The sequence below is a fragment of the Mustela putorius genome, unplaced genomic scaffold, assembly GCF_011764305.1.
Source record: "Mustela putorius furo isolate JIRA1106 unplaced genomic scaffold, ASM1176430v1.1 tig00000174_pilon_pilon_pilon, whole genome shotgun sequence".
Lineage (NCBI taxonomy): Eukaryota > Metazoa > Chordata > Mammalia > Carnivora > Mustelidae > Mustela > Mustela putorius.
The window spans coordinates 42,592,143-42,724,551 of NW_025421304.1; the positions used below are offsets into that span (position 1 = coordinate 42,592,143).

Sequence of the window (132,409 nt, forward strand, 5' to 3'; positions counted from 1 at the left end):
AAGGGCCCTCGGCGCACCGCACGGGGCTGGACCCCCACCGCCTGGCCTCGGTGCAGACAGCTGGACTCTCCAGTCCTCTCTGGGCGGGTTAGATTCGCAGGAATCGGCTGCCTAAATGGCCAGGCTGGGCAAGCGGCCAAAGACAGAGGTTCGGGCTCTGCGGGGTGGGCAGGAGCCGTGCCGGACGGAGGCCACCTGCCAAGAACCAGCCTACTGCAGCCTCTGCGGCCAGTGTAGCTGACCATTCACGCCCTGTCTGGGGCTGTGCTTTGCCGGACCCTCTGAGCGCCATCGCCGGGCTCCCTGGAGAGGGAACCCTGGGGATCCCTCCTGCTGGGGGGAGTGGGCATGCCGGGAGCTCGGGCCCCTCCCAGCCCGCTGCACCAGTGTCTCCTTTTTCCCGAGTCCGGGTGGTTCTGGTACTGTGGGAGGTTGAGCCACACTGTGCAAAGGGGGACTGTCCCGCGGTGGCAGCAGGCTTGCAGAAAGCATGTGCCCTCTGACCCAGCCCTTGCGCATTTTGGAATGTACTCAACGGCAGTGATCAGAGGCGCACACATGGGAACGTTTGATCCGGGGAGGAGGCGCTTACCGCCGATGTCCGGTTCCATCCTCTCAGCAGCCCTGGGCTGTGGCTCTCTGAGGCTCCTGAGTCGCCCAGCCGGGACCCGCAGGGTTAGGAGCTGAGGTCGGACACCGTTTGCCCGCTGTGTGGGTGACTTGTGTGTTCAGGCGGGGCAGGACCATGTGCCTCCCGTCCTGGGGGCTGGCCAGGTAGGATGCAGTCTGTACAGCCGGCGACTCCTCAGAAGGTGAAGCAGAGTCGTCGCGTGACCCAGCAATGTCATCCCTGGCTTTCACCACGAGAAGTCAAGACATCCAGGCACACCAAGGCTTGAACACGAACGTTCACCACAGCCTCATTCACGGGACCTCCAAGTGGAAACAATTAAAACGTCCACCAACGGAGGGACAGATGCGCACAATTGGGTCCGTCCACACGCTGGACGACGACTCAGACACCTGCTGTGGTGTGGATGAGCCACGAGGACGTCGTGTTCGGTGAAGGAAGACGGTCACAGAAGGCCCCTCTTGGATGGTTTTATTTGGTCCACAAATCCGTCACGATGGAAAGCAGAATCATGCCTTCCAGGGGCCGGGGCTGGGCGAGCCCTGAGCTATTCGCCAGAGTGATGGCGAATAGCTCAGGGCTTCTTTCTGGGGTGAAGAAAAGGCAAAATTACACTGCGGTGGGAGCTCACAACTTGATAATTGTACTGGAAACACTGATTTATACACTTTCCGTGTATGTGTTATACAGCATGAATTACGTCTCAATAATGCTGTTTTAAAAAATCCCTTCGGGGCGCCTGGGTGGCTCAGTGGGTTAAGCCTCTGCCTTCAGCTCAGGTGATGATCTCAGGGTCCTGGCATCGAGTCCCGCATCGGGCTCTCTGCTCGGCGGGAAGCCTGCCTCCCCTTCTCTCTGCCTGCCTCTCTGCCTACTTGTGATCTCTGTCAAATAAATAAATAAAATCTTTAAAAAAAACATCCTTTCACAAATGCCAGGAAACCCAGCTCGGAGCGGTATAAGCAGAAGGAATTTGTTAGTTTCTGTATGAGTGAGTGAGTAAATTCAAACATAGGCTGGCTTCAGGTCCTGCCTGATTCAGGAGCTAAAACAGGTCGTCAGCACCCGGGTGGAGACTCCCAACACCAGGGCTGAGAACCAGGGCGTGGTCTGAACACTTTGGCCTGTTGGGGGCAACAGGTCCTGAGCAGCCCTCTCTCTATCCACTGTAGGCTTGAGGTGGCTCAGGAGGCAGGCCCTGGAGAGGCAGAGATGAAGGACCTCCTGGCTGGCCTATAGGGAAGGCGAGGTCGGGGGACAGGCTGGAAGCGGGAAGAAGCTGTCCCCGCACCTGGTTACCTCTGAGTCACCCTCTGACGCTCGGCAAACGCCCGACCACCTTATTCACTCAGCCACCAGGACATCCGTTTACTGAGCACCTTCTGTGTCCGGACCCTGAGCGGGGATAGAGTGTGAATCCCGCAGCCTTGCTGTCTGTCCTTAATCATCCAGCAGAGAACGGTGCTGGGGAGGCAAGCCCGGACCGGACAGCGTGCTGGGTGCCAGGTCCCAGGGGCTTTGGGAGCAGCTGGCCTGGCCTTCGATGGGGTGGGCGTCGGGCCGGCCCCCTAGAAGAAGCAGTCACTAAGCTTGAGCCATTCAAGAGCACGGCAGGCAGGGGAGCAGGACCTGTGAGGGCGGAACCGGCCGGGGCAGGGCACGGAGGGGAGCACCAGGAGGCAGAGGGGTTGGCAGGCACCGGCCAGGGAGGCCTTGTCAACTGTCAAGGAGGCTGGACGTGATCCACAGGCCCGGGGGCTCTGATGAAAACTAGCGTTACTGAGATGCTGTGAAGGCACCTGGCCTGGCCTGCGTGGAACTAAGCTGGTCGGCACTGGCCAGGGCTCCGGTCCACGGCTGTGACTTCTGGATACATGTCCCCAACCTCTGAGCCTCTGCATGTCGGCTTGGACCCTCCGATACGCTCCCAACCTGGGGGAGCTCGGCCCCCTGCCCAGGGCCCTCATTCACCCTCCGTGACTTTGATCTTCCTCTTTGACGAAGGAGCAGATCCGGGAGCTTCCTGCCGCTGCGCCGCTCACTCGTCTTCCCGGGGATGGACAGATCGGCTACGCGGTAACGAAGAGGCCGGAGGAAGCCACTAGCTGCCTCCTCCTGAGGAGATGGAACCACACTTCTTAGCCTTGGGCAGCAGAGGAAAGGGACCCAGCTGGGAAGCGTCTCTCTAGATGTCTCTGTGTCCACGCGCCATCTGCTGACAGGGAGAGAGGCCTCGGTGACCTCCCCACTCCCCCGCCAGGAGTGCCGTGCCCCGCATGCCGTGCCAGTGATACCAGCCCGTGTCTTCTGAGGTCCAGATGCAGATCGGAAACAGCCACAGCTGAGTGTCTTACCGGCGCCTCCGGGTCCCCCTCTCACGTCCGTGACACGCTTCGATTCAGCAGATGTTGGGGGATGCCGACCGTCCACCCGCGTCTTCCTCCGCTCATTCATCTTCTACTCAAAATTCCACGGTCCCATTCCTAGTGCCAGACACTGTGCTGGGCGCTGGGCGGGGATGAGGGGAACCTGACAGGGGCCCGGCTGGCCGCATTCCCCCACCCTGTGTGAGGGGACGAGGCCGTGAATTAAAAGACAACTACGGGCAGAGGGACGTGCGCTGTAGCGGGGGGAGCACAGGGGCTGACAAAGCTCAGAGAAGAGGCACCCCCAGGCCCGCGGGTCCCAGGGAGGGAGGGTTATATAAGGGTTCCTGGGCGCGCGTCTCGGGATACACAGACAGTAGCCCCGAACTGGCAACCGTCCAGACGTCCAGTTACGGTGACCTGGGCGTCCATGCCACGGACACTGTGCAGTGAAGGGGACAGAGAGCCCGAGAGTCACGCAACCACGAGGACGAACCCCGAGCAGAGGGCTGGGCAGAAAAAGAACACGTATCGTCCAGATCCAGCCACATCGAGTCCGGCCGCTGAACTGCAGTGCGGGGGACACACGTTCGCGGCGGGGGCTCTAAGGAAAAACGGGGTGACGGCAGATTCAGATGGGCGGTTCCGTCTCGGGAGGGGAGACGGTTATGACCGCGAGGGGCACGCAGTGGGTTTTGGGATGTGAATAATGTCCGGCTCCTGGGCCTGGGTGCGTAACTGTCCATGGACATTTGCTATATAACCATTTGTTGAATTGCATGAATGCGGGGCTTGAGCACAGACAAGAGCTCATCTTCCCCACGGAGGGGACGTCTATGCTCTTGAGACAGAGGAACGTGGTTGGACACACGCTCATGCTCTGCTGTCAGCTGCCTTGGTTCACTTCCACGGGGGCACGTGACTTGACCTGTCTCAGCCTCAAATTTCCTCGTCTGTACAATGAGGACGAGAGTAGCAGCCTCGTGACGTTGTTTTAGGAAGAAATGTGATAGTGAATGTGAAGTGCTCAACACAGAGTCAGGCACAAAGATGTAACCAGCACCGGCCTCATAACCATTCTCACGGTCATCTTCGTCATCACCGCATCACGGTCATCATTGTCACCGTCATCACCAGCAGCGTCACCAGCATCACCATCCTCGTCGTCACCAGCATCACCATCCCCACCATCTTCATCATCTGCATCATCACCACCATCACCACCGTCACCACCGTCACCACAGTCTCTCTTTTGTTCTTTTGCTAATTCACCCGAATCGCTTCACATTATCTTCCTTTTCCGCTTCCTCCTCCTTCCTCTGCCTCTCTCTCTATCGTAATAATCTTCACTTAAAAATCGAGTGGCCAGCGAGAGTGCCCCTGGGGGCATAGATAGCTCTAGATCTTGACAAGTAAGGAAGAATAATTCTGCCTATTATTCTTCAAATGTCTCCCATTCTCACTTTCTTTTTTTTAATGATAACATTTTATATATTTATTCATTTGACACAGAGAGAGAGTGAGCACAAGCAGGGGGAGTGGAAGAAACAGGCTCCCGCAGAGCAGGGAGCCCGATGCGGGGCTCGATCCCAGGACCCTGGGATCATGACCTGAGTTGAAGGCAGAGGCTCAACCCCCTGAGCCACCCAGGAGCCCCTTCCATTCTCAATTTCAAATCATCTGTCCCATCAACAGAATATCCCAATTTTTGCCTCAGAATGTGCTTCCTCGACTTGTGCTAGAAAGGCCAATCATGTGTTCTTCCCACTGTCACAGAGAGGTCTCCGCTCTCTGACCATGACTGACGGTGAGGAATCAGTGCCTGACTCAAGCTGCCCCCAGTGGAGTCTCTCCTGGGAATTTTGATCAATAGAGTCCAGTTTATTGATGTTAGGGCTTGGACTGAGAGGTAGAGGAGAGAGCAGAGTGTGGCAGACAGTAGAGAACAGACACACAGAGACGGTGGACCAACAGGAGAGACAGGGGCCCAGAACGAGGGACCGACGTGGGTTCTGACTTCCTGATTCTCTTCCATCCAGAGCCTGCTTTCCCCTCCATCTTCAGGTTGGGAGAGGTCGCTATGTCTTCAACAGGCACCACATTCCCACCTGTGCAGGTCTATTAGTTGCAAAATATTCCTCTTCAAGGGCATTTCCCCCAACCTCCTTTTTCTTTCTTTCTTTTTTTTTTTAACTTGGATGGATTTATCTTTAAAGAAAACTCTACATTAGCCATCTAGATAGAAAATTAGCAGCATGTGGTACTTTCAGGAGACTGCAAATATAAATACTGCCGACAAGTGACAAGAACAGGTTTGCTCATACCTATTCAATTAAAATTAAGGAGTGAGCTACAAGTAAAAAAGAAGCCTAATTAAGTTAAAAGTGTTTCAGGACTGCAAATCACAATCACAAAGAAATACCACTACAATACACTAGACTGGCTAAAATTTACAATGCTGATATTATCAAGTGTTGGTGAGGACATGGAGCAACTGGAATGTTTACCCCCTGCAGGTTGCAGACTGACTTGACCACTTTCAAGAACTAAATACCCAGGGCACCTGGGTGGCTCAGTGGGTTAAGCCGCTGCCTTCGGCTCAGGTCATGATCTCAGAGTCCTGGGATTGAGCCCCGCTCTCTGCTCAGCGGGGAGCCTGCTTCCTCCTCTCTCTCTGCCTGCCTCTCTGCCTGCTTGTAATCTCTGTCTGTCAAATAAATAAATAAAATCTTTAAAAAAAAAAAAAAGAACTAAATACCCAAGTGCCCCAGGGCCTAGGAAGTTCACTCCTAGATGTATGCTCAAGAGATGGGTGTCTGCCAGAAGACACATACAAGGGTGCTCATGCCGGATTGTTCAAAATGACCTCCACCTGGGAAACAACACATGTGCTGATCAACAGGAAATGAGAGAAATAATTTGCAGTATATTCACACAGTGGAATACGACACAGCACTGAAAGGAACACACGAACCCCTCAGGTGAATCTGAGACGTGATGTTGAATGAACAGAGCAGACGCAGACGTACGTGTGCATGGGTGTGAGGCTCAAGGATAAGGCAGAACTAATCTATGCTGATGCAAGTCAGCGTGGCTGTCCCCTGTGGGGGTGCGTGGTGGGGAATATTGGTGAGAGGTCTGAAAGAGAAACTCTATCTTGCACCAGCTGGTGCTTCCGGGGCCACTGTGTTCGGTATGTGTGTGGGAAGGGCTCCGGTAAGAGCAGCGACAGGGCACACTTGCCGCTGTTACCGCTGTTGCTCCAGATGCCATGATTCCAGCTGCTGTGTGGGAGGGGACGCTGCCGGCCAGCACGTGGCCGTATGTCTGCTAGGCGCCCAGACTCTGGCTTCTGGGCAAGCCAGCTCGTCGGCCCTTGCCTCGGACTCCTTGTCTGCAGAGTGGTGGTCCCCCAGGGGCTGATGTGTCTTGGGGGAAGTAGGGATTTCGGGGCACTGAGCCCAGCTCGAAGCAAGCCCCCTGGCTGACCGTGGGGAGGATGGTCAGGGATCTGGGTTTCTGGCCCTCCAGGTGGAGGAGGCAGTTAGTTCAAATGGACTTGCAAAGTCAAGCTTGGAGATCTGACTCCTCGAGCATTTACTTGCTTCCCTTAGGGCGACTCATTCATCTGTTCCTGCCCCAGGTTCTTCATCTGTAACGTGGGGATAACAGCATCGCTTGGAGTCATTATGAGGAACAGATGAACTAACCACTGGCACCCCTCAGCTGTCCTGCTGGCCGCGGTTACCCCTGTGTTGTCTGGAACGGAGACAGGAGCGAGCCAGCTCCAGCACGAGGAGAAAACGCTCCCCGCAGGGTGGCTTATGTGGGATTTCAAAGCTCAGACCAGGTGTCTTAACCTTTCTCCTCGGCAGAGTTTCGACCCTGGAGCTGACCAGCTGCTCGTCAAGTACAAAGGATTCCCCTGTCTCCTGTCCCCATGGATCAGTCCCTGGGGATGGCCTCTCCAGGCCAGGGTCTGGCAGTCAGAGTCCCAGGAGGACATTCCCCTCAAAGTTCACCTGACCTTTTGAAGGACAAGCCCTGGAGCTGGCACTTGCGAGCTGTATGCGGCTTGGGGCCACTTGCTTTAGCTGCCTGAGCCTCAGCTTCCCCATCTTTAAGAAGGTAGAGATGGTTACAGTCTGCACCCCAAAGGGCCATGCCAAGACTTAGATGAAATGACATTCAAGGTCTGCACAGAGAAACTGGCCAACGACAGCCAGTGATCCTGACGGCCCCTGATTTTGCTCCCACCCAGGGCTGGCATCTTTTTCTACCTCTGGTTTGGGGAGAATCAAGAGCCCTTGCACAATCTCGAGGCACCCCCACGTTAACGGCCATCTTGTGTGGTACGGTTTACTTGTCCACGCACGTACGGCCGGGAGGAGCGTTAAAACCGGAGGATGAGCTGCGGTGGTTGGAAGAGGACAGGCGACACCTCCGGCAACCTTGGGGTGATCTTCATCCTTGGGAACGACCGCCCCCAGAGAGGGCGAGGAGCTGTAGCTGTGAGTTGCTGGGGTCTCGCGAGGCAATAGGGTCCCCCAAACTCCTTCCTCACCTTTGCCCCAGCCCTGGAAAGTAGGAATCAGCGTTGGTGACATTTTACAGAGGAGGAGAAAGGGACGTCGAGCCATCCTCATGAAGCATACGGTCTCTTCTGGTGGCTACTGCTCTGTACCAAGCCACCCCAAGACTTAGTGACTTAAACCAGGGTGTTACAGACGGAGCGTTGGTGTCCTTCAACCTCCAATGTGGCTGTATTTGGAGTAAGAAGTAATTAAGGCTCAATGAGGTCATAAGGGTGGGGTGCGGATCCCACTGGATTAGTGTCCTTTGAAGAAGAGTCGCCAGAGGGTTTTCTCATTCTCTCCCTTCCCACCCACCCTCAACCCCCTGCCACATGAGGTCACAGTGAGAAAGTGGCCATCTGCCAGCCAGGAGCACAGCTCTCCCCAGAACCTGACCCTATTGGCACTCTGAGCTCGATTTCCAACCTCCAGTATCGTAGAAATAAATTCCCAGGACGGGAAGCACTCAGTGTGTGGTGTTCTGTTTCAGCAGCCTGAACAGACTGACACGGGGCTTCGCGTGCTTTTTCTGTAAAGGGCAAGGTATTGAGTTGTTTATGGGCCACATGGTTTCCATGGAAACTCTTCAACCCAGACGCTGTTGTGTGAAAGCGACTGTAGCTGTGTGTACGTGGGCGGGCATGGCTGTGTTCCAGTCAAGCTTTGTCCCTAAAACAAGCATTTGGCCCCTGACCTAGTAGTTTGCATGACCTCTGCCTGGCTTCATAACATTTATTTGGTTCAGATACAGAAATTATGATGGATGAATGGATGAGAAAAATGCATGTGTATATAATGTCATGAAATATTATGAAGCCATACAAAAGGAAATCTCGTCATTTGCACCAGCATGGATGGACCTCGGGGACATTACGCTAAGTGAAATGAGTCAGACAGAGAAAAACAAACACCATACGATCTCGCCTATACGCGGAATCTAGAGAAAACAAAGCAAACTAAACTCACGGGTGCAGAGAACTGACCGATGGCTGCCAGAGGAGGTGGGCTGAATGTATGAAGCGGGGTCGAAAGGCACAAACTTCCCGCCGTAAAAGAAACAGATCACAGAGATCTAATGAACACTGCGGTGCCCATCTGAAAGTCGCCAAGTGCGTAGACCTGGAAAGTTCTCCCTGGAGGAGACACACCATGTGACAATGTGGGGTGACGGGTGTTGGCTAGACTTCCGGCTTGGTCACGTTGCAATGCACACACGGATCCCCTATGTTGCCCCCCGAAGCTCTGGCATTATAACGCCACTTTTACACGTTGAAACCATGACGAGACACAGGAGGAAAACTCTGTGGGTGGGGTCTCCGAGCGTCCGTGGGCACGTGCAGAAGCCGTGTGGCCATTTACGTGACCTTCAAAGTCACATTGCATCACCGGGGTGAGACGCAGCAGCAGGAGGCGTGTCCAAAACTCAGTAGCGGGTGGGGGGCGTCCCTCATCTGGGGCACCCAGGAGACTTTCTGCCACAGAGACCGGAAAATTTCTGGGCCACGGGGAGAGGGAGCAGGTGAGGGAGAGAGTGCCCGGGCGTGGAGGCCAGAGAGCTTGCCGCTGGGAGACCAGCCCGCTTGGACGGCTGTCCCGCTCTGGCCGTCTGTCGTCCCTTTGCCTTCCCTTCCGCCGGGCACTGCACAGAGGCAGCCCCCAGCTGGTCTTTTAGACAGGTGAGTACGGCAGCGCGGGTCACCTGAGGAGCGCCGATGAGGTCGCTAAGGTAGGGTTCCCGTCCCAGAGCCTGGTGCCCAGAGCCATGAAATTCTGCGTGGTGCTATGGCTTTTTGTTTTCCCTTCTGGTTTCTGTTTCGAAATTGCTGGGGGTGGGTCCTGTGTTTGTCGACCTACAGAGTTTCCTCCAAAATGAAATCAAAACCACCCGCCATCCATGACGGGAGAATGATTTCCAGACGGGACAAAACGAACGCCTCTAATGACTGCATTTCAGAGACTGAAGTCCGTCAGGGCTGAAGCCAGCATGACCAGGACCATGTGTGGGAGAGGAGGGAGGGGGGCTGGGGGAGGTGGGGGCACAGGTCCCTCGGAATTGCCGGGGGAAGGGTGTGTATCAGCAGAGGTGGAAGGTGCTGACCAGAAATTGCTTGAAGCCTCAAGTCCTCATTTTCCAACAAGATCTTGGTTGTGATCCACTGCTGGGTGAGGAAAGGCTGCTGAATCAGCAAAAAGCCTGGATGGGGAGTAAAATGGAAGAAATTCCGTGCAGAGTGTAAAGGCAACAGCGATTTTATGTCAGGGAGGTTTGGGGGGAGCAGGCCGACAGTCGGGAGTCCCACGTAGGAATCCACGACCTTCGAGGAGGGGCTGGACTCCTGATAACACCACTGTTTCCCCTTCTCCCGTGCCTCCCATGCCCCAGACGCCAGCTCCTTGAATCCCCAGGGCAATTCGTGGGAACTAGTATCTGCCCGTTTTACCGATGAGAAAACTGAGCTCAGAGGTAGTAAGTGACGGCCCAAACCGCACAGCTGGCCCGCTCCGGAGGCAGAGCACGAGCCGGAAGCTGGTGAAGAAGAGCGGGTCTGTGCGCACATTCACAATATGCAATTTTTCCTTTACACCGGACAGCCCCAAGACAGTACTTCCTACAGATAAACAAAAGGAAAAAAATGGAAACATAGTAGGAAGTCTGATAATTCCTAGGCGCAGCCAGGAGGACGCCGAGAGCCAGGAGGACACAGCACTGCGGGGCGAGAAGGAAACTGCTCTCAGCTCTGTAAACTCCCAGATCAGATCTGCTTGACCCAGCAATTCTACCCCTAGGCCACACTCCCTAAATATGCCTTCACAGATGGGGTAGGGTGGGGGGTAGGGTGGTAACTGCTCTCCAGCAGGTGGAGGTTTAGGGAGGGAGGGGTCTTTGGAGCCCCAAGCAAGAGAGAAAGTTGAGCTTGAACTCTGGGACTCCTGGAGGGGCTGGTTTTCCCGGGAGAGCCTGTTCAGCCAAAGATGGGATCGGTCTTCCCATCTTTGGGAAGCAGGAGAAGGTGTGAGCTTCCGGTTAATTGGGGTTAAATGTCAGGCTGTCTACCTGGCTTGCAATTCCTGTCTCCCTGACCGCGGAGTCCCAGGCTGGCCCTGCAATCAGCCGCGACCCTGCGCAGTCTCGCCCCTCCCCCTGCAGCACGGGCCGTTCGGGGAGAGCTGAGAACCAGGCTCCTGTCTGCGGATTTATGGCCCAGGAAATGCATTTTAAATTGGTCCCAGGATACTTGGATCCAGGAACCAGACATCATCACTTGGGGGGTGGGGTAGGGGGAGTATATGGAGAAAGACCTAGTAACGCCCTGGTGACCATCCCACTTTGCTCCTCCAAAGCGCAACCGCTCCCGGAGTTGGGGGCTACCTGTTGGTCAGGGCGCAGGGAAGGGATGGCATTTGGGTATCTTTATGCCAGGACATGTACATGAGGCCGGACTTCCTATTGATTTATGGGGAGGGGACATTCACCAACTACATGTTTTCTGGGGCGGTTGTCCCCCTTCCTTCAGCATGTGGAGCCAAAGCTGCCCATAAGGAAGACGGATGGATTATTTGTCTTAGGGAAAACCACCTGTGGTCTGCCAAGAGCCTCTCCAGTCCAGCCAGGGACAGGTGTCGCAGACAGGAGCCAGGAGCCAGGGGCGAGGCGCAGGGTGGGAGAGAGAGGTGCCCCGAACGCCCGGGGCCTGCTCTGCCAGGCTTCACCTCGAGGCTCGCTCCCGGGAGGGGGAGGAGAGCGCCTTGGGTGCTGGGCGCCTTCCCGTTACGCAGTTCCTGTCCCTTTAAATCCAAGTCCCGGGAAAGGGGGGGCTGGGGCGACCTGTCTGGACCCCTATTTCCAGGCCTGCCCCATTGAGGGGGGAGCCCGGCGAGGGGAGCGCCGGCCGAGGGGTGCGGGAGGGCGGGCGCCCGGGGTCCCCGCCGCCGTCCTGCGCCCTCCGGCCCGGCGGGGCAGCGCCCCTCTCCAGACTGCCCGCGCGCCCGGGGCAGGGGGCCGGCTCAGGCGCGCGCGGGTCGAGGTGGGGCGGGCGTGCGGGAAGCCCGTGCGGGGGCGAGCGGGTGGGAGTCGCGCACGCAGAGGACCGGGTCGGGGGCGGGTGGGGCGGTGCGCGAGCGGAGGGTCGGGTCGGGGGCGCGCAGGGGGACGCGCGAGGCCGGGGCCCGGGTCGGGGGCGCGCGGGCGCTGGCGGGGAGCGGATCGGGGAGGGGGGCGCGGGCGGGGCGCGGGTCGGGGGCGCGCGGGTCGGGGGCGCGGGTGGGGTGCGGGCGCGCGCCGCGCCGGCCCGAGCGCGCGAGCCGGGCCCCGAGCGCACGCCGCCGCCGCCGCCGCCGCCGCCCGCCCGCCCGCCCCGCCGCATTGCTGCTGCCGCCGCCGCCCGGCCCGGCCCGCGGCCCCCAATATGGTGCAGCCGCCCGCGCCGCCGCCCGTGCCGCCGCCGCCCGCGGGCCCCGCCGCCGCCCTCGGGCGCCCGCAGCGCGGCAGCCGCAGGTGGGGGGCTGCGCCCCGGGCCTGAGCCGGCCGCCGTCCCCGCCCCGGCCTGCGCGGCCAAGCCCGGCGGGCTCGCCTCCGAGGGGCACTTGCCGCTGAGGTGGAGCGTTTGCACCAGACGCTCCTGCTCCTGCCCCCTCCCTCCCCCTCCCCTCCCCTCCCCCTCCCTCCTCCCCTCCGGTCCTGTCTCCAGCGGGAGCGCGAGACGCTGGTCAGGCTCCGCGGCGCAGCTCGGAACGAATAATCGCCCCCGGTTGACTTGGATTCCGCCGGAGCCGCGCCGCGGCCGCCGCCGCCCGGGACCCGCTCGCCGTGTTTTTCGCTTTCTCCATTCTTCCTTAAAAAAAAAAAAAAAAAAAGGCAAAACCAAACCAGCCAGCCAGCCAACCAAGAACCCGGTTTGTTGATCGCCTTGGTTTTTTTTTTTTTTTTTTTTTTCACCGTTTGCGGGATTTGCAAACCGAGTTACATGCATGTCCAGTGGGGGTAGGTTTAATTTTGACGACGGAGGGTCCTACTGTGGCGGCTGGGCCGACGGCAAGGCGCACGGCCATGGCGTCTGCACCGGCCCCAAGGGCCAGGGCGAATACACCGGCTCGTGGAGCCACGGCTTCGAGGTGCTGGGCGTCTACACCTGGCCCAGCGGCAACACGTACCAGGGCACTTGGGCGCAGGGCAAGCGCCACGGCATCGGCCTGGAGAGCAAGGGGAAGTGGGTGTACAAGGGCGAGTGGACGCACGGATTCAAGGGGCGCTACGGGGTGCGGGAGTGCACGGGCAACGGGGCCAAGTACGAAGGCACCTGGAGCAACGGGCTGCAGGACGGCTACGGCACGGAGACCTACTCCGATGGAGGTAGGTGCCGCCGCGGGCGGGCTGGGCGCGGGCGGGGGAGCCGGCTTCTCTTGCCTCTTCTGTTTACCTCTGGGGAAGTTGAGCTTCTCCCTTCAGTGGGGCCCTGTGCACCTGGAGCATCTCCTGGGGCTTCCTGGAAGCCATAGTTGCCCTGGCTACAGGTTGCCCCACTGCCTGGTGGGGGACAGCACCCCCGTACCAGCTGAAGGGTGTTGGGGGCTTTCCAGGCACAGAACCAGGCCCAGAACCACAGGGCTGAGACCAGAGACTGTTAGTGCATGAGCCGAGCGCAGGCCAGAGACCTGCTGGAAAGGCCAGACTGGGCCCTGCGCCCAGGGCCTCATCTGGGACCCACCAAGGGCAGAGGGGAGCAGGGAGACGGCCCCTTGCCCTTGTTGGTAGAGCTCCGTGGTGCCAGGCCGCCAGGAGTCAGGCCCCAGCTCTGTTCCTTGTTTTGCTGCCGTGCCGAAAGGCCTCCCTTAGTCCTGATCAACCCAAGCCAATGGAAAGGGAGCGATTGGGAGAGGGACACAAACCCAGAGCAACACAACACGGCAATAAACTTCTAGGTGGTTGGACGCGGCTAGCACAGCCAGAGAGGCTGCTGGAGGGAGGGGAGGCCCATCTGTTAGCGAGAGCCCAGGAATCTTGCCTTCCAGTGGCTGAATCATTTTCACGGTAGTTCAGGGAATGCTCTGTGCCTCCGTTCCAGCCGCCACATCCAGGGCTGAGCCTGTCCGCCTGCCCTGGCTGCAAGATGGGTTCTGTGCACAGAGCCCTGGCCGGCTGTGCAGCTTCCCCCTTGTCCCGGACACGCCAGTGTCCGAGGCGTGGAGTGTTTACTGTTCCTGGAAGCTAGACCCCAAACAAGCCGGCTCTCCAGATGCCCCCTTCCCCCATCCGGGAGCTTATCCCCAGAGTGGCTCCGTGCTTCCCTCTGGGTAATTTCTCAGGCATGGATGCCTGGGGAAGGCGTGGGGCACGGAACTGACTCGTGTGCTTCTGCCGGGCATGGAAATCGTGAACGTACGTGTGGTCTTCTCCCTGCCTGCCGCCTTAGCGTCTCATGAAGCAGGCACCGAACACCTGCTCCCCGGCCACATCCAGGACTGACGGAGGGCTGGAGAGTAATTATTATTTTGGCTTATGCAACCGAGAGGCAGGGTTCATTACTACTCAAAGGGGAGGAGGCGTGGGGGGGGCAGTTAATTATATAATGCTCCTGCCTGTCAAAGCCGTGCCCAGCCTCGTCCCAGGCGGCCTCTTCTGTGCTCTCGTTGTTTTCATGGAGCAGGTTGGAGAGCATCCGTGACCCTGGGGCGCAGGGGCTGGACTGAGCAGACAGCCCTCTCTGGGTTTCAGGCCGTGTGTGCGTGCAGGAGTGTGTGCGCGCGCGCGGCGAGGCTCGGGCAGCAGATGTGGGTGGCCGAGGTGGGTGGCTCAGCAGCCGGGCGCTCCCAGCTGGGCTTTTTGGGAGCCTAGGGGTAGTTGTCCCCCTGGGGGCTCTGGCCGTGCGACTCTGAGGATCTGTCTCTCCAGAGGTGTTCCCAGCTGTGCCTGAGCCAGGAAAGCAGCTTTGCGGCCTCCTGTGGGAGCCTGAGGAGAGGAGCCAGGCCCTGTCTCTGTGGATCTCCCCAGAATAGCTAAGAGTGCGAGCTAGCCCTCCAGGCTGCCCACTTTCCCCGAACATCTTGGGCGGCCTGCAGAAATCCGTCCTTCATTCAACAGATACTGCTATGGGCAGGTGCTCTGGGCTCTGGAAACCAGCGGTGAGCAGAGCAGACAGAAGTCCTGGTCCTCAGCTTCATTTCAGAGGGAAGGGTAGTAATCTCCTCTGTGCTCACTGGGGGAAGACAGGCTCTGATTCGGCAGCTGCCCATGAGTTTAGGGTCTGATGCTTCCTGACGTGGATCAGTGTTCTTGGGTCTCTGTCTCCCATCCAAGTGGCTGCATAGGGTTCTGCTCCCTAAAGCTCCTCACTTAGGTCCTCCCATGGTGCGGGCGGGGGTCAGGTCCAGTGTGCAGAGGAGGCCGGAGCCCCCAGCCTGTAGTGGCAGAGTCCTGGTGGGAACGTTGGTTTGTCCCGAGTGCAGCCCCGATTTCCCACATCACAGCACCTGTAGGCCAGCCAGGTAGCAGGGCGCCCGGGCCGGCGGCTCCCTCTTGGTTGGCCACGTGGCATGACGGAAAATTGGGATGATCAGACCAGACATCTGGTCAGAAAGGGGCCACCTTTCTGCAGCATGGTCCATGCTTCTCACCAGGAAGGAAGTGACTTGCCCTCCAGCAGCGCATCAGGCAAGCAGAGCCCAAGGGGGGTGTTGCGGCGTGGGTCTGGCTGCCTTCTCCCCGGTTGGCGGGTGGGCGTGGCACCTCATGCCCAGGAAGGGCAGGCGGAGCCTTAACGAGTTCGTCGTCCTGACTCCAGTCCGACTTTTCCTTTGCACGAGGGATGGGAACATGGGGCCGACATCAGCACAGCTCCTGAACTCCAGCCCAGCTCCCACTGCTGACTTTGGGAAACAGCGATTTTCATGAATAATGCACAAACGGCAAATGTATCCGACATTTGGCTGGAATTGGAATGGACTCCATTTCAACTGGGGCCCCTTCTGCCAACCCCTCCTCCTCCGGGGTTCATCCTCCCGCAAGTGCAAGGCAGGCGTTTTCTACCGAAGTGAGCCAAGTGATTTCCACAGTTGGTCGGTCTGCCGGGGGACCCCTTGGAGATGGTGAGGCCCTTGGGATGTGGGGCGGGTGGAGCACATGCTGTAGTTGCAACTGTTCTGCTGTGTGACCTTGGGCAAGTTCCTCAACATCTCTGAGCTTTTGTCTCGTGGTGCCTACAAAGGGCTGATAAGATCCGTAAAGTAAGTGGAGATTGATTGAGGTGTGTGCACGGCTGTGCTGGGCTTACAGTAAGCTCTTGTGGCCACGTATCGCTCTAATGCTCTCACACGACACCTGGAGCGAGTGCCACTTATCATGGTCATGGCTGAACCAATAGCCAGGTGTGGTCGCGGTCATAATGATGCTAAAGGGCAACGTTAAATGCTGAACGCGTGCCGGACGTGGGGCGAGTGTTTGCATGCATTCTAGCCGTAATTCCTCTGCGGGGTTGGTTTCCTCCTTCCCTCCTGTCCCACACTGGGCAGCAGAGGCTCGGAGAGGGCAGACGGCTCAGCTGGTGGGTTGTTGGGCAGCACCAGGATTCGCGCTCAGGACAGTGATTCCAGAACCCCTGCTTTTGTGTGGCACATGTTCTCAAACTCCCTTGTGCAAAACTACCTCCTCGTTCCTTCCTCTTCCTCCGCACCCCGCTTCCCCTCCGGGTGCAGCAGCCTGGAGCTGTCGGCAGAGGCACAGCTGAGCTCCCAGGTGTCTCCTCCGTCCCGCCCGGGTGCGCGCGTCCCCTTCTGCGTGCGCCGGAGCCCTGAGCTCGGCCAGACAGGTAAACAGTTCCTCCTGTGGCCATGTCTGCAGGACCCCCTGGGACCAGCGTTCCCCCCACGAATAAACCCTCCCACAGCCTGAGAGATGTGAGTCATCTCACACACCAGGCCTCCCCCCTCAAATGCAGATTCCGTTCACTGGCCCAGATCCCTCGGCCCACACAAATCACACACGCCCACAGTTAAAATTCCAGGCCCTCTGCGCCTGTGCGCACACACACGCACAATACACCTGTCACCCAGAGATGTTTCCACCCCGTCCCCCAAAACACAGCCACGTGTACCCTCCAGATCCCTCCCAGTGCGCCTGCTCCCCAGAAGCAGGAATCCCTGGGAAGGGAGAGCGCCAGCCTTCCAGGAGGGCTCAGGTTGCAGAGGGGCAGTGATGCGTTGTTTCCACTTTAAACAGGAGTTTATACCCTCCGTGCCCCTGTTGCTGGGGAAGCAGCCCTCATCCAAACAAAATAAAGGGCCAGGGGGCTTATTTTTGATACCAGACCGTGAATATGCGAAAACAAACTTAAAAAAAAGAAAGAAATCCAAATGCCCAGGTTAGGAAGGAAGGAAGCAGGTTCACGGACACGGGCCCCGGGCGACGTAGGCCCCTGGGGATTCGTTTCAGAAACAAAAGCAGCTCTCAGCCGCCAGAGATAAAAGCCTGTCCTCACAGATTCTGGTTCAGCCACTTTGGCAGGGGAAGAGGCTCCGGTTGCTGAAAGGAAGAAAAAGCACAGAACTAGTTCTGTGTCGCCAATAATAGCTGAGACAGAGTGTTACCGCACGCGCCCCTCACCCAACACAGCCCTGGAGCGAAGTGGGTGCTTTAGATCAGGAGCCCCACCGCACGCTGGTGAGGAGGGTCAGCACCCTCCGGAAATAGCCCCGCCGCCGCCGCGGAGTTCGCGAGAAGCCCTGGCTGACGGCGACAGTCCTCCCAGCTGACCGAGGGAAGAGGGGGCACGGCCCAGAAGACAGAGAGTGCCGGTGGCTGCTGGGGGAAAGCCAGGAAGCTCTGCTGCTGTTCCTGGAGGCTCACTGGCCTCTTCGCTTTCCCCCAGGCCTGCACCACTCCACAGTCAAGTGGCCGTGGTCTCTGAGCTGACAGGGTCGCCAGCCCAGCGTCACAGTGACAAAAGACGTGTGGGTCCGTGGGATCTCGAGGGGACGATGTTTGTTTGGACTTCCCACCGTGGTCACCCCTCTTAGATCAGCCACTGCCCCAGTTTAGGGTCTCCTGCCTCCTGCGGGGCACACGGTAGGTGGGTGAGCGCCGCCCTGGGTCCTGGCTTTGCCTCCGACTGGCTCTGTGCGTCCCACCAGGGGTTCTCTTGGACTCTCTGTGTCTTCCTTTAGGACAGAGGAGCGGCGGGTCCCTTCAGCACCGTGGAGAGCGCCACACCCCCGGCTGGCTCCGCTTCCTTCTCTCGGGACAACCCCTTGCAGCCAAGACCTTCCTGGCCAGTGACCCCCACCTGGCTCTGACCCATCCAGTACCCTCGGCCATGAGAAGTTTTTCTGTCCCTGCCCGTCTCAGGTTGGGTGCGCCTCTGTGCTCGCGGGGCGTGCAGGGGCTCTGCCGAGGCTGGCGAGGGAATGACGCTGCCTGTGACAGCCAATGAGAGGCCACCTTCCTCCTCACGTCAGAACCCGTGGGTTCCTCCTCTAGACCTACCCGTGGCTGCTGGCCACACGTGGCCTTTCCAATTTGAATCTGAATGAATTTCGAGGAAATAAAACATAGATAATCAGAGTTTGCCTCTCACTAGCCGTATTTCAGGGGCTCGATGGCCACATGGGACGCATGGACGGTGTAGAGATAGAACACGTCCCCCATCACAGAAGGCTCTGCTGGAGCGTGAGCCTCTTGTGGGGAGGCACGGGTCTGTGCCGGTCCCTGCCGGGCGTGCAGGGCCTGTGGTGGCGCCGGCATGCTGTTTGCGGAATAAACCAAGGCCGCGCCTCCCCACCATCTCGCCGCATGTCGCCTCACGGCAAGCCCCTGCAGCGGGCATGGGGAGCTAAAAGAGCTTTCCCTGAGACTGTCCTGCAGTGGGGCCAGCCTCGCTCCCTCTTCTCTGACAGCGTCGCCGTGACAGGTCCCCAGTGGGTTTCACTTTGCTCCTGGCTCCGTCCTTACTCATAAGACGCTCTGCCATCGTTCCCGTGAGCGAGGTGGATGGCATAGAACAAAGGGGACCTGTTCCGACCGTGTGCTGACGTCCCGAGCGCGCGGTGCCGTTGTGGCCAGAGGACGCGGCGGGAGCACTGTGGAAAGCGTTCGCGGCAAAGCGCTGGGAAGAAGCCGAAAAACAAGCGGCCGTTCCTCTACCGGCTTTGTAACTCTCTTTGCTCTTACGGCTGCTCTGGTGTGACTAGTCCAGTCGCCGAGATGCATTTCCTGAACCCTCTGCTAGGCTGGAAGGGGAAAGCCACAGAGCCCAGGGCGGCCTTTAGGAAGTCGACCTGGGGTTCCTTCCTTCCTTCATCCATTGAGGCGGCTGTCCCAGAACCCTAGAGACGGAGGCTTCTGACCAGCTGTGTGTGTCTCTCCTAGCTCCGGGGGCTGGGAAATTCGAGATCAAGGGGCGGGCAGGTTGGTGTTTGGTGAGGGCCTGTTTCTGGGGTGCAGACTGCCAGCCTCCCTGTGTCCTCACGTGGGGAAAAGGGCCGGAGGAGCCCTCGGGGTCCCCTTTATCGGGCACGAATCCCATGCCTAGGGCCCGACGCTCACAGACATTCAGTTGCTCGCACGAGGAATACGGTAGGTAGTGAGCAGCGATGTCGAAGACACGAGATGACGTGACTTCTACCAAAAAGTCTGGAAGTGTAACTAAAATGTGTAAAATAACCAAGGGGTTTCTCACGCCAGAGTTTGGGGACTCTGGGGGAACCACCGCAGGGGAGGGAGGGGTCTGAGAAAGGAAGGGGGTTGCGTGTGTCCCTGAGAGCCACAGAAGGGCATCCCAGGGGAGGGGGACCACTGGGCTCAGGCTAAACCATGGCGGGTTGGGGTCTAGGCTCTGAGACTGGGGTGCTGACTCTGCAGGAGGCGTGTCCTCGTAACGGAGTCATAATACTCTTTCCGTGGGCTGGCCCCCACCTTCCTGGGTGTCCGGAGGTCTCCCTGGTGCTCCTGGAGGCCTCGGGAAGGACCCAGGGTCCTCTGTGCTCCTGGGGGAGCAGGGGTTGGGCAGGATGCTGGCCCCCACTGTCGTTCCTCGAGGTCAGTGCTTTGCAAACTTGACTGTGCGTCAGAATTGCCTGGAAGGTGCCGAAAGCACATTTGCTGGTCTCTCCCTTGAGTTTCTGGCCTGAGATCCTGCCTGATAATGTGCATTTCCAACACGTTTCAGTTGGCGCCACTGCGGCTGGCCTGGGGACCCCCCCTCTAGAAGCATGGCTCTGGGCTGGGGCTTCTTTTTTCTTTTTTTTCAAATTCGGTTAATTAACACAGGCTGTTTTATTAGTTTGAGTTAGTTTCGTGACTCATCAGCTGCGTGGAAGGTCCAGTGCTCATGCGTCCCGCGCCCTCCTGAGTGCCCATCCCCCCACCCCCCACCTGCCCTCGGTTAGTTTCCTGGAGTTAAGAGTCTCCTATTCCTGGAGTTAAGAGTCTCTTATGATTTCCTCTTATTTTTCCCTCCCTTCCCCTGTGTTCGTCTGTCTTGTCTCTTAAATTGCACACATGAGTGAGAGCATGAGGATTGACTTCGCGCAGCATAATAGCCTCTAGTTCCAACCACGTCCTTGCAAATGGCAAGATTTCTTCCTTTCTGATGGCTGAGTGGTTTTCCATGGTCTATATGGGCCACATCTTCTTGAGCCATCCGTCTGCTGATGGACATCTGGGCTCTTTGCACAGTTTGGCTGCTGTGGACATCGCTGCTGTAAACACTGGGGTGCACGTGCCCCTTCGGGTCACTGTGTTTGTATCCTTTGGGTTCAGTATCTTGTAGCACAATTGCTGGGCCGTAGGGTAGTTCTATTTTCAACTTTCTAAGGAACCTCCGTACTGTCTTCCAGAGTGGCTATAAGGCTGGTGCTTCCTTTTTTTTTTTTTTTTAAAGATTTTATTTATATCTTTGAGAGAGAGCGCGAGAAAGCATGAGAGGGAAGGAGGTCAGAGGGAGAAGCAGACTCCCCATGGAGCCGGGAACCCGACGGGACTCGATCCCGGGACTCTGGGATCATGACCTGAGCAGAAGGCAGTCGTCCAACAAACTGAGCCACCCGGGCGCCCAAGTGTGGGGCTTCTTAACGCCAGCGGTACAGCAGAGCCACTGAGGCTGGTTCCCCGGGGAGACCGTTAGACGTGCAGAATCCCAGCAGCGTGCCCTCAGCCCCAGCCCAGGGGCCTCCAGGGCCGGAAGCCCACGTTTGCGAGATGTCCGGGTGGCTCGAATGGAGGACCTAGTGCACTAGTCCCAACCTCGGCAGCCCGTGGAGTCGTCTGGCTGCGTTGGGAAATGCTGATGCCCGGGTCCCACCCGGAGACGCTGACTGAGCTGGTCCGGGTGCAGCCTGGGCATCGGGATTCTTCAGCAACTGTCCCGGTGATCCTGATGTAGAGCTGAGGCGGAGGGCGACTCTCCGGGGGCGTCGCTGGGAGACTGGCTCGGAAGACACGGCTGGAAGGCAGGGCGGCCCCTGACCCGGGTCCCCGATACAAGCCGACGGGGCTGAGCCGCTGCTCTGGACGGTTCTTCAAACGCCGAGTCTGGGGGCTCCTGGAGGAGGTGCTGGGCTTCATTTAGAGTCCAGCAGCCTTGCAGATTCCCCAGCACGTGCCGATGCCCGGCAGGGAGAGCTGCTGTGTGCGCGGCGCCTCTGCCTCTGCCTCCGCCTTCCTTACAGGGCGCCGGCCCCCGGGTTTACGCCCCACCAAGATCCAGAGCAGCCTCTCGGGATCCCACAAGGCCTGTGTCTGTGTGAGGGCCCTGGGGTCAGGACGAGGACACGACCGCGTGCGAACGAATGTCTGCCTCGTTCCGGGTTCTGGCCGGCGCGCTTTGCCGTGGACCTTGTTCCTTTGGGTCCTTAAAGCTGTGCTTCGGGGAGGCCCGCTCTCCCACGTCTGAGGCTTGTGCTCACAGCCTGGGGCGGCTTGGTGAGGCCACGGGGCTGCTGGGCTGTGGGGCCGGCCTAGTGCCGTCTGCAGCACCTGGGGGGGGGGCAGGGGCTCCGCCTGGTGGACACTGGTCTTGGCCACCCCCTTGCTGTACAGTTGAGGCAGCAGAGGACCAGGGAGGTGCCCAGGTCTGGTAGTAACGGAGGCAGGGGAGGGGGGCCTGGCCTCCCGAAGCCGGGCTTTCCGTAGCAGTGCGTAAACTCATGGTTTCTTCCAGGCTCCTCCGAGAGTGTAGGGGAGCCGCGGGTCCTCTCCCAGGAATATGCAGGTTCCTGCACACGTGAGACATTTTGTGGGTACCTGTGGGTGTTCACAGACTCCCCAAGACTTGTCCGTGGACCCCAGGATAGGAACCGTCCCATTCTCCACGGCGGCCCAGGCTCGCGGTGCGCAGCAAGTGGGAAACGAGAGGAGGCGGGAGCCAGCGGCCTCCTACAGCCCGTGCGTCCGGAGCAAGGGCCCCGCCTTGCCTTCCTCCTCTGCCATGAACGCAGCCCTCCCCGCGTCGAGGCCCCAGGGCCCTCAGCTGCTCCCACAGGACTCCCCGGTCTGCCCCCCCAGACCACATTTGACCCTCAAAACTTCTTCATCCTCGTGCTCCCCACCAGTCCAGCAACACTCGAGCCTCAGCGAGCATCTGGCCAGGAGCTGGGAGCTGCCGGTGCCTTCTTCCGCTCCGTCGGCCTGGGCGGAAGGCAGGTCTCCCCCATTCTGGAGGGGAAAACTGAGGCCCGTGTTCTGCTCGTGGTCTTCTCCTGACCTCCCACCGTGGGCTTGCGGGACAGGCTCCCCAGGGAATCTAGCAGAGGGCACGCCTCCGGGGCTGTCTGGGGCAGGGACCCTGGGGCTCACACCTGAGAAGCCCTTGTCCCTTCCTGTTGGCCTCTGCCTCAGGTGAGGACCATTAAGGGGAAAAGAGACCCCTTCAGAGACCCCCGAAGGCGGCAGAGGGGTGGTCTCACTGTAGGGAGCCCGGGAGGGATTTCCTGTGGGGAGAGTTTCAAGTCCTAAGGGAGGCTCGGGCAGGGGCCTCCATGGGAGGCACACACTGCAGACCAGTGCCGGCTCTCTCGGAGGCTGGTAGCAGACGCCAAGGTGAGGGGCTGTGAGCTGGTGCCCTGCTGCCCCCCTGGGGGCCGTGCACGACATTTCTGTGCCCCCCCGACCCGCCCCGCTGTTTGCTTGCTTCCTGGTGAGTTCAAAGGCCCGGCTGTCTGTGGCTTGCTCTGGGGAGCAAAGGCAAGAGCTGGATGCTTTTCGATGAGGCTAGTGTGGGGAGACCGGACCCTCGGAGGCTCCGAGCCCTCTGGGCACACCTGCTCCTGGGAGGGTCCCTTCAAGGTGGATTGGAGGCTGGGGAGGGGGGCGGTGGTGTGCGTGGCAGAGACTGGTGGTCCCTCCCTGGGACCCGCAGCGGCGCGGAGAGCAGGAGAAAGGGCGCGCGGAGGCCCCGAGGAGGCCGGAGCCGGTGTGGCTCGTTAGAGGCCAGAGGGTGAGCTCGAGGGGGTGGGGGTCTGAGCGCAGCGTCCCGGCCCCCGGAGGGCAGGCACAGAAGGATTCAAGCGCGGCAGCCTCGTCGGCTGGTGTTCGTGTTCTTGTGATTGAGTTTGAATTCCGAGCTGCTTGTAGACTCACCCGCGGTGGTGACACACGCGGAGGCCTCCCTGTGCCCTCCAGGCAGTCTCCCCGCAGGAAGCCCTGACGTAAGGACCGCACGGGCTGCGGCGGGGCTGTCCACGGAGACACAGAGCGTGCCATCAGCGGGGAGCCCCAGCCGCCCTGCCCAGCCACGCGCGCTCGCTCCCCTCCCCCACACCCGCTCCGCTGCTCTTCCTCCTGGCGCTCTCTCATTTCCAGAATGTTCTATCCATGGGATCGTACGGGGTGCCACCTTTCGGGACGGGCTTTTTTCGCTCCCTCTGGTTCTCTGGAGAGCCACCCAGGTCGCGTGTGCTTCCACACTCCGTCCCTTTTTCCTGCTGCAGACCAGGGTCCTGCGGTGTGCGTGTGCATGGACCGCGGCTTGTGTGACCACGTGCCATCAAAGACCACGAGCCGTCGAGAGGCCGCGATGAGTCCCACCCCTGCAGACTTGCACGGAGAGGCCGTTAGGTGAACGTGAGCCTTCGTGTCCCTGGGAGACACGCCGAGGAGCGTGGCTGTTGGACCGTTGCCGTGTGTGTGTGTGTTTGGGTCATCACGTTGGTTGTTGGGTGGGGATGGAATTGGGGGCCAGGGTGGAAGCTGGGGACCCCTGGGAGGGCGCTGCTGTCGGGGGAGGGGAGATGATGGCCCGGGTCTGGGCGGGGGCAGTGCTTCGGGGAGACACAGCGCCCTGAGGGTTGGCGGTGGGCTGCGCAGGCGGGCGGAGCCGGGACAGCCAGCTCCCAGGTCAGGGCCGACCTCCTGTTTCAGAGGGGGCTCCGAGGGCGGGGCGGTGTGCGGTGGGAGAGCCTGGAGGGTGAGGGTGGAGTGCGCAGAGAGAAGGCGGCTCTGATCCAGGTGGGGGCACCGTCCACGGGGAGGCGGCACGAAGTCGGGAGGGCCCAGACTGAAGGGAAGAAGCTCCAGGACTCAGAATTGGGGGGGAGAGGGAGGGTGACCGGGCGGTGGACGTAGTCAGGCAGGCGGAGGGGAGGGCGCTCCTGGGGTTGGGGGCAGGGAAGACAGCAGAGACAAAGACGGCCCGGGATTCAGCCCCGGGTCCCCCCTTCTCGTCCGGGAGGCCTCCTGACCATCCCTGCACGCCACGAGGCCAGGAGCAGGCGGCTGTGCCCTTTCGAAGACGAGGAAGCCACGGTTGGGGGACGCGGGGACCTGCCCACGCCCCTTGGACAGCAGCAAGGGAATTGCACGACATAGGTCCCGAGCCCCGCGGGAGGGTCCCGCAGGCAAAGGTTTCTGCGCGTCCCCTGGTCGCCCCCTTGGGCTTCCTGTCCCGGACAGGTGGTTCCGTGTCGCGCCGGCACCAGGAGGGGACAGACAGTCGTGCAGTGACATGGATTTGCTATCATCCTTGTGCAGGTACAAGTGACCGGTCACAAAGGTTGCCTGCAGAAGTATACACTTCAGCGGTGTCTAGTCTGTCACCCCCTAATTTTAGAACATTTTTCTCCCCTGAGAAAGAGACCCCGCCTGCGCTGAGTCCCGCCCTGGGCCACCCTGACCTGCTTTCTGTCTCGGGAGCGGCTGGGCCTGGACACTTGGTGTGGACGGGCGTCTCCCTGAGGACTGGCCAGGCCGGTCTGTCCACGTGTCCGTGGGCCGCGCGCATGTCTTTGGAGACGTATCTGTTCAGATCCTTGCCCACTTTAAAGTTGGGTTATTTGATTTTCTGTCGTTGAGTTGTCAATTTTTAAAAAATACATTGTAAACAGTGACTTGATGTCCAGCGCTTGACCCCTCCACCGGGATCCCGTGTGGCCGCTGCCTGCCCCAGGGCACAGTGGATTCCTTGAAATAAGCTCGATGCCTTTGTCTTGCCCCAGAACACCGAGCGTGGCATCAGGCACACAGTAGGGCTTCAGCTGATGTTGACTTGACGGACGCAGGACCACCGCCCACGGGCGAGGCGGTCGGGATGCTGTGCGGGCCGTGCCGTGGGGGCTCGGAGGGGTCTGCTTCCCCCGCCGGGGAGAACAGCCGCGGTGTCTGCCCACGGGTGTTTAGTGAGCGCTGACTGTGTGCCTGGCCATGAGCCGGCCCCGGCACGAGGGGACCGTGCCCGTACATGTGTTACATGACTCCCCGTTCCTGCTGACGGGATGGAAGGAACGGGGCCGGGGAGACAGGAGAGACAGCAGGTGTGAGACAGCCTGCGGGGGAAGGGCTTTCCCCCGGAGATGGTGGGGAGAGGTGGGCAGGTTGGGGGGGTCCCCGGTGCTCCAGGAGGAGGGTTTGTAAGCGTGCGCGGGCCGAGGAGCACGGGGAGCCAGCGTGGCTGTGTCCTGCAGCCCCGTGTCGAGGCTTTGGGCCGTCCCTGGCCATGGAGGCTGCAGCCTAACCCTTTGGGTCTGCCCAGAGCCCAAACCCTGGAAACCTGTAAACCCTCTGGGGACGGAGGGCCTGGCCTGGTTGCTCTCCTGCATGCCACGCCACCCGGACAGCGTGGGGCCGAGCGGCTGTGTCTGCGGGGCAGGGCTCCGTCTGGAGGAAGTGAGCTGTGGATCCCCGAGAGAGTGCGGCAGGAAGACAGCGGAGGTCAAGGTTTCCTTGGGGCTGGACGCGGCCCTGGAGACCGTGGCCACGAAGTGTCCACCAGCGCGGAGTGTCCTGTCAGCCGGAGGCCGGGGCTGGGGCGAGAGGCGGGCAGGAGTGCGCCGGTCGGGGGTGCGGCGGACGTTAGCGGACAGACGGGGAGGAGGAAGGGAAGGCAGGAGAGACCAGGAGAGGGGGAGAGAGACAGAGATGGGGAGAGAGACAGAGATGGGGAGACAGAGACAGAGATGGGGAGAGAGACAGAGATGGGGAGACAGAGACAGAGATGGGGAGAGAGACAGAGACAGAGATGGGGAGAGAGACAGAGATGGGGAGAGAGACCGAGAGGCCGCAGGGGTCAGCACCGGGGCTTCCAAGTGCCCTCCTGCGCCGCTGCCCCTCAGGAGGGCCGGCAGACCCCTGCCTGCAGGCCTTCCCCTCCACCCACGGTGGCCGGAGGAGCTCCTGTAGAAACATCCAGAACCCCCTCGGGGGTGTCGAGGCCCTCCAGCCGGGGCACCCAGGAGTGCGTCCGCCCTGAGGTGGGAAGGTCTGGTTTATTCCTCGATGCAGGAATTCCTGCGGGAACCCTGGAGGGGGGAGGCGTCTAGCCTGTGGTGGGGCCGGATTTTGCAGGGGTGGATCGGTGCGGGTCTGAGCGTGGGGCCGGGCTTTGCGGGGTTCACTCTGCTCTTCCTCTGGTAGCCTCAGGGACTCTGGCTGGTGGCTGAGGAAGGAGTTTCAGGAAAACCCCACGTCCAGGGCCTGTCCTCCTGGACTGAGACAGGCGTCCGGAAGGAGTCATCACGGGGGTGTGGGTGAAGGGCTGTGTGCTGGCCGCCGGCCGGCCGGGCCCCTGCTGCCCCTCCCTCTGCTCTCCCGGTCTCCCCTAGGAGCTGCTCTGTCCGGAGACGCCTGTGCAGCCCCCCGTATCCCTCCTTGCTCTGAGCAGCAGCGTCCCGGGGGCACAAGGACACACTGCTGGCTGCGCCTCCCAAGGCCCGGCACGGACTTGGAGCTGGTGTTCATGGGGGTCGCAGGGGCAGGCAGGGACCGGAGCCCTGTGTGTCCTTGGCCTGGGCCACCCTTGGCCGGCCACGCTAGCATCCAGCAGGATAGGTGTGAGGTTCGTCCCGAACTGTCGGGCCCTGCTCTGGGGGGCTGGCCGGGGGGTAGCGCTACCCCAGGACGTTGGCAGCTGCTCTCGGTGCTGTTTCCGTCGCTGACAGAAGCACAGCTTTGGCGACCGACTGCCGTGCTTTGCTGCCCGTCTACACCTCGGGTCGAGGCTAGCGAAGAAAGGAAGTGCGTTCCTTCTGCCCACCCCCCGGGTCCATCCATGGAGCCCCTGAGGGTCTGCACACCCCAGACTGGGGGCCTCCGCTCCCACCTCCCACCGTCCCTTGGGAACGGATCTCAGGTCTGAGATCCGACTGTCCCCCTCTGTGTCCCGACGGGGATCCTGACCCGGGCGCTCGACACTGCACAGGCCGTGGGGGTCCCTGGGCTGCGGAGCGGGAGCCCCCCCGGGTGCCCGGGAGGGTTGTTACTTGACGGTTCTGGGACGTGGAGGTGCGTTCCCACGGGCAAGGATGGCCCCTCAGGAAGGCTGCCTCCACCTCCCACCGGGGCCGCTCTTTGCCGGGTGCAGAGTCAGTGCAGACAGACCCCACCGGGCACATGCCACACCCGCTGCGGACGCACAAGTCGGGGATTCCTGGTGGGTCAAGAGTCCTACACTTCGCCACTGTCGGCTTTAGGGCCTTCCGTGGCCACAGAAGGGAAACCCTGTACCCAGCTGTCCTCTCCCTAACCCCCGCCCCTTCACAGCCACCGAATCTTCTCTCTGTCCCTGGGTTTGCCGTCCTGGACCTTTCATGTACAGGCGCCACAGCCCCTGACAGCCCCCTCGGTCCGTGCGTGCGGCCACGCGTGCCAGAGCTCTGTTCCCTCTACGACTTGCCGGTGTCCCAGGCATGGACAGGCCAACGCCGGCTCCCCCCGTCCGCCGCGGGCTGAAGGGCGCAGGTGTCTTGGGACAGGCGTTTTCTTCTCTCTCGGGGGTGCCCCGAAGCACGGAGCTGCCGGGTCATGGGTGACTCCGGGTTTCATTGTTGGGGGAACTGCCAGACTGTTTCCCAAAGTGTCTGTACCACGGTACCTTTCCACTCAGCTTAGTTTTAAAAAGAATGTTCTGGAAGATCAGAAGTCCTTACCAGCACCACCCCCCGCTCCAGGGGGTGAGGAATGGATTTCTTTCTGGACGTGGCGAAGTCTGTGTTTGGAGAAAACCCTAACAGGGCTGGAGATGGCGGCTGTGCAGGACACGGGGGGCACTCGCTGTCCCCCGCACGTGGTCCCCACCACAGTCCTGCCCCTCGGCCCCCACCCGAAGCCCTGCTCTCCGCCTCCTCCTGCCGGTCGTGTTCCCGTCATGTGTCTCTGTCCCTCTAAATCCCAGATCCAAGAGGTTCTTGGCTCTCTGCGTGGTCTCTGCCCAGCTCCTGGACGGTTCTCCGCAGGCGGAGGTGAATGTGCGGTCACGTGGAGTGGGGGGTCTTCTCCCCGTGCTGCAGAAGATGGAGGCTTCGGTGTGGGGAGGGGGGCAGAGGAAGCCCCCTAGCTAAGCAGTGACCGTGATCCGCTCTCTACGGGAGAGGTCTGGGGAGAGGAAATGACATTGACGTGCAAGCTAGTCCCTGTGACCAGACCACCGACCTCCGAGGAGCCCTCTGTTGTTCTCTGGGATGGCAGACTCTGGGAACCCGCATAAAGGTGACAGAGTTCTGGGGCACCCCCAAGAAGATGGCAGGGACCTGGGGGTTCACCCTGGGATGATAACAGGCACAGGGGGCCTCTGTGGGGCAATGGCCATCGGGGGCTCCGTGGGGCTGTGGCAGATACAGGGGCCTCTGGGGGCCGTGGCCATTGGGGGCTCTGTGGGGCTGTGGCAGATACAGGGGCTCCGTGGGGCCGTGGCCATCGGGGGCTCTGTGGGGCTGTGGCAGATACAGGGGCTCCGTGGGGCCGTGGCCAGAAGGTGGGGCCTTTCAGCGGCTCCATCCTTCACTCTCTGGCCGAGTCACGCGAGGTCCCCATGTTCAGTTCCTGTCTTGCTGCAGATCTGGGGGTTGGGTACCATGGTCCCCCTTTTATGGACATGGAGTCTGAGGGTTAGTAACCCGTCCAGCCTCATGGCTGGTGGTGGAGCTCGACTTGCGTCCAAGTGGCCTTGTGGGAGGCCTGCCCCCTGGGAACTGGCCCAGAACTTGGGAAACTGAGGCCTCGAGGTCTTACGGGGGCTTAGTGACAGCCTTGAGGGGGTTGGAGCCCCTGTGTCCCGCTGTGGCCGTGGGTGCATGTATGGGGTGATGGACCGCAAGCCACGTTGAGAACCTCGTGGCCCCAAGGCGGGGCGCTCAGCCGGGCTCCTGGTGTACCTCTGGTGTGTGTGTGATGCCCCAACCCTGAGAAGCGACACAGAGGGAGCGGCAGGGGCTTCCGTCTGAAGGCCAGATGGAAGCTTGGCCAGCAGGCGGCTTTCCAGCAACAAGATTGTTGGTTCTCACAGGACATGGTGTAAACAGGAAAGTGATGGGGGGCTGCTCCTGCCCAGCCTCCTCCCAGATGCCACCCCTCCCCCGGGTCCGTGCTCTGCGCAGGCCGAGAGTCCGATCGGTTCCCAGACTCTCCGGGTGCTTCTCATGGGAGAACATGGGTTCTCGGCCCCAAGGGGCACTGGTCACCTGGAGGGTCACCTGGGTGCCGGCCCACCTACAGGGGCTCTGCCTCACTGGGGCTGGGGCCCTGGGAATCTGCATTTCAGCAAGTCCTAGGTGGCGCAGATGCTGCCCAGGAGACCCAGGGCAGACCCAGCAGCCATGATGCACAGACAGCCCTCCAGCGGACCCTCTGCTGGCCTACTTCTCAGACCACCACGGCCTCCTAATGAATTTTACTTAAACACGGTGATTGCTTTGGACCAGCACCATCCTCAAGCGCTTTCCAAGTGTCAATCGATAATTTTCCCATAAGAAACACACGGTGGGGCGGGGGGGCCCCTCTTGTCATTGTGTCCATTTCACAGATGGAGACAGGTGAGGCTCAGGGGTCAAGGAATCTTCCCAGGGTCGTGTGGCCACGCTCAGACCTGCCCGACTTCTGACCACTCTGGTGGAGGGCCCTTTTTGAGACGGGCTGATCCCTCATTTCCTGCCCGTGTTCCCATTAACCCCTGACCTCAGAGGGACCAGCCTTGCGGGCCTCGGGCGGCTGTGGAGCTCCCCCGAGGGGGAGCATGGACCCAGGAAAGGTGTTCCCCGGATGGCGGGATTCGGAGTAACACCGTCTCTGTGCGGCCTTCGGTTCCGGGGGGTGGAGGAGTCAGGGCTGGGGGCACGGGTGGTCCCCGCTCCCTGAGGCCTGGCAGGATGGCAGTCTGGAAGCTGGTGGGGGAGACAGCCAGGTCTTCTCAGCCTGTCGAACCATTCCCGGCCCTCAGAACGAGCCCTCTCTGCGCGAGCGGCTCTGCGCACGGGGGTGTGAGAACCAGCAGGCCTGGGGGCGCGTGTGCGGCTGGAGCCGGGGCCCGCGTTCCTCCGGGGCCCGCGTTCCTTCTTGCTGACTTCTCCCCTGCCTTTCGGACGGTGGTGGAGGCAACTGTCCAGAACCCGGGCCTGGGTCTCTATCAGGCACACCTGGTTACGGTCCTAGCCCAGCTGTGTCCTCCGTGCCAGAAGTTTGGCCCAGTAAGTCTGGGCACCCAGCCGGAGAAGTCCTTGGCGTGGCGCAGACACACTGTGTGCCCTGGGCAGTGTGGGCTGTGCTGTTCCTGTCGGCGGGGAAAGGAGCCTCCGCCCTCCCCTGTGAGGTCAGGGTGACGAGGCGAGCAGAGTCTGTCTCCCTGGGGAGAGCGGCTTGGAAGGGACATGGGGAGCCCCGGCTGGGGTCCGCAGACCCACTGCGACTTCAGACTTGCCCCGCACGGCTGGCCTCACGGAGTGTGGGCCTCCCCCGAGGACGGGGGCCGTCAGGGGTCAGAGGTTCCTGTCCGCTCTGCAGGGAGCCAAGCGGGGGATCTCCGCGCTCTCCCTGCTCTGTGATCTTGGGAAAGTGCCCTCGTCTCTCCGCACCCCGTGGGCCCATGTGGAACGACCGCACGTGGCGCTCGACCATGACGGCTCAGCAAGCCGCCGTGGCCCGTGCCCTTCAGACCCGGCGCTCGTGGTTCTTGACCGCCGGGCTCCCGAGCAGGGGTTTCCAGGTGCGTCCCTGCTGATGGGAACGGGTAGAGGGGCGTCTTCGAGGCGACCAGAATCCTTGAAGGAACCGTCCTTATACGGAAATGAGATTTTGGAAAAGTACTTCCCCGGACCTAACAACTGCCCAGACTTGGAGGAGCAGACTGCCCTCCCCCGGGTGTGGGCGACCATGCACGGCGCAAGCCCCCGGGAGCCGGACGCCCCTGGGGCTGGGGCCGCACGCATGAGGCCAGCCCGGAAGGCTTTACCGTGCACCGTCCCTGCTCTGGGACGCCGGACGGGGCAATGCACTGGGGACAGCGCCAGGGTCCGTGGCTGCCTGGGGTTGCAGGGAGAGAGGACCGGGCGGAACACAGGACTTGTAGGGCAGCGGGGTGACTCTGTGGGGGTACGTGCGTTTGTGCAGACCCACAGAAGGGCCCGCGTGTCTCCTGCTGTCAACCCTGCACTTCGGCCCGCATCGATACTGGACCATTGACTGGGACTAATGAATGCAGGGGAACAAAATGGTGGCCCGGGGGCATCTGGAAGGCCTGTGTGCTTCCCACTCAGTCTTTCTGTAATCCTGAAACTGCGCTTAAATTTAGAAACAAAACAAAACAAAACCTCTTCCCGTAATGGACCTGTGTGGGGAGTAGAGGGTCAGCGTGGACGCCTGCCGCGGACCCCCACGTCGAGAACGGGGAGAGGCTGGTCTCGAGCCTAGTTCCGGGCCTTCGAGCCCCCAGCACACTCAGGTGCGGCCACCCGCCTGCGTGGCTCCTCGTGCCCGCCCCCTGCCCCCGGGAGGCCGGGGGCACCGCCCACACCTCTGCTGGCTGGAAGGAGGGTGAGTGTGAGCGAGAAGGCTGGGCTTGCTGCTCTCCGCTGGAATCTGCTTTAACTCTGCGCCCTCGGACCCCAGGGCGCCCTCCGTCCCAAGGAGACCCCTGACCTCGGTGAGGCTTGGCCCCTTTTCTCCAGCTTTCCCCAGCAGCCTGCTCAGGCCCCGGGCCGAGCCCTCAGCAGGCTGGCGTCCTCTGCGGGCAGCGGGGCCCCGTGGCGGCACCCCCATGAGGTCTGAATCCTACCGGAGCCTCGGGCTCCGCAGCCAGAGCGGTGAGGACAGGATGACGGCTGAGGGGCCCTCTTGCCTATGTCCCTCCCTTCCCTTCCCCGCTCACGGCGTTCTACCTGCGCCAAGATCACGTGTGCCCCGAGCTGCAGGTTCCGTCAGGGCCCCAGACACACCCCTGCCCGGCCCCACCTGCCCAGAACGTCGAGCGGCTAACTTTGTGCCTCGCTGTCGGGTGTGGACGTGTGTTCCGTGGAGGATTTTCGGTCGTAACTGCGAGGCGGACGCGTCCGGGGGCGCCCAGCCCTGGCCCACCCCCTGCGCGCCTCGCCACGCCACCGCGCGCAGCTGCACCCGTTTGCCGGACTGGCGCCCTCTCCCAGCGGCGCGGCACCTGCGGTGCCCCGACCCCTCCCCGCCTTCCGAAGGCTCCGGAGCTTCTCTGGGCGGCTCTTCCGTGGACGCACGCTCCAGAGGCTCCCCGCCGTCTACCCGTATGTACACACACGTTCTGTGGATCACACGTTTTCTGGATTTCCCTTCGCTGTCTCCAAATCCCCTGTCTGTCCTCGGTGCCCCCCCCGCTCCCTGGACCTCCCCTGCGCCTCTCCCTGCCTCTTGCTTTCTCGTGGTTCACTCCCTCCCATGGCTGGCCGCCATCCTGCAGCAGCTCTGCGGGGAAGGGTTCCCGGAAGGTTGTTTCAGTGGCTTCGCTGCTGAACGGGTCCCTTACAGAATTCTAGGCCAGCATGGCCCCGACCTTGGGGCGGGGGCAGCTGCCCCGGACGGCTCGGTTTCACGGCTGCGGAGGAGGCCTCTACGGATCCGGTTCTCCGTCCTTCACGCACGGTCGCCCCAGGTCCCCGCGGTGTTTAGTACCTTCATTCTTGGGGCCGGGGTCGGGGGCCGTTCCTGAAACCCGCAACGCCGCGATTTGGTGGGAACCTTTCCCTCGTCGTGCTGGCGTCCGTGAGCCCCTCCGGCCCGGCCCCTGTCGAACGCCTTCGGTAACGCCCCGGAACCCCTGCTGTACGGGCCTGGGCCCCGGCGGGCGCGCGCCGGCTCCGGTTTGCCTCTCACTACGGTGCCTGCTTCTTCTTTTTGTCGCAGGTTCTGGAGTTTTCCCGAATTCATCCTCCAGCTCATGCTTTGCATTTCCGGGCACTCGCTCTTTGTCCCTGACTTTCCCTTTTTGTCGCTGACGGGCTCTTTGCTCCTTGCCGATGCGGGACCTTCTCTCCACGATGTCACTTCTGGGCTCCTGCCGTCTTCCGTTCTCTGTTTCTCATGATTCTCTCCAGTCCCACCCTCTCCCCCCTGCATTTTTGGTATGTTTGGCTCTTTCTTCTGCCAGAGGCTTTCCCCAAACGTCGGATGGCCCCTGGCGGACTGTTGTTATGGTCGTTTCAATATTTTATTTGAGCGGGAGCACAAGCGGGTGAGGGCAGAGGGAGAGAGACCCGCTGACTCTGGGGCTCCTTCCTAGGACCCCAAGATGCTGACCTGAACCGACGTCAGACCCTTAACCAACTGGGCCTCGCAGCTGCCCTCACAGTCCAGTTATTAAAGTGAGAGGCCGAGCAGCCGGCCGGCCCCGTTCAGCCCCTCCCGAGGCTCTCTGCCCCTGCCAGGCTGGGGTGATCCTAGACGCCTACCCCTGGGTCGCCTGGGAAGGCCAGCAGGGTCTCTGTTCAGAACAGGGCCTTCCTCTCGGGAGTCGATGTCTGGCTCCTCTCTCCTGGGGACCCCCAGGTGCGATCTTCTGGGTCTGTGTCTCCGGAACCTTCTTTCTGTGTGCTACAGGACGGAACGGGTGTGTGTTCTCTGCACCCTGGGTCTTATACGGGTTTGCCGGGGCTCCCATAACCCCTCGGCGTGTGTCGGGTCCCAGTCTGGAGGCCCAGATCAAGGTGCCGCGGGTGGGGCTCTCCCGAGGCCGCTCGCCCGTCTTCATGCGTGTGCTCCCTTCTGGTGCACACACCCCTGGTTTCACCCCTTTCTCGCAGGAACAGCTGGGGCGGGGCGCAGGCTAACCGCTTCCTCTTTCTTGCTGTGCTCAAAGACCACACGGAGTTTACTGTCTTCCCTGGTTTCAGGACCGCAGTTCCCTGGGGCTGACGCAGCCTGTCGGGCAGCTGTCCCCACCGTCCACGTCCAGCAGTCTGTTCCCGTAGGCCCCCTGCTCGCGTTAACGCCTCCCCTCAGGGCTCGCACCCACCGTCCGACTTTCTGTCCTGGGTTTGACTTGCTTTCAGTATCTCCTCCAAGTGGAACTGTGCAGTAGTTATCTTTTCCCTAACGTCGTGTCCTGCACGTTCACCCGTGTCCTGGCACGAGTCCGACTCCCTCCTCTTCGGGCTGAGTGATGTGCTGGGGCATGGGTCGACCCCACTTTCCTCACCCTATCGGTCCATGGACCCTTGGCTTGCTTGTGCTTCTTGGCTGCTGAGAACGCGGCGTGCAGAGCCCCTGCCGTGCACCCCACCCACCAGGTCGGGGCCCCAGGCTCCTCCGGTCATTCTGGGTTTATTTTCTGGGGGAGCCGCGTGCTGTCTCCCACGGCAGCGGCGCTGTCCCGCGTGCCCGCCGGCGGCTCTCCCTGCTCTCACCAACACCACCTTCCGTGGCTGTGACCGTGGCCGTCCTGGTGGGCGTGAGGTGGGGTCCCGCTGTGGGTTTGACGTGTTTCCCGGACGGCGAGCGGCGTCAAGAATCTGCCCAAGCGCCTGTTGCCTCACTTCCACCGCGGTCCCGTCTGCAAAGGCCGTGTCGCCAGGTACGGCTGGTCCTGAGGTACCGGGGGGCACGAGTGTGACATGGAGGATGAGAGCTCCTGGGGAGTGGCCTGCCATCCCCCGCGCCCGTGTCTGCAGAGCCCGAGGTGTCCTCGTGGAAGGTCCCCGCTGAACTCGGATTTCATATCGTCACCAAAAGCTCGTCTCGTGTAAGTGTGTCCCAGAGCCTCGGCTTTAACTCAGCGCCCTGGGCCGCATCTGACAGCTCTGTCCCCGAGCCACAAGTAGAAGGAGCCTCCGGGCGTCGGGGAGAGAGTCGCAGCGATGGCAGCTTGCTCGCAGCCTGAACTAGGACCGGAGGTCTGCCCGCCCGAACGGGCCCGCTACCCCCAGGCCTCCCCACCCCTACTCCCCCTCCTCACAGCCCTCGTGGGTGCCAGCCATGGACGGGGTCTCTGTGCCAGCGTGGGCCACACGGAGCCTGCAGAGTGACACAGAAGCGTCCCCATGACTGTCCCCCGCTTACAGCCAGCTTGACTCCGGGAAGGTGCAGCAGACGCCGTGGGGCTGGTGGGGTCCCCCCGGGGGGAAGGTGTCCACTCCCGGGACAGGCAGCCCAAGGCAGGAAGAGCTCATGGTCAGGGCAGGGGTGGGAGGAGGGCAGAGGGTGGGGAGCACCCCTGCTGCTCCACGTTTGCCCCTCCACTTGGGGCAGTGGGCCCAGGGCAGCCTCCCCGAGCAGGGCACACCCCCACCAGCTTTGGAGCTGCCAAATGACCGAGCGCAGAAGCTCGCCCTTCGGGGTGGGGTGAGTCTGTGGGGTTGAGCTGAAGGACACACACGGCGGAGACCCCCGTCGCCTCGGCCTGTGGGGCTGAGCTGAAGGACGCACGCGGCGGAGACCCCCCGTCGCCTCGGCCTGTGGGGCTGAGCTGAAGGACGCACGCGGCGGAGACCCCCCGTCGCCTCGGCCCCTCCCTCCTCCACCTGTCCCTGCGGGGGACACTGGTCTCCGGCTCTGCTCCTGGACAGCACCGGCGTGTGAGTCACTGTTTAGACGGACAGGCTGCTGTGTGCTGGAGCAGAGGGCTTCCGGGTCCCTTGTCCTGGCCCCTTGCCCCGGCCACGTCTCTCCCCATCGAGGCCATGCACCAGCCATGAGGAGAAGAAGGAGTCAGAGCCCAAGGCCCACCCGCTCTGGGCAGCTTGCAAGCTGCGTAGGCAGGGAGACGTGTCCCCCAAAGCCGGGCATCCCCCCTGCTGTGGAGTGCCGGGTGCTGGCCTGGAGGCCACGGGTCCTGTGTGGGAGTGTGGTCAGCTCCGTGGATGGGGGTACCCCACGGTGTTACTGCGGGGGGCGGGCAGCTGGGTTGGGTTGGGTGAGATTCGAAAGGCACGGTGGGGGTTGAGTCAGGGCAGGCTGTGTGGACACGTGTTACACAAGCCCTTGAGGTGTCAGGACTTGTTCTGCCTTGGGGTTGTGGGGGACAGTGATGGGGGTAACAGACCCCTGATTGAAGTCTTTTGGGGCCGCGCTGCAAAGCTTTGGATTCCACACCTGGACTGTGTCTTACCTCTGCTGTGGGGCGGGCCTGTGAAGGGGAGGGCCTGCGCGAGAGACAGTAGGGAGCAGTGGGGCGTGGGGCAAACCGGAGGGCACACTCTGTCTAGAGGAGGTGGCCACTGCTAAACTGTACTGCATTTGCCGTCTGGGAACAACGATTTAGGGTTGCCGGATCCTGTAATCGTAGGAGAACGAAGAGCTAAACCTTTGTGTGAAACGTCTTGGTTTTGAAATGTTGGCATTCCAGTTTTGTTTTGTTTTTTAAGAGTTTATTTATTTGAGAGAGAGAGAGAGACACACACAGCAAGAGAGGGAACACAAGCGGGGGAGTGGGAGAGGGAGAAGCAGGCTTCTGAGGACCAGGGAGCCCGATGGGGGGCTCCATCCCAGGACCTCAGGATCATGACCTGAGCCGAAGGTAGATGCTTAATCCACTGAGCCACCCAGGGGACCCATAATTCTAGTTTTTTATAAGAACACTGTTGGACAAAATAAACCTGTATATTGGTGAGTTTCTGGTTTATAGACCCTGTGACAGGGAGTTGGAAGAGTGTAAAGCCCTTCCAGGGTGGGGAGCCCCTTGGCGGACCTGGGTTGAGACCTAGTCTGGGAACCCAGGACGGACTCCACACTGAGGGCCGCCCTCTTCCTCCTGTGACTTACGGCATGAGGGCTTTCAGGTTCCTTCTATGGACGAGGAGACTGAGGGTCAGAGAGGTTCCCATCACACAAGTAAGTAGAGCAAAGGAGACGAGTCTGCGTTTGTTGGTTTATTTTTCCTTCTTATTCTGCTGTGGTGGGATATTCCATATATGGGAAAATCTGGAAAATCTGGAGTTTTAACCACTCGTTGTGTGGTTCAGTGGCAGTGTATTCCCAGGTCACACAGCCATCCTATCTACTTTCCAAACTTCTCCATCACCCTAAATAGAAACTGACCCCATCAGAGAACAAAACCTGTTTCCCCCCTCCCCCGACCCCAGGCACCGCCCTTTTGTCTCTGAACCTGACTGTTGGAAGGGCCTCCTGTCCAGGTTCTCGGGGGTCGTGTGTCCTTCCTGGGTCGACTTGTTTCCCTGAGTCCTCTGGGGCACCCACACGGTAGCGGGCGGCAGTTTTGTAGCTAAATGATACTCCACTGTGTGGATGGACCCTATTTGGGTTTCACGTTCTTCCGTAGAGGGACACCTGGTCCGTTTCCACCTGTTGGCTGTTCTGAGTGATGCCGCTGTGAGTTGGGTGTGCAAACACTGCCTTGGGTTCTTCTGGGCGTGCCAGGTCTGCTGGTTGCAGTGCCCTCGTGTCCCACATGCTGAGTGTCCTACTTACTGCTCTTCCAAACCCTTCTTGGATACCTCCAGCCACTGGGCGCTTGCCACCTCCCAGGCCAGCCTCTTCCCACCCGGTTTGTGGGCCGAATCTGTGTCCCCGTGGCTGGATTCCCAGGCCCCACGACTGCTGGGGACCACGCAGCAGCACATGCTTCTCCCTCCTCCACTGGGTGCCTCCCTGACTTCCCGGGTTGGGCCTTTGCCCGTGTGTGGGGGGAGCTCCAGTTCACCCCTGACCGCGTCAGACCCCTGGCTTTCCCCTCTCCAACTTCCAGGACAATGGAAGGCCACCGTACAGAGCACAGTGGAAGCGTCTTTACCAAAGACCATTGGCGATATAATCACGAAAACACTACGGTCTGTCTGCCTCCAAGCAGACTTCACCATGTTGTCCCAAGACAGAACCACAGCGGCTGGTCCACTGTGTCCTGTCCCCCTCCATCTCCAAGACAGAACCACGGCGGCTGGTGCGCTGTATCTGCTGTGTCCTGTCCCCTTCCACCGTTGCCCTTGGGCTCACCCGTCTCTCCTTTCTCTCCACAGGGACCTACCAGGGCCAGTGGGTCGGTGGCATGCGCCAAGGCTACGGGGTGCGGCAGAGTGTCCCCTATGGCATGGCGGCGGTCATCCGCTCGCCCCTGAGGACGTCCATCAACTCTCTGCGCAGCGAGCACACCAATGGCGCGGCGCTGCACCCCGACGCCTCCCCGGCAGTGGCCGGCAGCCCGGCCGTGTCCCGAGGGGGCTTTGTGCTGGTGGCCCACAGCGACTGCGACATCCTCAAGAGCAAGAAGAAGGGGCTGTTCCGGCGCTCGCTGCTGAGCGGGCTGAAGCTGCGCAAGTCCGAGTCCAAGAGCAGCCTGGCCAGCCAGCGCAGCAAGCAGAGCTCGTTCCGCAGCGAGGCCGGCATGAGCACGGTCAGCTCCACGGCCAGCGACGTCCACTCCACCATCAGCCTGGGCGAGGCCGAGGCCGAGCTGGCCGCCATCGAGGACGACATCGACGCCACCACCACCGAGACCTACGTGGGCGAGTGGAAGAGCGACAAGCGCTCGGGCTTCGGCGTCAGCCAGCGCTCCGACGGGCTCCGGTACGAGGGCGAGTGGGCCGGCAACCGGCGGCACGGCTACGGCTGCATGACCTTCCCCGACGGCACCAAGGAGGAGGGCAAGTACAAGCAGAACGTGCTCGTCAGCGGCAAGCGCAAGAACCTCATCCCGCTGCGCGCCAGCAAGATCCGCGAGAAGGTGGACCGCGCCGTGGAGGCCGCCGAGCGGGCCGCCACCATCGCCAAGCAGAAGGCGGAGATCGCGGCCTCCAGGTAGGCGGCGCGCGGGGCGGGCGGGGCGCGGCAGTCTGCTGGGGCTGCCGCCGTCCGCAGGATGAGACGCTGGTGCTTCTGGACTGCTGCCCTGGGGCACCCGGGGGCTCCCCGGCGGTTCTTGGCGGGGGCGGGCAGCGGTTGGTCCAGCGGCTGCTGCTGGTCGGTTCCTCCGGCGGAGAAGACCGCCCGCTGTCCCTGTGCTGGCATTTCCCGTGGGGTCGCCGTGGGTAAAGGAGGGGCCCGTTCTGCGGCGACACAGAGGTGTGATGTCGCTATGGTCGCGCTCCCGGTGCTGCGGGCGTGTGGGGGAGGGAGGAAGCCACCCTGGTTGTCCGTGGGCTCCAGGACATAGCCCCACAGGGAGGGACTGGTTGGGGGTGCCCGGCAAGTGGCCCACCTGACCCTGGGCGCTGTAGGCCGGCAGCCAGTGTGATGTACGCTCCTTCCTGAGTTGGGGTTCCTCAGGGCTGCCGGGCAGTGGGCAGCAGTCCCAAGCTGGCTGTTGGGGGGCACCGTGTCAGCTCTCCGGGGCATTTTGGTGTTGGTGCACGGTGCAGGCTCTGAGCTAGAAGGAGGGGCTCAGGGCCCGGCTCCCGGAGCTGCTGGGGTCGGTCGGCAGGGGTCCTGGGGACGGCGTTAGAAGGCGCACCTGCCCAGGCCAGAGGCGTCTAGGAGGACAGACCACCACGTCTTTCTGGGTGATTCTGGGTTCCCAGCCAGGGGCAGGAAACCTTCTGGCTCCACCAAGGGTCAGGACAAGGCCCAACCTTGTCAGTAATTCAAGTTTTAGTTCGTTGGGCTCTGGTTTTCCGTGAATTTTGATCCACAGTGGAGGAACAGAAATAGTAGCAGGTTTGTCGACAGAACATCCGCGGCTCCCGACGTCTAAGGCTTAGAGGGAGAGGAGATCCCTTCTGAGGAGCCAGGAGAAGGATCAGCCCCTCCCTGCGCACCAAAGTCCCAAATCGCTCTCCCTTCTCCCCAAGACGCGTCCGGGCACGGAAACAAACGGGGCCCGCGTCGATGACGACCCCCCGTAGCTGAAGATGAACTGAGGTGTGATCGTTACTGTTTCCTTCCTAAACGGGACACTCGCTCGTACGAACACGGAGCGTAGGAGGAGGGCGGCGTCCGCAGCTCTGGTGGGCCCCGGCCACGGGCTGGCGTTGGCTGTATGTCCCGCTGTTCAGCTGTGTGTCGTGCGGCCTGTTGACCTCCACAGACGAGAGGCCGTTCCAGGGCTGGGGCACGGCGTGGTCGGGGATCTGGGGTCCTTGTGGGAGCTCCCGTCTGGCTGCGGACCTGTTCTCGACCCCAGGTCTCCTGCAACAGTGACGTTAAAGTCCAGAGACCAGGAGAACGTCCTTGGGACTGAGGATGTGGGAAGCGGGGAAGTTTTCTGACCAATCCCACAGAAGTGGGGGCCCGAGATCAGAGTCTGCACACCTGACGGGCTCCGCCCGGGACTGGCTTCAGTCGGTGAACCGGGAGTGACGGCCCCTGCCTGCTGAAGGTCGGAGAACTCGGGCGACGTTTCTCTGTGTGTTGGGGTCAGCTCAAGGGGCTGCAGACCCTGGTCCGGCTCAGACCCATCGCTGCTGAGCAGGGTGGGGAAGGTGCTTCCCTCTCTGGGCCGGGTTCCCTGTGGAAGGACAGAATGAAGCAATGGACAGTGCCCGCAGCCTGTGGGGGGGCCTGGCCAGACACCCCAAGGCCCCCCTCCACTGGAGCGTGGAAGTGGCCTTGGCAGCTGCAGGGGGGTGGTCCCAGGCGGACTCTGGTCATTCTCACAACCAGGAGACAGCCAGGCAGTGTGGGCAGTCGCAGCGGGGACCGCCACTCCCTCCTCGGGTGCTGGTGCAGGTTACTGAGCCACGTCTGCAGTGTCTCCTCCCCTGGGGGCAGCTCTGTGGGGACAGCGGCCCTGTGGATGGGGACACGGGCTTTCCTGGAAAACATGGGCACGTAGACCTTGAGCTCTGAGTGGGGGCCCCTTATGTGGGCCCCCAGCTGAAGGAATGGGGGGTCGGGGGAGTGTCCGCAGCCCGGTTCCCAGTCCCCGGTCTGTGCACGGGCACCCCGGGGCTCTAAGGCACGTGGAGCCCCGCACCCCCCCCCCCACCGCAGAGATGCTGGGTTTGTCTTGGGTGCCACCTGGGCTCAGAGCTCCTTACGGCTTTCTGGGCCATCATCAGTGCTGACGGCACCAGAGGTGGGAACGTGCTGGGCGGGGCCCCACCCCAGAGCGGCTGGTTTGGCGGGTCTGGGCGCAGCACGAGAACCTGCATTCCTCAGAGCCCCCGGGAGGCTGCACCCGTCAGCTCCCCAGGGCGGAGGCGCTGCGGGAGACAGGCAACGGGAGGTCAGGGCCCGCGGGGAAGGTCGGTCTGAGGGGGCCGCGGTCAGAGCAGAAGGTGCCGCTGTCCCTCCCATGTGACTTTCTGTGACGTCGTCTTCCCCTGTCGTGGCTGACGGCCACCACCTGCCCTGTCACGGACGGGAGACACCCTGAGCCCCCGGAGGGGCCTGTTCCAGACCACGAGTACTCCGGCGGACCTCAGCGTGGGCGCCTCCCGTTGTATCGTGCTCCGGCCCTTCCGCGAAGTGTCCTTCACCGGACGGCAGATGTGACAAGCCGATCGCAGCACTCCCGGCAGTGCGCTGGCCCGGTGGACAGAACCTGACGGTCTCACCAGAGCCGCTGGTCTTTCCGAGGACCAGCCAGGGGCTGTTGGAGGTCAGGATGCAAACTTGTCCACTCCTGGCCCAGAGGCTGTCCACTGGAGTGTGCAGAGGCTGTTGTCTGTCACGCGGCTCTCATGGCTCCCCGTAGAGGAAAGCGCTGGTGGGTGTCGAGCTGGGGGTGACATCCCGGTCCGTCCCCCCGCTCCCGCGCAGCCCCGGGACACAGGGCAGCTCCCCGGGCTGCTGAGAGGGCGGCGGCAGATTGCGGTGAGCCCCCCCGCTGTGTCTGCAGGGCGAGGGCGGTCAGGGCCTGTGACAGTTCAGGGGCCCCCGGTGGTGGTCGCGAGCGGGGTCCCCGTCTGGCCCCTCTGTGGAGCCACGCGGACGCGTCCATGGAGAGCTAGCTGTCTGCAGACATGCGGCCTTGTCCGAACGGCTGAGGTGTTTGTCGCTGTCGCTCTGTTGGGGTGTGGACTCCTAGCCAAGGCTGTTCCGGTCGCGGCCGAGGCCGTGGGGGCTGGAAGAGCGTGGACCGTGGCGTCTGCTCCGCGCGCTTGCTTTGAACGAGTGAAGAAGGGAACGGGTGAGTGACCGATTGCGTGGGCCGCGCCTGCTCTCACCGGCAGCAGCTGGAGGCCTGCAGGTGTGACAGTGGCCGTGACCTCGGGGGGCAGGACACGAGTTGCCAGATTCCCAAGCAGCTAGGGTCACCCCAGCTACCCGTCCTTTCCGTGGGGACCGAGAGAACCCTCTGGCTCCTTGGTGCCCGAGGATTCTGGCAGGAGAGCCGTCCATCCCGGGCCCAGCAAGGGCGCGCCTCCTGGCAGAGTTCAGAAGCAAGAACAGCATTTTCCCGCGTGGTTCCTCTGGTGTCCCAGCTCCCGGGGCCGACATCGCGCGGGCGGGGCCGGGTCCTGACCGCCAGGGCTCACCGTGCGGCCGTGGGCAGTCAGCGAGCTCCACAGGGGTGGCGGCCGATGTCCCGGCGGCATTCTGCACTGTGGGGGTTACACGGGGCGCGGTCTGCAGTGTTCAGCACAGGGCCCAGGGGTGGTGGGCACATGCAGACGAGGAGGGAGCTCGCAGCTCTCAGCACACCCCCTCCCAGGCATCCCCCACCCCTGAGACCCCCACAGGGGCCAGGCGCGCCTCTGGGCTCACTCCCGATTTGACCGGGGCTGGTCGGGGACAGTGAGCCAGGACATGCTGGGCAGGGGAGCAGGGATGGTGACCCGAGAGCCCTCTGTCCCAGCCCCCTACTCCCTGGGCTGGCTTCCCTCTGGCTCGACACCACAGCCTGGTGCTTGGAGCCAGCGGTCCCCGGGGAGTGGCCGTGGTGATCAGGGCGAGGGAAGAGGAGGTGCCGGGGCGGCTGAGCTGTTTGGAGGGGCTCTTGTCCCGGGGGAGCAGCCCCAGGTGGGGGTGGGGGTGGATGTGCAGGCAGGAAGGGGTGCCGTGCCCCAAGGCCCCGGGGTAGGGCGGGCATCCCTGCTTCTGTGCTGGCAGTTGGCTGGGCGGCTGTGGGCACCTGTCACTGTGTGCCGAGGCTGGCTGGGTCCTCGCGGCGGCCAGCAGGCAGACAGGTGCGCGTGCCGGCCCTCGCTGGATGTGTGTGTCTTGGGACGCTTGGCTGAGTGCGTAGCATTGCAGGGGGGAGGAGATGCGAGGGACCTTGACCAGGCGTGATGACAGGAGAGGTCATTCCTGACACGGGGCGGCCATCCCGCTCCCACACTCGGGCAGACGGGGCTCCCCAACCTCCGTGCGCTCACGGTCCTCCTACCGGGCAGCCTGCCCTTCCGAGGTGGGGGTTGTCCCTGCCAGCGTGGCCAGGGCTGGGGCGGGAGGTGAGTCACGTGGGCGGCGTGGCCGAGGAAAGGCCCTGATGCTGAGGGTGCCGTGGCCGGTCACAATGAGATACACCCTCGGTGCTGGCCACCAGGTCCTCCTGCTCTTGCCCTGGCATGGAGCCCAGCAAGGGCTTGAACTCACGACCCTGAGTTGAAACGAAGAGTCCGTTGCTTCACTGACGAGCCCTCCAGGCGCCCCTGACAACCACACGCTCTTGTCTGGCTTTTCTCCGTGTCCGGGTAGACACAGGTATCACACTCTGTGGTCTCCTGTTACGTAGTGGGACTGTGGCGCCCGTGGCTTGCTTCTCTCCAGACCCATGTGTTCCTCGTGCTGCACCACATGGGTCCAGCCCTGACTCTCTGAATGAGTTCTGGGTGCGCCCAGTCACTCAGTCTTAGGGGCAAGGCCACAGAGGCTGGGTCTGTGCCCTTCGCTGCCGGCTGGCCATGCTGCCTGCAGCCTCCCGGAGCGGGCCCTGCTGGCGGAGAGATGTGTGCGTTTAGTCTGTGCTGATGCTGTGGGGGCCTGGCGGGAGGGCTGCCCCATTTACTGTGGCTGGGGAGGGGAGGGGGTCTGCGGCAGGACGTGGGGGCGACCTCGAGGGGCAGCTCCCCCACTGAGGCTTGTCCACGGCAGAGGCCGGCAATACCCCAGAGACACCGTCCTCCTGATGGCCGGACCCTGCAGGTATGTGACCTTCCGCGGCAGAAGGGACTTAGCCGACGTGGTGAAGGGTTTTGAGAGGAGGGGCTCACGCAGGATCGGGGGCGGTGGGGTTACGAGGGTCCCAGAGCAGGTGCGCGTCGGCTCAGAGAGGACGGACAGCCGAGGCAAGGGTGGTGATGTGGCCACGAGCCAAGGATGTGGCCGCTGGAAGAGGGGAGGAAACTCGGCCCTGCACCCCCAGGTTCTAGAAGGGTCCAGCACCACCCGCCCTGTGACCCCGGCCTGCTGAGGCCCTGGCTTCGGCCATCCAGAGACCGAAGCTTCTGTGTGTGCCGCATGCGTTGGGAAGGGCGTGTCCTCTGCCCTGGACAAGGGCGGGGTGTGTCACCCCCCGTCCCCTCTCTAGAATGGGCAAGCCCGTCCCCTTCCCAGCCTGCTAGGCGGCCAGCTCCTCCAGGCCCTGCGGAGCTGGGCTCTCTGCGGAGCTGGGCTCTCTGTGCAGGGCACGAGAGCTTCCTGCCTCCGGAGGCGGGCCGACCACCTGCTAGGACAGGCCTTCTGGTGGGCGAGAGCCATCTGTTCTGGCTCTGGCCTCTGGACGGGAAAACCGGAGGAGAGGCTCAGGACAGGGGTGCTCGATCCTGGGAAGGGGCTGGGGCCAGCCCAGGGCTCGCTGAGGGGCGAGAGGCTGCTGCCTCCCGGCTGTGTGTGCCCCCAAACCTTAGTTCCTGCCCTAGAAGTCCAGGAGCTCTGAGTGTGGGCCTGTGTGCTGTGTCCTCTGGTGGCAGGGCTGGCTCCTTTCCGTGCCTCCACCGCACCCCGTGGGGCCTTCCCCTCGCACGCGGGGTCAGGGGATGTGGGCTGTCGGATGTGATTAGGCTCGTGGCCTGCTTGGTTCTGCGGCGGCCCACTTGTCAGGCAGAAGGCGTGGAGCCTGTGATTCAGCCCTAGGCAGTGACTCCACCTGGCGCTCAGACAGGCACCTTGGACGGCGAGGAAACAGGAAGCCAGCCCCGGGCTGGCCACATCCAGGAGAGCCCTACCCCGGGTCCCAGGACCCAGAGTGGGGCTGGGGGGCCACTTCCCCGTCCTCCCGGAGCCCCCCGCCTCTCAGGAGAAGCTGGAGCCTCTTACAGGGTCCTGGAGAGAGGGACTGCAAATTGGTGTCAGCGATCTGTCCCTGGACTTGGTGACCATGGGACATTCCCCCCTCAGTGGGACCCCTGCCGTCCTGCTGCAGCAGGATTGTGTTTCCTCCTCCTGGAGAGACGTGGCACGCGGTCCTGCTGTGCGCTGCTCTCCAGACTCCGGCAAGGCTCGTAGGCTCCCCAGACCACGTCTTCAGCTCCGCATAAGGGGTCGGAAGCAGCAGGGGTCTGGTGGGGTCACAGGGACAGACAGGACACTGGGTTGTCCTTCCCTGGCATGTGAGAGCAGGCAGGGAGAGAGGTGCAGAGAGCAAAGCAATCCCCCTGTCCTTGACCCCTTGATGGTCGCCAAGGCTCTGTGTCCCCCCGAGTAAGCCACACCCTCGGAGCCGGGGAAGCCACGTCCACGTCAGTCAGACCCGCGAGTGTGGTTTCAGTCCAGCCAGAAGCCAGCAGACGACGGCGGCAAGCTTCACGTCTGTTCCCGACTCCGCCTGCCCCCCCACCGGCTGTGCCCTCTGCCGTGGGACTTTGGGGTCCCTCCTGTTAGAGGCTCGGCCGTGTGCTTTGTTTGGTCAGCGGCCTGGGGTGGACGTGGCGGCTGGCCCCCAGTTCGCCCCGTTGGGCTCCCGCACCGTGACAGCGGGGGCTGGGTGTGGGGCCCCCGGCTGACGGAGCATCGCCGTGGTTCTGGAAGGACGCGTGTCCCTGCTGCGCCCCCGTCACGCCGCACTGTGGGTCCTCGGGGGGACCCTCCTGACCTTCCCTGTGATCCGTGTCCCGGGGCCGCCGTGACAAAGTGCCGCCCGCGGGGTGGGGGTGGGGGCCCGACACAGCAGGTGTCCGTCCTCTCCCGGCTCTGGGGGCAGAGGTCTGGAAACTCGTGCGGTGGGTCTGCTCTCCCTCCGGAGGCGCCAGGAGGGTCCTCTCTGCCTCCTCCTGCTCCAGGGGTCCTGGGATTTCTCGGCTGGTGGCCACGTCCCCCGCCCCCGTCTCTGCCTCTGTCCTCACTCGCCCTCTCCCTGTGCTGGTATCCGTGTCCCCTCGTCTTCCAAGGACACATCCTTGGCCTAAGGGCCAGCGTAACCCAATCTGACCTCCTCTTAGTTACATCTACAAAGACCCCACCCCAGGTAAGGTCACGCTGAGGTTCTGGGTGGGTGGATCCGGGTGCAGGGTGGGGTGGGGGTGGGGGGCCCTGGTTGAGCCCGCAGCACTCTGCGCCCAGCCAGGCGGTTCCCACGCTTCGAACGCCGTGTCTCCTGCTCCTTCTCCTCCTGCTGTCCCAGCGCCTGTCCGCGGAGTCGGCTGCCCTCCGGAGAGCTGGGGTCCAGGTCGCCGCTCACTTGCTTAGGCTGCTCAGACCCTTCCCCGCCCACAAAGTGTCTCCGGTTCTTGGGGTTCCGGGGACCTGCCTCAGCTTTCCTGGAGTTTTCCATGAGGCACCGTCACAGGCATGCGGTGTGGTAGACACTCACCGACGGCGAGATGGTCGGGGTTATCTCAGCCCTGATGGAATCTGCCACGGCTTACAGAGGCCACGGCTCCAAAACGCCCCGGCCACTCCTCCGGCCTGAGCTCCTCCGCCACCCCCAGACGGTGACCCCCAGGGCCTCCCCCTGCCTCTCACAAGTCCCACCAATGGGCTCTGCCAGGCAGTGAGCTGCCCGGCCCCACGTGGGAGTCCCGGCTTCCAGCCCGCCAGCCTCGAGGCCAGCAGGAAAACGGGGGGGGCAGGGGGGGCAGGGGGGCAGGGGGGCAGGGGATGCTGACAGGGTTGGAGTGGGAGGGGGGCCTCACCGCAGGAGCACGTCGCGGAGCTGATTCTCCGTTGTGGAAAGATCCCTACCGTTGGCAAGACCGAGCTCCTACACGTACGCCACACGGGGTTTCGAAGGGCAGTTTGATGCCTCGTGGCTTTCTGCAAACCTAGGTCTGTGGAAACTGGGAGCTGGCGGTGTCTTTCAGGACTCGTTTGCAAAATCAACAGAGTCACAACTCAAATCGGTGCAGGACGAAAGGGACCGGGCTGGCTTCCCTTTGCGTGTTCACGTCCGTTTCCCACGGGTTCCCCTGCACGGGGCAGGAACCACCAGCAGGTCCGCGCTCGGCAGTCCTCGCAGCTCTGGGTCCGGAGGGAAGGAGACCGCACGGGCTCCCGCACGCACGCCGGAGTGGTTGGGAAGGTCTCTGAGCAGCCGGCCCGGGACGTACGTGCACCTCCAGCACCTCCTGCGTGAGGCGGGCGGCGGAGGACGGGTGCCCAGACGGCTGCCCGGCAGCATGGGGAGTGGGGGTGCCACAGCGCCTGCCCGGGAGGCCGGGTGCATGAGCCTGTGCCGTGCCCCGCCGCGGTCCGCCTGTCTGGCGTTCCCGCCGGCCGCCCGGTGGGTTCTGGTTTCTTCCCTCCTCGCTGCCTCTCGACGGCGAACCACGGCGGGATAAGGACACACTTGTCGGCCGCTGGTGTGTAGGGACACCGTCTGCAGTCTGGGGCTCTAACAGTCGTGTTCTCGGTCCCGTCGGACACGCTCGGTTGTCGGAGTCTGGCTCCCGCGTGAGGCTGGGCTCCTGCCGGGCTGGGGGGCTGCCTGCCGCCCTATTCCTCAGTGTCCAGCGGGGGGGGGGTCCTGGGATGGAGCTTGGGGAGGCGCCAAGGGAGGGACCCCTCCCAGAGCTGACCATGAGGCTACCCAGCGCTGACCCGGGTGGCTCTGAACCCTCGACCCCGCCATGCTGCCCTCGGGGCGCTGTGCAGAAACCCGAGTCTCTGTGGTGGCCACCAGGGAGACCTGATCCCTCCCGCCCCGAGGCCTGGCTGAGCTCGCCTGCTGGAGACTTAGTTGTGGGGCCTCCGCAGGGTGGGTCCCTCGGGGGAGGACGCGGCAGCGGCTCGGCACCCTCACCCCTTCCCGCCTCGGCTGTCCCCAAGCACCCAGCCAGTGGCCGCGTGTCAGGGAGGCCGGGGGACGTCAGCCGTCTCCCAGTCTCACCTCAGCCTCTCTGGCGCCCACAGCCTCTGCCCCGGAGCCCCCAGCCCTGGGCCCTCCCTCTGGGTGTGTAGACGTTACCGGCCGGCTCTGCCCCCGGGCCTCCCTCCGCCGCCCGCAGAGCACCTGCTCCTTGTGGGGCCGAGAGGCCGCGGGTCTCTCACAGGGGCTGGCGGTGGGTGAGCCGTGCCCCCAGGTTCCCATCCCTCCAGGGCAGGGGGCTCAGGTGCTGGGATTCTCCCCGCGACTCCTCCATGCCCCGCTGCAGCTCTTGGCCCCTCATCTCTTCTGCGGGGACGGGAGGCTGCCCGCCCCGCTCCCCGGTCCCACAGCCACCCGGCCCGTCCTCCGGGCAGACCCGCCGCTTCCTCTCTCAGCTTCCAGCTGCCCTGAGCGGGCTTGGTCCTGGGCCAACAGGAAGCGTTCACACAGGGCCGTTCTGCTCCGTGGCCTGCAGGCGCTCCGCCCAGCCTGACCATGCGGCAGACCCGCGGCCACCAGCCCGTCCCCTCCACGGCACGTGCACCGCAGTCCCTGGGGCCGGGTGCCCAGGGCAGGGGCGGGAGGGGCGGGAGCCGGCCTGCAGCGACCCTCCCCGGGGGCCGGCGGCTTCACACGCACGGCAGCCTCGGGAGCCAGGGTTGAGGATCCCGGCGCTTGGGTCCCACGTCCCCACCTGGAAGGGAGCCGTGGTCCGCTAGGAACATGTTCACGTAAAACCTAACTGTGGCAAAACACAGACAAGGTCAGCTTTACTGTCAGCGTTTCCATGGGGGCGCTCAGCGGCACGAAGTGCGTTCGCCGTACTGTGCAGCCGGCCGCCAGAACCTTCTCATCCTCCCAGAGCGCGGCCGTGCGCGGAGGGGGCGGCACCCCCCCACCCCTCCCCTCCCCCCCGCCCCTCCCCTCCCCGCTCCCCACCTCTGTGGGTCCCACTGCCCCCGGGGCCTCGAATGAGCGGAACCTACGGTGTTCGTGCCCTCGTGACAGGCCGGCCTCGCTGGTCCGTCTGTCCGTCCGTCCGTGCCGCAGCAGGTGTCACCGTCGCCTTCCCGTCGTCCGCGGGGACCCTGCTGGGTTCACCCCGCAGCGGCCACCCGGGTCGCTCCCGCCTTTCGGCTGTTGTGAGGTGACCCAGCTACCAACAGGGGCGCGTCCTTGTATTTTTGCTTTGCACTGGGGAGAATTTCCTGGACACGCAAGTGCAGAGGGTCTGTGACCCCGCGGGCCACTGCCCCGGCTTGAGCCCTCGGGAGCTCGGGACTGCTCTCGTCCTCCTGACCCCGGACCCCGCTGCACCCCAGGGCCGCTCTTGGAGCCAATTCTAGGCATGTTGCCGTCTACCCTCTAAGGACAAAAACAATTAAAACTGGGCTCCACGCCATCCCCCCGAAGAAAGAGCCCCGACAGCTAATACCGTTAAGAATCCAGCCAAGCCTTCCTGCTGCCTCGCTGACCGGTCCCTCGGGTCTCGCTGAAGCTTCTCCCCCGGCTCAGGCCCCCGACTCCTGGCAGTGCACGTGCCGAGCCAGCCAGGCTGTGCGGTAGGACCTCCCCGCTCTGGGACTGGCTGACTGCTTCCCGGGGACACTGAGCCTGTGGCTTGATCCCGTGGTTTCCCTGAGACCCGTAGACCAGGAGGCCTTATCAGATCCCTGTTCTGTTTGCTCATTCCCACGAGGACGCGTCCCTCTTGGAGCCGTCCATGTCGGCCGTGGCCGCTGCCTGCTCTGTTGTTTCAGGAACTCCGGGTTTTGACTCGGCGTGACCAGAAGTCTGTGTCTGTTCCGTCGGAGCCGTCGACCGCCAGGCCTGTTTGTTACACGATTGACCCCGCCTGACAGATGCGCGGGTCACCGAAGCTGAAGTCCCTCCTGGTGCAGCCGGCCCTGCACTCAGGGAGGCCATTGGACACTCTTGAGGCTGCTGGCTGGTCCCCCAGGGCACCTGAGGGAGGTCCAGACCCCTCCACATGCCGACGCCCAGCCCGGCAGACACAGCCGCCTGTCACTCTGGAGGCCTGGGCGGCGGCCGTGTCCACTCACCGTGACCCAGACAGGCAGAGGAGGGCCGTGCTGGCAGGTGGGACCCTGCGCCCAAGGCTCCAGCTGTGAGGCTGCAGTGAAAGCTCGTGTCCCGCGTACAGTGGGATCCTGATGTGTGTGTGCGTGGGTATTCACGTGCTCCAACTCGGCTTCTGAATCCCCATCTCTTTCCCAAGTGCCCCAGCCTCCCCCGTGCCTTCGCCGTGATCGGACGGCACTGTTGGCTCGGAGTGTGCGGAGCAGGGCAGGGCCTTGGGGGGCGGGGTCCCTGCCATGGGGCCACATGACCTGCTCCCCCCGCCCTTTCCATGGCACCGTCAGAGCCCAAGAGGCCCTCAACTCAGGGAGGGTCTGGTACGGCACCTGTGAGCCCCTGGAGTTGGCGCTCGGTCCTCTTCCTGGACCCCAGGGCCCGGCTGAGCTGGAGACTATGACAGCCGAGGCCAGTCCCCGGACCGGCTTAGAGGCAAGGACTATGGGGCCTGCTGTCCTCGAAGGCTGGCACTTTGGAAAGGATTTCAGGGAGTGGAGAGGAGAGATCGGGCCGTCAGGGTCCCACTCCACTGGGCGTTTTCTGTGACTCAGACGAGCCTCCAGATGCCCACGGAGGTCCAGAAGGACTAAGAAACCAGCAGATGTGGAAGCATCGGAGCGGCCTGCCTCAGGGGCTGGGACCTGTGAGGGGGGATCGACCCACTGTGTGGAATGTCTGCGCCGGTGCCGAGGCGATGACAGGGACCCTCCTCTGGGAGATCTCACCCCTGCCCGTCTTCAGTGCCCCCTGTCCGGTCGTCTGTGCAGACAACAGATGGGCACATCAGCAGCTGTGAAGAGGAGTCTGGTCTCTGTTCAGTGCTTCCGAGTTCAGCAGCCTTCCCTTTTGCACATTCTGTTCCCTCTGCTTGGAATGCCCTTCCTTCTGTCCAGTGAGCTCCTACACAACCCTCAAGACCCAGTTCAGATGCCCCTCTCTGAACTCCTCCCCGGTCGGAGGAGGAGCGTCGGCTGCTCTCTTTCTGTGGTCCCTCCGTGTCAACATCTGCCTTGAGGTGCAGTTTTAATCTGTTGGGACCACGGGCTCACGGATGTCAGGGCTTGGCTTCTCTGTGAAGCAGGTACAGGAAGGAAGCGGGAGGGGCGGAGTCTTGCGGACACAGACGGACGTATCTGAGAGGGCGCGTCACGGGCCAGAGGGTCAGAGCCTCGGTTTCCCGATCTGTACATCGGGCACTACTCCCAGGGCGGTGGATGGAACAGGAGGATGTTCTTGGAATATTCAGTCTGTCCCTGCCGCCGGAAAGCCCTCTGGGATTGCAGTAGTCCTCATCCTGGGGCCTTCCAGGCTGGTGCAAAGCCGCGGCAAGCTTACAGAAGAACCCTCCAGCGGGCTCTGGGTCCTGCCTCACCACATGCAGACGCTGGTCCCTTGGGTTCTGATCGCGGCTCTGCCCAGCCCGCAGGGGACCGCGCAGTGTGCTGCTCACCTGGCAACGCCCGGCAGAGCCTCGCGGTGGATCCCCAGCGAGCCTGGGAAACGTCCCCACAGATGAGCCGCTGTCCGCTGCCAGCACCTGAAGGGTGTGCCTGGCAGGTCACTGTCGTTCAGCGTGGCCGTGGCTGGTGCCTGCTGGGGCCTCGGGGACCGGAGGAGTGGTCCTCTGGGGCTGGCCGGGGCTCAGGCACCGTGGTGGCCCTGCTCCGCCTTATCCTAAAAGACCCTGTTGCTCCACACAGGGTGGGGACCTTGGTCGGCGGCCGTCTGGTCACACGGAGGCCACCGGACCTGGCTCCCACGCGGGCCCCCTGGCCGAGGCACTTGGCTGCTGGGCCCCGCGTCCCTGCCCGTGGAACGGGCGTCCCCCTCCCGTTTGACCTTCAGTTCCTGCTCTTCCAATTCTGTGACTTCCCGGGGTGACGGTGTACGTAAGAGCCCCCGCGGCGTAGCGCTGGCCGGCATCCCGCCCCGTAGAAGGGACCATGGGGCCATGCCGGGTCAACAGTCTGCTGCGCTTGCCCCCCAGGAGGCTCCAGATGAAGTCGGGGGGACAGGAAGTGTACACGCCACCCCTGCCACCAAGCACAGGCTTGGGGATTGTGGGTGCCCCTCGGCTGCCACCACTGCCAGACAAGGTCCCCTTCCTACCCACCCGGTGGCTTCTGCAAAACTGTGTTGAGGTCACCACCCCCCGCCACAGTGGGGCCTCGATGGTGGGTTCCAAGGGTCGCCGACAAGCTGTGCCCCTTGAGGTCAACCAGCCAAGGTGCCCTGACTGTGCCCTCCGTCCTCCAGCTGGACCCTGCAGGTCAGGCGTCCCGGGGTCTCTGTCCCTCCTCGGGGGCCGCGTGGGACCCCGCGCTCCTGCTGCCAGCCTCTCGTGGTCCCGGCCCGTCGGGTCCCCCTTCCCCTGCTGTGCTGTCCAGTCTGGCTGTCATGAGGTACTGCAGCCCGGGGCCTCCGTGTTCACGGGGACGCGGCTCCCTGAGGACCTCGGTGTCCTCGCTCTGCACACGTTCCCAAGCACGTGGGGGCTGTGCTGCCCCGTCTCAAGGCCACGTGGCCAGATTCGTCTCTCTCACCTGCCGACGTCCCTCCTTTTCTGGGTGCTGAGGCGCTGTCTGCGCGTGAAGCCGTGTCCGGGGCCTGGCGTGAACCCGGCCCCGGGCCTGTGACCAGCGAACACCACACAGGTGCGCGAGAGCTGGACAGTGTGCCTGACCCCGGAGGTCGCAGAGCCCCCGAGTGCCCAGGCGGGACTCGAACCCACGTGCGGCGCGTCTGGATGGAGAAGTCGTCCTCCTCTGCCTTCAGGGACAGGCTCGGGAGTGTTCGGACAGAGACTCTGTGTCTCCCCTGTGGGTCCTGACCGGCCCGAGGGCTGCCCGGCAAGGGAGACCTGCAGGTGACCTCCTGTATGGGGCCGGCCGGCGGGGGGTACAGGGCTGTGCTCCTGCCATGGGGAGCGGCGCGGACCCTCGTCCATGTTCACGCTGCCTGCTGGGGGGCCTGGACCCCCCACAGCCCCCCGCAGCCCCCAGCAGCCCCCCGCAGCCCCGGCGTCCTCTCCTTCTGGCTGAACACCGTCCGTTCCTGTCCGGCGGGCAGCCTGGCTGGCTGGCGCGGGCGGGAGAGGACACGAAGTGGTGGACGGGGAGCAGTCCCCAACAGGGCCCTTGTCGCCAGACTGCAGCCGCCCCCGGCACGGCCGAGATGTGTGGTGCCCACAGCCAAGGCCTGCGTCTGGAACGGCCTCTGGGTGGGCGCCGGCCACTGTCCACTGACTGGTGTGGCTGCCAAGGGCTGTGGGTCCAGAAGGCCTCGGGGGCCAGGCTGGGGCTCGGTGGATGGGCCCTGACGGACTGGGGCCACCAAGAGAGCCGTGTGTGTCCTCGCTTGGCTGTCTCCGGGGAAAGGCAGGGAAGCAGACCCAGGGCTCTCTCCACTGAGCTGTCCTCTCTGGCCTCGGTGCCTGGGGCGGATTTTTTCAATGCTTGTGCTGTAGTGACAGACACAACATACATTTTACCACTTTGATCATTTTTACGTGACCGGCTCAACCGTGCTTCGTATATTCCCACGGTTGTGAGGCTGTCCTCGCCACCATCTGCAGAACTAGCCCCAGAGTGACTCCCGCCTCCTCCGGCCCCACCACCCCCAGCAGCTCTGTCTCCACGGACGATTGGCTCTAGGCCTCACATCTGTGGGACATCCGTGGACATCCGTGGGACACCTTTGGGCGTCCATGGGACATCAGTGGATGTCCATGGGACATTTGTGGACATCTCTGGACATCTGCAGGACAGATGTGGATGTTTGTGGGACATCTGTGGGAGATCTGAGGAGTCCGTGGGACATCTGTGGACATCCATGGGACACCTGTGAGATATCTGTGGAACATCTGTGGGTGTCCATGGGACATCTGTGGACATACATGGACATCCGTGGGACGTCTGTGGATGTCTGTGGGACATCTGTGGGATCGTACACTGTCCTGCTGTGATGAGCTTCTCTCCAGGAGCACCATGTCCTTAGGGTCCCTCTGGCTCTAGCAGGTGTCAGGGTTTCCGGCCTCTTATGGCTGACGAGTCCTTCTGCCTTCTGCCGTGGGGATGAGCCACGTGGGTTTGCCCAACATCCCTCGATGGGCGCTGGGCAGCTTCTCCCCATGGCTGCTGTGGACAGTGCACCGTGCACACGTGTGTATGGTTTCCTCTGAGATGCTCTACTGTCCGTGCTCCCAGGATGTGCCCAGAGGCGGGACCGCGGGGCCGCTGGCAGTGCTCACTCCGTTCTTCGAGGAACCACTGGGCTGGTTCACACGGCAGCTGTACCGTGCTTTGCTCCTGCCGGCAGGGCGCTGGGCTCCAGTTCCCCCGCGTTGTGGCCGACACCCACGGTGTTCTGGTTTTCTGATGGCGGCCGTCCTCACGGGGTGCGCCAGGAGCAGTTTGCCCGGCTTCCGTTAAGTCTCCATGAGCAGCCCGACCATGCACCCAGTGGGCCGGCCAGGAAACCCCCTCCCAGCGCCCCCCTCCCAGCTCCCCCTGACCGGGCCCTGCTGGACCCCCCCCCGCTGGCCACCTGCCCTGGTTCCATTTTCTCTGGACCCTCATCCCTCCCCTTCTCCTTGGCCAGAATCTGTTCCCAGAGACCAGACATCACTGTGGGACCAGCTCAGAGCCTTTCGCGCTTCCCACCGGCAAGACCCCCCGAGCTCTGGCGTTCCTCCCGCCGCCCTGCCCCTCCGGGGCACTCGCCCTGCAGCCAGGCCCTCTGGCTGGGCGTCCCCCGGCGTCCCCCACCTGCCGCCTTCACCGGGGCCCAGGCCCCACCCCTTCCGGACCCCACCGGGTCTGTGAACAGTCTTAAGGACAGCGCCGTGTCCCCCCAAGCCCAGCGCCCGCCGGAGTTGTGAACCAGTGTGGACTGGGTGAGAAGTTGGGGTGCCGGTCCCCACCTGTCCGCTCTCTGGGCTGCCGCTCTCCGCTTTGGAGGAGGAGCCTTCCTGGGCCTCGTAGGTGGGAGGGGGCTCGGACCCTGGACGTCTACCCATTAACCCCACAAGGTCCTTGTCGGAGAGAAGGTCAGTGTGGGGACGGGGGAGACGGGACCCGGCGGCAGCGGTCGGAGAGTGAGCGGAGTGCCATCACCTGTCGGAGACTCCGTCTCCCTGTGTGCGCAGGAGCTGGTGACGGGCCTGTCCCCAGGCTACGGGGGGCCTGCTGACGGTGACTGTCTCATGAGCGTGACAGCCCTCCCAGAAGGGCTCCGCAGTGGACAGCAGCCCTTGCCCCAGCACAGGCTGTGACGCTCCCACTGGCTGATGGACATCTGCGGGGCGGGCAGAGCGCGAGCCCGAGGGGGATGTCCAGGGCCAGGGGCAGAGCGGGGGGTGCCCGGGACCCCGGGCCAGAGGGGCCTGGCCGGTCAGGTCTGCTCTCCCCTCGGGCCCAGGGCCCCGCAGGGTCTGTGACGCCAGCCTGTCCTCAGGCAGAACCAGACATCGCGGCCCCAGCTGCTGTCCCGTGGTGCCCCGGGCGACGCATGTCGGAACCAGTCTACACCCAGGTCCCCACTGCAGCCCTCAGCCTCAGAGGGAAGCCACCGCCCCAGGTGGGTCTCGGGCCCCCCACCAGCAGCCTCTTCCAGGACACCCAGCTCTCCCCCGTCCCTCCCTGAGCTGAGATGGGAGCAGCGCCCGCCCCATGCAGCGTCCTGGGTGCTGAAAGACGAGCCCACACGGAGCTGGAGGGACGTGTCTGGGGCTTCCTGTGTCCTCCTGGGACACATCTGTGGGATCTCATGCAGCCCGTCCTCGCTTCTCTGAGCCTCGGCTTTCCCAACTGTCAAATGGGGCAACAGCAGCGCTGGCCTGGCAGGGCTTAGAACAGCGCCAGGCACGGAGCAGGAGATGGGAGCTGGGGCGTCCTCGGGCCCCGCCCCCAGCGGGGCCGCAGCTCCGGGCACTCTGGGTCCCCCTACGGCGGCCTATGGCTGTCACAACAGACGGAAAGGTCAGTGGCTTCAAACAACACGTTTGTTACCTTGTGGTTCCGGAGATCTGAAGCTTAAATCAGCCGTGAGACGGGCTGGTTCCTTCTGGGGCTGCCGGGGACGTCCCTTCGCGGCCTTTCCTGGCTTCCGGAGGTGCTGCCTCCCGTGGCTCATGGCCTGGCGTGGCCCTCGCGGTAAAAGCAGCTCAGCTTGGTCACCCGGCTCGCTCTCTGACCTCACTCTTGTCCGCCGGGGACCTTGTGGAGACAGGTAGCCCCCCGGGAAGTCCAGAAAATCCTCCCACCTCCGGATCCCAAAGTAAACCACATCTGCAGGGACCATTTCGCTGTGTGAGAGGACACCCCCAGGTTCCAGGGAGTAGGACAAGGACGTCTTGGGGCCTGGGCCTGCCGTCAGGACCTGTGGGTGATGGTAGCTCCTCGTTGGAGGGAGCGAGGCCTCGGCCCCGAGCGTGGCCTGGCCTTCTGACCCTCTGGCCTGCCAGGCTGTGGTAAGGGCTAGGGAATGTGTCCCTCACCCCCAGAGTGCCCCAGCCCGCCAGGGGTCAGAGCAGGGTCGGCGTCCAAGGCTCGCAAGCAGCTGGGTTGGACGAGATCACCTCTGCCCTTGCACTAGTCTCCATGAAACTTGGGGTTTTCCCAGTCGGGCGTTCTGGCCCCGGTAGTGGGAGCATCGGGCCATGAAGCAGCACTACTGTCCGGGGCAGCGCGGGCCACGAAGGTGGCTCATGGCTCGTGTCCACTGAGAAGCATGGCATGTGCCTGGCTCTCAGATGTGATCTGTAAATAACACTTCCAAATAATCGGTCTCATTAGTGGCCGCACAAGCTGGACTCAGGTATCACCAACCATCCTGAGAGGGGCCCCGGGCCTTGCCTGCCTCCTGTGGGCACAGGGAACTCTGCTGCGGCTGAGTCTGCAGCTCTGAAGCTGCTGGCTCAGCTTCCCCGCGTCGCTGGGACGGCAGAGCCTTGCTGGGAGGAGTGTGCCGTGGCGGTGCCTGGCCTGGGAGCCTGAGAACCAGCAGGCCTGTCGTTTCTGTCGGCAGCAGGTGCTGGACAGCCCCGAAACCAAGGGGACAGCTGGATTCTCCCCGTCTCCTGATTTTGCTGGGCTCGTGTCTGATCTCCTGGGACCATCTGCTAACAGGCCTGGGTAGTGGCTGGTTTTGGTGGACGTGGGCACTGGTGTCCCAGCTTGTGTTTGGGCTTTTACGGGTCCGGATCTTATCAGGTGCTCAGAGCAGGAAGAAAGGGAGCCTCCACGGTCAGTCCTGGGTCATGGCCGCGAGTCCGCCGAGTCTTGCTGAAGGGGTGAGGGACTCACTGTCTCCCAGGGCTGGCTGGCTGCTTCTCCCTCATTTGGCCCTAAATAAAAGTGTTGCTCAGGTCCTAATCACCTGCCACCCAAGGCCCCAACGGCCTCCTCCGGTCTCCCTTGGAAGTCCTGCCCCGTGACCCGGGGCAGCTCGGCTCTGCCTGCAGAGGACGAGCACAGGCCCCTTGCAACAACATCAGGGCCCCGCGGAGTCTGGCACGCTGAGCTCCTGGCCCAGCTCACGGCGGCGCTGACGGCCTCGCGGACACATTGTGCGCTGGGAATGGGGGACCACGCGGGGAGGTGTGATGCAGTCGGCAGACCAGGTGTTGGGTCGGGTGGCTTTCGTGATGATGTAATTGTAGCAAGTTCTGCCGCCACGTTTGCTCCAGAGACACAGGCAGACAGGCATCCGCGGACCTGCATGGGGACAGGGTGCATCTGAGCCTGAGAGCCGCCCCCCTTAGCTCCACGCGGCGGCCACCCTCCTGCCCCACGTGCCCCGTGATCCCGGCAAGCCGGGCCAAGCTAGTGCGGTCCTTACACGCTGGAGCCCCGAGCGCAGGCGAAGCCGGGCTGCCGTCGGTTCCCCGTCCTGACGCGTCGCTGGTGAGTGTTGGAGTCTCCCCGCGGCCCTGGGATCCCGCGTGGGGGGTGATTTGTAGGAACCTGTGAGCCGTGTCCTAGCGCTGACCACACTGGGTTTACGGGAGGGAATGCCGAGAAATTTAGAGCTTCAAGCTGTTGCCTCCCTGGGGGCCTGAACCCCACTTGCTCCGCAGCCCTGAGGGCATCTGGGGGGGCAGCAGGGGTCGGGGGCTGGCGAGGTGAGGAGAGGGCCACGGCGCCTGGTCCCCCCACACCCGCAGAGCTGCTGGTGTAGCTGGGCCTCCCCGGGCGGCTCATGAGGAGACCAACCAAAGTGGGGTTCGGGCCGTCTGTGGGGAGACCCCCACACGCCTGGCCTCTCCCGGGGACCCCTTTAGGGCAGTCGTCTCTCCTGACCTGTTGATTTCCTGCAGACTCTGCTGTTTCAGTTAATACATGTAACAATGGAACATTTTTACAAATATTTAAATTTCTGGACACAAGGTCAGGTGCTTCCCGGGCCACTCTGAGGGGTGCAGGCCCAGCTCTGCGGTGCTGACGGGAGGGCAGCCCTGGCAGAGGGTCACCCACAGGCAGGTCCCGCTCCTCACAGACCCACATCCACCCAAGGCATCCGCTCCTGGGGCCGGGTCGCCCCCCGCCCTGGCTGTGCAGCCCCCGCCCGTCTGCTGACCGTCGTCTCGGCTGTGCCGGGCACTTGCCCTGCCCCAGAGGCTCGCGGCTGTCACTGCTCTGTGCCGTTACCTTCCCACTCCTCGGAGGAGGACACAGACCCGCACGTGTGCAGCCTAAGGCCTGGGCCCCTTCCCCTCTGGCCCCCAGGTGTCCGGCCATGAGCCACCCCCGGAGGACGCACAGCAGAGGAGCCAGCGTCCTGGTGAAGGCGGGTGGGACCCTGTCCTGCAGGTGGTTCACGGGTGCCGCGGCCTCTGCTGCTGGACGGGCCCGTGCCTCGGGGGCCGCCTCGAGGATGCGTGGTGGTCGCCGAGGGAGCGGCTCCCCGGGGAGGCTGCCGGCAGGATACAAGGGCCCCAGCGCCGTCGAGCCTCAGGCTCGGCCACACGCCCTCACTCCCGTCATGCCAGTGAGATGGGCGTCATGGTCCACGTGGCACACGGGGAAACTGAGGCCCTGAGCTAGCCGCCTGCTGCTCCCCAGCCTCGAGCCCTGCCCGCCCAGCCCTCTGCCGTGTGCCCCATTAGAACTCTCTTCCCCAGGGTGGACACCAGGGGCCCGAGCGTTGGCTGCCTGGGGATCTGCTCTGGGGTCTGCTCTTTTCTCTCAGGGGCTGGCTTCAGGGGGCCACCCAGAAGGGGCTGACAGAGGCCTTGGTGTCTCCCCAAGAGGCCGGTCCCAGGGTGGGGCCCCTGGGACGCAGCAGCCCACAGAGGCCGGCGTGCCCTGGGCACGGTCTCCCGTGAGCCCCTGCAGCATCGTGTGGTCCGCCCCACACCACCGGTGCTGTCCTCGGGGGTCCAAGAGTCCCGGCTGCAGGAGCTGGGGGCGGGCACGGGGCGCTTGTCCCTGCGGCTCGGCCGACCCTAACCTGCCACCCTCCTCCTGTCCGCACTCCGTCCCGCCAAGCCCGGCTGGCACCTGGGAGGCCGCGTCCCCTCCTTGGATGCGGCCACTTTCGTTCTCTAGAATGTTCTGACCCCAGCTGGAGCGTGGGTGCCCGTGACTCCGGCCTCCCCTCTGAAGTCGGATCACACAGCTGAGCCCGGCCCGGCTGCTGGGCGGCCCCCCTTGCCGCCTGCCGCGTGGGTGCGGAACTGGCAGACTAACCCCAGGACGCCCATGTGCACCATTCAGAAGAGCCTGCCCTGGGGTGACCCTCCCCTGCCTGTCACAGCGACCCTGGGGAAGCAGGAAGCGCATTACCATTCTGCAGATAGAGAAATGGAGGCCAAGGGGGCTGGGACTGAGCCCAGGAGGCCTGGCGACAGCCCTTGGGTGCCCGTGAGAGCTGCATGAGTGTTTCTGTCCCCTTGGGCCCCGCGGCAGGGCACTAGGGGCCGGAGTGCCAAATCCAGCCCCTCCCCAGGCATTCGTGGCTGCTGGCCCCTCCCTCCAACCCTCGCCTCCGGGGCCGTGTGCGTCCTTCCCCTCTGTCCCCATAAGGACACTCATGATGGCATTTCGACCCACCCCGTAACCCAGGATAGTCTTTGATCTCAACACCCTTAACGTAACGGTGTCTGCAAAGCCCGTCTTCCCAAACGGGGTCAGCCCTCGACGCACAGCGGTGGCGTGCAGCCTCCCAAGTGTGGGCAGAGGAGAGTGTCACATCTGATCTAAAAGCCTCCTCTCGGTCCCCTGTCCACCGCCCCCCAAACCCCCAAAGAAGGAAGGAAGGGTGCTCCCCCCAGGCTGGGGTCAGGGTGTGCCGATCCCTCTCGTGGTCACGAGGAGCACAGGATGGAATCGCAGGCGGGGCCTGGCCCTGGGGAAGCCTGGCCCAGGTTCTGCCTGGTGACAGCTGGGGGTCCTGGCCAAGGCACCACCCTCTCGGAGCCCCACAGGTGCGGAGGTTGGACACTGACCCACGGAGGGCCCCTCGTTTGGGTCCATGCCCTCTGGACAGGGCACAGAGGGAAGGGTCTCAGGCTTTGCCAGCTCTGGGGTCTCGGGCACAGGGGACGCCCCCTTTCCTCCACAGCCCCTCAGAAGGCGAGTTGTACGCCTCGCTCAAGGCCATGGGCTGCATCTGCCCCCGGCCGGAGCAGCAGACCCCTGCCCAGTCCCCGAGGGTTACTCTTGCTTTGGGGCTTCCCTTTCTTGCACCACACCCGAGCGGAGCGCCCAGGCCACCTCCAGTCCCACAGCACCAGCCTGTGCCTCGTCAGCCACGCTTCCTCCAGGAAGTCCTCCTGGTGTCCCCACCCCAGACCCCCGCCTTTGCCACCTGAACGGTGTTGCCGCAGATGCCGGCGGAGGAAAAGACAACATCTCGCGGCGTGGGAGGGCCGGGGAAGGGTTCCCTCTGTGCGGAGCGTGCCCCGACAGGCCCGACCTGCCTCGTGCCCCGACAGGCCCGATCTGCCTCCCAGCAGACGGCGTCCCCTGCTGCAAGACGGGAAGACACCCAGGCCCTGCCCTGTGTGTCCGGGGCAGTCACTGCTGCTGATCGGGGCCCCGGCGACGCTCGCAGCCTGGCGGGGCCTGTTCCCTCCTTCCCTGTCCGGTTGGCTCAATGATCGGCCACTGAGGGGTCTTTTGCGGCCGGCCCGTCCGGCTCTCCCCACTGTAGACCAAGAAACTGGGCTCTGGGCGCCCCTCTCCACCCGTCTCCAGCACAAGGCCGGGACCCTGGCCGCGGAGCCCCCGCACCCCTCCTACCCGCCGGATGCCGTGCTCAGCCGAGCTCCTCCTCCGGCTCGCTCCTTGCACACGGCCGGACCTGGTCTCCAGGGGACCCCAGACCCTTCGCAAACGTGTCCTCGATACCCCCGTGTCCAGGGAGGTTATCCAGAGACGTGCGCAGAAGCCTTTCCCAGCTTCCAGGGTGGGCCGGGGGGCCGCGGCGTGCTGGAGACACCTGCTGTCTCGGGCTGGGTGGGGGTGGGGGTGCAGCGGAGGGTCTGCCCTGGGCCCCCACAGCGGCACGGCCCGGGTCTTGGCTCCCCTCCACCCGTGCAGGAGATCCTGCCGTGTCAGTGGGTGACGGGCTTGGGACTCGTGATGCCACCGGCTGGCCAGGCGGGCTGGTCAGGCTGAGCACCCACGGGTGTCAGATCTGCTCCTTGCCTGGCTCGGGGAGGCTGAAGAAAGCAGGGAGCTGGGTCCCTTGGGGCTCATGCTTGTGCTGGGACCGGTGCCCCTTCGTGGTGGAGAAGAGCAAGGCCCTGGGCCACTGGCCTGCCCTCTCGGGCAGGTTGCCTAACATTCTGTGTTTCGGGGTCCTGTTCTATAAGGTGGGGTGATCACACGGCAGGTGCCTAGATGGGGGCCATGCGGGAAGGGCTGGGAGCCAGCGGCAAGCAGCCGGGGGTGAGCGCTCCGGCTGGCTCGGGGTGGGGGGCGCTGGGGCCAGGTGGCAGGTGTCTGAGCACTAGCCCATGTGTGGGGAGGGGTGACCAGGCCGGGCTCCCTGCGGGCCGTGTGTGCCGACTCTCGGGATCCCCTGTGTTCTGCGTCTGGCTGCATGTGGAACCCAGCCGCCTCCGGGGCTGCCGCTGGGCCAGCCCATGTGCCAGGCTCTGGAGCTCTCTGCTCTCCAGGGACGGGGTCACGGACGTGGGGAGCATTCTGCGGTGCTGGGTCCGTGGAAGCCGGGCCCACGCCCCCGCAGCTGGTTGCTAGAAGCCCGAGGCCCTGACCGAGACCAGTATCCCCCCCACAGGAAGGATGCGGGCCTGACGAGGGTCTGGACGGGCATGGGTGGGGCCCGCTGCGGGGAGCCCTGCCGCAGGGATGGAGGCCGCGGGGGGCCGGGCTGTGAGCGGCCTTTGCTCTCACTTGTCCTGTTGCTGAGCTGCTGGGAGCAGCTGGCCCACGGGGGAGACCCACGGGGCGCAGGTGGGAGCCCGGAGCATGGCCTCGACGGGTGTCCCTGCCGCCAGGGATCCCCGCGGGCCTGACCGGGTCTTCCGTATTCTGTCAACAAGTGTGTTGATTGTGCCGTGTGAGCAGTGCGGTGCCGGACGCCCGGCCCCGCGTGGGTGGATCCCAGACAAGCGTCTGTCGTGCGAACGTCAAGCTCAGGGAGCGCCCGCCAGCCTCTGTCCTGCCTTTGGCTGCGCTGTTCCGTCCTCCCTTCCGGGCACGGGTATCTCGCGGCGCCCACCGAGCACCGGACGGCCTGCCGCTGGACGGAGGGACGGAGATGTTCCTGGGAAAGCGCAGAGATGAGCTCATTGGTGGGTTTGACAAGTGCCCGTGTTGGCCCTGCCCCCTGCCAGCGCCTGCTCTTGTGCAGGATGAGGTCCACGGTCTCCTGCCGAGGGTCTGGGAGCTTCTGGGCAGGGTGGGGGCGTGGGCGGGGACCCGGGAGGGGGATCAGGTGTGAGGGACTTGCCAGGAGACAGAGGGGCCGGGGGGCGACTCTTGGCCCTTCGTGAGTCGGAGACAGCATGACGTCACCAGAGGGCGGCGAGGCGGTCACGGGGCGGGATCGGGGCACGAGGACGGTGCCCTTGCAGCCCTACGTCCACAGCGGCCCTGCTCTGGGGGCTCAGGGCCCGGCTGCCCATCCTGAAATCCCAGCCTCGGCGTCCGGGTCGTGTAAATGTGGCCTGGGGGAACCACAAGTCGCAGTCGTGGAACCTCGGCTCCCGTGGGACGGGAGCTTGGCTGCCAGCCCCAACCCGCAGTGGTGACCAGGCCATGCGGGTGAGGGAGGCCACGTTCCACCACTGCCCTCGGGGGCCCTGCGCACTCGGGGTCACCGTGAGCCGATGGGGTCACAGCACGTTTGGGGGCCCCATCAGACAGTGGCACGTCGGAGCGAGGAGCCTTGCCTTCCCCCTCACCTGTCCACCGGAGGCCGGAGCGCAGACGCCAGGACGGGGAGTGACTGCACGGGCCCCCCGCAGGGACGTCCGGGCATGATCCCCTTTGCTGCCCTGTTGACTTGGCCCTGCTGGACGCTGTACGTGGCCCCAGACCGAACTGAGCTGAGCCCCCCACCGCGGTGCTGCCGGCCAGGGTTCCTGGGGAGCGCACCCTTCCTCCCGACCCGCCGAGGCCAGTGGTCCTGGGCCCGGCCCAGACGTCGTGGCCAAACGGGCTCCTTTGCTAACGAAACATGCCCGAGCGTGATTTCAAAGAGCGGGTTTCGGGCGGGGCCTTAGGTCAGCAAACCACAGAGGACCAGCACGAGCTTCTCCAGCTGGGTTTAGGGTGAATCTGGTCTGTGGGGGAGGCTTCTGTGCCTAAGGAGGAAGACGACCCCACCACGTGTGTTAGCTCTTCACGCGTTCGGGATATGCCCGTGCCCAGCCCCCCACGCTCCTCCCCCCACCCCCCTGCCTCCCCAGCTCCCTGCTCTCCCAGCCCGGGCCCCTGGCCCCACACCCCCATCCCCCCACTCCCCTGCCCGCACATCCCCCGGTCCCCCACCCACACGAAGGCCTCCCCTGCGCCCCAGCCCCCCCCCGTCCGACACCGACGGTCACAGGCAGAGGTGGCCCGTTCCGCAGTGGAACCGCAGCGCCCGAATTAGCCGGCTTTCCACTTGCTCAGTGGGGATGTAGGCTACTCGCAGGGTGGCGGTTCGCGCACTATTCCTGGCGTGCGGGGGCTCGGGTGTGGGGTGCGGGAGGAGAAGAGGGGGCGCTCGGTCTAAACATAGACCACAGCCGGGGGGCGGCGAGGCCGTGGGGAGAAGGGCGTGATGCTGGAGAATCCGCTCCCAGGGAGAGGAGAGGCGCCTGGGGTTGCCATGGCAACTGCGACGAGCCCCCCCCAGACATTCTGGCAGTGCGTCCCCCTCCAGGGGGCCAGCGAGCCCGAGCCCCGGGGTGGGGGGGACCTCCCTGGAGGAGCCTCAGTGTTCCCGCCTGTGAAATGGGGGATCGCGTCCCTCTGTCTTCATGAACGAAGAGAAACCCAGCCTCGCGCTCAGTAACAAAACTGCAGATTAGAACGAGGTTGAATCACCGTCCGCTTGGGGAGGGTTTTTTAAAACACAGACCATCACCCGATTAGAGCAGATGTGCGCAGACAGGCCACCTCGAAGACAGATGTGCGTGTGTGCGAACCAGACGGCAGGACAGCGGTGCGTGAAAACAGAGCCGAGAGTGGCCTCCGGGCCCGTCGGCGGGCCAGGCGCGGTTTATTTCGGGGAAACAAAAATCCATTAAAAGGAACAAGCGAGCTCTGTGTTTGCTGGTGTGGGACAATCTCCAAGACACAGCGTTGGGGTAAAAAAAAAAAAACAAAACAAAACCCAACGGCAGAAAGGCGAGAGGCAGAGCCGCGCGCGGAGTGCGGACATCTGGGTCCGAAGTCTGCAGTACGCGAGGGCTGCGCACAGTCCGGGACGCACTGGGGCAAACATGACGGGGAAACTCGCGTAGACGCTGGTGCCGTTGAGGTTCCGGAGACGAGACGCGCGCCTTTGAGGATGTGGACCTTGAGGTGAACGGGAGCCCGCAGGACAGAGCGCGGCCTTCTGGGGGACACTGACGAGCTGCACAGTCAGGAGGGGAGACTTACATTCACTGTCTACACCGGGAAAAGATTGCTTAAAGAATCCATCTTGTTTTTGTAAATTTAGAAATGTGTATATCCAGCCGCAAAGCCTGACGTGGAAGGTTTCAGACCCGCAGGCTTGAGGGCTGTGTCCGTCACCCCGTCCCGCCTCCACGGCAGAGGCTGCTGCCTCCCCCCCACCTCCCTGTTTTCTGATACTCTGTCGCTGCTCACTCCCTGCCCCTGGGCCTTGGCACTCGCTCTGCCCTTGTCTCGGAACTCTTCGCCGGGCCCCCCCTCCTCGCCTCCACCCCAGGGATGCTCATGTCCCATCCCCACCGCAGGGATGCCTGTGCCCCCTCCACAGCCACTGTTAATACATTAGCTGTCCGCTGTCAGACGTGCCACCTCCTCAGGGCAGGACCTGCCTTGTGCTTTGAGTCCCCACGACCAGCATGTGGCCCATGAGTGCGCCTGGTGGGGTGGCTGGTGGCTCTCTCACCCACGCTGCTGTGGGGTGCTTCTGTGTCTGGGGTGAGTGTTAACCCCCTTCTGCCTTCCGAGCTCTTCTGGGCGGGTGGTTTTCTGGAGTTTTGTCTGCTTTTATAGCTAAGAGTTGCTTTGACCTCAAACAGGAGCTCTGGCGACGCCAGGTGGAAAGTGACCGGGGTGCTGTGGGACAGCGGGGTGGGGGGGCTCTCCAAGGTGGCACCCCGGCCCCAGGCCTCGCCCCTCGGCTCCTGCCTGCGAAAAGCACTTTCGACACAGCCACCAAAGCCAGAGCCGCGGAGCAGGTGCCGGAGCTGGGGTGGGAGAGGCCGGGAGCGAGGGCTGACGGGCCTGAGCTTTCTCGTAGGGGCGAGGTTATAAAATTAGCTTATGGTGACGGCTTCACAGCTCCACGCTCACTAAACACACGGAACGGCTCCCTTCGAACAGGAGGGCGTTGCGGTTTACGAACTGTATCTAGATAAACTGCTTAGAAATGAAGCCCACGAAGTCGCCACTAACGGGAAGCGGCGGGCTGGGTACGGTGAGCGCGGTCGCTCCTCCCGCTCCGGAGAGACCCTCCCCGCCACCGCCGGGACCCTAGTGTACCCACTCTGCAGTAAATGCAGGCTCACGGCGGCCCGACCTGGCCCCAATGAAGTCATGGGGGGGGTGGCGCACTGCCCCCTGTGGTTCCTGATCCTAGAACGTGATCCTAGCAAAGGTGAGGGCTGTTTGTGGAGGGGGGGTCAGGGCCACTTCCTGGGGTGAATCTGGCGGGGGACGGAGGGTCCCGTCGGGCAGAGCCCTCACGTCCTGTCACAAGTGGGGTGCTGGACCTCAGAAGACCTGCCCAGCACAGCCTCAGACTGGCCTTGTCTGGAAGGAGGTAGCGTGTCACTGAGGACCTGGAGATGAGGTCCTCCTGGATGACGCAGGCCTACATGCAGCGACGAGCGTCCTGAGAAAGGGAGAGACAGGGAAGCCAGACACAGAGATCAGGGTGGCATGTGCGCCAGCCAAGGAGCACAGGGGACGGCGGGGACGCTGTGCTGGGGGCCTGGTGGGGGCTGCTCCTCCCTGGAGCCCTCGGGGAGCCCAGCCCTGCGATCGTGGCTTCCAGCCCCCAGAGCTGGGAGAGGACACGGCTTTGTTGTTACTGTGGCCCCAGGACACTGGCACAGCCCCAAGCCCCCCCGGGCACAGTCTCCGTGTCAGGCACTGGCCGTTTCTGGGCTGGCGGCTGCCGGTCCCTCTGTGATGGCATCTCTGTGACCCCTGCCGGCGTCCTGCTGCCTTTGCGACTCAGCCTCCCTCGACCCCACCGGTGCATGGGGCAGCATGTCCTTCCTTAGCTTGGGGTGGTTTTTTTTTTTTTTTTTGAGAATTTTTAATAGGAAAAATATGGGGGTAGGGAGAGACATGGTAGCGGAAAGAGAAGCCGCTGCTGTGTTTGATCTGGAACGTTCTCTGGCTTCCTGGCCAGCTGACCACAGGACGTGACGACATGGCGTGTAGGACAAATGCAGAAGGTCCGTGGTGACCTGTCCCCTGGGCTGCACACCAGGGGTCCTGGGTCAGGCACCCAGCTCTCCGGAGAGCCCCAGGCCTGCGGGACGGTCCCCCCAGCAGCGTTCAGCAGCCCTGCCTGGGCAGAGCATGTGGCCGGCCTGGGGAAGCGCAGGGCCCCCCCAGGGGAAGCCCAGACTTGGGGAAGCCCAGACTCGGCATCAACCTGGTGGCTCAGCTCCATCCCGGGACTGGTTCCCGCCACAGCCCCTGCCTGCACGAGCGTCCCCTGCCTTCTGCCCAGGCGGGGCGCCTGCCTTCACCTCCCCCGCGGCCTCCCGCTGCACCCCTGCCCCAGGGGGCAGGTCCCAGGAACTGTGAGGCCCAGCTGGGAGGGCCCTGACCACACACGCTGGCCGGCATCTTGCATTCTCGGTCTCTGAGAAGCCCCCGGCCCCGCTGGCTTTGAGGCCCCGCGGCGCTGGCTCCTCCCATGCCCCCACGGGTGGCCTCACCAGGGCTGCAGTCTGGTGGCGGGGGGTGGGGGGGTCACCCCTGAGTTGGCAGGGCCTGGTGGGCCTGAAAATTGACCCTTCTGTGGCCCCCAGGGACAGGTGGCAGGTCCGGGGACCTCGCAGCAGGCGGCTCCTCCTCCCACAGGCCCGTCCCTTTCTGGGGGGGGCAGGTCCGGGGTGGGGGGGCGAGTGGTCCCTTCAGACGGGCATGTGTGCGGTCTGCGGCGCGGTCAGGGCCATCGGGCTGGGCACAGCGGCAGGGGCGGCTCGTGGTTCTCAGCTCGTCAGCTGACAGATGGCGGCCCGGGGCGGCTGGGGACAGAGAGCGGGATCCTGGGCCGTGGCCGGAGACCCCCGGAAGGGAGGCAGAGAGCACGGAGTGCCGTCCACGCTGGAGGGCGTGTGGGAGCGGCCTCCAGCCCGAGGACTCGTCCGGTGTCTGGGCTGCCCTCAGCATGGGTGCCCGTGTGCTCCCCGAAATCAGCCTCGGGGTCCTGGCAAGAAGGCATGTTCTGGTTGCAAACAGGAGGACCAGCCTGGGACCCAGCCCAGGATCACCAGAGCCAGGAACTGGGGCCTCGCTGTCCGCCACGGCCAGGGCAGCTCTTTCTGACACCTCTCCCTGCCCGCCTCGTGGGTGGCCCGACCCCTGGTAGTAGGTAGGGTCAGCTCTGGGCCTAGGGGTCTGTGGGCCTGCCTGGGGCCTGCTCCCCCAGCTCGGGGCCTGGGGCAGCGGGGGACAAGGGCTGACTCGCAGCCGCAGCCCCCTTCCCCAGACTGGTGGGCCTGGCTCACCGAGTGTGAGCCCGAGTGTGACTCGGGGACCAGTGAAGGCTGACAAGGAAGAGTTGGGGCGCCGCAGGGGTCACGCGTGGGAAGAAACCACACGCCTTGTTAGCTCCGGCAGTGTCCCCGAGCGCCACAGCCGGGGCAGCTAAGCAGACCGTGTCGCCTCGGGTCCCGGGGGCGGACACCTGAGGGCCGTGTGGGCAGCTCGGCTCCTCCTGAGGCCACTCTCCCGGGCGTGTGTCTGTACTGGTGTCCGCTCCCTGGGCAGGGGGCTGACAGCCATGTCTTCACGCCATGTCCTCCCGAACGTGGTCACACGCACTGGTTCCCGGGTTAGGACCCAGTGTGTCTCCTGGGGACGCCACTCAGCCCTTAGCCGATGCACATGTCCACTGTGGGGCTGAGCACCTCCCGGGCCCGAGAAGGACAGAAGCTGCATGTCTGCGCCGGGAGGGAAGCCCGCCGTGCCTGCGGGGGCTGCAGGAGAGCGGCTTTGTCACACGGGGTCTGAAGCGGACCTGCTTCCCCGGGCGCCCCACGGGCAGGCCTCCGCGCCACAGCCCGTCTGTTCCCGCCACCACCTGGGCACCCCTGTGCTCCAGGGCCGGGGACACAGCCGTGAGGGGGGGGGCAAGACCTCGAGCCAGGGGCCCGTGGCAGGCCGGGGGACGGACCCCGCGGCACGTGGGACTGTGCGGCTGTTCAGAAACATCAGGCCCCTCCCCACCGTCCGTGCCCTGGTCTCTGCCACCTGGGGCCCAGCGCACCTTCTCTCTGTGTAGGGCCACATGGACAGCTGGGGCCTGGGGTCGGGGGACAGGTGACAGTGCACAGAGCCCGAACGCACCAGAGGCCACAACCCCTGGGCAGTGGCACATGCAGGGGGGACCCCGAGTGGCGCCCAACGTGGACAGGAGTGCTGAGGGAACATGCGGGAACGGGATTCTCCGTAGAGGGAGCGCTGCTCCCTACGGGCCAGTCCCTAGCGTGTCCGTTTGCAGACCGGGACGCTTGTGGTGACCCATTAGTCGCCACGAGCTCGTAGAAACAGGGCTCAGGGCACCAGCAGGCGGCCTGGGGGAGGAGGGAGCTGGCGTGACTGTGAAGTGATCATTCCACGTTGCTTATCCGCGGACCCCAGCTTTGCCCCGGGTCCTGCCCCAGAGACGCTGGTCCTTCCCTGAGCCCAGCGCGGCAGACCTCAGACTCGGATGCTGGCGTGTCACGGACACAGTCACTGAAAGGGGCCCACGTCGGAAGGCCGAGCGCGGCTGCGGGGGGTAAGGAGGGGTCGGCAGGTGGGGGTGACTGCTGACGGGGTCGGGGTCTGGAGGAGCTGCAGATGGTCAAGAATTCAAATTCGCAGGGACGGCCGCACAGCTCTGGGGACATGCTAAAAGGCCCTGCTTTGTACAAAGGTGACCCGTGTGGTGTGTGGTGGCAGAGACGGCGCGGGCAGCAGTGATCGTGGCTGGGTGCCATCTCCGACGTGACCTGTCCGTGGTCGCCTGTCGGGAGCTGGGGGCCCCACCTTGTGGGCTCCAGGGCGGGGCTGGTGTCGTCTCTGTCCACACAGGGATGTCCCGCAGGTGGCCCCGAGCGGGAGGGGCCGGTGCCCTGGTGTCAGGGAGGTGTCCTCTGCATGGAGGCCTGAGTCCCTGCGGGGTCCCCACAGGCGAGGAGGGACTGGGCAGCTCAGGGTCTCGCTAGCACCTGACGCGTTTGGAGCCTTCCTAAAGGTGCCCGCGGCGTGTCTCCCCTCGTGAAAGACGAGCTCACACGTGGGTCAAGGAACGTGTGTGTCTCACTCCCTCTGGCCGCAGCCCTCCAGTAGCGCCCCCAGGACCTGCCCCTGGCCTGACAGTGTCCTGGGACGGTGCTAGCCAAGGACAAAAACAAGGGACGTCTACTCTCCAGCTCTGACCCGATGCCCCGTGTCCCTCTGCAGGCTGGAGGGGAGGGTCCTTCCTGGCTCCTCGGCACCGGCCGGCCCCATCCCTCCCCCAACCTCCCGTGGCCTCCTGCACTAGGGCTGTGTCCCCCCTTACAGGGACTCCGTGCATGGGATGTAGGGCTCTAACCCAGGAGGACCTCCTGGAACTAAAGACACCTGCGAAGACCGTATTTCCGGAGTCTCAGAGACCCGTGGCGCGGTGTTGAGCTGGAGAACTAGGATCGTCGGGCGAGACCACCAAAGCGTGTGGAAGCCCAGATGGCTGTGCTCAGTGTCCCCATCTGTCCGGGATGGGACAGGGAGCCCCTGTGGGACACGAGGCAGGCGTCCTGGGGCGATGCGGAAGGCCCCTGACCCCTGGTCAAGGGCTGGGGAGGGGAGAGCCCCTGTAGCGCGGCCCCCTCGGCCCCCGTCTGTGCACCAGCGAAGACCTCCCCCAGGGCCCCTCGTTCCCCACCGAGGCCCGCTTTAGCTCCCCGGTTACCAGCACTGGTGCCAGCTAGGTGCCCCGCGGTGACCCCTGTGGGGACCCGAGATAGAACCCGTGAGGACACCTGCCCTCAGGGAGTGACAAGGGACAGCGGACTGGGAAGAAAACCACATTCTGAACTGCGGGGGGAGGGTCTGGCACGGCTGGAGACCCAAGAGCGGGGGAGCCCGCGCTGGGTCTGGGCTGGGATGGGGCTGAGGCGCAGGACATCCTCAACCCAGGGCAGGGCCGTGGGCCGCTGGCCGGCTGTGGGTCAGGTGCGGAGGGACAGAACGTGGGGACCATGCAGGAGGAGGGGCTGGAGGCGGAGCCGCGGCCAGGCACGGGGGCAGCGGGCCCCGGTCAGGCGGTCATCTAGGGCGTCCAGCTTCCGGCGCGGGCTCTCAGCGCGAGGTCCCAGGAGCGCCAGCAGCATCACTTGGGAACACCGGGAACGCAGACTTCCGGGCCAGCCAAGAGAGCCGGGCGGGGGGGGCAGGCTGGGGACAGGGTCCAGCACAGGTGCCAGCGGTGGAACTGGGGACAGGGGGTGGACACGGGCAGATCACCCTATGTCCTGTCCTGGGTTTCCACCGTGGTTGACGTGTGGGAGGGAGCCCGGGGCCGCGGCTTCCTGTCCGCCACGCCTCAGGGTCCCCGCAGGGGTCGTTGGGCTCAGGCCCCCCACCCCACCCCACTCCCCCGGAGAGCCCGAGTCCCATTCAGCCCTCGGGAGGTGCCGTGAGGTTTCCTTCCCTATTAAACACGCTTTCCTTGATTCGGGTTTATTTTAGGATTGGCACAGACAGTCCTTCCCTATGTGTGAGCGTGTGTATGTAAACACACGTACGATGTTGGTGAATTAACGTCTGGGGTATTTTACGAAGCGAAGATGTGGAAACCAAACAGCGGCCACTCCGGGAGCCCGCTCGCCGTGGGAGGGTCCGTGTGGGATCAGAGCGCCGTAGCCCACCACGTGGCCTAGAGGACGGCCACGGTGCCCACGGTACAGTCTGAAGGCAGGGACCTGGTGGTCGCCGTCCACCAGGACCCGGGCCCCACCAGCGAGGCGCAGACTCTCCGTGGCAGCAGCCGGGTCTCCCCAGGGGAGGGCGGGGGTGGGGAAGGGGGTTGGGAGCCCAGGGACTGTTTGCTGTGTTTGGGACAGAAACAGAGACCCCCTCCCATGGGAGAGGCTGCCCCGGCTGACCCATGTGTCAGGCCCTGGAGGGGTGGCCCTGGTGTCGCCACGCACGCCCTCAGGGCCGCATGGGCAGAAACGCTTCCGGCCCGACAGCTGGGGCGACTCAGGCGGGGTCCTGTGAGGGGGGGGGTGCCTGTAGGACAGACGTGGGGGGGCGTAGGACAGACGCACGCTCACGCTGCTCCTCGGGACGAGAAACCCCGAACTCGCCGCTTTAACCGACACCGAGCCTCACACGTGTCCTCCTGCAACTCCATTCTCTGGGCAGCCGTGTCCGCGCCCGTCCGCGGGCTGTGGCTCCGAAGGGCTGAGCTCTGCTCCGACAGTCGCCCGTGCTGCCCCTCACCCTCGCCGCATCTCCGCACGTGGCCACACTCTGCCCGCGTCTCCGGGTCGAGCGCGCTGTGGGTACACACGGGCCCGCGTTCACCTGGTCGGCGGTGTAATCAGGAAGGGCGAGCCGTCGGGAGCGGGCACGTTCCCACGTTCCCACGTTCCCGCGCTCCCGGGGAGGGGTCTGCCCTGAGCCATTCACGCTGAACTTGAAGGAACCACGGCGGAAGCGCTGGGGCCTGTGCCAGACCCTCGATGCTGGTCTTCGGGTTGCTGTCCCTCAACTCACCCTGCACGGCCCCAGCAGCCAGCATCGAGGGTCCCCTGGGAGGTCGAGAAGGAGCTTTTAGGCCCAGAGCCTGGCCGTCGCTCTCCTGCCCCCGGCTGGTGTCTCACGTGTGCCCTGAAGGGCATCCATGACATTCCCCTGCTTGGCCTGGCCTCCACGGAGCCCGAGCCCTCCGGCACGCCGTGCGCCAGACCCCGCTTGGCGTCCCCTGCATCCGGTCGCTGGTGAGTGAGCCCGCTGGGTGCGGGACCCCGCGTCCGCTCGCCGACCCCCCTCGGTGGCTGCGTTCGCGGCCCGCACGACTCCTGCATTCCAGCGAGGATGGGAGCGTGCTACGTGCCCGAGGGACGGGCCTTCCCAGACCTGGTGCGTGAAGGTGTCCAGGGGGCTAGGGTGGTCGTCGGCCGCTCGGGTCCCTACAGATGTGCGTGCCGGCCAGCCGAGTATCACCCGTCCTAGGACGGGGGCACCAGTGTTGCCGCAGCCACGTGCCGCCAGGCCCCGCGACCAGGGCTGGGTCTTGGTCAACACCCAGTGGCTGCAGAGAAGCCCCTATGCTGGGGCAAGGTGGGATTTGGGGGGGCGCTGCTCCAGGGCCGGGCCTCCTGCTGGGGCTGGAAACACTTGCACAGCCTGGGAACGTGTGTGTGCCCCTGGCACACTTCTCTGTGTGTGACCTTCCGCAAGAACCGGCTGGGCAGGGAAGTCAGACCAGGCCCGCCCGAGGGCTGTAGGGCGGGGCGGGGGGTGGGTCAGTGGAGATGCAGGGCGGGGGCGCGGAAGCCATTCTAGAAGGAGCGCCGTGCGGGTACGTGCCGTGAAGACTCCAGAAACCACTGCTCTGGGGGTTAGCTGGGTCACCCCTGGGCATGTGGGTTACTGCTTGACAACAGGGTCACTGTGGCAGAGCCCGCCAACCCACGGGGCATTCCGGGTGATCTGCACCGTTTCCCAGAGCCTCACTCCACCACTGCGCTCGTCTGGGCTCGCGCCGAGAGGAGCACCCCTCCTAGCCGGGCCGGCGACTGGGCCTTGCTTGTGCGTCTGTTCGGGCCGCGGGTCAGAGTCTGGTGAAGCCCGTGGACGTGGCTGGGGAGGGACGCCAGGGGCCAGGACCACAGCCCAGGACCACAGCCCAGAGGCTGGGCAGGCAGGGGCGGAAGTGGCTTCTCCGGGGCTCCTGGCAACCCCTGGCGCGCAGGGAGGGTCCCAGGCAGCGGTGACCACTTATCACGTGATCTGTCCTGTGACACGCGGCCCGTCTCAGGGACAGGCTGTGGCACATCGGTCTCGCCGGGGTTGGGAGGCGGCGCTCTGGAGCCAGGGTGCCGGGCCAGTAAGAAGCAGCGGCTCTAGCCCCGTCCCACCGAAGGGGGTGGGTCTCTTGTGGTCCTGCAAGGGACACCATGGGGTCGTCCTGCTGGCAGGTGCAAGGCAGCGTCCTCGCTGGGGGGTGGCGTCCTTGGGGCAGGCGTCCTCGGGGCGGGGCTGCTGGCACGTGTGGAGGAGTCTCCCGGGTCGTGCCTGAGCTTAGCGACTCGAGGCCCCACACGTGAGGTCAATGCTGCTGACATCCGTGGGACCAAGGGGGGAAACCGAGTCACAGAGAAGCATGTCTGCTCCGTAGGGCAGTCACCCTGAGTTAAGAGCCAGTGGGAGCTGGGCCTCCTCTCTGGGCAAGCCCATGGGACATGGATGTGATTCCTCTCGGCATCGGGAGGCCGTGCTTCGTGCAGCTTGGAGAAAGCTCCCTGGCTCTGTGCTGGTCTTCGCAAGTACGGGGCCTGTGCCAGCGGCTTCCACAAGTGCTGGGGACGGGCAAGAGGGACCAGCCACAGCATGTCAGCCCTGCACCCCGGCATCCTTCCCCAGGGCCCCAACGGGGTCACGTGAAGGACAGGGGGGCAGAGGCACTGGGCGGCCCCGGCGGCTGCTGGGCTGGCGCTGTCCTGGGAGGCAGGTCTGGCTCTGACACGGTGTCCAGCACGGCCAGCCGGTGCCCGCCCTGGGCCCGGGGAAGGTGCCTTCTGTTCCTTATGCCCTTGGACCTTCAGACAGCCGACTGGTCCGGGCATCTAGCCTGCCCCATTCCTGCTCCAGCGCCCGGCCAGACACTTGCTCACCCCACACGTGGGGCCGGGCGCAGCTGCCCCCCACTCCTCCTTCCCAGGCAGAGCAGCATCAAGCTCCCGCTTGTGTCTGGAGGCTCAGCGATGAGGCGGCTGTGGGTTCAGTTCTCTGGCGTGTGGACATGACCCCGGGGGGAGGAGGGAAGCTCCTTCAACAGCACCTGCGGCTCGCCTGGGCTGAGAGCTCTCCTGTGGGCACAGACGTCCGTCCTCGGCCAGGCCCTGCCCTCGCTAGGGTGTGCCCTGTGCCCCGAGGCACTGGCAGGCCCTCGGGCGGGCTACCCGCTGGGCGGCAGGTGGGCCGCAGACACGACAGCCAGCGGCCCTCCGCCAGGCTTCCGCCGCCCTGACCGCCCGCCCTGCCTCCCCCTGCCAGGACTTCCCACTCCCGGGCCAAGGCTGAGGCGGCCCTCACCGCAGCACAGAAGGCCCAGGAGGAGGCGCGCGTCGCCAGAATCACTGCCAGAGAGTTCTCGCCCTCCTTCCGGCCCCGGGAAAACGGTGAGTGCACGTCTGCCGGGGGGGGGGGGGGGGGGGGGGCCTCCCTCCGGCGCCCGCGGGGCTGCGAGGCCACAGCAGCTCGGACCCCCGCGCCCCACACTCTGCACTGCTCCTACTCTCCGGGGGACTCTCCAGAGGACCCTCCGCACGCTCTCCCGGCCCTTTCCGCTCCCGTGGTCCTAGAGCTTTCTACTGAACCACTCTGTCCCGTCAGGGGTCTCCGGCCTGCTGAGGAACTAGGGCTTCCGTTTTTCCACTGCGTGACCATCGCAGGGGACGCGTGATGGCTGGCAGGGAGGGACAGCGCGGCTCTTCCCCAGGGAGGCGCTCCCGCCGGGCCGCCTGCGAGAGCTAGCCGCCCCCGGAACAGCGGCCAGACCCACGACCCTCCTCCTTCCCTCGGGGAGCTCCGTCAGCCCCGACACAAGCAGGGCCAGCCAGGGGGCCTGCGGCAGGGTTAGTGGCCACCAGAGGCCGGGGAGGCCCTCGGGCAGGACTTGCCGCCCGTCACCCCCTCCCCTGCCGCCCGTTCATCCCCAGCAGGGAGCTTCCTCCACTCCTGGAGGCTCCAGAGCCAGGACAGGTCGGGGCCCAGAAGAGAGAAGCCGCTGTTCCCAGACCACCCCAGGCTCTCCTGGAGCCCATGGCTCTAGGCCTCGCTGGGCGGGTTCTGGCCTTCTGGGCAGCCCAGAGACACCAGGCCTGCTTTCAGGAGGCGGGAGGACCTGAGTGGCCTTGGACCTGCCCAGAACCCACGACAGGGCACAGGTGTTGGAGTCCCACTGCCATCGCCGCCCCGTTTACCCTGGTCATGACGGTGACGGCCCCAGGAAGGGCTTGTGATCGGGAACGGGTCTGGGCTGAGCATCAGCTCCCGGCTGGTGGTGCTGGCCGTCGAGGTGCTGGCGCCGAACAGGAGGGCACAGGCCTCCCGCAGTGTGCGGAGTCCACACGGCAGTTGGACCGGCCACCCCCTGGCCTGCCCACGGGGCATGTGGTGTCTGGGGGTGCCCTGGCCCCGAGGACGTCGCCAGCACAAGTAGAACAGGTCAGGGCCATGATCTTTGGCCTCCTGTGGTCGGGCACCCAGTGCCTCTGACCCTGTGCTTGAAGGGGGTGCACTGCCACCCCAGCGTCCTGGCCCTCACATGCCGGATGGAGTGTGCAAAGACTAGGGGGTCGGGGGGACTGACCATTTGGCCCGTCACTCACCAGTCTTGAGAGCCCCACTCCCCGGGCCCACGGGCCTCTCTGTCACCCTTCCACGAGCAGCCGGGCGCCCGAAGCTGGGGCTTGTGCTGCTCATGGCCCCGTCTCGGAACCCCCAGACGCAAGAGGGGGACCCCGGGGCTGCCACGTGCTCGGCGGCAACAGCACCACGTGCTTCTCCCTGCCGGGGCCGTGGGGCCCGGGGCCCCTGCAGCCCTTCCTGCCCCAGCTCGAAGCCCCAGCAGAGAAGTGGAGAGGGGAGACCGCCCCTGTTCTACACACTGCCCCCGGGGGGGCCCCGAGACCCTGCTGAAGGCCGCCCGACCCCAGAGCCTTCCTTCCACTTTCTGGAGGGAACTGGGTGGGGGACGGGGGACCCGAGAGCAGGGACCAGTCCAGCGCACGCGCTTGCATGTTGAGGCCTGGGTCTCCCATGTAGCCGGGGAGAGGGGTGGGCAGCCCAGAGCCTCTGTTCACTGCTGCCCCTGGGGAACTGGTCATCCTCCAAGTGCCCTTCGGGTGGGAGGCTTGGGGTTCTACGCAAAGGGTTCTGGGAACCACCGTGCCTGCACCCCACGGGTGAACGGCGAGCGCCCTGGCCTTGCCACTGCCCTCCAGGGCCCAGGCCCAGTCCTGGTCTCCTGCGCTCGTCTGGTAAGATCAGGCCTCCTACGACACAGAGGGTCTGAGTAACCCGACCTCTGTGTGCTTCCTGCCCCTCCATAAAGGGCTCGAGTACCAGCGGCCGAAGCACCCAATTTCCAGCAGTGACATCGAGGTGGCCTCCACGGGGACGCCCCTGCAGCAGGAGAGCCCCGAGCTGTACCGCAAAGGCACCACCCCCTCGGACCTGACCCCCGACGACAGCCCCCTGCAGAGCTTCCCCGCCAGCCCCACGGCCACCCCGCCCCCGGCCCCTGCCTCACGGAACAAGGTTGCCCACTTCTCCCGGCAGGTCTCGGTGGACGAGGAGCGAGGCGGGGACATCCAGATGCTCCTGGAGGGCCGGGGCGGGGACTACGCCCGCAACAGCTGGGGCGAGGAGAAGGCCGGCGGCTCCAGGGGCATCCGCGGCAGCGCCCTCCGGAGCGGCCAGCCCGCGGACGACATCCGCTGCCGGGGCCCGGGCCACAAGCAGCCCGGCAACCCCAAGTGCCGGGAGCGACGGACGGAGTCACCCCCGACGTTCTCCTGGACTTCGCACCACCGGGCCAGCAACCCTGGCTCCGGGGGCGCCAAGCTGCTGGAGCTGGATGAGGAGAAGCTGAGCAACTACGAGATGGAGATGAAGCCGCTGCTGAGGGTGGACGCGCACACGCAGGAGGCCCACCCCCAGAAGAGACGCTACAGCAAGGGCGCGGCCTGCCGGGGCCTGGGGGAGGACCACCGCGCCGACGACCGGGGCTTCGGGGCACAGAGACTGCGGTCCAAGTCCCAGAACAAGGACAGTGCCCGGCCGGCGCTCTGCGCGGAGCCCGCGGTGCAGAGGCTGGAGAGCCTGCGGCTGGGGGACCGGGCTGAGCCCCGGCTGCTGCGCTGGGACTTGGCCTTCTCCCCGCCCCAGAAGTCCTCTCCGGTGGCCCTGGAGTCGGACGAGGAGAACGGGGACGAGCTCAAGGCCGGCACGGTAAGTGGTCGCCGGCCGCTGGCGAGGGGGTGGCAACTTCTTCCCGAGGAAAGGGACCCTCCCCATAGGAAGCCTCTATGAGGGACAGAGTCCCCCTTCCTTTAGAACCAAGAGAGGGTCACTCCCAGGCTTGACCCTAGCAGTGAACGCACTTGGACCATTCTGGACGCTCCCAAAAGAAACTGGGCCAGAGCAGGACCCTGTCCTCCCCGTCCGGGGCCCAGGAGGTGCTCCCCTGCCCTGGTGAGGAGACCTTGCCGACCTTGGGTTCAAGGACGGTCCCGTGTCTTGGAGAAGAGCACGGACGGTCAGCCCGAGCCACTGCGGCATGGGGCTGGGAACTGGCTCCGGACTGTTTGGTCCAGGCCACACCTCTCACTTGGGGGCCAGGCGCTGGGGTTCTCCACGAGGCCCACTCTCACGGGCAAGATGGACAGAGCATAAAACTCGGTGAAGGCGTCCACACCGAGCGTCCCTCGCTCGCAGAGCTGCAGCCTCTCTGGCTCACGCACCTTGGGAGTTAGCCACATGGGAGCAGCCGGGCTCCAGGTCACCGGGGGCAGAGGGCTCATGGGTTCAGTGATGGGTCCTTGTATGTGCGTTGGCCTCCCATGGCAGGCAGTCTGGAGCTTAGAACGGAGGCCCCTAGGCTGGACTGTGGGGCCGGGTGAGCTCTCACACACGGGAGGGACCTTCTGGGACCCTTCAGCTGGAGGCTGCAAACCAGGGACAGACATTGCCGGCACCCCTGGCCCGACAGCCTCTCGGCCCCAGCCCGGGCTCACACCCCTGCAGGCTCCATGTCATAGCCTGTAGCACCCACCCACGAGGGCCTGCTTCCCTGCCCCTGGAGGGCCACACTCCTGCCCCACAGGGCACACAGCGCCCCGGCCACCTCTGGGACCCAGCAGTGTGGCCGGGCAGGGTCAGTGTCCACGCCTGTGCCCTGCAGGAGTGGCACCGTCCGGCAGGTCAGGGGCTTCCCCTGGAAACCACTGTGAGCATCTGGTGGGCGGGCCGGCTCCTCCGGGCTCCTGCTGCCCCGTGCCAGGTCCCACCAGAGCGCAGCCCTGACTGCCCCCTGGGGCAGATTAGCTTGCGCTCACAGCTCCGTGTCCTGTCCCAGCAGCCAGAAACATGTGCACGCACGTGTGCACGGGGCACGTGTGGTTATGGTAGGAAGCTAGAAGATGGACACGGGTGGGAGACAGGGGAGAAGGTTCGACCCGTGGCCTCCTTCCCTATATTGGTGCTGTAAGATGAAGCCCCGGGGCGGGGGGGAAGCACCTGTATTTCCTCCGCTGACCCCCGCCCCCGGGTGCAGCTCAGGGGCCTCTGCTCCCCTCAGCACTGAGGCTCCGAGGACAGCCAGCCCCAGGAGGGGTCGCTGCAGCCTCCGCCCCGGGGCCAGCAAAGGCTCGGCGGCAGCCCACGGCTGCACAGGGACAGCAAGAGAGGCGCGAGAGCAGCTGACGGGACGCCTGTGCGAGGGCCTGGACAGCAGCAGGGCTGGGGCCTTGGCCCTCAGGCTGGGGCCTTTCTGGGTGGGCCACATCGGGAACCCCGGGGGCCGTATTTTGTCCCAACCACAGAGGACACTTACTTAAGGTGACCCGGTGCTGGGAGGGGGTTCCAGGACCAGTCACTGGAGCCCGGGAAGCAAGAGGACCGGCTCCTGGGGGCGCGGGGGGCAGGCTGGGTGCGGGCTCACCTCTCCTGTCCCCCTCCCGCTGCAGGGCTCCGCCCCCATCCTCGTGGCCATGGTGATCTTGCTCAACATCGGAGTCGCCATTTTGTTTATTAACTTTTTCATCTGACGGGATGTCACGTTAGCAAAGACAACAGTTCGTGTACAAAGGGACGTGACCCACGACAACCGGGAAGGATCGCGACTCGGACGGCCCGACCACACCTTCTGAGTCTTTTCGCAGAACACGATTGGGTATTACTCACAGTTTGCCTTTTTTTCTGGGTAATGTTTTTTGGATTTTAGCCAGAATTCTTTGCTTGTATAACACGATGCTGTGTGGCGCGGCAGAAGGAGGCCAGCACCCCGACCCTCCGGCTTGGTGTGGAAAGAAAGGGATCCCAGCAAACCAGTGGCCACAAACTAAGATGGCCACCGTCCCGCCGCCGTCACACCCCGCCGGGACGGGAAAGGAAGCAGCCGGACGAAGACCCCTGCGCGTCCAGCTGTGCCCGGCAGATCGGGAAGCAGCTGCTGCGAGGCTGCGTGCGGGAAGTCTGCTACCTCTGCTTTTCCTCTGCGTCCTGGAAGAGCAAGCGAGTGACCCGGGTGGGCGCGCGGCGGGGAAGAGGGCGCGCCGAACCCCCACCCCGGCAGCAGCGGGGCCTCGGTCGGAATCTGTGCTGTGTACCTGAGCACGCGGGGACCTGCCGCCCCTTCCCGTCCCCACCCCTGCCCTCGGCTTCCTCTGGCCTTCACGGCCAGGCCAGCTGCCCACCAAGTCTGAAAGCAAAGTCCTAATACTCCTGCCTCCGACCTGCCCCACCCCACCCCCGCCCCGCCCCCCAGGAAGCAGGGTTGCGGAGGAGCCAGAGGGCAGGGAGCGCTGTGGGCTCACGGAGTGTGGCATCTGTACACGTGGCGTGCAGAAAGTGTGCCCAGGCCCCTTGTCCCCCTCAGACGTCATGGCAGTGACGCATCCTTTCTCGCGGTCACTAAGCACATGGGTTCTCACGTCTCTGTCCTGTGCCGGCCGCCACTCCGCACCCCCAGATGTGCACACTCCTTCCAGAGGCCGCATTCATGCTCTGGAGCTGGTCTGGTCCCAGGACAGGAATGTGGGCGAAACCCAGTGGCTTAAAATTCCTGAGGAGTGGTGGCCCGTCCCCTCCCCGTCCCAACACCACATTAACTGGTTTCAGTCAGTTCTGCCTTCTCGACCGGCGTCGCTCCGTCCTCCAAATGAAAGAACAAGGTTCCGGAAGGTTTGGCGCCCCGTGGTCCTAGCGCCGGAGCCAGCCCCGGCCCGTGGGTATGGACGTGTCTGTGGGGCACGGCCACGTCCACACGCAGGCCGCCGCGCTCCCGCATGGGACGGTCCTGACGGTGAGCTTCCACAGCCGTCCTGGACACAGCCCGGCTATGGACTCTGCCTTGCTTTGCTTATGTCTAGCTGTTTCTCTGCTACCTTTCGAGCAGATTTCTTTACTACACTGCACTGGATTGCTATATTTTTAAGCAAAAATAAACTCCAGATTAGAGCATGTTCCAGTTAAACCCAGCATCGTTTGTTCCGTCCACATCCACGCCCCCTTCCCCCACCCTGTTTAGTCGGGGGGTCTTTCCTGGGGGCCCGGGGCAGAGGAGAGTGAGGATCCGTTAAGAAATACGCGGCTGCTGATGTCGCTTCCTAACGGGAAATGACATCTTTTTGCACATCTTACCTTCCGTGCTTTCTGCTCGGACCCGAGGTGGACCAGAGACTCCGGCTCCTGGCGGCTCAGAGCCCTCCGTGCTGGGACGTGGGTCTAAGAGTTCTGTCTCTGCCTCTTGGCAAAGATGACAGACTTCCGTACATTCCAGGGACAGCAGGACACAAAACGGGGCCTGGAGCGGCAGGTTACACGCACACGCACGCACGCACATGCACGCGCTGGCCTGGGAGGAGCAGAGAAGCACAAGCTGCCGCCCCGTGACGGCAGGAGTGATGTCCTGACGAGGAGCCCGTGTCCCAGCACATACCGGCCCCGAGACCCCAGCCGTGACCCCACACGGCCCAGCCTTCCCTGCACACCAGGGGGCTCCCCGTGGGTTCCACCCCAGCCATGATGTCCTGGGGCTGAGGGACTCCAGAAGCTGCTTCTTCCCTGGCTTCCCAACCGATTAGAACCAGGCAGCCTGGCAGTCCCGAGCGCTGCTGCTCGCCGGGCTGGCTTCCCCTCCCGGCCCAGAGCCTCCGGCTCCCCCAGCGGGTGCCGGTCCTCCCCTGGGGCCAGGGAAGCTCACCAGCTTCTCTCCCGCACGCTCCCGGAGGGCGCGCATGCAGAGCTAGACCGGGCCCCACGGGCCCGTTGGGAAGCACAGGCGAGCAGGTCAGGGCTGGACCCCGTAGCTCGAAGCGCCGACACGTTTTAATCACTCCCAGAGCAACCTGGCGAGAGTCCTTTTCTCCCATGACAACGTCTTCCACACTCTAGATGTGAAAGCCAGAGGCAGAGAAACTGAGTGACCGGAGCCCCCGAGCCCAGGCCCATGGCGGGGTGGGGTAAACAGGTCCCCGGTCCATGCCCAGCTCCTGCCGCCGCCCCCTCCCCGGCTGGGAAACCTGCACCCACAGCTCACCCCAAAAGACCTGGGAAGCACACTGCCCTCCGGGTCCGCAGGCGCGCTCGTCTGCGCGCACAAAGCACCTGCTGCGTTACCAGACGCCCGAGGAAACTTACAAGGCGGCTGTGCTTTCCGAACCCTGCTCAGTGCCAGTGACGTGCTTGGAACAATGTCAAGCACGCGGAAAGTCACCCACATGTCTAAGCTTCCCAACCATTAGCAGACGGGATTCCAAAGACACAGAGCAGGAATGCAGCACAGGAGCCTAAGTGACCGGCAGGGAGAGGACGGCGGTGGGGGAAACTTCCGGTAGCCACAGAAGGACAATACCCATTGCCAAATCACCGTCCCCAGAAGTCCACAACCACAGTTACGGCCGACAAGCTCGCGTCTGTCGAAATGACTGCAAGGGCTGTGCGCACACACACAACTGTAGGGTGATGGCTCCCTGCCACCTGACCAACCCAGACTCCCCCGCAACGCAGGAAGAACACGGGCAGGTCCCTGCAGCCCACAGCCACCCCTCGGGAACCGTGTCTGGTGCCCACACCAAGAGGGGACGCAGAGGGCAGCCCCACATCCTGGTCCTAAAGGTGCTCCCTTTCCCTTTCAAGAGAATCCCTATTTGGACAACCCATTAAGTGGGGACAATCCTCCCCGCTTTAAGCCAAGGGACGTCACCGAAAGCCCCAGAGCAGGGACGAGACGCTACATACAGCCCGACGCAGAGGAACATCTGGGCACTGACGCAAAGTGGTTTCTTGCATGTTTTAGTTCAGGTGTTGCGACCACCTCTTCTCACCCCCTCCTGAATCAGCACCAGTGCTGGGGTCCCCCTTGAGGCAGGTCTCACTTGCACCCACGGGGGGACACGCTTCGGACACCCGCGGTGCCTTCCTCCAGGAGCAGGGGCTCGCTGGAGGGCGCAGAAAGACACGGCTCACGGTCGAGGAGCGCCAGCCTCGGCTCGGATGAAGCGGACTTTCCTCGACTCCTGCAGGTCTTGTCTTCCGGTTTTTCTTGCCTTCGGTCTCAGAACTTATCATAAAGGTGCCTACTAGATTTTCAGCCTCTAGTCCACAGCCGCACGTGCTGTCGGGCCCCCCACTCCACAGCACTGAGGAGTACGGACGTTTTGCGTTTCCATGGTGTCCTGCCTCGGACAGGACCTGCCCAGGTCAGTCCAGCACAAACGAGAAGCAACAAGACCAGAATCCCAGATGAGAACTAGGAGTAGGGGTGATGTGCTCTCGGCAAACAAGGGGTCTTGTTAGTTTCCCCCTGCCCCGGCCCGGCCATGTGTCCCACGCTACTGCCAGCAACGACTCGGAGCGTGACCTGCCCCCGAGACCCGCTCCCAAGAAGTGTCGCTCACAGCCTTAAGAGCATCAGGAAAAAGTGCAGCTACCTGAGCTCCAAAATGGAAGAACGACGCTGCATTTTTCCAGTCCAAAAGCTCTGGGAGCCAAGGGTCGCAGGCACTGCAAGCGTCTGAGGAAGGTTGGGGGCGGGGGGGGGCGGCACTGGGCACCTCAAAAAGCAACAGACAGAAGACACCAGCTCGCGTGCCCCTGGACGCAGAAGACCCCCAAGGACGGCTGCGGCTTCTCCCCAAGAGCACCCACCAAGGAGAAAGGGTGCCTCTGCATGAAACCCCAACACGGAGGTGCCTGAGATACAAAAGGGCAAACGCGTCATCACAGCTTGTTCCTCGGCCTCCGAGAAGCAGGCGGCCCAGCCGTGAGCAGCCCAGGACCCGTCGGGGTGTGCGGCCGAGACCCCAGGCTTCGGGGACGGCCGGGAAGGGAGAGCAGCACACTCACACCTACCTCACTTCGGTCTGCGCCCGCCCACCGCTCCCCCCGCCGCACACCCGACCCACAGCTCACTGCTGCGTCTGCGCACGCCCGCCCCGGCTGGGCCGCCACTGCGCGGGGACACAGGGACGGAGCAGCCTGAACCCACGAAGGGCAGGAGGCCCCAAGGGGCGGCGGGACAGGTGCTGGCGGGGCCCCTGCCCCGGTGGTCCCTCGCACGCCTGCTACGAAGATAAGAGATGAGCAGGCTGCAGCGCCCCGGTCCCTTAAGATGAGAGTCACCGACAAGTCACAGAGGAAGGGCTTTCCACCACGAGGCCAACCGCGAGGCCAAGAGCACGAAGGGCGTCTCCCTCCCTGACACGGTCAGGCGCGGGGCAGCCCACACCACGCAGCCCAGCGCTCCTGAGCCAGCGGCACCCACGCCACCCGCCTGTGAAGGGCAGGAGAGCAGTCGGGGGGAGGGCTGCCCTCCAGTCACCCCGCGGGGCTCCCCCACGGGGCGGGGCTCCCCCACGGGGCGGGGCTCCCCCACGGGGCGGGGCTCCCCCACGGGGCGGGGCTTCCCCACGGGGCGGGGCTCGGGGAGAAGACGGGTCTGGGCGCAGGCGGCGGGCATCCGCGGCTCATGCGTGGCCGGGGTCCCCCTGACTGCAGGGCCGACCCCGACAGCCGGACTCGGCTCACCTGCACCGCCCACCGCGCCCAGAGAAACGAGGCCCGCCGCAGCCCGATGTGAGTCCCAGCGGCCCTCACCGCGCGGGGGAGCGGCGCGTGCGCACCCGCCCTCCCTGACAGAGATGCCTTCCCGTGAATTGGAACCGCAGTCGGTCTCAGTCTGCATCTCCCTCTCCCACGCTTCCCCCCGGTGCATGTGACCGTTACTACCGTGCGATCGTTTGTGCATTGACAAAAAGGGAATGTCGACTGTGTTTCTGATTTTTCTGACCGATGAAGCAGCTAAGTATGTTACCTCGCTATTTTACCTTTTAGCCGGAAAATAGCTTCGTCACTCACAAAGTGAAAATTAAGACCTTCTCCTTCATGAATGTAACACTCGACGTCATACCGTTATTATGTATCTCGCTCTCTGAGAGCAAGGGACACTGTCAAGATTTACAGCACTTTTGCTCCTTTTAGTAATAAACGTCATCATGTGAAAACTCTGGGTCCCCTGCATTGTGTCATTATAGCCCAGGGTCTTCACTGAAACCTCATCAAGCCCACATTTTCAGAGAAATGGAGTTCCTTCCCGGGGCAGAGCCCGTGTTGCCCCGACGGCAGCCCAGCAGCCTCAGTCCCCGGCGGAACGGCTCCAGGAGCCCAGCCCAAAGCGCACCCCCCACCCCGAGCCAGGGCCGCCAGCCGCACCCACTCCCCTCCACAGGCTCTTCTCCAAGGGCCTCACGGAACCTCTGTGCTCAACCTAGTTGGATCTCGCTTTTCCTGGGGGGCCCCGCGAGAGCGTTCCCGTCTGAGGATCCCTCCCGGTCCAGAGCCCTGGCGCACGGCTGCCGAGCTCCACAAGCAGGTCTGGTCCAGAGGGTCCCATGCCCACTCAGCACAGGGAAACCAGGCCCAGTGCAGCCTGTGCCCACAGAGGCTCTTCAGGCCCCAATGGCTGATGTCCACGGCCACTGGCTGCGCGGGTCGGCGCCTTAGCTTCCCGCGGGACACCACGGTCAGACCGCTGGCGGAGGCCCAGGCCCCGCCTGAACGCAGCACTGCCAAGGCTCTCACGAAACAGAAGCGCAGATGTTGCTGTTGTGTACTTGCGAGCCGCCCGGGCCGGTAAGACAACATGGGCCTCTGGTGGCCCAGGCCTGCACACAGCCTTCCGATTCAGAGCACGCAGGAAAGCAGCGGTCACGAGAAAGCTCCTTCAGTGCTCAGGGAAGCAAGCAGTGGATGGCAGTGGGTTTCTAGATCACGCAAGCCAAAGGGAGTCACGTCCCCCAGGCCCCGTACTAGGAAACAGCTGCCCCTCCCCAGCCCCCAGGCAACACCGTGTCACCTCCTCCTCACCCCAACACACGTGGGGGAACTGGTTCCCAAGTGGGAGCCTCACTTGGGTCACCCGATTTAAACCCAGCCTTATGCCTGAACTCCCCTGGGTGGCAGCCTGAGATCCCTTTGAGCCCCGGGGGACAGCCCTGACGAGACCATCTGTCACCAGCAGGCCCTGGGCAGCCTCTAGCCCCTCAGTGTGTCTCTACTGCCAGCTAGCCGCTGACTCCCCTCCTGTACAACTTGATAAAAAACCCAAAACGGGTCCAACTTCAATAAAAACCACTCTTCCAGTCTTAGAGAGAAATGGAAAAACACTGAACGTAAGGACGTTGGTTCCATTCAAGCCAACCCCAGAAATCTACCCCCTCTGGGCAGCCCTTTGGAACCCGCCTTCCTGCAACATGAGCCGCCCCGGGGCTCGGCAGAAGTCTTCACACCCCAAACCCCCCACGCCCCCCAAGGAGCTCTGCTGGCATCCAAGACGGCACAGCCGGCGGAGGAGCACCCTGCGCGAGAGGCACAGACCCAGCAGCCGGGTCGCGGCACGGGGCTCACCAACAACTCAGCCAGCCGAGGAACAGACAAGACAGGGTGTAACCGCAGGCCCTTGCTGACCCGGAGCACAGCTGTTTCCAGCTGTTCTGGCACCAGCAACACAGGGAATGGGGGCCCTGGGCTTCGTAGCGGCCACTCAAGCCCGTGGTGGCCATCAGGGCGTCCGGAACCTTCTGTGGGGCACAGCCGTCACTGACAGACAGCAGGGCAGGCGTTGCGGGGTCCTGCTCCTGGGGGGCCCCTGCCATCCCAGAGCGCACGGCCACCTCTCCGCCCGCCCTCTCCACACCTCGGGTGCGTCTGTCTGGAGTTCCAGTCTCGGCAATGCGGCAGCAGGGGCGGCTCCTTCTCCAGAAGCTTCTTTATTCATCCTGTCAGTGACTCAAACTGAGTGTTCCAGCAATGACCCTACGGACATGACGGCAGAAACAGAGACTTGTTTGTACACAGTTTCTTCAGCAGGGCTGGGACTTCTCTCTCGACTGGGCGGACTGAAAAACAGCCTCCTCCCTCAGACCTGCTCTATCCTAGAGATGATCGGACACCCTGGTCTCTGACAACAGAACGCGGAGGCACAGCTGACAAGCTCTTCGAGGACCTCCCTGGAAAGCAGCCGCACAGCCGGGGCTGAGGGCCACATGTCAGGAGAGGGCACAATGGGCGCCTGGAGGACCCGGGAGGTCCTGCACCCCAGGTCCGGCCTCCTAACAGCCGTGCCTGAGGGCCATTAAGCAGGACTGCACCCCGCGTGTCCGAGAAGACCCGGCCTGCCCCAGCGTCCAGGGGAAGGGGCACAGACACATCCCTGGGGCCGGAGCGCTCAGCTTTTCCACCAAACCTGCCCCACATCGACTGGAAGGGTACTGTGCTGCCCGGCCCCTGGCCTGGCCTCTGCGACGGCCTGTGGCAGACGCTACAGCCAAGGGACAGCTTCCGATTTCTATCTGCTAAAAAGCCCCCCAGGCTCCGCTCCAGAGGCTTGCCAGTCTGATGGGCCAAGGTCCCACTGTCGAAGCTGCCGGGGCTAAGCAGGGGAATGGGGGGGCGAGGGGCTCCTTCTGCAGCAGCCCTGCACGAACACCGTCGGGCCAGGCCCCACTCGGCCACAGGCGGCAGCGCCCCTCTCATCTGTCAGCGTCCAGGCAATGCGGGACGGCCCATCCCGGGGAGCGAAGAGGAGCCGGCCGTGTCACTAAAAACCAACAGTGCCACATTCTAGCCGCAGGGGACACTGAAGATGAAGAAAGGTGCCCGCTGGGACTCCAAGGCCCAACTTCTGACCCCAACCACACAATGAGCACCGGCCTCCAGCCACGCGGCCCGGAGCCCACCAGGGTGAACGTGCAGACGCCGGAGGCTGCCACCGCGGTGACCCCGCGCTGCACGGTGCCGGACAGCACCACCAAGTGGAGACGGTGGAGTCCCGGAGCCCGGGCCTCCCGTCCTGCTGTCCCTCTGCCCACGACAACTAGAGCCTGCGAGGGAAAGCGCGCAGGGCGGTTCGAGCGTCTCCTCCTGAAACCCGCGGCGGGGCAGGTCTGCGGAGTCGGGGACGGTTCCTCCGAGGCCCGCGCACAGCCAGCGGCACAGAACACGCACAGCCGCCCGGCCAACACAACTTTATTTCGAAGCCCGGCGAGACACAGCGTGAAGGTGGCTGGGGGGCTGCCACCGACGACTTCCAGAAATCACAGCGGGGCCCGCAGGCCGACGACACGGCCCCTCGTCTCACCGCAGGGAAACCACCCACCCCGCACCCCACCTTCTACCTCGTCTTCTAGGTGCTGCCTGCAGCGCGGGGACCCCGCCGGCACCCCCGGAGGCTGCACAGATCATCACCTCTGTCGCGGCTTCGCCCCAAGGCTGGTGTGCTGGCAATCACACCCAGTCTCAGTGACACTGAGGGGAAGGAACCGCATCTCGCTCAGGTTAACTCCAGGGGTCGTCGTGGGAGTCGTCACACAAAGCGTTTGCCACGGCGTGGGCGGCTCTCCTCTCGACGTGGGGCCCAGCGTCGTCCAGGCGGAGCTGCGCCCGCTACTGCTGAGGCCCGGGCAGGCCATGCGCAAGCTGCTCGGTGGGCAGCACCATGCGTATGGGAGCAGCTCCGTGGGACAGGAGGGGACAGGAGGGGGAAGGAGGGGTCGGGAGCGGGCAGGAGGGGGCAGGAGGGAAGCACATCGAGCCCAGGATGGAGGCCCGGGTCAGGCAGCTCCAGAGGCCCCCGCTCCCCGCGCGGCGGTGACCACGAGAGCGCCCCGGGCACAGCCGTCCGCAGCGAGGGCCCTCTCCGCCCCGTCCGAGACGCCAGCGCGCCGCACTCCTCGCGGACACGTCCTTTCACAGACTTAGGCGTCCCCCGAGAGCGCGCCTAGGAAGCAAAACCAAACTTCACTGCAGCCGCAGTAAAGCACCAAAGTCTCTCGTTGCCAGTAAAAATCAGGACTGTGGGAGCCAAGCGACCTCTGAGGTCTGGGTCCGGCGTAGGGCACTTGGCTCTGGAGCGGTGCGGCCACGGGCCTCCGGCACCCCTCGCCGCCCGCCCGCCACACTCACCCCCAGCCTCTGCGCCGCTGTCCTCGTCCCCGCCCTCGGCACTCTCGCCCTCACTGCTGTCCTCTTCGGAGTCTGTGTCCTCCAGCCACTCCTGAGCTCCTGGAAAGCAAGAGCACACGTTCCGAGCGTCAGCGCGGTGGGGCCGCCTGCTCAGGGGACTCGGTGTGGACGCAGCTGAGCCCCGGCACCGCCACATGCTCGGAGGAAACGCGTTGTCTTTCGGCGTCCGAGCGGAGGTGGGTGAAGGAGACGGACTGGCAAAGACATGAGACCGCGTCGACTTCTCTCCCGCTCCCCGGCTCTAGCCTGGTCTTGCGGGAAGACGGAGGAGTCTCAGAGCCATCGAGTAACTTTCCCCAAAAGTGTGAATTTTAACTTTATTCCTAGTCTCCAGCCTTAAAGAAAGGAGCAGCGGCTTGCGTCCAGCAGCTGCCTGTGTAGGACGTGGAGGTGAGGGACAGAGCAGTGCGGACCAGAGCAGGGGCAGCCTGGAGGCTCCCCCATGTCACAGCTGGGAGGCCGCTATCCTCGGACCAGGGGCTCCGGGAGGTCTGTGCTCCTACATCGCCTCTCGGAGCAGCGCCAGGACAGATGTGAGGCTCCTCACAGTGCTAGAGCCGGCGGCCCACCCGCTTCCACCCCCAGGACAGGGTGACTAGGGCCCAACGAAGGGAGACGCAGGTGGGCTCAGTGACACAGGACAGATGGGGGAGGGCTGCTTGCAGGCAGAAGTGGCAAAGGCGCTGTGACAGGGTCCCCAGCCCACCATGAGGAGGTGCGTCCCTCCGCCCTGGCTCACCTGGATCCATCTCCACCAAAGCCGTCCACTCCTGCATCTTGTGCAGGTCCAGGCAATACAGGTCGCCAAGCGTGACCTGGCGGTCACCTGCCTCAAACATGCCCCCGTAGAGGTAGAGCCGCCCATGCTTTATGGCCAGCATGGCGTTCGAGCGGGGGCTCGGCCCCACCACGGGGCCACCGGCGTTGTCGGGGCTGTCCTCCTCGTCAGACGGCGGCCGTCCAGCCGAGCCCGGGGCAGCCAACGTCTGTCTGATGGTGACCACAGTCCCATCCTCTGTGACCACCTCTCTGACCACCTCCACGGGCCCCTGGGCTCCAGCCCCCCCACACTCCTGCCCGTCAGCACTTTCGGGCTCTGTGGTTTTGCCCCGCCTACGTTTCCTCTTCTCTGACTTAGGTCCCTGTTGATAAAAAGCAAGACCATGTGTTTTACCCACAGACAGCAGGGAGCAGGCAGCGTCCTCAAGTCCCAAGGGGGGACTAGGCCACACCAGAGAAGCCCCTGCTGCGGTTCAGCCTGGGGGCCCGCAGCCCCCGACCGGGTGTGGCCCCCTGAGAGAAAGGCAGAGAGGCCCAGGCGTCCAGACACTGACCACACGTCTACGGGGTCTGCTGCAGAGGCTCTGCAACCACAGTGAGTCCCTGCTGGAGTGGGCCGCCGACCCCATCCACTCATCTAGACCTGAAGCCCCAGGGGGACCCCACTGCGGGCACGGCCACCCAGGGCCCCACTGTGGCGTGGATGGATGGAGCACCCACGGGGACCCACACACCACGGGACCCGAGAGGCCTTGGCAACCCGAAGCCTCGCCAGAAGAACCGGCCGACACGACGGAGGGAAAACAGGTGTGGCCCTGCACGGGGTGCGCGCCCCAGGCCCAGCTCTACCTTCAGCTGCCCTGCAAACCAGCGGTTCTTGGCGGCGTCGTAGAAGTGCAGGTCATTGAGAAAGTCCCCCTCCAGGCTCTCCTCCTCCTCCTCGTCACAGACACCCCCGAAGAGCAGCGTCTGATGGTTTGGGGTCACGGCCACCGAGAAGCCAGACCTCGGAGTGGGCTTGGCCCCCACAGGATTAATCCGGGTCCATGTCCACTTGCCTGTCGGAAGAGAGGGAACGTGGGGTTGGGGGAGCTGCCGCAGGCGCAGCCGGGATCGCCCGACCTCAGTTCACTCGTGCGGAGCCCTCCGCGGAGACAACACAGTTCATCACGCCCCAGGGTTTCACCTGCTCCTGCGCGCACTGAGCAGTATTCCCACGTGCTCTCCGAGGCCCCCCAGCCAAGCACGCCCCAGTGGGGGCTCTGAGGCCAGGCTGGAGCGAGACAGGCAGGCCGTGGTGACGGAGAGCCTCGCGCAGCGCCATGCCCTGCCTGGCGGGACCGCGGACCCGAGGTAGCTGCTCCACACAGGAGCCTCAGAACCACAGGCTCCCCCGCAGGCAACACGCTCACTCTCAGCACGTGCCCAGTGAACGTGGCACCCCACGCTGGCGGTCCAGGGCCTGCCACCCGGGTGCACAGGCTGAGCCCATGGGCTCAGGGGCTGGCGCCTCAAACATAGTCCGGTTCTAGCTCTGGCTCCCAGATGTGCACACCAGGCAGGTTTCTCCTCGGCTCCAAACCTTGGTGCCCAGGGGAAAAGGCAGATGTCCTCCTTGGCCACTGCAGGGCAGCGGAGCTGGCTGCCTGCGAAGCGCCCAGCTCCACGGGGCGGGAGGGCAGGAGAGGCCCTGTGCCCTGCCGGCCCCGGGGCAGACCCAGGACCAGCCGCACCACCGGGGTCCGGCGCAGCCGGCTCACCCCAAGATTCACAGACAGGCCACTACCGGACTTTCTGAGCTTTAGAGAGCAAATGTGGGGGCCAGTGGCCCACGAGAACCATGCCCAGATCCCACATCCTGGCACCCCTACTCTTGAGTGAGGACAAGCCAGGAACCGGCAGACAGGAGATGGCTTCCCCCGGCTCTGAGGGGAGCTCCTGGGTCCATGCTGCTCGCGCTGGCTCGCGCTGGCCATCCCCAACATCCGAGGGGAGACACACCGGGGTGGTCCCCACCACGCAGACACCTGGGGTTATTCACGGAGCCCCCGGCCTGCTCAGGCAAGGACTCGCCCGTGACTCGGCACAGTGTGCGGGGCTCGCTGCCACCCCCAGGCCCCCAGTGCCCCCTCCCCGGGGCAGGTGGGCTCTCGGATCTCTGCCCTGCTTCCGGGAGGAGCCCGGGGCCCACGCCCATGGCCCACGCCCACAGCCCAGCGCCTGTACCTTCTCTTCCATCCTCGGGCTGCAAGAGGAACATATCTGAATGCTGGGTGCCTCGGTCCACATCCTTCTTGACTCTCTGCAAGAGAAACAGGGAGCCGTGTGAGAACCGGCCGGGTGCTACCTCCGGTGCCCCGCACAGACCCCTCAAGCTCACGGTCTGGCTTCCTGTCAGGGTGCGGCGGGGATACCTCCAGAGCCTTCCTTTGGACCAGCCCCCCAAAATATCGGACCCACAACCAGTTCAATTCTGACCTCATTGAGCAGATTATGATAAAAAAACGCTGTATGATTTACTGCCCAAGAACGGACTCTGCTACAAACTCACTGGTCTTAACCAGCACCGTCACGGCAGGGACACTCCAGCGCGCTCTTGCGGGAGCATCTGTGGCTCTGCAGCGACCCTGTTGTAGTGTAGGTGGAGGGGCCCTTCCTCCAAGGCCACTGGAAAGTTCCATCACAGTTCCCGCGTGTCCCCCACACCACCATCTTTCAATCCACGTGCTCAGGCTTCCCCGCAAAATCACACACACCGTCCAGCCAGCCAGTCACGACCATTTCACAACTTTCCTGAGCATCTCCAACAACGGAACCAAGGTTTCTCAGCCCCGTCGGCCACACGGCCCCAGGAACCCCCGTCTCCAGCGGCCCTCCGGAGTGGAGAGGCGGCAGCGCGCCTGTGCTGCTCTCCCGTCTCCCCACACATCCCTGCTGCACAGCTCCCGAGGCGCTGCCCCTCAGCCGACTCGTTTATTCACTCAGTCGTCGGCTTGTAATCAAACAGACTCACGGATTTTTACGTCACACTCTGAGCTGTAATCAAAGCTGCTTTCCTTATTTTTGTTGCTTCAACTGTTCCAGCTTTGGCCACTGGAAATCCTTTCAGGGGCTCCTGTGTCCATCTGACGTGCCCCCTTATGCAGGTTTCCGGCGAGCCCTTCCGTGGGCAGGGACAGCACAAGACCCTCCAGCCTCATCCCTACATTTTTTGACCCAGGCCTACGATCAGCCATTTCCCCAAGGAGCCCCGGGTTCTCTCACTGAGATGGTCAGAAACCAAGATCTGGGTACCGGGAGTGCTGCTGCTGCTCCACACCCCCCCCCCAACTTCTCCAACTTCTTCACCAAATGCAAGACAAGATCAGGAGACACACGAACGTCTTCTCTCAAACACGGGTGTGCATGTACTACAGCAGGGAGAAGCTGGTTTCCTTCTGGAAAACAAAGCCACGATCCAACTGTCCACAGATGAGACATGTGACCTGACCAGCCTAAACCCAGGGGGTCGGATCAGCCGTGCATAGGAACCGGCCCGCGTCTCCGGAAAGGGGAACTGGGGGGGCCTATCTGGTGCTCCTTCCAGACACATGTGCAGAATTCAAGTGAGGCAACGTCTGCACACCAGCTACTCAGACACGACGTTCCTTCTCTCAAGCCGGGCTGCGTGGCGGGAGGGGCTATCGTTTCACACCAAAAGGCCCAACACCTGCAGGAGCGGAATTCACACGCAGAGGCCCCGCCCGCCGGGGGGACCCGGAAGGAGCTCAGGGACTACTCCACCTGGGGTAGAGACACACGCCAGAGCTGGGCCACAGCCCCTGCACTGCCGCACCTGCTGACCTGTGTGCCGTTCGGCTGCCGGCAGTGGTCAGAACCTGCTCCATGCCGCACCGATTAAACACCTCCTCCCCAGGCCCACCAGCCAGATCCCTCCCTGAGAAGGGTGATGCCACGAGCCCAGGGCCACGACTCTGGGGCAGGCTGGCACGCAGGCCAGGGCTCTGGCTGGAGGCGGATGCATCATACACCTTCGGATCAGAATGCACCGGCACCGGGGCTGCCCGCCCCACCAGCTCCCCAATTCCTCCCGTAGAACAGCTTGTCCCCAGAGGGCGGGGAGAGGGTCCACAGTGCCTGCAACCAGGTTGAGAGTCAAACCATGTGGAAAGGACCACGTGGGAGAAGCACCTTCAAGGAACCCGTGTTCCCAGGGCCACAGTCTCCTCAGCACTCCCTGACCGGGGCCTTCGGAGACAAAGGAAGACCCCACATGCCCTTGGGAGAAGGTGCTCCCGCAGCTCCCAGGAAGAAGAGGGGCACGGCGGGGCAGGGAGGCCCACAGCCTCATTGTTCCCGCCCCGACGGCGGAGAACCAGCACGGAACCACCCACAGAAACGACCCCGTGTGCCAGAGCTATCCTCCCCAATGGCAGGAAGAGCGACTCCAAAAGCAGGCACGAACGCCTGGCTCACCAGGCTGACACGGGGCAGAAGGCCGTGCCCCCCTCTAAGCAGCCAGTGTTGCCAGCCGGCCGCCTCAGCATCTAGGCGCTGGGAGGTCCTTTACAAAGTCCGCGCCATCGCATCCCGGCTCCCCCGGATGCGCAACAGCAGAGAGCTCTCGATGGCCGTCCGGGGACGGCTGCGGTGCCCAGGTGGCCGCCTGAGGGGCAGGACACCACTCCGACGCCGTCTCTCCCACCGCGCAAGTCCAGACCCTGCTCCGCCGGCCGCCCCAAACTGCTTCCAGGGCATCTGCGCCGGACGCTGTGTCCGGCGGGCGGCTGTCCGCTCACGCACCACCATGGTGCGCGACAGCGCCTGCCCTGGGTGGGGACTCGGGACAGGAAGGAGCACTCCGCCAGTGCAGGCTCCCGGGACCCGGGCACGTGCTCCAGTCGGGGCTCAGGCAGCCGCCGCCCACCCGGAATGACTCTCGTATTCCACAGGAGCCAGAACGGTCTTCCCCGGCTGTGATCAACGCCACGGAGCCAAACAGAAAGGTTTTCCCCGGGGATGCCGACACCAGAGGCCCGGCGCAAGTGACCTCTGAGGGAAGGGCCGCGGCGGGTCCGCAGCGCTGCCGGCGCCGCCAGCTGGAGAGAGCAGCTGCTGCGAAGCCCTGCCGGGAGCAGGCAGCATGGCCCTTCCGAGGCTCATGAGCATCACGAGACTCCCTTCTGCGCCCCACTCGGCGGCAGCGAAGCACACAATGTAGGCGCAAGCGCCCGGCAGAAACCACCTTTTCCTGGGCCTCCCGGCAAACACCTGGCTGAGGCCGGAAAACCAACCTAGGCCCTCGTTTCAGAACAAAGGCTGACCACTTCCTGAGTGGCAGAGCCGGGACGAAGCAGGCAGAAGGGGACGCCACCCCACTGCGGGACAGACTCCTTGCCGACGTCATCCCGAGCACCCGCAGGTGACCTGCTCGGCCCCCAAGTCAGAGGGCCCATTCCATCGTGTGGGAAATGAAATTTAAAACCACAGTGAGACACCACACATCCACCAGAAGGGCCAAGAACAAAAAAGACTGGCAGCGTCACGCGTGGCCAAGGATATGGGTGACCGGTGCAGAAAAGGCTGCGACCCACTCCACCCTGTGACCCCAGCAGTCCCACTCCTGGGTATTTTCCCAAGAAACCAGACGGCAGAGCCACACGTGACCTGCACAGGAACGCTCAGAGCAGCACTGTTCCTAATGGGCAAAAGCTGGAAACAGCCCGGTGGCCACCAACAGAGAGCCGGGAAACTGCCGTGGTGGAACCTGCTTGGCACGAAGCAGCGAGGAACTCCACGTGCGACAGGGTCGGGCCTCAAAAGCACATTGAAGGAAGGATGTCTTCCTCCACCGAGCACATCTGCCAGAAGTCCCAGACCAGACACGTCGAGGACAAGGGGGGACAAAGCAGCACCTGCCTCTGGGTAGGGGAGGGCACGGCAGAAGAGCACTCCCCAGCCCCCACCCGCTCGCCTCTGTGACCAGCAGGTACACACTTAAAACGTGTGCATCACGGCAGAGAAACCACACATTCAAAATGGGACTTGGAGTGGTGCCTGACGGGCTCAGCCAGAGGGACATGCGCCTCTCGATCTCGGGGTCACGAGTGCGAGCCCCGACAGATGCAGAGAGAATATAAAATAAATAAGTTACACAAACTTGAACGCTGACCTCCATGCGCTGCTACGCACGCTCCGGCATTCGGAGGAAGGGCCCGATGCTGCACTTTTCCCCGAAACAGGCCCAGAAAGATGACGGCGGACGCTGCGAACGGCTCCAGGACGCGAGGACAGCAGAGCGCTAACTACAGAAGGGTCTGGGGGGCGGGCGTCAAGCGCTCACTAATTCTTTTAAGTCACTTTGCACTGGAGACATTTTCAAACTCTAAAGACTAAGAAAAAGCCTGCACTGAGACACCGGCTCGGCCCTCTGGGGCTCCGAGGCACGTGCCAGCGGGGCGGGGCCGCGGGCAGGCACAGATGCCGGGTGGGGGGCACGTCCCCGAGGGGAACGCAGGGGCGCTCACGCCAGCCCACCTGCACTGCCCGCACTGGCGGCTCTACCGCCACAGTTGCCGGACCACGGTAGCTGGTGTCTGGGGCTCAGCATGAAGAGCCCCCACACCCCGCAAAGGGAATCCCGCACACTGTGGCAAGCCGGCCATGTGCATCACAACACCGTGTGGCTTCATACGGCTGAAGGAGTCTCCGTACATTCCCAGGGGAACAGGGGAACACTGCATCCACTTCCACTTCAACAGAAAGTGATTCTAATAAACCGATTCACAATCCTATCTGGAAGTTTCCATTCCTGGTGCCAGTGAACAAGGCCAGAGAGGAGCTCCTGGTTCCTGCCCGCGGCACCCTTACCTGTTTCGAGTAGCCCCCGTAGATGACAATGCTGCCCTGCGGGGTGACGGACATCTGGCAGCCCGATCGGGGTGTGGGCCCAGCCCCCGATGGGGACAGTTTGCTCCACGTGAACGTGTCCAGGTTAAAGGCGTGCACGTCGTTGTAGTAGATGTAATCTCTGGTGGCGACACAAAGACACAAACGAGGAGGTGGGGACATTAGAAAGTGACTCTGATTCAGACTAAAGGCAGATTTTCTGCCATTTGTAGTAAGTTACCGGTTTCATTAAATCCACACAAAGGGACCCTGGGCATGTGTGAGTTTGCATCTGGGAACTAGAGATAATGCTAGCCTAGGGAAACACGGTAATTTGCCTAGAGCTGAAAGCCTTTTTAGCCTGAAAGTTATACCAAATTTCCTTACAAAGTTTAAAAAACCTCAATATTGCAAGTCATTACATTAGGTTACCATGCGTGTACTTCTAAGTTCAGGACTTACGAGCCAAGTGCAAACTCAGGAAGGAGACACTCCGAGCTGGGCTAGAGCCGGGTGGAGACCCCGAGTCGGGCTGAGCACTCCTGAAACCGGCGTGCCTACAGGCCCGTGCCCGGAGCCCAGCAGCTGGGGAGCAGTAAGGGGTCCCTGCCGCTGTGCCCTGCCTAGCGCTCCTGGGACTTTAGTGGCAAAGGACTTGAGCGCAGACAGGACCGTGAGCAGGAGCTTGTGCAGGGGAAAGCAGCGGCTCAAGGATGCGGCATTCTGGCGTCATTTCACGGACAGCCACGGGCAAAGCCGAGACCCTGGGTCAGAAAGACACGAGAAGATGCCAGGAGTTGCTCTCCAGGTGCTCAGGACAGCCAGGCCCTCAGTGGGAAGCCATCCCCCAGTGTGAGCAACTGTGTCTCTCCGACTGCAGCGGTCCGCAGCCAGCGTGTGGAAGGGCAGCCGGGAGAGGCGTGCCGGCGAGAGACCGGTGTCCTCTGCCACACACAGCACGGGGCACAGGCCGCCACCTGGCCGGTCCTCTCCTGACGGGCACCCACGGAAACACACCCTCTGTGGGACGGCTTTTCGTGCATGGGGGAACACGGAGGCTCAGAGTTCTGGGAGGGCATCACTAGATTCCACTGTTTCCGCAGATTTCGCACTGCAGGTGTTCAGTAAGAAACTATCCTGGGGGCACCTGGGGGCTCAGCGGGTTGGGCGTCTGCCTTCTGCTCAGGTCACAATCCCAATGTCTTGGGATCGGGTCCCGCATCAGGCTCCTTGCTCAGCGGGGAGCCTGCTTCTCTCCCTGCTCGTGCTTTCGTTCTCTCTCTCAAATAAATATATATTTTTTAATTCTATTCTACACATAAATATCAACTGTTCTTCAGTTTTTAAAAGCCAAACTAACTTGTTTCATATGGAAGGTGACTGCACAGGTAGCTTTTCTGGTATCTTTGCCTTTTCCTGTGTGTGTAATGTAAGTACTTCATAAACAATTTTAAGCAAGGTAACAGACTGTAATAGTTTTGAAAACAGTTCTGATTTGGAAAATGTTGCACTTTACAACCATTACAGACCTTGATCCACTGTCTAACCTGTGAGCTCCCAGTCCAAGGGCCTGTGCTGGTCCCACCGTCTCGCACTCGAGAGGTGAACTAACGTAGCAACACACTCACAGACCCCGTGTGTGTGACAAATAATTCCTTGTTCAAAAAAGAAAATATCAACAATAAATCATAAATGACAACCCCTTAGGTATAAACTTTTACCAACAGCCCAGGCTCTCTCATCCAACACAGCAATACGCCCTGCACACCGGCGGGGGTGGGGGGGGGCACTCTTCAGTGGAGGCCACACCCCACTAGGGAGCGGGGGGCCCGGCTTCCCCACCTCGGACATGGGGTCTCGAGCTGCTCCAACACAGCGTGGGCTCTGAGACTCAATCTTGAAGCATGATTACACCCACGTTACACCCTGAAGGACACAAAATCGCTCCTGTTGAGCTTGAATTATGTTTTTAAAATCCCCCCCAAAGCTTTTAAGAATTTATGTCCCCTTTCCTCAAGTAATAAGACACGTTCACTCACCAAGACAAACTGCAGCTTTAACCGAGCCCCACCCCCACCCCTCAACGGAGAGCGGGCACCGGGGAAGCGACAGCACGAGACCCTAGCGCAGACCCCCAGCTCCACACCAACGTCCAGTGAACGGGTCAGTAGCCGGACGCTGTCCGGAAAGAGCGAGTGAGAGAAATGGGAGGGGCCGGGACGGGTCATCAACGAACGACTCTGCTGCCTGTCACGGGGTCAGGAGAGGGAAGTGTGGACCATGGCCACCAGGAGAGACCCCTGACCGCCCTCCCCCATGTGGGACCTGGTCAGAGGCAAAGCACACACAGGGGCCTTCACCAGGCAAGACAGCCTCGCCGTGTTACACAGACCAGCACGGCACGACGGTGGTGACAGAATAGGGACCTGTCATGTCCTGTTTCTCTGGACTCAACTCGGGACCTGTGAGAGGCGACGGTGTGGACGACAGGCTCCCAGCAACTGGAGAGCCAGTGCGCCTGGCCGGACATGAGCACACATGGAACACACAATCACGGCGGCTCGTACCAACACGGCCACACACAGGCACGCAGGAGGCCCCTCTTCAGACAGCACTGCTCTCGCCACGGTCCCCAACACAGACAAGTTCAATTTTAGCCCAGAGGCTCTCAGAGTGGGGTCCCCCAGCCAGCAGCACCAGCAGCACCCACATTTGCTGAAAGGCAGATTCTCAGACCCCATCCCTAGCAAGTCAGAAAGCAGAGGGCGGGAGCCGGCAACCAGACTTTCCACAAGTCCTCCGGGCGAGTCTGTACCAGGGTAAAGGCGGAAAATCTCGAGTTACCAGGATCGGCCATATCACGTCCAGGTCTCAGTGCAAACCAAGGATGCAGAGCCGCCGCTCAGCACTGCGGACTTCGAGACACTGGGGGCAGAGCGCGGGGGCTGCCGCTTCGCCGCGTATCCACGGAGCCGGCTCCGGTGTTCGGGACGGGCGGCACCTCCCGTGCGTGTTCCAAGTGGTTCTTCCCACAAAAATTCCGCTCCTTACCGTCCCAGGAAAGACAGATCTCTCCGGCGGGTACCAACCTTGTACTCTCATGGAAGCCACCAAAGAGGACTAGCTGCCTCTTCCAGACCACCATCCGATGTCCGCTCCGGCCGGAAGGGCCTCCCGATGATCTGGAATGGGAAGAAAGAGACCACTTTTTACACCGAGTTCTGTTCCCGAGCACTGACCGAGAACCGCCGAACTTGACCACAGGTAACCCAGACCGAGTCTACTAGCTCCTACAACCGTGGAGAACCAAACAGGAGACCGTCTCCATGACCTTGGAGTAAAGACACCTGAGCGCAAACAGGGCCTTACAGAAACTGGACTCGGTTAAAACCGAAAACCTCAGCTCTTCAAAATAAACCATCACAGAATCAAACGACAGGAGACGGAAAGTGGGGGGCGATTTCTGCACTCACCTGACCAATGACTTGCACCCAGAATACGTAAAAGAACCCTTGCATGTTTTGAGTAAGATAAACCCAGTACGATTATAGGCAAAGGCAGAACAGGAGGCTGAGACGAAAACAGGAAAGAAAAGACGCGCGAACAGCCAACAAGGACAGCAAGAGACGGTCACCTGCCTCCGCCCTCAGTCGTTGGGAGCGAAAGCCCAAAGCACAGTGTGGTCCCTACCCAGGCCACTAGCAGCCAAAACCCAACGACAGGCTCAAGTTCTCCTAAAGCCACGGGCCGAGAGCTGGCTCGTCCGCACAGCACGGCGGCAGGGGCAAGGTGGCACGACCACCGCGACTGTTCCTTACACCGTGAGACGTGCTGGCACATGACCTGGCCATGGGATGCCAGATCCTCACTCAGATCTGGAAACACAAGTGCGTACAAAGACCTACACACACATCGAGAGGAGCTTTACTCCTGTCGAACACCGGAAGCGGCCAAGATGTGCCTCGATGAGGGAGTGCATCGAGCGCGGTGCGTTCACTACAGCAGACTACTTCTCGGCAACGGAGGAGGACGGTGCCCTGAGACATGCCACGTGGACAGGTCTCAGACACACCACACCCAGCCGAAGAGCCAGCAGCCGAAGAGCGCGTACTGTGGGATTCCGTGCTCAGGAGAATCTTATTTTATTAATATTCTGCTTCTGTATTTGGCACACGGAATGAGAGAGCACAAGCAGGCAGAGCAGCAGGCAGAGGCAGAGGGAGAAGCAGGCTCCCCGCTGAGCCGGGAGCCAGACGCCGGGCTCCATCCCTGGACCCCGAGATCATGACCTGACCCGAAGGCGGGCGCTTCACTGACTGGGCCACTCAGGCGCCCCTAGGAGGTTCTTAAAAAGGCAAAAATCCATCCCTGGTGATGAGAGTAGCCGCCTAGGGCCAAAGAGCACAAGCGCTGACGGCAAGTGGGCAGGAGAGAACTTTCCGGACAGATGCACACCTCATCTGTCCCGAGCACGGCGGTGGTTAGACAGGTCTGTGCATTAGCAGAAACTCCTCTCTAACCGTCCAGCTAAAAGGCCGTCATTTCACTGAATGTGATTTTATCTCAATAAACCCAACATAAAAATACACGGGATAAAAAAACCCAAAGAAGGGACCTCTGAGCTCTGGTCTGGCATCAAAGGACTTGGAAGTCACCCCTCGGTCCCAGCAAGCGGGAAGCTGAACAGACTGAAAGCCGGCCACTCTTCCTGACTCACGCACAGGTCGAACTGCGGGCCCCGAAGTAAAGGCCGACAGGCGAGCACAGGAGGCTTCTGGAAGCAGAAGCTAGCGGGCGGACGCGGTCAGGAAAACCTGCACTGGACAGACACACTGCAGGAGGCTCAGTGTGGCCACATGCGGAGTGGGATGCTCCAGGGGGACCCGGTCACAGGGCCTCCGTACTGGGAGACTTACCCGAGGGGCTCCATCGCCCTCCCACAGAAGTGCCACCAAACAATCCGCTCGTGCCTCCGGCAGCGGCAGGGCACAGGGGCAGGAGCGTTCTGAGAAGCGCCCGAGCATTCTGTACCCTCAGGGCCAAGCAGCGACCCAGGGCCCTCCACGGGTTGCAGTGGTACCAGAGGCGCACGGACCCGAGGAAGGGAGACGGTGGGCTCCAGCTCCATCTGGGCATGCGGCCCACCACGAAGGGAGGAGAGAAAGCAAGAGGCCCTGGGAGTTCTAGGAGGGAGCCGAGCCCTCCTCCCAGGACGCGCACCAGCCCGCTCACACGCCTCCTCCTGGCCAGCAATTCCAGCCCGCGAGCAAGGGGACGTGTACGAGGCGCAGCAAAAGGCAAAAATCTGCCCGCAGGTTCAGAGCAAGCACCAGAAGCAGACAGGCAGGGATCTTAAAGCGCCTGTGATGAACACGTTTAGGGCTGTGACAGTAACGCAGACGGCATGCAGGGACAGGCAGGCAATGAAAGCGGCGAGACGGAAAGCCTAAGAAAGAACCAGAAAGCAATACGAGAGATCAAACGACTAACAGAAACGCAGGCTGCCCAGAATGGCTGCAACAGGCTTGCGAGCAGGCCCGGCACAGCTAAGAGCCCCAGAGCCAGAGGATACAGCAAGGAAAAGCTGGAAAACCCCAAACCAAGGGGAACCAAGACTGGGAAAAAACCGAGGACAATACCCCAGGGCCGTGGGGCGATTACGTTCCAGGCGGAACAGAAGCAGGACGGGCTGGAAGGAGAAGACAGAGGGCCAGAAGGACACCGCGCCACGGCGAGAAGTTCCCCAGACTGAACTCTGACACCAAACCCCGATGCAGGTCGGCGGACACGACGCGGACTAAATGCCAAGAACGGATACCAAGGCCTGTCATTTTCAAATTACAGAACACCAAAGGTAAAGAAAAAAATCCCAAAAGGAGCCATGGGAAGCGACACCTTACCTACAGAGAGACAAAGGTGCGAATCCAGGCCGGCGCCTGCTCAGACACCGGGGCGGCCAGGACAGGACGAGGAGCTGCGGCGGCAGCGGAGAACCCCAGCGGCACCCGGCTCCGCGCTCTGCGAGAGCGTCCTGCACAAGCGAACGAGGACTGTCCCCGACACACCAAGATTAACGGACTTGGTGCCAACAGACCTGCCTCACGAGAAATGCTCGACAGTCTTTGAGAGAGCGCGAGCGAAAGACCGTGCGCGCGCGCCGGAACCCCGAATCCACACAGACGAAGGAAACGGACTGAAGAAGCCATAAAGTGAAGGTAAAATAAAAATGTTTTCTTTTCCGGGTTCTTCCCCTCACAACAACAACTGGTGCACAGTGACCAGTCAGAGCGATGTGTCTGACTGTGTGTGCCTCTGCACACACGTGTCTTCAGCTTGTCCTTGGGGGAGAGAGAAGACAGCAATGACACAGCGACCGGGAGGGACTGAGAGCACGTCGCCATCTCAATGCACGCGCACAACTCGCGAAGCGGCACCACGTTATCGGAAGGTGGACTCGGGTCGTTGCACACGCCCACGGCCCACCGCAGGGAGCCACCCAGAGCAGCAGGAACGTTGGTGTAACGGACGCACTGAGAACGGAGAAAGCCGGAATCCTACCACAGGATCAATTAAAACCACAAAAAACACCAAAAAAGTCAAAGACAAACAGAAGAACAAAGGACAAGGGCAACAGACGGGACAGTGACAGCACGGGAGACTGATCCAGTCTGCCGATAACGACGGCGAAGGCTAACGTCCAAACCCACCGTCTAATGACAGAGCGCGCCAGACTGGATCAAAACACAAGCCCCAGCCATGCGCTGTACAAGGAGCCCATCCCGAACATGCAGACACACGGAGAAGACGCACCCGCCACCAGCTAACCAGGGAAAAACCAGAGTAACTGCGTTTCAGAGAGCGCAGACGTCAGAGCAAGGAAAGTCACCAGGGATGTAAGCGGGCGCCACCTAAGTACACAGGGATGAACCCTCCAAAAAGACGGACCGGTTCTTACCACGTACAAATCCAACAACAGAACGCCCACCGACAGAATGCCAAACTATGTGAGGCAAAAGCTAACAGAACTGCAAAGAGAAACAGACTTATTTGCCGTTGCGCTGGGAAGACTCCACGACCCTCTCTCAAAAACGGACACAGCAGCGGAAACGGATGAGGACAGAGCTGAACCCCACGATCAATCACCAGGATGGAACGGACGTCCACAGACCACGTCATCCAACAATGGGCAAGAACATTCTTCTCAAGCTCACTTAGAACATTCACCATGACAGACCACATTCTGGGCCACAAAACATACCATAATGAACTGAAAATAACAGAAAAAAGACAATGTCTGCTTGTTAGGCCACAGTAGGAATAAACTAGAAACCAGTAATAGATTGCTGGGAAAAGTCCCAAACACATAGAGGTTAAACAATATTCTTACAAATAACATGTGGGTCAAAGAAAAAATAGGAAAAATTTAAGAATATTTTGAACTGAATGAAAATGAAAACACTATCAAAATTTGCGGGATACAGTGGAATCAAGTGCTTAGAAGGAAATTTGCAAGACCAAATGTACTAATTAGAAAAAAAAAATATCTCAAGTCAATAACCTAATTTTCCACCCCAGGAAACTTGAAAAAGAAGTAAACAGAAGAAAAGAAATAATAAGAATGAGAGCAGACAGGGTGCCTGGGTGGCTCAGTCGTTAAGCCTCTGCCTTCGGCTCAGGTCATGATCCCAGGATGCTGGGGTCGAGCCCTGCATCGGGCTCCCTGCTGGGCGGGAAGCCTGCTTCCCCTCCACCTCTCCCCTTGCCTGGGTTCCCTCTCTCGTTGGGTCTCTCTCTCCCTGTCAAATAAATAAATACAGTATTCTTTTTTAAAAAGACCCCAAATAACCAACACAATACTGAAAAGATCAAAGTCGAAGACTGACCTACCTGACTTTAAGACTTGCTCTCAAGCTACGGAATCGAGACAGCGTCGTGTCAGTGCGGAGTAAGCAGACCGGTCGGAGCGCACGGAAAGCCCAGGATCAGGCGCCCAGAAACACAGTCATCCGGCCCTTACGGAAGGCGAAAAGCCATGCGACGGAGCGACAAGACGACGCCGACACACATGTGAAAACATGAGCCTAGACGCAGACCGTCGTCCTGCACAAGCGCGGACAGAGCTAGCTGTGAAACAACCGATAACCTGGACGTCGCTGACCTTTAAAACGTCTCCTCTGCAGAAGGCGCTCACAGGAGAACCAGCAGCCACAGCCTGGGAGAAAACATTTGCAGTCGACACATCTGAGAAAGGATCAAAATCTCCAAGGAACTCCTCAAACTCGACAACAAGAAAACAACCGGATTTTAAAAGAGCTGACACGTGGGTGTGCTTCCTGGATTCTTACCGGTTACAAGCTCAGCTCCTGTGTGAGAACCGGGCTCTAGGTGCCTCGGCTTCCCGCACGCTGCTGCGTGGCTCCCACGGCCCAGCTCCACCGCCTAAGAGAACTCGGTCCAGTCCAGTCCACAAAGCCTCGGCAGCTCCAGGCTGCAAAGGGCGGCTGCGACCTGAACCACACAGCCCAGCACTTCCTATACAACGTGTTCTCTTCCGCTTGTTTTTGTGCATTATACACAGTTTCCCCCAAAACTAGGTACCACAAAAAATACATTAACAGCGGCAGCTGGGTGGCGCAGTCACTTAAGGTCCGACTCTTGGTTTCAGCTCAGGTCATGATCTCAAGGTCATGAGACAGAGCCCCACATCTGGCTCCACACTAAGCATGCGGTCTGCTTGCAATTCTCTCTCCCTCTCCCTGTCCCTCCTGCTTATGCTCCCACGCTCTCTCAAATAAATAAATAAATAATTTTTTTTTTTTTTTTAAGATTTTATTCATTTGACAGACGGAGATCACAAGCAGGCAGAGGCAGGCAGAGAGAGAGGAGGAAGCAGGCTCCCCGCTGGGCAGAGAGCCCGATGTGGGGCTCAATCCCAGGACCCTGAGATCATGACCTGAGCCAAAGGCAGAGGCTTCACCCACTGAGCCCCCCAGGCGCTCCTAAATAAATAAATCTCTAAAAATAAAAAAATAAAAAACAACACCACAAACCATCAAACACACAGAATCTCAAAATGAAAACAACGTTCGAACGGCCCAGGGTTTCCAGACGAGGAGCGCATCGCACACTGCCGTGAGGACTGCCAGGGTCTTCCCTATGCCAATCCAGAACCGATTCCCTTCTCCCCACCTTTCCCCGGATGCTTGATCACGGGGTCTCTCTCCCCGAAGGCCCTCAGTTCATTAACGTCCCAGGGAATGTGTTACTCAAAACGACCACCATACTTGTCAGGGGAAAGTCAACCAAAAGTAATCCGTAATCCGTGCCTGTTCCTGGAGGCCGGACCCTGTTACCGCAACCTTTACGCATCAGCCTCTGGGCAGCCTCGCTACGCGCTGATGTCAACCAGCATCACAAGTCACTAAACCCTCCTCTTCCACTAGCAAGGGCAGCTCTTATAGTCAACTCTTCAAGGCTGTATTTACACGCAACCCACGAGGGGCACTTCTCCCACTTCAATCTCCTCTTGCTGGATTTGGCCCACAAAGGTGAATTGAGGATCCTGACTCTGTCGACCAGTTTATCCGCTCTCCCTTCCAGCTTTGTATCACCCACAAATTTGGGAAGCATATTTTTACGTCCAAATTCCTGATAAAAATACCAAATGAACACAGCTCTGAAGGAGGGTCTGGGCCCACCAGGACGCCACCACCCACAGATTCCTGCAGTGGCTGGGCACCCACCTCGACTGGCAACAGCATGCAGCCACTTCTGTCCCCAGCGTGCCAGCTGCTGAGGAGACAGGCCACCCTGCGTGGCAGCCCATGACAGAGCCGAGTAAGAAGAAAAATACCTCGCATGACGGGGACAAGGACGCTCCCTTCTGAGAGATCTTCTCCTACGATACTTTAAAAGTACAACCTGGGGAACGAATTTTCATTCAACAACTAAGCCAGTATAGTGCTTCCGATTCTACTTGAAAAAGAGTTACGTGGAGACCCGAATGCTACGTGACCCTAATGGCCCACTGTCACGGCCCGAGGACGCCCAGCAGCCACAAGGCTGCAGGTCCAAGGCCCTCGCTCAGCCTCCTGCCCACCAATTCCCTTTTTCTGGCAGCAGCCAAGTATCACTGTTTTGTAACCAAAAAGAGAAAATTTTTCTATAAAAAGACTCTATATACCCCTTTAGAAAAATAAAGCCAACCAGAAGAGCCTGTTTATATCTGAATCTCCAACGGGCACATTTCAACTGCCGTCACTCCTAAATACGGAGTCCTAGGAAATTAACAAGTCCTACTCAGCCAGGTCTATATGTGGCGCAAAAACACGTGTGTAACGTTGTGGGAGTGAGCGCTTTTAAACACATCTGAGCTCCGTGCAGAACGGCGTCCAACAGGGCAAGCCACCGCTCGCGCCCCCAGCCCTCCGGAGGCCGCCGCGGCGACGTCTCCAGGAAACATTCGAGCATCAGCCCCCTCCGTGGCTCCAGCACAGACAGTGGTTAAGCAAATGTAGGCAAATGACCCCCTGAGTTACTTTAAAGTTTACGCCTTACGAAATGATGCGCTCTAGCAGCGGGCCGCACCAGGTGGCCCCAAGATGTCTGGGGAGCAAAGGAACCATTTCTCTCATAATCCCCGAGATTCAAGGTCACACAGGGAGACCCGACAGCGAACTTTGTCTCGTGACTCATCCTCAGAATAGAAAAAGCCCCTCCTCCAAGAATGGTTATAACATGGCCTGAGGAGGAATCGAAACACGTACAAGAGCATCTCCCTTTGCATTTCAAACCATGTACCTCTGGAATTCGGCCCCATTTTTCCAAGGAGCAACAGATTGTGGGCAAAGTAAGTATAAGGTATTCAACTGCATCGTACAGAATAATCGGTACCAGTCTCTAGAACCCAGGCAACCTAAAGCACTCTATCTTTGTCTTACTTTTATTTTAACTGTTACTATTAATGATAACACTGCTGTCTCTGGGGGTTTCTCTTACACTAGGCGGGCTCCTTTTATGGGCTCTCATTGGTAACAACAACCAGAGGGGCAGGTACGAGCCTTTCCCATTTTACAGATGAGAACAACAAGACCTAGAAGTCAAGAAACACACCAGGCTGGCCAATGGCAGACCCAGAACTGAGAGGACACAGTCTGCCCCAGAACGCACAAGCGCAACCACCAATTACGACATAAAGCCACCCCAGATGAAGCTGGAGGTCTGAGCACGGAACAACCTGTGTGTCAGTAGACCTGAGCACCGACCCTCGGGACAGTTTCCACACCCCCGCCCTCTGTGTGCCGGACCCTCCCCCTTGCCCGGGCGCGTCCACAGCGAGTGAGCCAGCAGGCAGGTGCAGGAGTCTACGCGCACTCCTGCTCCCAGTTCTCCAGGTGCTGGGCTCACACCCAGCTGCAAAGGAGGCTGGAGAGCGCGGCCCACAAGCTCACAGCTCCCGGCAGACCCCAGAGAGCAGGCGACATGTGTGTTCACTTCCACATGCATTTCAGGTCCCAAAATTCACACTCTCCAAAATTACATGGCATGGTCCTCACAACCGGATCAGACAAAAAACTGCCCCTAACGGCCCTCTCCGAGGGTGCCACGTGTCCCACGCGTCTCAGATGCAGCGTTAACACACACACACACACTACGGAGGTCTGAGGACCAATGTCCGTGCCGTTCGCAAATCAAGAGAAAATGTGCACACACGTTGTATTTTATTATTCAACCATTTTTATTGCTCATCTACTAAGTGCTTAGATGCACAGAGAAGTGCCTGAGTTGTATGCAAACGTTCCTGGCAGCATTGCTTGCAAAACAGAAGAGTGCCCAGAGCCCAAACGTCCGTCACAAGCGAATGGATGAGCACAATGTGCCCTGTCTGTACAATGGAATATCATCTGGTCATAAAAAAGCACCAACTGGGGCGCCTGGGTGGCTCAGTGGGTTAAGCCTCTGTCTCTGGCTCTGGTCATGATCTCAGGGTCCTGGGATCGAGCCCCGCATCGGGCTCTCTGCTCAGCAGGGAGCCTGCATCCCCCGCCCCCGCCTGCCTCTCTGCCTGCTTGTGATCTCTGCCTGCCAAATAATTAAATAAAATCTTAAAAAATAAAATTTTTTTAAAAGCACCAACTACCATACAGAGTGGGCCTTAGAGACTCTGTGAAGGGAAAGTTGGTCCCAAAAGCCCAGCAGCTGCAGGCCCGTGGTTGTATGAAAGACCTGAGAGAGGCAGACGTGCAGACACAGGGTAGATGAGAGCTGACCGGGGGGTGGTAACGGAGCAGAGCTTCTCTCTGCTCTGCGTGAGTGGGCGGCGACGGCGACACGATTCTGTGAGCCGTACGTCGTGGAAGGGTGACCTCCTGGCACGAGAATGACATCTGAACACACAAAGTTCTAAGCAGCCCGGCTTCCCTCTGGGTTTCGAGTCACAGGTAACTGCTGGGGCAGCCCCAGATTCAGAAACAAACAGAAAAGGAATGCCGAAATCTCTGCCCCTTGGTGACCCACCGTGGGCGTGCCCATCCTTTCAAGAGGGTGACAATTCTGTTCGGGGGCAGAGCAGGTGTGCAGGCATCCCCCGGGGAAGACAGAGGCTGAAGGAAACCTCAAAACATCTGGGAAAGCTGGGCACACGTGACCTGAGGCCGCCACCTACCGCGGGCCTTCCTGAGGTCAGCCACCCTGCCGTCTTCTCGTCTCGCACCGTCATGAGGTCGAGTGGACGTCTGCTGCTAGCGACGCGAACGGGAGGCAGGGAAGCCCCGAAAAGACAGTGGAGTCCACTCGGTGTCCAGTGTGCGCCAGAAGCAGCGCCACAGACGGCCGCGGCCAGAGCTCGCCCACGGGGCTGCCGAGCATACCGGCACCGCAGCGTGCAGATCCGTGCGCCAGCAGGGGCCGCAGCTGAACGGGCACGAGCCTCGGGAACCCCCACCTCACTCGGCCTGGACACACCCGACAGAAACACACGGACGCGCGTCCCAGCATGTGTCCGGGCATGCGGACGGCAGACCCCTCTGCACCTTCCAGAACCCGGTGACTTCCCGATGCCCGCCCAGCACCCACGCAGCGTCCTGTGTCCGCACGAGAGCCCCGCAGAGCTCCGAGTGAGCCGGCTACTGCCCCAAGCCGCACGGACCGGGCTCCTGGCAGCGACGCTCAGGAACAGCCAGGGGAGGCAAGACTCCCTCCCTGTGCTCCGGGCCGCACAGGGGTTTCGGGCACAGCGATAACGCGCTTTTCTGGGCCTAAGCACAAAGGGTGTTTGCCTCCACGGATTTCATCGAGCTGCACGGAACTATGGAAATTCATCCAAGTGTAATTTTTAAAGCGGCACTTTCCCAAAAACCAAGCTGGCATTCGGTCATGGAGAGGACGTCCTCTAGCAGACGGCAGCTGCAGAGGTGGTCCCCAGCAGCGCCCCCCGCCCCGGGTACAGACAGCACTCGGGGCCCTGGCTGCACCCGCTCGGGCCCCACAGCCTCTGCTGGCAGAACCGGGTGTGTGGTGGGACCACCAGGCCTGGGCGTCCAGTGCACAGCACGGCCGTGAGACAAGGCTACGTGCAGGCACTGGCCGATCAAGGTGTCCCTTTCAGTGACCTGACTGCAGACCTCGGCACAGCGGCTCCTCCCTGACCACCCTCTGCAGGCCCCGACTCTTCCGCCCGGCAACCTGAACTTGCTTCCCCAAAGGCCCTTTCTCCAGACCGGCCCCTGCACGCAAGTATGGGCCAGCACACTTGCTATCTCCGATCAGTCAGAAGTCGTCAGCCAGCGAGAGGGAATCCGCCCTGCCCTCCCAAAGGGAAAACCTCCTTGAAAGCCAGGAAAGGGGCTCGATACGCGCGACATGCCGATTTAATACAGCCGAAGCTGGCCTTGACCTTTCTCAGGAAGCCTCCTCAACCATAAAGCTACCCCCACAGGAGTGAGAAACGTTTACCGAGAAACGAACAGAGCGCCGGGCCAACAGATGCATCGACGTCCTGGCTGGGGGCTCGTCCTGCTCGCCCGCCTCCCACCCCCGAGCGGCGCCTGCCTTCATCTGCGGCTGGCCTGCCATCACCCCTGCGCCGTCTCCCCCGAGCCGCGTGGGGCTCCGGGGCTTGCTCCTCTACGGTCTCCGTAGGAATACACGCTCGTGCCCCCTCTCCCTGCCGGTCCCCGCCCTCTGTGTCCTCGTGGCACCATCTCCCCTACAAAACCAACTGGTCCCATGGTCACGTGAGTCAGCTCTCGTGGCTTCTGGAGCAGTGGGAAACCCTTCTGCAGATCTGCGCGTTCCCTCCCCCGCCCCACGTGGAGGGCGGTGGGAAGCCGGGAGGGCAGGAGAGGGGGCGGCGCAGGCAGCACCTCCCTCCTCGGCTCAGAACCACCTCTGGGGCAGGCGGGGCGGGAGAAGGGCTGCAGCCTGCGGGCGGTCCGAGCACCAAGCGTTACAGAAAGACAGAGCTCGGTGCCCGAGATCATACAGCATGGGAGCCACCGAGGACATGGACGAGGGCAATGGTCGTCACGTAATGCCTCCCGAACGCCACTTCGGACTTTCTGCTTCTCGTCAGCAGTGAAGACAGAAAACAGCTCAACGATAAATGCGTGAAGCAGCAAAACACAGAAACCCAGCCACTCGTTCAGAAGCTGGTGGCACACAGAATCGGAGGCAGGGCTGGGGACAGAACCCTCCCTCTCCTGCCTCGCAGGCCGGACCTCCTGGTCAGGGGCACGTGGCCTGTTGGACAGCTCGCGCGACGCTCACCCGCCAGACCCGGGGCCCTTACTGGGAGGAAGGCTGGACGAACTCAGGCACAAAGTAAAACAGAGCAGCCCGGGTGTCCCAGGCCTGCCACTGCCCCCGGACGAGCACGGGTTAAGAACGGCGACAGGAAGCGCCGCGCAGTTCCTTGTCAGCCTCCAACACGCTCTACGACACGCTTTCCATAACCTCTGGCAGCACAATCGCAGAAAGCCTCCAAACTGCGGGGACCTGTTTCACAGAGACCACTTCCGACACAGGACAGAAGCCGTGAACGCCGTGCCCACGTGCTGGGACTGACAGCCCGGGTCGCACAGAGGCAAGGGTGGCTGTCCCGGGCTGGCTGGGAGACAGCGGCCACAGCGAGCCCCTCAAAGGGCACATCCCCGAGTGGCCATGTGTCCCTAGTGCCCCGGCTTCCGTGCTCCACACCCACAGCACACGCCGCAGAAGCAGGCAGGGCTGAAGGCCACGAGAAACCGCGCGCCCGGCAAAGCAGCTGAGAACGGCCCCGCAGCCGCCAGCAGCCCCGGCCCCGCGGAGCCCGCCAAGGGGGCTGCATTCTCTCGTGGAGCTGAGCACTGCCGCTCACCCGCCCAAGAATTATGGACAAAAAGCTACTCAAACTGATAAAAAAGTGAAGAAAATATCGTGAATCAATTCCCCAAAGACGGACAGACGAGCGGTAAGTTAACAACTGAGCCCGGCAAGAGGAACACGGGCGGGCGCCCTGGGCCTGAAGACGCTTTCAACTGAGGACAAATGACCAGGTTCCACATGTGCACGACAAAACCACTTTCGATTGAACGTGACTGAACCCTGTGCCCGCCGAGGCGATAAACGTCTCTCAGAGTGAGCGAGGGACCAGAAAGGACATCAGCCCTCGGCAGCGCTCACAAGGCTCCCCAGTTCCCACTTCGGTAAGCTGAACTCGAACCCCTGCAGCGGCTGCGCTGAGCCGAGGCCACACGCGCCCTCCTCGCACACAGCAGCCTCCAGCGAGCTACCAGCCCGGGCCTGGAGCCGGTTAGAGCCGGCCTGCACAGCCCGGCGTCAGCAGCCTCCTCACACCACCCGCCGCGGCCCCTGGGGAGTGGGGCTCCCTTCCCATCGAAGTCCCAGGCCCCGAAAAGGGTGCTGCCCCGTGACTGAACTCTGCAATCCAGCCGCCTGCTCCAGCACACGAGGAAGCTCTGGTCGGAGCCTGTGACAGCGAAGACAGGGTTCGGGGACTGTGCTGTGTGTGGCCCCAGCCACGGGGCACATGACTCTCAACACTGAAGAATAAAGCCAACGAACCCTACTTTCCATCTATCGTCCTGCGGTCGTTCTGCCGACGTGCAGCTCTGAGCGGCGGAGCGTGCGGTCCAGATGCGACAAAGCCATCACCAGTGTCCCCGACGGGGCAGAACCACACCAGCAACCACGGTGGAGCCTGGTTCACTGAGGAGCACAAGGACGTGCTCTCCCTGTCCTCCCCCCTCTTCCCAGCTCCGCTAGTCTCGGTCCACCAGACCGAAGACCAGTCCCTCGTAGGGACGACCACGGTCCACTGCCAGCAAGCGGACACCCAGCGCTGCCTCCAAGGGGATCCACAGATGTCCCGGGAGGGGGACGGCATTCCAGACGCTGCACATGAGGGTGCCACTGAGGGACGACAGGAGAGCAAGCAGGGACACCGGGCTGTCCCAGCGAGCCCAGCGACGCCTTCAACAAAGTCAGTGGTCAGGGAGCGATCGCCGGGCCGGGCTTCTCCGAGAAGGGTCTAGAGAAAAAGGCGAGCTCATGCCTGCCTTCCGGCACCAGCGAGACTGGCCGCTCGCGGCTCTGCACTCCTGCTCCTCGGAACCCCGGACTTCCAAGAGCTGGAGCAGCATCCCCGTGAACGCAGAATGCCGGTGCAGGACCGGAGCCAGGCCGGAGGTCAAGCTCACTGCCCAGTACCTTACCTTACTTGCTCCCAGGTCTTGGTGGCTAAGTGCAGCACCCAGAGATCCTTGTAGTGGTAGAACTGTTCTCCGTCGGGAGAAGCAAACTCCCCTCCAAATATCCACAGCTGTCCTCCGCCCTGAGGAAGCACCACAGCCTGGAGAAGAGAGAGAGAGGTCAGGGCCGCCATGCGGCGCTCAGCTGGGTCCGCGTCCCGGGACGTCGCAGGGCAGCACACACGGTGGCCGCAGCCAGCACCCATGCTCAGCGATCATCTTCCCCAGTCTGAGGGAAGAGGCCTCAAAAATCCCGCATTCGGCAGATCCTCCGCAGTCCGACACCCACCGCACGTCCCGGAATTCCCAGGAGGCAGACGGACGCAGGCCAGCCCCAGCCCCGTTCCAGCGGACCCAGCAGCGTCAGACGCTCGCAAGGGCTCTACCACAAGCAGACAGAGCGCCTTCTTCTTCTCAAATACGGAGACTAAAGCTGCTGGGCTGCGCGCGAACCCCTTCTCCAGCTGCGTGGGACGAGCATCTTCCACCCCACGGACAAACCAAACACCCGCGTGGGACGCCCACCGCTTCCCGCCACGTACCTCCAGGGACAGACACACAACAGCAAAGGCAAGCGAAAGCGGAGCCGACGGTGCCCTTGGGGCCGCACATCCCGGAGGCTCGGCAGCCGCAGAGCCGAGGGCCCGGGAGAGGACGGAGCGAGGGAGCAAGTGTGACACCACACCTGACGCCTGACGAGGGCGTACTTCCAAGTGTCACTGGGCTGGGGCGTCTGGGCGGCTCCATCGGGGAGCGTCTGCCTGCGGCTAGAGTCGTGGTGCTGGGGTGCTGGGATGGAGCCCCGCACCGGCTCCCTGCTTCTCCCTCTCCCCGCTTCTGCTCCTTCTCTCTCTCTCTCTCTCCCCCTCCACCTGCTTTCTCTCAAATAAATAAATAAAATCTTTAAAAAAAAAAAAAAAAAAAGGCGTGGTTGGGCTTAGCAGAGTATCCAAGCTCTCAGAGCAGTGGCCCCGGGGCCCGCCTCCTACACCCACGCGCTCGGCTGAGGGGAGCAGAGTGAGGACGGGAACTCCAGGGCTCAGGTCACTCACATGCCCGAGGTCACCACCTCAACGACGACGAAGAATACCCAGCACCCACGAAATACCAGCAGGAAAGCACACACTCGGGCCACGACAGACCGGAACCACCGTCCTGGGCGCCCCACGAGAGCGGAAAAAGCAAGTCAAATCATGTAACTAGAAAGCATGTGTCAAAGCAAGTCCCCGCCTTCAGGTTTTCCAGAAAAGGGACTCTACCGTGGAAGGGCATGTGCTCCCGGCAGCTAAAGTAAGAGCGAACGCCACTCCCCGGAAAACGACCCACACAGACGCAAACGCACACCGGTTCGGAGGGTTTTAAAGGCGGTCTCTGGACGCGTGGTGCAGGGCTTCCGAGCTCTGGGCTGGTGTGCTGGCGAGGGAGCAGATCGCTCTCTGAACACAAGCTTCGGTGCAGACGGACATGTGCTACGAGTGACACCGGAAGCCCCGGCCCAGACGACCAGAACCCACGCCCTCTTCTCGCCCTGGGGATACCCTGCCCCCACAGCCGTGCCTCACCTCAGAACGCCTGGCCTCTCCGGGAGTTTGCTGCAGGCCACGGGCCATCGGCCACGACCGCCTGAACCCGCGACAGCCACTCCCGTGGCCGCCCAGTGACGGGGAGTCCTGCCCCCTGGAGCTCTAGTTCGATGACACTCCACCGGAGAGGCGGCGCGGTCCTAAGGACGGTGGCGACCCGGCTGACTGCAGGGTGCGGTGCACCGGTCTGCAAACAGTGTGGCCAAGGGAACAACTTCACGGAAACAGGCTGTGCACACACCCTGCAAACCTGGCCTGTGGCAGAGCAGAGGCTGGGCCGGTCTCCTGCGATCACCAACCACAGGCAGTCAGCCACGAAGTCGACACCATAGGAGCATCCGTCACACCAGGGGGGGCCCTCTGGCCCGGGAGCTCCGAAGCAGGGGCCACCGTGGCAGGCCGTGCAGCAGGGGGGGGACTAGGTCCGGAAAGAAAGCGCTCACTGGCCGGGTCGGCAGTGGCTCCCAGCAGGCTCTGTCCCCGGGCACCCCTGGGCACCCCAGAGCTCCTGCGGCAGCGCCCTGAGCCACTTCAGGACGCTGCAGAACTGTGGCCGTCACCAAGCCACTGTGGCCCTGCACTAACTCGGGAGTCCTGCGGACACAGTCAGGGTGACACAGTACCCGTCTCCACACAGAGGACCACCCTGTGAAGAGACGAGCCCGCTTCCTCGCACTCTGAAATGCCAACGCATGTGCAGGGAAGACACTGACCATTTCCAATCATTACAGCACATGTCCTGATCCGCTGAGACCCAAATCTGACAATTTTCGGAGTTAGTGGGGTTGGCAGGCCCATCAGGCTGCACATTACAACAGCGCCTCGAGCTACCACATTACAGACAGTGCACGCCCCGCGGGTCTGACGGCTGGGCCAGCTCGCAGGAAGTACAGATGTGCAGGAACGTGTGTCTGTTTTTGTTAAGATTTTACTTATTTGAGAGAAAGAGAGAGCACACGCGCACACACGAGCGTGCAAGCACAAGCCAGGACGGTGGAGAAGCGGACACCCCGCGGAGCAGGGAGCCTGACACAGGACTTGATTTCAGGACCCGGGATCATGACCTGAACTCAAGGCAGATGCTTCACCAACTGAGCCACCAGCTGTCCCCAAGTCACGTGTTTAGACAAGAGATATGAAAATGGACAATGGACTTACTCTGCTTTTTAATTCTTTTCATTTTTTCATAATGAATCTTTATCACTTACATGGTAAGTTTTTTCAATCTACTTTTTTTTTTTTTTAAAGATTTTATTTATTTATTTGACAGAGAGAGATCACAAGTAGGCAGAGAGGCAGGTAGAGAGAGAGGAGGAAGCAGGCTCCCCACTGAGCAGAGAGCCCGATGCGGGACTCGATCCCAGGACCCTGAGATCATGACCTGAGCCGAAGGCAGCGGCTTGACCCATTGAGCCACCCAGGCGCTCCGATGATTTATTTATTAACGTACCATGTGTTACTTGTTTCAGGGGTCCAGGTCTGTGATTCAGCAGTCTTACAGCTCACGCGCTCCCCTCAGTCCCTCCCCGCTCCCCCCACGCCCTCCCCTCCAGCAGCCCTCCGTCTGCGTCCCGAGACCAAGAGTGTCTCATGGGTGGTCCCCCTCTCCGGGTTCCTCTTGTCTCACTTTCCCTCCCTTCCCCTGTGATTCTGTCTCTTTCTCAGACTCCTCATATCAGTGTCAAATAGATCTTTTAAAAAGTAGATTGAGGGTGCCTGGGTGGCTCAGTGGGTTAAAGCCTCTGCCTTCAGCTCAGGTCATGATCTCAGGGTCCTGGGATCGAGTCCCGCATCGGGCTCTCTGCTCAGTGGGGAGCCTGCTTCCCTCTCTCTCTGCCTGCCTCTCCGACTACTTGTGATTTCTCTCTGTCAAATAAATAAATAAAATCTTTAAAAAATAAAAAAACAAAATAATAAATAATAAATAAATAAATAAATAAATAAATCATCTACTTGAGAAGGTGTGTGTGCACATGGGGCAGAGGGAAAAAATCCCACGCAGACCCCACCAAGGGCAGAGCCCAATGCGGGGCTTGATCCCATGACCCCAAGGATCAAGACCTGTGCCAAAACCAAGAGTCAAACACTTAACCGACTGAGCCAGCTAGGCGCCTCACTTTTTTCTGTCATTTTGGGGGAAAAAAAGAAGTCAAAGTCCATGCAAGTAGAGCTCGGTCTGTCATGCCGCATCCCCACTGGCCTGCAACGGCAAGCCCAGCCCAGTGGGAACCCCGGAGGCTGCACAGAGGCAGGCTCATGGTCCATGACCTCGGAGCTGCATTTAAGCCGCTCCTCGAAGACTGTGGGCACCACGAGGAGAGCTCGCACACGGCCAAGAGCAGGCTACGGCTCTAACGACCCAGGTGTTAAACCCGCCCTTCTAACCCAACGGACCACCGCGCAGCGGAGCAGTCCCGCTTCCCCGACCCCATCCACAGGGGAGCACTGGACCATCCACGAAGGAGCTGTAACCAGGCAACAGGAGGGGCAGCCGTGCTCCTGAGAGTCTGCGATCGGGCGGGATGAGCACGTCGACTCTGGGGGCACTTTCTGCCCCTGCTGCAGGGAAAGCAGACCCAGGACAGGTGGTCTTCCTGAGCCGCGGAGACAAAGGTCACAGTTCAGGGACGCTGAGGGCTGCAGTCTGCAGGGCAGGGAGCTGGGGAGAGAGCACGCTGTGAATCCACATGGGGACCCCACTGGGGCCTTCCAACCCAAGCAGCACAGCTGCGAGGCGGGACTGCTGGCGGCCGGGCAAAGAGCTGCGGGCAAAGCTGAATGCCTGCGAACAGCCTGCGCTTACCAGGGGCTCGGGGCCCAGCCAATTCCAACCAGACAAAGCGAAATGTGTTGCTGAACACCAGGGCATTCAGTGGAGATCCTGGAAAGGCCACAGCCTGGAGCTAGGCCAGACAGAGGGAAAGCCTCGGAAGATCACGGCAATCTGCGAGTGACAGAACCGCGGGCCAGGACCGACCTCGTCCTTCACCGACAGGAGGACAAAATCCAGACGGCCAGCGGGTAGCATGCGCCCGTCTACCCAGCTGCTGCGCGCGCCAGCAGCACCCTCTGGTGTCTGACCAGCAGCTGACCACAACATTCCTAGGAGGAAAACGAAACCCCTTAGAAGAAGAAAAGTCAGAGCAGAAAGAGGCCCAGAAGCGAGATGAGAGCACGAGGACGCAGAGCAGGTGCAAACACGCAGGGACTTATAGGAAAAATGAACAGAACAGACAGACATGGGAAAGGTCGTCAAAACCAAACACCCTCGGTGGAAAACACCATTTGTGAAAGAAAAACTGCGCAGGTTCAGGGCACATCCACTGGGAAGGGCAATAAACACGACCCAAAATGAAGCCCAAAAGAAAAAGGCTGCCGGAAGGCACAGACTCACTGACTACTGGACAACACGAAGCAGCCTAACGTACACCTCGCCGGGCCCCCAGAACACCACGAGGGACCTCAAAACCCAGCTGCTAAAACGCCAACAGCAAAGAGAAAATCTTTCAAGCAGACTTAGAGGAGGAAACAGACACGTTAGATACGGGAGAGCAAGATAAAAATGACCAGTAACCTCTCGTTGGAGCAGTGGAAGCCAGAAAACGGAACATCTCTCATCTCTAGCACGCATATCGTGTAAAACCAGACATTTCCACTTAGAAATAAAGCTGAAGGGTGCCTGGGCGGCTCAGTGGGTTAAGCCTCTGCCTTCGGCTCAGGTCCTCGGCGGGGAGCCTGCTTTCCCCCCCCCCTCTCCACCTGCCTCTCTGCGGGCTTGTGATCTCTCTCTGTCACATAAATGGAATCTTAAAAAAAGAGAAACACATAAACATTTAAACAAACGTATAAATGAAGAGAAACAAATCAGTGAGCCCCTGTCAGGGAAAGAGGAACAAGTATAAGAAATTCTGAACTAAACACAGCTTCTGTTTGGGCTCCAGGGTTGAGATTCTTAGTCACACAAAACTTTCTCCACCTTTTAAGAATGATTTCAAAACTCCTACATGAGAAGTACTAGGCAATCACCTTCCTACCAACCTCAAACCAGACCCAGCCTTCAAAGACTAGAACCTAACACAACCCCAGTCATCCGAAAAAAGGAGGAAATTCAAGTCAAAGAAAAGCAGCAGAGGGCATGTGGCGAGAACGCGCTCACACACGCAGGCCGCGCGCCGCCGGCTCCCTCCAGCACACGCAGCCCCGGGAGAGAAGCCCTTCCGGGGCACCAGATACAGACAAAGCAGGATAAATTCTACATCTGCACTTCCTGCTCAACTACTCTTTTTGAGGTTCTTAAGAGAAAAGATAATAAAGAAAATTTCCCTTCACTTGCCACCCCCAGAGATGAAGAAAACGGGTCTGAGGGCAAAGTAGATTCATCTTCCCTTTTTCCCTCGTCTGGGAAAGAAAAGAAGTCTGCGCAGTGCCCGTCGGGAGGCGCCCCGGTGCGTTCCTGATGCTGCTGAAACGGAACGTCTTAACAGGGTTTTCTACGGGCGACCCGTGTGCACGCCTGCACCGAGACGCACGGCAAGGACGTCACGCGACCGCACAAGCACACCCTCCGCCAGGCGCGCTTACGAGTCCCGTCGCTTCAAGTAACCTGCCCCACGCGGACATGTCTAATCGACGGTGAGGAAAAACCACCCACAGCTTGTATCAAAGCAACTAGGGGAAAACCAAAACAGAAAAGTTTCTTGTCTACGGAAAGAGGAAGGAGCGAAGTGGCTCGTTCGGGAGTTCGCGACAGGATCTTAAAACTCCCGCCCAGAAGTTTCAGTCTCGTCCAAGTCAAATTTCCAATCTCTTTCTATTTCGTAACTGTTGAGTGAGTGACAGGGAAACTGCTTCGGAAGGGGTCTAATCCAGGTCACGATCTGTGCCACATGTCTCCAAAACTGATTCTCGTGAGGGTCACTGCCAGTTAAAGCTGTCTGCAGAATTAACACGCCGGACTCTAAAATGTCCCGCAGCAGAAGAAAAAAACGTATTTCCCAGAAGACAGCCATAAAAGGCACATTCTCGTCAAAACATAACACAAAAGTAATACGTTCAGGACCCAGTAAGGAAATCTTCCAGAGTTTACGTTTTGAAACGAAGTCCAGCACTAACGAAATGACCTCCTGTGGTATCCTCAGATACGGAGTCCTCTTATGGAAGACATCGAGGCAGAGGCCGGACCACCGGGCAGCTCCTCAGGACAGGCCCGGCCGGCCGGCACGCCCGCACACACACACCGCGGCCCGGAAGGAACTGCTGAAACCGTCACCCGGGCCTCATGAAGACAAAGCTGGGCCTGCTGACGGCGGACGGCACGGCACCCTGCTCCGGGGGCGAGGCGAGGCCGGCCTTGCCCGCACCTCGCTCTGACCTGTCCCATGAGGCCTGCTTATTGCTGCAGATCTGGAATGAAGTCATGTCGGGAAAACCCCAAACTCCCCAGTCTCCCTCCAAATGCCAAAAACAAGCCCATCAGAATCCGAAGGATCAGACTCCGAATGGACGTTACAGCTGCTTCAGCTTCGTGAAAGCGCGAGTCCAAAAAACACACGACGCCCTCGGGATCAGAGTAACACGAGACATGGGGCGTCACCATCAGGAAAGGCAAATTGTTCTTTTCCGTCGCCATATCCCAGCCCCGGAAGGGTGCCTCGCATGTGAAAGATGCCTCCTGCTTCCTGAGGGAGCAAGCCGGGAGCCCCGCAATGCCCGCTCACCCCGTCGGAGACGCCACTACTCACACAGAGGCCGACACTTTCTGCCGCTCCGGGCGCCACCGTGACTTCTGCCGTCTCAGGAGAAAGGCCTCCCGTGCATCACCCTCTCTCCAGAAATTACCTGCTGCTCACTGAGGCGCGAGGCTGATGTTTTAACCGTCACCGTCTGCTACTTTAGGCAAGAACACCTCGTGTTTCGTGTACGACTTTGGCAGAAACCAGCCAGGGACCAAGAAGACATGATTTCACGACCGCCACCTCCCTGCCGTCTGTCCCCACAGTTCTCAGTGGCCCCTCCTGCTGGCGGTGGCGGCCTCACGATCTAGGCAGAGCCATGTGGACGCGCCCTCCCCTCCTCCAGGGAACGGGGTGCCGAGGGGTGAGCTACTGAAGCCTGCACACGTCCGGCCGCACACCCAGCAGCGCCACAGCCCTTTCCTGCCTCTGTGATCTCACAGAAAAGTCACGTAAACTCTCCAATTACACACTGAAGTCCACCTCACCCCGCAGAACTCCAGAAGCAGCAGAGAAAGAAGAGTGCGCATGCGGCCTTCCTCCCCGCACACCCCGCCACCGTGAGAAAGATTAAGAACGTGGCCGCTGACATCACACTGAACGCGCCGGTCAGAAGGAAGGTTCTAGGTCTCAGAATTCAATATTGTAGAACTCGGACTGTAATGACCTTCAGGCCAAAGACTTTACAACCAATGTTCTGTTTCCTGTGGCTCTACTTCACTGGGAAATTCGGAGAGAACAGCAAACCAACCTTCACTACAAAGACATTATTTAGTCCCAGACTAGCAAAGTTTTCCCAAGGCAGGCACGTGAATCAGAGCCTGCCCCGTACTCCGGCAAAGTCACTGCATTTAAAAATCACGAAGGCTTTTACACTAATTCTTCAAGAATGCAGTTAGTAACTGTGGTTAAAACAGCTAAGAGGGGTGCCTGGGTGGCTCAGTGGGTTAAGCCTCTGCCTTTGGCTCAGGTCATGATCTCAGGGTCCTGGGATGGAGTCCCGCATCGGGCTCTCTGCTCAGTGGGGAGCCTGCTTCCTCCTCTCTCTCTGCCTGCCTCTCTGCCTACTTGTGAGCGCTCTGTCAAATAAATAAATAAAATCTTTTTTAAAAATAATTAATTAATTAAATAATTAATTAAATAAAATAAAACAGCTAAGAAAACAAACGCAAAAGCAGCCCGAGCCCACATCACATCCTGCGGGTCAGAGAGAGACTGCTCCATGAGAATGTGAGCGCTCTGCGGGTTCAGGACTGCACGGTGGTACGTGGGAGGGCTGGGGACATGGAGAGACCACGGCTGGGACAGGACAGGACTTGTCCTCAGCCTGCAGGCCTGGGGCAGATCACACGTTCTCAAGAACTGAGGGTCTCTGGCAAACAGATCAAACTTCAACATCCGTGACCTAGGGGTACCTGGGGACTGTCAGTTAAGCATCTGCCTTTGCCTTAGGTCATGGTCCCAGGGTTCTGGGATCAAGTTCTGCATTAGGCTCCCTGCTTGGCGGGGAGCCTGCTTCTCCCTCCGCCTGCCGCTCCCCTGCTTGGCCTCTCTCTCTCTCTCTCTCTGCCAAATAAATAAAAGCTTTAAAAGAAAAAAAATGCATTATTTATTAAAACCCAAGCTTACGAAGATCTGACGGCTAAACCTGCAAGTACACCCTTCTTTTCCACAAGACGAACCAGTCCAAACGCCTCCCGGTCTCGGGTGCAGCTCAGGCAGCCAAGTCCTCTTCTCAGAACCGGTTTCAGACCTGCGGGTGCCCGTGAGCTAAGAACCCGATAAAGGATCCCCACGTGCCGCGGGGGGATGCTTCCCTCGCACCAAGGCAGGCTCGCACAACCTTCTCTCTCCAGGTTGAAAACACATCACTCGTTCCAATTATTCCCTGCACCCTGACACTGGTCCAAGTCCGGACTTAGGACAGTAACAGAGCAGACCAAGGGCCCTTGCTCGTGGAGTTACAGAACCGGACAGCAGCAGCTCTGGCAGAGCTCCCCGGGGTGAGCAGAAACCAGTGACAACAAGCTGACATCAGCCGCTTCGTGATCTCTGGTTACGATTCGCTCCTTGGCAACGACGTCAGGACACTCGGTTTCTCCCGAGGAACTCCTCTCTCTGACCACCAGGTCTGGGGCCTGCGGGAGCCTCTCACTCCGACGGAGGATGGGCGTGCTGCCACGTGCCTGCGGTGTGCTGGGCACCACACGAGGAAGACCGACCGGGCCTCTTTCCCACGCTCTTCGACCGCCTGGAGACAGTGCTCGACACCATCTCGTAAGTGAACACGCTAAAGAGCAGAAGCTTCTCAACGCATCCAAACGGGGACAGCAAGCGCGCCCACGTGTCAGCCCCCACCCTTCCGAACCAGGCCGCGTGTCGTCCGCCAACCCCACGCGCACAGAACACAAGGCTCCCAGGCCAGGAAGAAGGCAGAGCGTCAGCACGGACACGTACCTGGTGCGCACAGCGTCTCGGAGGTGGGTTGGGGATCTCCACTCGGGTCCAGGCGTCCTTCCTGATGTTGTAGGTGTACAGGTCGTTATACATAAACGTCTGCCAAAGGAAGAGGGACTCTGTGTCATCCGTGAAGCCTCCAACCAAGCAACAGTAGGTGGAAAGCGGGACCTCAATCACCAGCTTTCCCCAGCTTTCACCACGTTTCCTAATGCCACGTAAATCCCACCAGTGCGGGAAGCCTGCGGCTGGGCCCCCTGCGTCCCTGGGATAATGACAGCCACGCCCAGCAGTCCCTACGGTACCCAGATCCTTTGCTGCCCCGCAAGTCACCTCTCAGAGTCCAGCCTGGCTCTTAAAGGCGTGAGAGTTCGGAGCTCTGAACTCCGCGTGGAGTTCAGGCTCACAGGGATCCTCGCGCGGAGGAAGCCAACCCACGTTCTCCTAATGCTTCCTACGCGATTCCGAAACGCTGGCCTCTCTGGCCCGCTCAGAAACGAAGCTGAGCTCGTCACTCTACCGCACTCTCCTCCACTTTCCCAAACAACTCTGAGCCCCATCACGTGCTCACGAATCATCAACCCAAAGGGGCAGAAGAGCAGCGACTCTGAAGCTCACGGGAGGAGCCCGGCGGCCTCTCAAGGACAAGGTCACGAGCCGGTCCTGCAGGCTCAGGACGTGGGACCAGTGCAAATCTGCTATCACCGCTTTAAACTAATTTTACTCAAAACGAGACCCGTGAAAATTTGAGGAGGAAAGAAAAAAATATAATATATACTTTACTTTTTGGCCATTGAAATATTCACCTCCGAAAAGGATTAACTCATCTTTCTCGGGATGAGCCGAGAGGGAGGCATGTAACCTGCAAGAGACAGAGGCAGCAGTTCACCACACTCCGGCCCGTGGCCCCCAGCCCAGAGCCGCCTCCCTTCCGCCAGAGGCCGCATCACCTCCCCAGACTCCTGTGCAACACAAGCCTGGCAACGGGAACGGAGACTAAGGCCCCCATCCCTTAAAATCAACGTCGCGGCCACAGTACGAGGGGGCCCCCGAGCTGAGTGACTCACACAGCTTTTGGGTGAAAACCATCAAGCAGTGAGGAGTCCAGGTGCCCCTAAGGTACGTGCCGAGTTTCCCACAGCTGACCCGTTCCACAGGCCCGTCCTCTTAAGTCACAATCAAAACTGTTTGTCAGGACACCTGGGTGGCTCAGTTGTTAAGCATCTGCCTTCAGCTCGGGTCATGATCTCAGGGTTGTGAGATCGAGCCCTGTGCTCCGTGTGGAGTCTGTCTGAGATTCTCTCTCCCCCTGCCCCTCCCCTTGCTCATGCTCTCTCTCTGTAAAATAAATAAATCACTTTTTTTTAAAGATTTTATTCACTTATGACAGAGAGAGACCACAAGAGAGGGAACACAAGCACGGGGGAGCTGGAGAGGGAGAAACAGGCTTCCCACTGAGCAGGGAGGGCTTGATCCCAGCACTCTGGGATCATGACCGGGGCTGATGGCAGACGCCTAATGACTGAGCCATCCAGGCACCCTGATCAATCTTTAAAAAAAAGGGGGGGGGGGACTACGCTGTGGAGTACAGTCTGACAGTTAAAAACACAGAATTAGCACATGACCCAGCAATTCCACTGCCGGGTGTGTACAGAAAAAACCTGCAAACACGAACGGAGCAGAAGCCTGCAGGCCAAGTTCAGTACAGCGTGCCCGTCCGTCCGTCCGTCAGCAGTCCGTCAACACCCGGACGCGCTCCATCCGTACAGCGGGGCACGACTCAGTCTTAACAAGGAACAGAGTTCAGATTCACACTACAGGGACGCCTAGGTGGCTCAGTTGGTTGGACGACTGCCTTCGGCTCAGGTCATGATCCCCCGGAGTCCCGGGATCGAGTCCCGCATCGGGCTCCCAGCTCCATGGGGAGTCTGCTTCTCCCTCTGACCTTCTCCTCGCTCATGCTCTCTCTCTGTGTCTCTCTCTCAAATGAATAAATAAAATCTTTAAAAAAAAAAAATAAAATAAAAAAAAAAAAAAAAAAAAAAAACAGATTCACACTACAACAGCATGAACCTTGAGGACGTTACGCGAAGGGAAAGAGGCCAGACACAAAAGGAGGGCCACTGTGTGACTCCGTGACTCCACGTCTATCAGGACGTCAGGCTCCCGGGGGCCGAGAGGAGGGGCCTCGGGAGAGACATCCCCGGGTCCAGAGCATCGGGAGTGTTAGGAATCCCAGAGACTGCACGGTTAAAAATGGATGAGATGGAAAATTCTATGTTAGATATATTTTACCACAATTTTTTTTTAATTTCAAAAAAAAAAATCTGTTTCTCAAAATTTTTTTTTTAGATTATTTATTTATTTGACAGAGAGAGATCACAAGTAGGCAGAGAGGCAGGCAGAGAGAGAGGGGAGGAAGCAGGCTCCCCTCGGAGCAGAGAGCCCAATGCAGGGCTTGATCCCAGGACCCTGAGATCATGACCTGAGCCAAAGGCAGAGGCTTTAACCCACGGAGCTCCCCAGGCACCCCATGTTTCCCAAAGTTATTTAACCCCAAATCTTTTTTCCCTTAACACCTATTAAAATTTTCTACGTAAAATTAACAAGCACAGCTGGTAACAGTAATCCGAGTGAGGGCCAGAGCCCCCACAGGTGCCCGCAGGGTCCCTGCCCCCCCACAGCAGGCCACGCCGCCCCCTCAGCCCTGCACCTGCCCCGCTGCTGCTCCTGGGTTACGGCCCTCGCTTCCGCATTCCACTCCGTCGCCGCCAATACGCAGGGACACGTGCACTCACAACACCCAGTCATGTTCACGGCTTTTCCCAGAACGGGACGGAGGAGAAGGGACGTGACCGCGGTGACTGACCGAAAAGTCTCACTCTACCCCAGCTCCGTCACAAACAACTCCCAGCTGACACGGAAGCACCAAGGTTCCTAATTATATCCTAACACTAAACCTGGCTTTTTAGGCACATTACCTCAGGAAAAGTTTTTAAAGGTCAGCAAAAGGCGGGAGAGGGGCCGGTTCACATTCAGAATGGCTTCCCTCGGGGATGCCGTAGGTACGAAGCCTTCACCATGTCACGGACTGGCCCGACTTCGCCACTCCGAGGACGGCGTGCGTCGACCACGCGGTAGTGCTGTGTGGCCCCGGGGTAAGAAGCCAAACACAGGAAGAGTGCGCCCCGCTCCCTGACGCTGCTCTTCGCTGAAGACAGGGACACCGCACAACTCGGGGCGCTGCTGGACAGCACTGCGTCCCCTCGTTCTGCACACGGGCCACCAAGTCGTCCCCCCATCTCTGGACGGGGGAGACTAACCCCAGAGGCACGACCGGCAGCTCCCTCCGGATGTGCTGGACCCTGGGCCTCCACTTGGGCTGGTGGCAGCTCTAGGAAAATTCATCTCATTTCTTTTTTTTTTTTAAGATTTTATTTATTTATTACAGAGAGAGCGTGAGTAAGAGAGAGCACGAGAGAGGATAAGGTCAGAGGGAGAAGCAGACTCCCCACGGAGCTGGGCGCCCGATGCGGGGCTCGATCCTCCAAGGATCACCACCTGAGCCGAAGGCAGTCGCTTAACCGACTGAGCCACCCAGGTGCCCCAAGATTAATCTCATTTCTGACAACAATACTAGTGAGATTAATTTTTATCCTGAGAGAACGGAAGCAAATCAATTCTCAACCAAACCAAATAGTCTTGTGTGCTTGTGAAGTTAATGTTTTTCCCCTTCTCTGAAGAACGTGGTATCTTTTCTAGGGTTTGGCCTTTCCTGATTCCTGACTCACCGCGTTCCGGGTTTTCCCTGCTAGCGTGTCAGTAGCAAATATGAGAATTACAGGCCCTGAATCCACTTGTAACAGAGCAGCGGCTCAGAAGCCAGGAGGACAGGAATTGACACCAAAGAGTAAGAAAGAGGAAAACCAAAGCTCATTCTGGCTCATTCCAAGTATGTGAAATCCTGCAGAAGACTCTCGAGTTCTCCACATAATTTATAAATTCATTTGAAGGGGCGCCTGGGTGGCTCAGTGGGTTAAAGCCTCTGCCTTCAGCTCAGGTCGTGATCTCAGGGTCCTGGGATCAAGCCCAGATTCGGGCTCTCTGCTCCGCGGGGAGCCTGCTTCCCCCTCTCTCTCTCTGCCTGCCTCTGCCTACTTGTGATCTTTCTCTCTGTCAAATAAATAAATAAAATCTTTAAAGAAAATTTCATTTGAAATGGCTTATACATGCTTTTGTTCGAAAATCACACCTGTCATTACAAACAAACAGCAACAAGAGATTATGCCTGTGACACTTCTGAAACGTTTCAAGGAACCTAAGAGTTCGCTGGGGCAACACTCCCGTGCAAGACTGTGACCAACTGGACAGCTCTCGAGTGGCGTTCCCTGCAGAGCAGCCAAGGGGGAACCCCGTTTCTGTGTTTCCTGTGACAACAGAGCTGAAAAGCCTCACTCCCATTCTTCAGGAGGAAAGTGAAAAACTGTGTTATAGGAACTTGTCTGAAAGGGGAATAGGTTTTAATGAGGAAAACATACCACGTGCCTGGTTATTTATGGGAAACATAAACCAGGGCGCTTGGAGGGGCTCAGTCATTAAGCGGCTGCCTTCAGCTCAGGTGACGATCAAGCCCCCTGTTGTCAGGCTGCCCGCTGGGTGGTTCTGCCTCTCCCACTCCCACTCCCCCCTGCTTGTGTTCCCTCTCTCACTGTGTCTCTCTGTCAAATAAATAAATAAAATCTTTAATAAAGAAAACATGGTGCCAATTTAAAGTGACTTTCCAATATAGGCAAGAAATCTATCAGCTGCTCGAAGAGTCCTGCCAACATACCTTGGTGAAGGCGGGGGGCATGGTGTCTCCACAATCTGAGTCTTTGCGGCATCCAGTGTCTGGAAATGGGCGATCAGAGCTTCAAGGTCTTCCTGTAGACAGACAAGTAGTCACACCTGAGACGTGGTTTTAAACTTGGCGCCAACCTGCCAGCCCTGTCTGACCCGCCCAGGGTCCAGTCACATCTGGGGATGAGAACACGCGCCCCCATATCAGGGACACAGACTCTGACACCTGCAAAAACACTCAGAGCTTGACCCTACAGGCAACTTTCTCGGAAGCCCAGAGAGAGGCACACACTGCGTGTACCACCTCATTCCAAACCCCAGCGTCCCCACCAAGGGCCTCCCATTCAGACAAGCCCTCCCCGACTTCTGCCAACACTTTCAACCGCTTCTCACACGGCCACGCCTGGCCACCCCGCCGCAGGCGCTGCTGGCTGCAGAGCAGCGTCTGAGAGGTCCCTGCTCACTTACTCACTTTGTCCTCACCTCCCTCCCACCAAAGTGATAAAAGGTGAGCCCCAAGCAAGACTGTCTGCCGAGAGCCGTGCCTGCATGGCAGCCGAGCTGGGTACGAAGGGCTCCGCTCCTACAGCTGCCGGAGCAGATTTAGAAAGGAAGACGCCAATCTACCTGCCCAGCAGGACGGCACCAAAACCTGGCCTTCCTATTCCCAGTCGAGTCCTACCCCTGCATCTGCCAGTGACCACACACGCGAGCAACATGTGACCCGTGCATCATGGGAAAGCTCCCTTCCGTCCTCATGCTCTTCTTCAACGCTCTCCTCCCCTCGCTCACGCAGGGATCCACATGTCCCCGCCTCCTCCTGCCCTGCTTCTCTCTCTCTCCAAACCCCAGCCCTCGTGCCCCAGTTCCAGCTTCCACAATGTCCTTCCTGAACCTAAAAACCATCCTGCCCATTTCATCTCCCACCCCACCTCCTGGCTCCAAGCTGCACAGGCTGCCTTAGCTCCGTTTTTTTTTTTTTTTTTTAAATTTATTTGACAGACAGAGATCACAAGTAGGCAGAGAGGCAGGCAGAGAGAGAGGAGGAAGCAGGCTTCCTGCTGAGCAGGGAGCCCGACGCGGGGCTCGATCCCAGGACTCTGGGATCATGACCTGAGCCGAAAGCAGAGGCTTTAACCCACTGAGCCACCCAGGTGCCCCTGCCTTAGTTCCTTTCATCAAAACGCCACGTTCCTCAGCCTGAATAGCCGCCTGCAGCCCTCCGCCTCCCCTGTGTGTACCCATGAGCCCCGAGGAAGCACCCACTTTCTGGGACAGAGGGCGCCTTACTCTCACGCATTTCCTTATACTCTTACGGCACGTAAACACACCCCCAAGCAACAGGTATGAATTATCGTTTCACACGTTTCAACTTCACATAGCCGGCATCGGAGTGTGAATTTGCCTGCAAACCTGCTATGTGGCTCGATGCTGCTGAGTGAAGTCGGACGCCCAGACTCCTCTCCTGTTCACCGCGGCAGAGGTTCTGCTGCAGCTCAGCTTCTCCACTCATCCTGCTGCTGCTGAACATGTGGGTCAAATCCAATGGTTTGTTTTCACAAAACTACCGTGGTCATTTTTGTGAAATGTTTTTGTGTAGCTGGAAGTTTCTCCAAGGTAAGCCTTCAAGTGCGTAACTGCTTCGTGGCAGCTCACTCTTCTCGATAGGGACAAAATAGGGTCTAAAACGGCTCTGCCAATTTTCACCCTCACGGCGGTCTTCAAAAGCACCCACTATCCTGCCACTTCTATGTGAGCAGATGCCTGAAGGCTCTCCTATCGACCACCACATCCCCCATGCAAAACCGCTGCCTCGAGCCGGCAGGACAAACTACTGACCCACTGGGACGTTACGGAGAGCTGGCCGAAGGGACCACCCGTCGGGAGTCCCGTTACTCCAGAGTGCCTGGCCCAGTGTCCTTCATAAAGAGACTACCTTCAACACGCACAGCGTGGAAGCGGGAGCAATGTGTGTGACACCCAAGTGAAGTTGTCACCAGGTTCACGAGTTCTGCGGGAGGCAGAATTCCCAGGTGTCCCCAAGATGCTCCCCTCAGGCCCCAGCCAGGAAACGACGGGGCGCACACTCGTGATGAGATTACCTATGTGACACAACTGACTTTAAGAAAGGGAGAATATTGGGGCTGGGGGGCTCAGTGGGTTGAGCCGCTGCCTTCGGCTCAGGTCATGATCTCAGGGTCCTGGGATGGAGCCCCGCATCGGGCTCTCTGCTCAGCGGGGAGCCTGCTTCCTCCTCTCTCTCTGCCTGCCTCTCTGCCTGCTTGTGATCTCTCTGTCTGTCCAATAAATAAATAATCTCTAAAGGTGCCCCGCAACCTATCTTCCCCACGCAGGCCCGTGTGGTCCCCCGTGAGGCACGGAGACGCGGAGGCTGCACCGACAGTCAGGCTCCTCCGAGGCCTTCCAGCCAGCTGCGGCGGAGAGGAGGTGCAAACCCAGGCCTGGGGCTGCCCGGCCGGTGCAGGCGACCTGCGAGGAACCGTCCGCCGAGCGCGGCGGAGGCGGAAGGAAAAGCCGACCCCGTTACTGCACAGACCGGGAGACGCAGACAGGAGCGGCTCTGAAGAAGGGGCGGCGCGGAGTCGGAGCTGGGACCCGGGGACACCTGGTCGCACGGCCGCTGGGCGCCGCGTCCCCGCTGAGTCGCCGCCGAGTCCCGCCGTCCGCCCGCGCGCCCCAGCTGCCGCGCCCGCTCGCGGTGCGGACCGAAGCCCGGGCCGTCGGAAAGCACCGCCACAGGGAGCGGGGCGCTGAGCTCAGCCCGGCCGCTCCGCAGACCCGGCCGGGGCAGGACGCCGAGACCGGGAGAGACGGAAAGGAGACGGCGCGGGAGAGGCGCGGCGGCGGTCGCGGCACCCGGCGGCACGCGCCCTCGGAAGCCCGCGGCTCGGGCGGCAGTGCGGCTCGCCCAGCCCCTCTCGAGGGAGGGGACGGAGGCCCGGAGGCTGCGACCCTCGCCGCAGACCGCGCGGCGCCTCCCGGCCGAGGGGAGCCCGACGGGACCCGGGACCCCGGCGGCGGGCGGCGGGCGCGCGGAGTCACCTCCTCCTTCCGCGAGCGCTTCGACACCTTCTTCTCCAACTTGGCGGCGGTCTTCTCGGCCCCGCGGCCCTTCTTCTCCTTCTTGCCCTTCCTGCCCATCGCGCCGGTCCGCGGTGGTACCGGGACTCCCCGAGCGGCGGGCGGCGCAGCGCGGCGCGCCGGAAGTACGCGCTCGCCGGGCCGGCGCGCGGAGACGCGTCACTTCCGCCCCGCCCGCGCGCGCTTCCGGCCGGCGGGCCGGCACTCACGTGGCCGCGGGCGGTAGAGATCCCGGAAGGGCAACGCGGGAGCGCGGCGCGGGCTCTGGAGGCGCGGTCACCGGAAGCGCCGGCCGCCGGGGGTCCGCGGGGGAGGGCGCCGGCGGCCGCCGAGTCCCCCGTGCTCCGGGCTGTTCCCCGCGGGCCCCGAGGCGGCCGGCGCTTCCGGTGACCGCGCCTCCTGCGTTCCCCCGGACGGCGCCCGCCCCTCGCCCGCGCAGCTCGCCCGCCCCTCCGCCGCGGCCCGCGGAACGACCGTGCCCTCCGGGCTGGCCGGGAGCCCCGCGCCGTGCAGGGAGCGCGGGAGGCGCGGCGGGGTCCGGCCG

The 132,409-nt window shown here is 62.0% G+C and overlaps 2 protein-coding genes across 7 annotated transcripts; one reads left to right on the forward strand and one right to left on the reverse strand.

Annotated features, from left to right (window-relative positions):
• Positions 1–12,079: 12,079 nt before the first annotated feature.
• Positions 12,080–81,688, forward strand: JPH3 (junctophilin 3). The gene is made up of 5 exons (XM_004753846.2): positions 12,080–12,921; positions 38,187–38,964; positions 75,484–75,608; positions 77,546–78,444; positions 80,181–81,688. Exons 1-5 carry the CDS (start codon positions 12,540–12,542, stop codon positions 80,259–80,261), a joined length of 2,265 nt encoding a protein of 754 aa, XP_004753903.1. The 5' UTR covers positions 12,080–12,539; the 3' UTR covers positions 80,262–81,688.
• Positions 81,689–88,724: 7,036 nt separating this feature from the next.
• Positions 88,725–132,011, reverse strand: KLHDC4 (kelch domain containing 4). 6 transcript variants are annotated; one of them, XM_045076405.1, is made up of 12 exons: positions 131,827–132,011; positions 128,756–128,847; positions 124,708–124,786; positions 123,925–124,023; positions 114,117–114,253; positions 100,494–100,586; positions 97,387–97,546; positions 92,743–92,818; positions 91,366–91,574; positions 90,476–90,878; positions 89,677–89,775; positions 88,725–89,491 (listed from the first exon to the last, which is right to left on the reverse strand). In XM_045076405.1, exons 1-12 carry the CDS (start codon positions 131,923–131,925, stop codon positions 89,469–89,471), a joined length of 1,569 nt encoding a protein of 522 aa, XP_044932340.1. In that variant the 5' UTR covers positions 131,926–132,011; the 3' UTR covers positions 88,725–89,468. The 6 variants fall into 6 exon arrangements, with proteins under 6 accessions (XP_044932340.1, XP_044932342.1, XP_044932341.1 ...); XM_045076407.1 differs by lacking the exon at positions 124,708–124,786 and adding an exon at positions 130,177–130,286 and having other exon boundaries at positions 131,827–131,975; XM_045076406.1 differs by lacking the exon at positions 124,708–124,786 and having other exon boundaries at positions 131,827–131,983.
• Between the last annotated feature and the right edge of the window lie 398 nt (positions 132,012–132,409).

Excerpts from the sequence above, each read along its gene's own strand:
- JPH3 (XM_004753846.2), top strand. The coding sequence starts at position 12,540 with ATGTCCAGTGGGGGTAGGTTTAATTTTGACGACGGAGGGTCCTACTGT. Across the intron at positions 38,965-75,483 it reads GCGGAGATCGCGGCCTCCAG|GACTTCCCACTCCCGGGCCA; the intron begins GTAGGCGGCGCG and ends TCCCCCTGCCAG. Across the intron at positions 75,609-77,545 it reads CTTCCGGCCCCGGGAAAACG|GGCTCGAGTACCAGCGGCCG; the intron begins GTGAGTGCACGT and ends CCCTCCATAAAG.
- KLHDC4 (XM_045076405.1), bottom strand. The coding sequence starts at position 131,925 with ATGGGCAGGAAGGGCAAGAAGGAGAAGAAGGGCCGCGGGGCCGAGAAG. Across the intron at positions 124,024-124,707 it reads AATATTTCAATGGCCAAAAA|ACGTTTATGTATAACGACCT; the intron begins GTAAAGTATATA and ends TTCCTTTGGCAG. Across the intron at positions 89,776-90,475 it reads TTTGGTGGAGATGGATCCAG|GAGCTCAGGAGTGGCTGGAG; the intron begins GTGAGCCAGGGC and ends CTTGCTTTCCAG.